Source organism: Plecotus auritus (assembly GCF_963455305.1).
Source record: "Plecotus auritus genome assembly, chromosome: 7".
Classification (NCBI taxonomy): Eukaryota; Metazoa; Chordata; class Mammalia; order Chiroptera; family Vespertilionidae; genus Plecotus; species Plecotus auritus.
In genome coordinates, this window is record NC_137774.1 from 165,141,012 (window position 1) to 165,285,190 (window position 144,179).

General features: G+C 43.4%; 3 protein-coding genes across 4 annotated transcripts; 2 read left to right on the forward strand and 1 right to left on the reverse strand.

The window, feature by feature from the left end:
- Positions 1 to 2,152: 2,152 nt before the first annotated feature.
- Positions 2,153 to 22,784, forward strand: CMBL (carboxymethylenebutenolidase homolog). 2 transcript variants are annotated; one of them, XM_080679579.1, is made up of 7 exons: positions 2,186 to 2,359; positions 5,985 to 6,139; positions 9,555 to 9,788; positions 13,438 to 13,545; positions 14,325 to 14,467; positions 16,199 to 16,290; positions 21,801 to 22,784. In XM_080679579.1, the coding sequence occupies exons 3-7, from the start codon at positions 9,574 to 9,576 to the stop codon at positions 21,978 to 21,980; spliced, it is 738 nt and encodes a 245-aa protein (XP_080535705.1). In that variant the 5' UTR covers positions 2,186 to 2,359; positions 5,985 to 6,139; positions 9,555 to 9,573; the 3' UTR covers positions 21,981 to 22,784. The 2 variants fall into 2 exon arrangements, with proteins under 2 accessions (XP_080535706.1, XP_080535705.1); XM_080679580.1 differs by lacking the exon at positions 5,985 to 6,139 and having other exon boundaries at positions 2,153 to 2,359.
- Positions 22,785 to 27,632: 4,848 nt separating this feature from the next.
- Positions 27,633 to 40,157, reverse strand: CCT5 (chaperonin containing TCP1 subunit 5). The gene is made up of 11 exons (XM_080677915.1): positions 39,961 to 40,157; positions 36,921 to 36,981; positions 34,962 to 35,126; positions 33,760 to 33,958; positions 33,315 to 33,507; positions 33,082 to 33,231; positions 31,088 to 31,207; positions 30,255 to 30,440; positions 29,516 to 29,653; positions 28,825 to 29,005; positions 27,633 to 27,829 (listed from the first exon to the last, which is right to left on the reverse strand). The coding sequence occupies exons 1-11, from the start codon at positions 40,063 to 40,065 to the stop codon at positions 27,702 to 27,704; spliced, it is 1,626 nt and encodes a 541-aa protein (XP_080534041.1). The 5' UTR covers positions 40,066 to 40,157; the 3' UTR covers positions 27,633 to 27,701.
- Positions 40,158 to 40,478: 321 nt separating this feature from the next.
- ATPSCKMT (ATP synthase c subunit lysine N-methyltransferase) lies at positions 40,479 to 57,957 on the forward strand. Its single transcript, XM_080678033.1, has 5 exons — positions 40,479 to 40,512; positions 45,914 to 46,200; positions 47,576 to 47,713; positions 48,917 to 48,967; positions 56,675 to 57,957. Exons 1-5 carry the CDS (start codon positions 40,497 to 40,499, stop codon positions 56,843 to 56,845), a joined length of 663 nt encoding a protein of 220 aa, XP_080534159.1. The 5' UTR covers positions 40,479 to 40,496; the 3' UTR covers positions 56,846 to 57,957.
- The last annotated feature ends 86,222 nt before the right edge of the window (positions 57,958 to 144,179 follow it).

The following is a 144,179-nucleotide window of genomic DNA, read 5'->3' on the forward strand; positions in this document are numbered from 1 at the left end:
CTAAAGAAGTTTGATTTCTTTAAATGATCTACTACCCTCCTTTTATTCTGTCCTGCACCCTCCTGCCAGATTTGAGTGTAGCTTTGACTGTGTCACTCTCTATATACAATCTTCCAGTGCCTCTCCATTGTTTACTGAGGTCTGTACAAGCATCTCAGACGAGTTTGTTTGTTTGTTTACTTATTTATTTATTTAATATTTTTATTGATTTTTAGAGAGAGAGGAAGGAAGAGGGAGAGATAGAAACATCAATGATGAGAATCATTGATTGGCTACCTCCAGCACACCCCACACTGGGAATCAAGCCAGCAACCTGGGCATGTGCCCTTGACCAGAATCGAACCCAGGACCCTTCAGTCCGCAGGCCGACACTCTATCCACTGAGCTAAACCAGCTAGGGCTCAGATGACTTTAAATGTTCCTTAAAACCAGCCAAGCTGGACCACTCATCTCTCCTTCAGTATACATTTTGTTCATACTATTACCTCTAGTTAGAATATATCCCTCTACTCCAATCATTGTCTCTTCAAAACTTGCTCATCGTTCACCTACTGGTGACACATTCTCTTTGAACCCCTTCCTAATCCTGATCCACCTTCTCTCCACTGGAGTAGTATGATCTCTCCCTCCTCTATTTTTTCCAATGCTTGCTATTTATAGCTTTCCTATGGCATTCACTGGATTTTGCCTTGCTTTTAATTTTCTGGGTTATTACACCCTTTCTACATCCACAGCTTGTGCATACTTGAAACTGACTTTGTCTTCCTCATCTTTGTATCACAGAAGTACCTAACAAGGCGGTGGGGGGGGGGGGGGTGAGGTGGCGGAAGGGAGGAGCCAGGGGCAATTAGGGGAAAAGGAGACATATGTAAAACTTTAGACAATAAAAAAAAAGAAGTACCTAACAAAATGTCTTGCACAAAAATACCTTTTTTAATTAAATTGGATTCCCAATTTATTGTTTCTAATGTTTGTTCTCATTCTGCCTTTTATTTTATTTTTTAAAAATATTTTTATTGATTTCAGAGAGGAAGGGAGAGGGAGAGAGAGATAGAAACATCAATAATGAGAGAGAATCATTGATCAGCTGCCTCCTGCATGCCTCCCTACGGGGGATCGAGCCCACAACCTGGGCATGTGCCCCTGACTGGAATCAAACCAGAGACCCCTCTATCCACTGGGCCAAACCAGCAAGGGTCTCATTCTGCCTTTTAGAATCGCAGTGCCATTCAGCTGTTGTCCGCCATAGAATGCTGTAATTTTTACCATCTTTCTTGGAAAACAAATAAGCACGCAAAGACTGGAAGTAACCACGTAGGATGCTCTGATCATAAATTCCTAGCAAAACTGGGTCATGGCAGGTAATCATTCCTCGGCCTATAGCTTCCTTAACAAATTAGTCTTTACCTTAAGTGAGGCTGTCTATTGTCTTTGTGCATCTAAGATAACAAACCTTTGAAATGTCAGAGTTATCTTCTTTTCCAGACCCCACAACTGCCAGCACCAGAGCATGACACAGGAACCCACACCCTCATTTTGTTGCCCACATACCATCCTATGTGTTCTAAATGTTATTAATTAATCCTGTACCCATCAAAGTGGTACCATTTTGTTTTTTTAGCCAATCCCAGAGATTTGCCTGGCTTGCTTTTCTCCCGTCCCTTAATCTACCACCAATAAATTTTATGTAACCCTCCTTATGTCTCCTCCTTTTATTCTAACACACAACATAAGCTGCAAACCTGCCATAGAGCATTTTCTCAGTCCCTTGAGATGTGGTTTCTCAGCAATTGTCCTCAGTTTGGCTCAAATAAACTCATAAAAATTCTCTACAGGTTTGGACGTTTTTCTTACAGAGACAATTATCAACAACCTTTTCTGATCAGATGACCAGGAAAAAAATATGGAGTGGGGGTGCGGTGGGGGAGGGCAAGTAGGAGTATGCATTAATTTATTTTTAAGAATAGCCTAATTTTGATTTACAACAAAGAAGTTCCAGGTCTTAGGAGCCAGGCACACTTGTAAATTTCGCAGGCTGGTTGTCCTCCTTCTCCAAGCCTCCTTCCCTCCCTCCCTCTCCTCCTCCTCCCTTCTCACCTCCCTCACGCGGCCGGCCGAGGGCCTCTCCACCCCTCCCACAGCCCGCCTCCCCTCCTTCCCCGGAGGCTGAGAATCCGGGACAGCCACTGGCCCGCAGGGTTCCCGGCGCCCTCGGTCACCGCGTCCACTTCCGCCCGGGAAGAAGGCGCCTCCCACTCGGCTCCCTGTGACGGTGGCTCCGGGCTCAGCGGGGCTGCGGCGCTGACCCCTCCGGGTCTCACCTCCTCCGCGCGGTAGACAGTTTGCAGGCGGCGACGAGGTACGTGCGCTTCCCGATCGTAGAAACGCGCCCCGATCTCAGCTCCGCTAGCTCAATGGGGTGTTAGCACAAGGTAGAGGAGGTCTTTGCCATGTGCACAGGTAATGCGCCTGTCAAGCCCATTTTCAAAAGCTGACTTTCATCGAAGCAGTACATTGTTACCGCAGGAAAGCAGCCCTCGCCATCCCACCTGGGCATAGTTTCCTGCATTGTTTGGCCACACAGTTTGAAAATAGTTGAAATCGTACTGTGTATAAACGTGTGCTCGTTTTTTCCCCCCAAGGGCTTGTCAGAAGCCTTTCCTTCGTGCCACTAGATACTCTTTGTAACGATTTTCCCACAGTGAAACATTTTGGTTGTATAGTGTTTACTATACTATTATGGGGGGAAATGAGCAGATTTGCATCAAGATCATTGCCCACAGTTGGCGTTATTTTTTAAAGGGTGGATGTTAAGGGAGGAGGTGCTGGGTCTACGAGTGTGATGCGCTGGCTGCTGGGTACGTGCTGCCAAGAAGGAGTGCACAGTCCACACCCACGGCCGTGGGTCGGGAGGCAGAAGTGTCGCCTTGCGCAGGCCTTGCCAACAGTGGCTACTGCCACTTAAGTTTCTTGCTGATGGAAAATGCCGCCTGTTGCCTTCAAAAGACCATTTATAATGAGGTGGTCAGAAGGGAGCCCTGCGAGTATCTGCGGAAACCCTATCTAGGTCTGAAAGCGCCCAAGGAAAGGTCAAAGGCAGCTGCGTGCCAGGCGCGCTCCCAGGCCAGCGCGCGCTCCCCGCGTCTAGCTTTCTACTTACTGCGGTCCGAGCGCGCACCCTATAGAAAATATCAGCATGACTGCTGTCCAATAATCATCGGAGGAGGTGGCGTTCACAGACTCATCGAAGGAGGGTGAGGGCCCTGCCTTCCCCTGCAAGATTGAAAATCGGTTCCCAGGCACGTTCCTACCCTGTTTACCCAGTAAAAGGAAAAACGCTCAGCTTTCCCCCGGTGGCCACCGCCCTTCCCATATTATCTTTCAGTGTTGCTTTTGCGGAGCTTGCACATGGTTTCTATTTCTAAATCTCCGAAGCTTCCAGAAATTTATTCCTAGACTTCTTTGCATGGTACAACCCCCATCTCCGCCAATCTCCTTCGATCGTCAAAACCTGTTTTCTACATTTCTGGCGGAGATCTTTACTGCGTTGGGAAGTATGACTTCCGAGTTATTTAAATCCTGGGGAGTGTGAAAGCAGGAAAACCACACTTGTTCACCACACGTTAGAGCCATTTCTCACCTTTCTGACTTCCGGTGAGAAAAAGGGAATGTTGTTCAATTATACTGTTAGAAGATAATTTTCCGCCAAAGGTCAAGTCAGGACTCTCCTACAGATATAAAAGTGAGCACGTGTTAACGGTTCTGTTTTATTTACTAAAGAGGGAACCAGAAAGATATTATAACCGGTTAAAAAAAGAAGTCAAGCCCGCTGGCATGGCTCAATGGTTGAGCGTCCACCTATGAACCAGGAGGTCCCTGTTCCATTCCCAGTCAGGGCACATGCCCGGGTTGCGGGCTCCATCCCCAGTGCGACGCATGCAGGAGGCAGCCGATCAATGAGTCTCTCTCATCATTGTTGTTTCTATCTCTCCCTCCCCCTCTCTTTTCCTCTCTGAAATCAATTCTAAAATATTTTTATTTTTTTATTTTTTTAAAATATATTTTATTGATATTTTACAGAGAGGAAGGGAGAGGGATAGAGAGCCAGAAACATCGATGAGAGAGAAACATCTATCAGCTGCCTCCTGCACACCTCCCACTGAGGATGTGCCCGCAACCAAGGTACATGCCCTTGACCGGAATCGAACCCGGGACCCTTCAGTCCGCAGGCCGACGCTCTATCCACTGAGCCAAACCGGCTTCGGCTTAAAATATTTTTAAAAAAGAAGTCAAGAAGGACAAATTTACATGGAGCAGAGGACTGCCTCAGGAAGGTAACCTTCTAGCGGAGGACTGGCAGCTTATTGGGATTTGCAGATCCAGTGCGCACCAGTGATCTCCACGGGCTTGTAATTTTGTGGAGGCACACGCTGTGTGAAGCAGGGCTGGAGGCTGTGTAGGAGAAGGTTATTCATTCATCACACTTGTTAAAGAACAGGGCAGACCCTATTCGGGGCCACCGCGACAGGTGTACGGACCAGTGCAATGGGATTTTGCCGTGGGAGAGAGATTGGGTCCCACTCTGAATACAACAAGGAAAAGTGGGGATTTATAATCAAGGATCTGAGTAGGGGGTCAGTGGATGGAGAATTACTAACGAAGCATGAGGGTTTGGGGAATCCTGCTAACTGACTTGACAGGATTTGGGCAGAAGACAAAGCCAAGGGCATTAGACATCACGGGGGCGGGGGGGGGGGGGGGGGAATGGCAGAGGCTGCAGGTCAGGATCAGGTGGGGGATTCTGATAAACTGACTCAGCAGGATTCTTACTAAAACTGGGCAATGCAGAGATGAACTTGGAAGCCCCCAAATCAGGGCCTAATGGAGAAGAGGGTTCAGAGGAGTTTGGTCAAGAAGAGAATCTTTGTAAAAGGATCCTCAGTGTGTAGGGGCGTGGGCTTGGAAGTCATTCACACAGGTGTGGCATCTTGCATGAACGTTATGGGGTGGGGGGAACCACGGGTGTTAGTGGTGAATTTAGTGTGGCATTGCCAATGAGCGTGCCCATTAGGGTGTCCTCTGCAGGAGCACGTTTTGGCCAACCCTGATGCCAGAAAGAGGTGCCTGGCTTCTAGCGGCTTCACCAGTGGGGACCAAAGAGCTGGTCTCAGGGTGGCAGGATGTGTTGCCAAGCCCAGCTGCCATGATACAGAAAAGCTTTTCTGGACACACATTTTCTGAGAACCCCATCATACATGTCAGACGCACAGCCCATCCTTCCTAGGAGGAAACTGAAGCCTTACCACTCACAGTGAATGACTCTATAAGGTCATATAGAAAAAACAGTTTCAGTGGAAAAGTACTCACTGTCCACAGCACACCCTTCTGGGCTGTCTGATTCTAGCCCTGTTCATTGTATTTGAACGAGACTGCAATTCTTTGAAAGTCGTGGGTAACTGATAGATTTGTAAATTCGGTCCTATCTGGTAGAGATTCAATTGGCTTCTTCCCCTCCAGTGGAAAATCCGTTTTGTCTCCACTTGCAATTCATCTCAATCTTCCTTTACGGCATATAAATTTGTATTCTTTTATTTTTGTCCTTTGAACCAGTTATATAACATCTGCCTCATTCCCTCCTATCTTATGTGTAAAATAAATTCTTTAATATATTCATTTTATATTTATGGTTTTACTTTTTTTTTTTTTAAATTACCTTTTCACAAATGTGTCTTTTGGGGGGAAAGAGCCATAATCCTGAAAGGAATATGCATATAGAAAATTTCTTTAGAGTACAGTCAGTAGATAGTCAAGGGTATGTTCCCTGAGGCTCTCACACCACGAGGGGGTACAGTCTGTAGGAACTGCCCTGCCCACCGTGACCTTGGCATCACACAGGCTGCTGTGCCACGTGAAGGGTCTGGCAGGAGCCCAGACTTCCACACACAGCACACGCAGTCCTGTCCTGGCACCTCCTCTTTCTGCAGGAGAATAACCTTGCAGGATCAGTCCAGAGAGTGGGTCTCCTGGCTGTAAACACTTCTTTTGGAGAGTGGATAGCAATTGAAGATAAAGTTAAAAGATTCAGATTCAAGGCTAATTTGGAACGACCAGGCTTTTCCTCGCCCTCAGGACAGCCCAGGTAAGAAATCAGCCCAAGGAATCACCTCCCAACAACAGTGCAGTGGACATAAAATGCACTGCTACTGCTACTGGATTGTTCTGACTTCTCCTACTAATCATAATTTTATGATGTAGCTTATGAACAAAAAGCCATACAAAGTAGAATCAAATTTCCTATGATCAAATGGCTAGCTCTTAATTTCTCTCTTTAAAATTATGTTATTTCTAGTTATGAACATGTAGAATGTTCTGCAAAGTACATGATATAACATAGCTGCACCCATATTCACATGACCCAGATTTTTAAAAAAACATTACTTTTTTTCTATGTACTTCAAATCAAAACTTTTTAAGGAAATAAAATATAACAAATACAATTAAAGACAATAATCTCCTTTCCCAGCCAATAACCACTCTCTAATGGTGGTGTGCTTCATTCTCTTGACTTATACGTTAAAACCCTATATTTATTAATAATATATGTATTATTTTGGGGTTTTAGTATTTATTTAGCATTAAAAAACATCGTCATTATTATAGCATTATGTTTTTGAGATTTATCATATTGATATATATATAGTTTGTTCATTGAACTGCTATGCAATATTCCTTTTATGAGTTTTTTGTGCCCTAGGGTTGCCATAAACTGGGTGACTTAAGACAACAGAAATTTATTCTCTCAAAAATTTATTCAGTTGTGGAGGCCTGAAGTCCTAAACGATGGTGTTGGTAGGACCATGCTCTTCTTCAGACCTTTAAAGGAGAATACCTCCTTGCCTCTCTCCCAGTTTCTGGGGTTGAGTGGCCATCCCTAGGGTCCTTGGTTCGCAGATGCATCACTCCTCTGCTGTGTGTCTGTCTCTATACGCACATTTCCCTCTTCTGGTAAGGACACCAGTCATTAATTAGATGAGCATCACCCTCACTGGGACGACCTCATCTTAACTTGATTACCCTCTGCGAAACCCTATTAATGAATAAGGTCCCATTCACAGGTTCTGGGGGTAGGACTTGACCTATCCTTTTGAGGGGACAGAATTCAAACCACAACAATGAATGAATCACAGTTTATCCCATTCTTCTCCTGATGGTCAATTAGTTGCTTCCAATTTTTGCCATCATATCTATGCTACCAAGAGTGTACTTCCATACCACCCACTGCATGCATGCATGGGCACACCCCCCACCCCCCCCCACACACACACATGAATTTCTCTAGGGAATATACCGAGTGGTGGGATTTCTGGGTTGCATGGTGTCTTCATCATTGCTAGACCTTGACATACATATTTTTAGAGTTTGTATCAGCTTATATTCCATGGACACCATTTCTTAGTGTTAACACACTTATAGACAATCTTCAAGATGACGTAAAATGGTATGTCATTGATGTTCTTTGTATAATTTTTGTGTATACTAGTGACCTTAATTATCTTTTCATATCATTCAGGGGTTCCCTCTTGTGAATGGCCCACTCAATATCTTTGGAGCATTTCTCTGTTGATGTTGTCTTTTTCTTCTTAATTTATAAGAATTCTTCATATATTTTATCTAGATAAGAAATCTGCTTTAAGAATGGTATCTTCTCCTAGTCCATACCTTGTCTTCTTGCTTTGTTTATCTTATCTTTTTTAAAATTTCAATAAAAGTTAAATTTTTTTGTTGAGAAAAATATTAAGCATATATCAAAGTAGAGCCCGGCTGATGTGGCTCAGCAGTTGAGTGTTGACCCAAGAACCAAGAGGTCACCAGTTCGATTCCCGGTCAGGGCACATGTCTGGGTTGTGGGCTTGATCCCCAGTGGGGGCCATGCAGGAGACAGCCGATGGATGATTTCCTCTCTTATCGATGTTTCTATCTCTCTATCCCTCCCCCTTCCTCTCTCTCTAAAATGCAATTAAAAATATATAAAAACAAAAGTACAAAGGATGATCCTGAACTCACCACGCAGTTCCAACACTGTGACACAGGGACACGCTCCCTCCCACTGCCACCATCCGCTGGGCTGTTCTAAAGCAAATGCCAGACCTCCTGTCATTGTATCTGTAGGGACATCTTTGGGTTCAGTGTTTCTATGGTCTCCTTTCTGATGGTACCTCGACATTTAGAAATTCATTTTGAGAATCTGTCTCATATAGTGAATTTAATCTATTTCTGTTTATTCGGATCTATTTCAGTCACATGCGTTCTCCCATTGCAGTTGATAGGTTTAGTTTTTCTTTCGTCTCCTTTCCTGCGTTCAGTTTGTTTGGTGAAGCTTGCTAGGTAGGTCCTGTCCTCCTTTCTCCCCACGCTGTCACCATAATTTCTCCTGATTATTGTTTATTTGGAGCGCTTCCTCCCATTTGGCTCTTTATAGTGAGTTCCTTTTCCAGGGGTAGCATTTTCGGCCTGGATTGTGAAAGTCTGGCTATAAAGTAGATTTGCTTTTGCTTCTGCCAGATGCCCAGGGCCAGTTATGTTCATTTCTCAGCCAGGTTTTCCTACTTGAAACAAAGGATCTTGTAAATTGGGGTGATGGTTTCTTTTTATAACCTCCTAGGCCAGTGGTCGGCAAACTGCGGCTCGCGAGCCACATGCGGCTCTTTGGCCCCTTGAGTGTGGCTCTTCCACAAAATACCACGTGCGGGCACGCACATACATTGCGATTGAAGGAGTACCCTAATTAAGTTAATAACAATGTACCTACCTATATAGTTTAAGTTTAAAAAATTTGGCTCTCAAAAGAAATTTCAATCGTTGTACTGTTAATATTTGGCTCTGTTGACTAATGAGTTTGCCGACCACTGTCCTAGGCTTCCTTACATATTCCTAGTCCTGGTCCACAGTTTTTCTTTGCTGTTGTTTCTTATTTATCCCACTAACTCTGAACCCTTGAGGGCTCTGATGTTGCGTGGAGTGGTCTCAACCTGTGGTATTGCCAGAACCAACAGCCAATATTGTTTGTTTTATTTTCTTCCAGAAAACAGATATTAAAGATGTGCCTGGTAGATATTACACATCTTAAAGGTATATGAGAACATGTTAAGTTAATATAAAATTGTTCCCTTTGATGTCTTCAGATGGACCAAATACCAGCACTGATTTCTTTTTTTTTTTTAAATATATTTTATTGATTTTTTACAGAGAGGAAGGGAGAGAGATAGAGAGTTAGAAACATCGATGAGAGAGAAACATCGATCAGCTGCCTCCTGCACACCCCCCACTGGGGACATGCCCGCAACCAAGGTACATGCCCTTGACCGGAATCGAACCTGGGACCTTTCAGTCCACAGGCCGACGCTCTATCCACTGAGCCAAACCGGTTTCAGCCAGCACTGATTTCTTACATGAGTACACTAGGAGTAGAGTTAATCTTGATTTTAGTTTATTTACTGTTCAAAATCTTCAGATTTGCCCCATTCGGAATATAAAGCATGTTTCTCTCTCTGTAGCCCGACTTAAATATCTCCAATGGCTAACGAAGCTCATCCTTGTCCCTGTGACATTGGCCATAAGATGGAGTATGGAGGGATGGGGCATGAAGTTCAAGTTGAGCATATCAAAGCTTATGTCACCAGATGCCCCGTTGATGCTGGCAAAGCCGTGATTGTCATTCAAGATATATTCGGTTGGGAGATGCCCAATACCAGATATATGGCTGACATGATCTCAGGAAATGGATACACGTGTGTATAAAATTCTATTTTTCTTTGATAAAATCCATGGAAATTTCTGTGATGTATATTGCGTTCCCTTCAGGGAAAACAAAACAACCCCAAAAACCCTGACTGTATTCTTTTTTTCTTTTTGTAAATAACTATTTTTATTGCTGACACTATTACAGATGTTCCCCTTCCCCCCTCTTTTGCCTACCTCCACCCAGCTCTCACCTGCGCCCCCCCCCCCCCGCCCTTCCCTCTGGCCATCACCACTCTATTGCCTGTGTCCACAGGTTATGAATATGTGTTCTTTGGCTAATCCCCTCACCTTCTCTTATCTAGTCCCTAATTTACATTATCTACTTCCTTATCTCTCTGGGAAATGTAATATGAAACTTAAAACACCCACCTGCTGTCCACCAGAAGCCACCGAATTCCCGGGCTTCAGGTCTTCCGGGTATGCCCTCAATGGGGGGCCCCGCAGGACACAGCTACAGGACATGTGTCCTTGGGCAGACCTCGCTAGCTCTGAGATGACCCCTTACTTGGCCCTTGGAGCATGTCAGCCTCGAACTATCATGGCCCGTCTGCATTAGACTGAGTTCCAGAACTAGCACAGTGAGACCTCACTGACTCCCAAAGGTTCTGCCTTTGTGCAGTTGGGTGGCGAATGCTGCTACCTGTTCGCTTATCAACTGCCCTGGTGTTGGTAACCACTCCTTCCCCTCCAGCTTCAGAAAGCGTGAAACCCAGCAAGACCTGAGTTTGGAGCACCCGATTTCCTTTGTTTTCTCCCAAAGAGAAGCTGGAAATCAAAGGGTGCCCCTTCCTGGTTTTCCTATGAAAAGAACCGATTTAAAGGAAGCGGGCCCCCTGCTGTGTGATGCAAATTTAGTGTTGACTAAAAAGAGGATTCACTTGATTTTTCGCTTTTTAATATCCTCCAGTTTATTTTAAAGTTGAGGCAATTTAACATCCTAGCGGCAAGCCCAGTAATAAAACAAAGGACAGCCAGCCCTGATTGCCTCTGGCTCAGCCAGACCCTGCGTTCAGGCTGTGAAGGGCTGTTGTCCTCCCCACGACCCCTCCTGGGAGGCACCGTCATTGTTCTCATTTCGCAGAGTAGGAAACCAGGGCATGAAGACTGAGGTGCCTCAGGTCACCCTGCCCCAAGCAGCTGATCAAATGGGGCTGCAGCTTCTGTTGTTGTTTCAGGTGGTTGCTTTGGTTGGCGATAGAGTCCAGACGCCTGTGATTTACAGAGCCCCTTTCACACGTGTGCAACCCATTTTCCCTCAAAATAACCCTCTGAGGTTGGGCGGGGCTGGGTGCCGTCTCTGTTTCTCAGATGGAGAACATGGGCTGCAGGTTGTTAGATGATTGAAGGACACAGGGCAGACGGTGCAGTACTGGAGCTGGACTTTACCTTCTTCTGACCCAAATGTCAGTGTCCTTTCTGCCCCTCCAGGAGGCGCTCCGGGCCCCCATCCGTGGCGACGGCCCTTTGTTTTGGGAAACCGGTCTCTGGGTGGGTCAGTGCTGGCCTCACACTCCTGGGTAGACTTGCGGGGAAGATTGCTAAAGGGAACGGAGTAAGCCGCCCCAAATGTGCTGCTTGGCATAGGCATTGCTTTGAGCTGAAGGCACTCAAGCCCCAGCAGACTCAAGAAAAACTTTTACTTCTCCCTTAATTACCTGAAAGAGTTTAGATAGGAGGCCTGACCCAGAAAGAGCGCTATTACCAGAGAGAACTTTTACCTGAATGACCTACCTGTGGGCAGGACAGACTTCTAGTTACCAACCCTCTGGTCTTTGGTCGTCCTGGGACTTAGCCTTCCCTTTGAAGCCCTAACCGGGTCCTTAGCTCAGGGGGGCATATGGCTTCAATTGTCTGACTGACTGCCTTTAGGGCTCATATTTTTATGAGGCTCCCGTACATGTGAAATTGTTGACATAAGTAATGTTCAAACCTGGAGAAAATTTTCATGAGAGTTTATTTGAGCCAAACTGAAGACGTGCCAGGCAGCAAGATCTCCCATGCTCCTGAGCATAACAGGAAGTAATTAATGGCACATTTTGGAATTCAGGAGGGAAAGTATGGACGATTACATGGAGATGGAAGAAGCAAGGTGGGGATTGAATTACAGGAGAGTTAACAAGAGTATGGGCTCTTTTGAGGGTGGTTATGCTTATTTCAAAGATATGTTATCATAGCTGCCCAGAAACAATAGATGGGGCTTTCTTTTTTTTTTTTTTTTTTTTTTTTTTAAATATATTTTATTGATATTTTACAGAGAGGAAGGGAGAGGGATAGAGAGCCAGAAACATCGATGAGAGAGAAACATCGATCAGCTGCCCCCTGCACACCCCCCACTGGGGATGTGCCCGCAACCAAGGTACATGCCCTTGACCGGAATCAAACCCGGGACCCTTCAGTCTGCAGGCTGATGCTCTATCCACTGAGCCAAACCGGTTTCGGCTAGATGGGGCTTTCTTAAGGCAAAGAAAAACCTTTTACTAAAAAAGTATATGCCTGGGACATAACTACCCACCACCAGCTGCCCAGTTAAGAAATTTATGATCAGATGACCCTGTGAGGTTACTTTCCACAAAACCCCTTTTTTCACCCACAAAATCGGATTTGTTTTTCACCTGTTCATCTGTCTTGTGTCAATAGTAGAGGCCCAATGCACGAAATTCATGCATGGGGGCGGGGGTCCCTAAGCCCGACCTGTACCCTCTCCAATCCAGGACCCCTCGGGGGATATGCCTATGGTATCGGGCCTAAACTGGCAGTTGGACATCCCTCTCGCAATCCGGAACCTCTGGCTCCTAACTGCTCACCTGCCTGCCTGCCCTAAACACTCTGCCTACCTGCTTGATCCCCCTAACTGCCCTTCCCTGCTGGCCTTGTCGCCCCTAACTGCCCTCCCCTGCTGGCCTGGTCACCCCTAACCGCCTCTGCCTTGGCCCCTGCCACTGTGGCTTTGTCCGGAAGGACATCCGGATGGTTGTCCGGAAGATGTCTGGTCTAATTAGCATATTACCCTTTTATTAGTATAAATAATTACTAGACCAGCCAAAGAACCTAGAAGGGAAGGAGGGAAATTTTTTCCTCCCCTACAATCGACATGGACTCGGGCAAGCTGGCTGTTCACCGCGGCCCCTTTTAGAACCCTCATTAGACTACACCATCCGGCAGGAAACTGTGCCCTGCTGGCATGCTGGGTAGAGCTAGGGAAAATTGCTTGGTCATAGTGACTGGACATTCTAACCAGGTGTGCCCTTCTGACCTGAGGCTAATGTGAAAGGCCAGCTGAGAGGTTTGGGGTCAGGAGGGGCCCACCTTGCTCCAGGCCCTTGCTGGTGGGTCCCCTTGTCCTGTGCGGTAATATCTCCTGGGGTGTGTGCACTGCTGAGTCTCCTGGTCACTTTAGATGGGCTGGGCTATAAACAGGCTACCAGAGGCCGTGTACCTTCGGTTGTGAAATCCGAGATGGGTTGGCCTAGTGCCAGCTGGCCTCTTTGCTGTGATCAAAGTTGGCCCTTGTGGCCATGACTTCTCTTTTCCTATGAGTGAGAATCGCCAATGTAGCACATTTCTTAATGCATGTAGGCAAACACTGAGTCCCAACAGCAACAAAAACTAAGAGCAATTACTGTCCCTAATTTACAGAACCATCGTTCCAGACTTCTTTGTAGGGCAGGAGCCATGGCACCCCTCTGGGGACTGGTCCACTTTTCCAGAGTGGTTGAAAACAAGGAATGCCAGAAAGATCGATAAGTAAGTAATTGGCAGATGTGGCTGTGCTTGTGGTGTCCCCCAGGGAACCCAGGAGAGCAGAGTCTTGAGGGAGAGGTGGGTCTGGCTTCACGGTCCAGACACCTACCCCGCTCTGAGTAGGACTTGGATGGCCATGACCCTCGAATTAAGTACATTGCTTCTAGCTGAAGATGTCTTCTGAGTTGTTCCAAATAACTAATTTGCAAATGAACTGTTTGCAAAGCAAGGGCTACTGCCCTTAGTCCCCTCCTGGCTTAAGTAGTCCTGGTGGCTTTCCAAATCTTTCTCTACTCTTTGGATAGAGGCGATGCAGAGTGGGTTAGGCAGGGGCAGTCAATGTGCCAAGTCAGAGAGTTTGGGGAGCTGCCCAGTTGTGACTGGTGCCTGTTGGAGAGAGGAGCCTGGGGTGCTGGGCAGGGACAGATCGTGGGGTCAGGTCTTAGAGCCATGCTGTGGCCTTTGGCCTTTACGCTGAGGCTGGGGAAGGCTGTCGCTCAGCTTTCAGCTGGGCAGTGAGCTGGTGGGATTTGCTGGTCTTTTGGAAAGAGCCCGCCGGCAGCCCTGTCAGGTGGTTGGAGGAGCTGGGCTTGGCAGGGAGACTTGACAGGAGAGGCGTCACTCGTCACTGGGCAGGAGGTGGTGAGGAGGCAGCTCAGAAAGTAAGAATCTCAGAACCTCAAGGAAGAGCTGCAGATAAACCCCTGTTACCTGCCCAGTGCCCTTCCCAGGGCCTCACAAAATACCTCTTGATTCACGAATAACTCTTCTTTCTGTTCTAGAGAGGTGGATGCTGTGTTGAGGTATCTGAAACAACAGTGTCACGCCCAGAAAATTGGCGTCGTGGGATTCTGCTGGGGAGGAATTGCTGTCCATCACGTGATGATGAAATACCCAGAATTCAGGGCAGGGGTGTCCGTGTATGGTAATTCTGCCTTGTACAGGTTTACATAGTGAACACAGGAGGATTTGTGGGTGACCATGCCATTAGCCTCTTCCCAAGCTAGGGGTCCCAGGTGTAACACAATACCCAGTGGTCATGAAACTGGCTTTAAAAGTCTGAAAGTCCAGGGGAAGGTTTGTATTGCAGTAACCAGAGGATGTCACTGGGGGTAGGGAGACCCGGGTCCCAAAAGTGTTGCTTTGGGAAAGTCACCTGATGGCTCAGTTTCTTCACTTGGGACAAAGGGAATAACATTTGTTTCTGTGATAATGGTTAATACTAAGCAATATTTTCATGAGGGATATTTTGAAAGGATTTTTCCAAGATAAAAATTATTCTCAACTGCACCCCCCCCACACACACACACATACTCTATAAAGAAGGGAAGAAAAGGAAAACCTCTGAAATGTAAATAGCAACATAAACATGTCAGCCCAAACAAACCAAAGGTATCATAGCACTGATAAGAACATTCTATCTGTGTATAGAAATGGCATACTAAGTTCACAATATAGAAGCAGTCAGACCATAAAAAATGGTTTTAAAAAAGAAAAGAAAATTTGGCCTTCTTTCATAATATATATCATATAGTTATATTAATGATTCTCATTTGACTTAATGGTTCCTCACTGTAGTATTTTTGCTTAGTTTTAGCATTAAAAAATCCCTTTAACTTTACATGAAAGGAGTAAATTTCCAGATGTCACCGGGGTTGCTAGAACATGCAGTTCCTTTGTGCCAATTCGCAAAAGGTGCTCTTGCGTGAATGGCTCTCTGACACCCCCTTCTGGCCTCTGTTGCACAGTGCAGGAGCTGTGGAGTGGCAGGACTAAGAGAGGCCTAGGGGCATCAAATCGCTGCCCAGCCATGCATGCGGTGGGGCGGGGAGCGTGGCCATCTGTCCTGCGGCTCTCTGACTCCTAGAGAGGACTTACAGGTGAGGGGAGGCTATCTAGGTTACTTAGCTTTGCTTTGCTGCCAACAGGAAATGGGAGGAAAAGCCACCCATTATTTTCTCCCTCCTACCGACTAGGACTCTCCTTGACCTAATTTGAGTCAGGCTCCTCTATTCCTCTCTGAGTAGGCTCCGACTTTCAACTCTGTCCTTGGCCTATTGGGTCAGTTTGGGGAGGATCCCTCACCTTTAATACCTGATCAAATTCCTCCCACCCCTTGCCCGCCATCCTCTGTATCTTGTCCCCTGGCCTGCCTTCAGCAGGAATCCTACCAAGCTGTCTGGCCAGAACCCCGCTTCCCCCGATGTTTCCTCTTAGTTTTCTTTTTAAATATAGTTTTATTGATTTCAGAGAGGAAGGGAGAGGGGGAGAGGGAGATAGAAACATCAATGATGAGAGAGAATCATTGATCGGCTGCCTCCTACACGACCCCCACTGGGGATCAAGCCTGCAACCCGGGCATGTGCCCTGACTGGGAATCAAACCATTGACCTCCTGGTTCATAGGTCGACACTCAACCACTGAGCCACGCCGGCCAGGCTCCTCTTAGTTTTCCATCCACCCTGCTCCTTGGTCATAAATCCCCACTAGACAAGCTCCTTGTTGAGACTAATTTTATAGGGCAGCCCACTTCTGTGGAATTGCTTAAAAAAAGAAAATATATATAATTTTGAAAAATCAAACCAAACCCATGTAGTTTTCTGTGGCACGTGCATGGATGGAAATCATACCTTGTGCTCCTGTCCCCATCCTGCAGGCATCGTCAAGGATTCTGATGACGTGCACAGTTTGAAGAACCCCACGTTGTTCATTTTTGCAGAAAATGATGCTGTGATTCCTCTTGATCAAGTAAGTTGGCACCTTTTCTTTTTGCATATTTAATAACATGATTTGACATTTGGGGGAAAACATACTAAAGTGCTCATTGGTTGCTCCAAATATTTTTCAACATAAAGTTTTCAAAAATTTTTTATTTTTAATATTAAGGTTTTTTTTTAATTAATTTCTTTATTGATTAAGGTATCATATATTTGTCCTGATCCCCCCATTCCCATCCTAAACCCCTCCCCACGCATGCCCCCACCCCCCTGTTGTCCATGACCACTGGTTAGGCTTATATGCATGCATACAAGTCCTTTGGTTGATCTCTCCCCCTTACCCCCACCCTCCCCTACCTTCCCTCTGAGGTTTGACAGTCTGATCGATGCTTCCCTGTCTCCAGGTCTGTTTTTGTTCATCAGTTTATGTTGTTCATTATTTCCCCTAGATGAGTGAGATCATGTGGTACTAGAAATACACTTATAAGAACCGAAAATGAGACAAGCAATAATGGTTATGCTGAGAGGCAAATGAATCAGTCTAGTGAGTTTCTTTCTGGGCCAACAGTTCTTTTGAGTCTCAATTTCAATGTCAAACAGTTCCTTATGTGTACATGTCAGCAATGATATTTCAGTTCTGGATGGTGGACAAATGGTGGTAATGCAGGTCCGACCCTCTCTGGTTTGGTCCTGGGCAACCTGCAGCGACGCACAGCTGCTGACTGCTAGTATGGCAAGGCGTCGTCAGTGTCTTCCATCTCTGGACTGTTTCTCTTCTGTCTTCATGGCTGGAGCAGTCCTGTCAATTCCTCTCTGTTGCAGGAATCCACATGGTCTTGGAGTTGTTTTCTGAAAATATACAAACATATTCTCGACCAAAAGTTAATAAAGGAATCTTTTCTATAAATTTGACTTGGGATCCTTTTTCATTTTTTGCCCAGACGATTTTCCTTTGGCTTGTTTTGACGCCATGTGTGTTTTTCATGGGTGTCTTGCTGTTAGCATTACAAATGAAATTTAATTTTCTAAAGTAAAAATTTTCTAGATGTAATTTACTTACAGGATATTTTTCCTTACATGATATTCTTCTACTATCCCCCCTTTTTTGATTTAAATATTAGGAGGCTTTTGAAAATTTTATAATGTAGTCTTGATAGCTTTTAAATTTTAATTTTTTGCACTAAAATATGACTGCTTTAGGTTCATTACATGTTACGCAATTTTGCCATGAGATGAACTACCAATAAAAATTTTAGTTAACACTTTAGGAACAGCTTTTTGTCCCATACCATTAATTTTTCTAGAATATTCACTTATTTCACTTAGCCAATTTATTTATTTTTATTTTTTTTAAATAAATCTTTATTCAGATTATTACAATTGTTTCTCCTTTTTCCCCCCATAGCTCCCCTCCACCCAGTTCCCACCCCACCTTCTGCCCTTACCTCCCCCTCACTGTCCTCATCCATAGGTGTATGATTTTTGTCCAGTCTCTTCATGAACCCCCCCCATACCCCTTTCCCCCTGAGAATTATCAGTCCACTCCCTTTCTATGCCCCTGATTCTATTATATTCACCAGATTATTCTGTTCCTCAGGTTTTTAATTCACTTGATTTTTAGGTTCACTTGTTGATAGATATGTATTTGTTGTTCATAATTTTTATCTTTACTTTTTTCTTCTTCCTCTTCTTTAAGAATACCTTTCAGCATTTCATATAATACTGGTTTGGTGGTGATGAACTCCTTTAGCTTTTTCTTATTATGTGAAGCTTTTTATCTGCCCTTCAATTCTGAATGATAGCTTTGCTGGGTAGAGTAATCTTGGTTGTAGGTTCTTGCTATTCATCACTTTGAAAATTTCTTTCCACTCCCTTCTGGCCTGCATAGTTTCTGTTGAGAAATCAGCTGACAATCGTATGGGTGCTCCCTTGTAGGTAATTAACTGTTTTTCTCTTGCTGCTTTTAAGATTCTCTCTTTGTCTTTTGCTCTTGGCATTTTAATTGTGATGTGTCTTGGTGTGGTCCTCTTTGGATTCCTTTTGTTTGGGGTTCTGTGCGCTTCCTGGACTTGTAAGTCTATTTCTTTCACCAGGTGGGGGAAGTTTTCAGTCATTATTTCTTCAAATAGGTTTTCAGTATCTTGCTCTCTCTCTTCTTCTGGCACCCCCATAATTCTGATGTTGGTACGCTTGAAGTTGTCCCAGAGGCTTCTTACACTATCTTCAACTTTTTGGATTTTTTTTTCTTTTTGCTTTTTCGGTTGAGTGTTTTTTGCTTCTTTGTATTTCAATTCTTTGACTTGATTCTTGTGTTCCTCTAGTCTGTTGTTGGGTCTCTGTATAATATTTTTTATTTCAGTCAGTGTATGTTTAATTTCTAGTTGGTCCTTTTTCATATCTTCAAGGGTCTCATTATATTTATCGGCCTTTTCTAGGATATTCTTGAAAAGCCTTATAACTGTAGTTTTGAATTCTATATCCAGTCGTTTGTTTTTCTCCATTTCTTTCGTTTGTGATCTGTTTCTTTGACGCCACATTTTCACTGCTTCCCTGAGTTGGTAGGGTAGATTTGTGTGCTAGGTTTTCCATATGGCCCAGCGGGTCTGCCTCCCCAGTTAACCTGAGGTGGACACTCTTGGTGCACCCCTTTGTGGACTGTGTGTATAGCCTTGTTGTAATTAAGTCTTGATTGTTGTTGGTATCACTGGGAGGAATTGACCTCCAGGCCAGTTGGCTGTAAGGATCAGCTGTGTCTACGCTGGGAGAAGTTCGGTGCTGGAGACAGCCTTATAGGATTAGACTTGCCAAATTGCAATAGCCTCTGTGCTCAGTTTGGATGGGGTGGAGTCTCAGGGCGGAGCAGACAGTCTTGGCTTCCAGTCAGCCTTGCCCTTGCGTGCGCGGGTGCCTTTAGACCTCTGCTTTCCCCGGCTCCCGAGTCTCCGCCCGAGAGTCCAGATTCCCCCCAGTAAGAGCGTGGGTCCCCAGGGGCTCGCCTGGAACTGGGGTTCAGTGCAGTCAGAACCGGGGTTCAGTGCAGTCAGGTGCTTCCGACTCCCTTCTGCTAGGAAAAGCCTGTGGCAACCTCTGCAGCCTTTGTGCACACTGGCGCACACGTCTCCAGACCCCTGCCCACCGGGGCTTCCCCGGGTCTCCCCCGGGTCTTCGAGTCTCCGGGTGCCTTTTTCTCTACCTGACAGTCCAGACGCTCCCTGTATGAGCCTGGGTCCATGGGGTTTCACCCGGGACTAGGGTTCAGTGCAGTCAGAACTGGGGTTCAGTGCGGTCGGGGGCTTCCTTCCCCCTTCCACCAGAGAAAGTCAGCCCGGCTCTCAGCCACCCTTCCTCTCTGTGCGCACCAAGACCCTTTGCCGTACCTCCAATTCTCTGTGAGCTTTTCTCTTTCCTTCTAATTGTAGAATTTTCACTCAGCCAGCTTTCCTGTGGTTCTGGATGGTGTCCGTTCTGTCTTTTAGTTGTAGTTTTGAAATTGTTGTGCGAGGCAGCAGTTTAGGTGCTTACCTATGCCGCCATCTTGGTTTCTCTCCTCACTTAGCCAATTTAAATTAGTCTGAGAACTTGACTACTATTTTACTTTCAAATTTAATACTCTAACAACAATCTTATTTTACCCTGTAAATATTAGTGGAAAGAATTATTTGCATTCTTGGGTAGGCCCTGAGCATTCCTGGTGCTAGGTTGGATTTAGATATAAAAAACCCACTTCCCCACACCATGGGTACAAGACAACTCAAACAAGTCTTGTTGCAGTGAGAGGGCAGCTGCTGTCGGCCAAGTCTCTGTCTGTTACCTGGGTCCTGATTTGAGCTGGGCATGGGAAGTGAAGCAGCCATGGGGGCAGGAGACCTCCCTCAGAAGGGGTGAGGGTTCAGGCCCCTGCAAAGTTGGGGGGGGGTTAGGGTCTGTGCCCCACCTCTGTTGACCCCCAAGTTCTCTCCTGATGGCCCCTCTGCGACTGTGCCTGTCTTAGGTTGTTCCTTCCATGAGGAATCTTACCCGTCTCTGGCTAATCAGCCATCCTCCGGGGCCAAGCAGGGTGATGTGAGGTTCAGTTCTGTCTCCTTGGTAGCCTATGCCCCTGTGGCCTCCACGCCCAGCACCTGCCTTGGGATCCCCTCACCTGCTGGCGGGGCCCCGGCACTAATCACATATATTGGGGAACCCAGGTTTCTTCTCCAGGGAGGGCCCAGCTCACCCCACTGGGTGAGAGACAGATCCATGGTACCAGCCACCATGAGGCTTCAACCTCAGCATGAACAGAAAGCACAGGCAACAGCTGTGGGCAATTGGATTGTGAGAAGAGGGTCCCTCTTGGTCAAAAGGGCAAGAGGGGCCAATATAGAATGCTCAGGTGCCTTCCCAGGGGGCCCTCTACACAGTGGAAGGGATTAAATCTTTTCATGTCCTTTTTAAATTGCTGCCAGACATTCAAAGAATTACTTTGTAAGTTTGTTTGGGATAATTGTACATTATGCTGTTGTAATTCTAAAATATCAAGAGATGTGTTACCTTTGTCTCCAAGCACCAAAAAGATGATTTTTTATTGATTCCCAAGGGTGCGAGGTACTATTATAGGTAATGGGGGTAATACAAATCTGGGAAAAATTATAATGACATTGTAGAATAATATCATGTAAGGATATTCTTTGCTCTAGGCCATGGCAATTCCATTTCAAACTGGTTGTCAATTTCTTTTGTATAGACAAGGTCTTAGTTACATTTTCTGTACCTCTCCCAGGAGTATGTAGTGATAGTCCCTTCCTTTAGTGTCCACGCAAGTCAGAAACCTCTCTTTAATTTTACACACAAAGGAGCAGTGGTTTGATTTTGTGTCATACAAAAGGGAAGCTGGGTGGCAACCCCTGTGTAATTATACTTCCTTGCCCCACCCATGGTCCTCCTGGATGACCAAGGTGTTTGGTATTATTGGTGACTACGTTAGGTGGGGGATCAGCCCATGTAAGGGCTCTTAATATTACGTTTTAAAGTTGGGTTTCATTGGGGACGTACAGTGTGATTTCAACCCTCCTCAACGTGCTCTTGGCATGACCTGGTTACCAGGCATAGATGAGGCCCTGCCTCCTGTCCCTACATGCGTAATCCCGGAGTTGGTAAGGGAAATGCAGATGAAAACTGTGGTTCAAAAGCAGTCAATTAGAAATTATTGTTATTATTCATAAGCAATACTTTATATTAATACATATTTCAAATAGTTTATACTTGAATATATTGAAATTTATATTAAATATGTTGAATATTGTATATTATATATACTTGAATAAGTTAAATTATACAATTTAAAATAGTTGATGTTGTATTGTTTTTATATTGCCCCGAATTCTCTCCTTTGCCAAAGGTAAGGACTGTGTTGGTTATAACATTAAAAGTAAAAAATTCATTATGGCTATGAAACTCAAATGAAAGCACTGATGTTGGATTTCTTTTATGAGGAGATTTTGAGATTAGGAAATATTACTACAGAGTTAGAATCATTTCATTGTGAAAATCTTTGCATACCAGGTCTCTTCGCTGACCCAGAAGTTGAAAGAACACTGCAAAGTGGAATATCAAATTAAAACATTTTCTGGGCAAACTCATGGGTTTGTGCATCGAAAGAGAGAAGATTGTTCACCTGAAGATAAGCCCTATATTGACGAGGCAAGAAGGAATTTACTGGAATGGCTGAGCAAGTACATTTAGCAGTGGCCAATGCAAACTTTTCTCAAGATAGCATTTGTCTGGAAATTGGCTTTGAAATATTTAATCATTTTATTTAATTCCCACTTTGTATAAAATAAATCAAGGAATCCTGAAATTCATTACTTCATCTGAAACACAGATTCAGTAGGAAATGTTAATGTACGAAATAATTTTTTAATATGTACTTAAAATAGCCCTGACTGGTTTTGCTCAGTGGATAGAGTGTCAGCCTGCAGACTGAAGGGCCCAGGGTTCAATTCCGGTCAAGGGCACATGCCCAGGTTGCGGGCTTGATCCCTAGTAGGGGGCGTGCAGGAGGCAGCCAGTCTATGATTCTCTTTCATCATTGATGTTTCTCTCTCTCTCCCTCTTCCTTCCTGTCTGAAATCAATAAAAACATTTTTAAAAAATATGTACCTAAATAAAAAATTTAAAAATAGGTTAGTACCTGAAGAATTTGACTGATAGAGTAATATCCTAAAATTAGTAAAAATCCTGGGGCTATTCTGAACCAGCTGACAGCTCAGGTGTGACCTTTCTGTTCTTCAGTGGAGGACATCTTTTAAAATGACTGATGTTGCAAAGCCATGGAAGCATGAACTATAAACTCAGGTAGATAAAAGCCCAATTTAATTTATCTTAGTCTTAATACAAATGAATTTCACGTTCATATATTGCACTATGAGAACCAGAGATTAAAATAGGGGTCCATGGGCCTAATTATATCAAGTTAGTAAACTTTTGAGTTTTTGAATTTGTGGCTTTTTCTGGAAGCTAATTAAAAAATGATGGATTGGAGTTACCATCCAGCTGTCTCCTAGGCATTTTTGGGCCCCAGGGGTTGGGGCTGTATCAAAAATCACTCACGCATTCAATCAGAATTAAAATGAAGTCAAATACAAAATCTAGCTCCTCAGTAGCTCTGCCACACGGTGGGCACTCAGTAGCCACATGTGGCCAGTGGGGACCGTATGGGGCAGTGCTCACCTACACTAGTGAAGGCCCTCACCTTCTGTTAACTTTCTGTTAGTCCTGTTATCCCCCATGTGACAGCTCTGTGGTTGGTCATTCCAGTTCCTGCTGAGAATTTGGTTACTTGGCAAACTAACCAAACCTAGACCAGGGAGCTGTCCTCCCACCGGACCCTCTCGGTCTGCAGACACCAGAAGGGCTGCTTACTTTCCAGCCCACCCAGGCCTGGGCCCTTGGAGGCTCCCTCCTCTGGGTGGGAGGATGGGAAGGGGGTTTGCTTGGGTCCTGGCTGGAGGGTGGGGTACTTCATCCCCATGTGCCAGGGCCAACGTGGGGCCATTCCTTGTCAGTCCTGGGGCTCCTGGAGGGAAACCCGTGGAAGGTGGGGAGAAAGGAGCCCTGCAGCCTCAGGGAGCCACATCCACTCTGTCTCTTTCATTGCTGGGTGGGGCTGCAGAGTCCCAGCTGTGACAGCAGCAGGAGTGACACCTGGGCCCCTCAGGAGAGGGAGGGATAAGGGAGCAGTGAGTGGCTTGACCCCAGGCCGGGGAATGGAGAGGAGGGAGTCCAGAGCCATTAGATGGACACAGTGAACTAAGTATCTGAGGTCAGCTCAGAGGTAACACGGACAGGGAATAACGGGAGTATTATCAGCGTACCTAGCCTTGGGTTAGGGTGGGGACTACACATCCTTCAGAGAGGAGGAGATAAGAGGAACCAGAGATGCTCGAAGACAACTAGAGCTTCCCTGAAAATCACAGGAATTTCAAAAAGTAAAACAAAAAAAAAAGGTTGAGGGGAGCCCATCACTGAGAGCTCTCTCCCTCTCTGGACCATGTGTGGTACAGCGAGTAGGGCTGTGTACAAACTGGTAAGCAGGCCCTTACCAGACCCTGGATCTGCCAGCTCCTTGATCTTGGACTTCCAGCCTCCAGAACTGTGAGAAATGTTTATTGTGTAAGCCCTCAGTCTGTGCCGTTTAGTTCAGTAGAGTAACTGAACTAAGACAGTCGCTCTGTTGAAGTAAAAGGCTCACTATATTCATTTTTTGAGACAATGTCTGTTATATAGCCAAGTCTGAGTAACCAGTTCGTCAGTCATTCTTTGAAGTACAACTGGTGTCCCACAAAGGCCTAGATCATCTGAGACAACCACCACGCTCGCTGCACGGATCTCTACACACTTACATCACAGAACACTGAAAAGCTGTGCACTCGAAGGCTGAAAGCTGATGACTTAGTAACTGGTATCGCTTGATCAAGGCCATCCTTCGGTGAAAATGGCTTTTTTTTTTAGCGTGTGGGGGTGAAGAACATGACTACTAACTGGTACGATTTGGTGCTACTGGCCACTCACGTTAACATGAAAGCAATTTTACCCTCCATTGCCTTTGTACAGTCAGTGCTACAGTGAACAAGGCAAATAAACTTCATATGGAAATACTTTCGCCCTCATGGCACCTTGAAAGGGTCCAGAACCCCAAGAGGCCTATGGGCCACTCTGAAACCCATGGTTAATACCTATAGAACACACAACAGCACTTAGGACACAACAAACATTTAACACTTACTATTGCTGTCAGGTTCTCCCCGCTCTTGCCGACCCTGCACATTTCCTGTCTTTGGTACTCTCTTTTCTAAGTGATTTAGATGGCCCCATCTTGCAAGGGTGCCTGCAAGATCACTTGAAATGGATTAACACTTCTCCGTGCTTACAAATAATTTAATAATTTATTATTTAATTACCGCCATTGCCCCCAATCCTAAACTCTCAGTCCTTTGGTGGATCTACTTCACAGAGAAAGACACAAAAGGATTAAAGAAATTCAGTCACGTGTAACAGACTAGTCTCTCAGCCCTTCCAAAGGCATTGTAGTTTTTAAGTTTTTTAAATTGGTTTTAGAGAGAGGGAAGGAGATAGAAACATGGATGAGAAAGAAACATTGATCGGTGGCCCCATGCTGGGGATTGACGCTCAACCATTGAGCCACACTGGCCAGCTGGGCAGCATTTGCACTTTTGAATGGTTGTTAATAACAACCAGACTATTTAACAAACATCAAGTAAGTCCACCTTGGGGTCATGTTCCTTTAGTTGCTCTTGCCACACATGGGATGAGATGGGGGTCATCTAAAGTACAAGGGGTGTGAGACTTGACAAGTGATTTGGGATCTGAAGATAAAGTAACACTGCCTTGAAGAGGGGCTTTTAATGAAATAAGGTCAACAGCTGTGAAACTATCTCTCTACATGGTTTCCGATTCATAGGCCACGTACTTTCAATCACAAAAAGCACCAGGTTCATTTTTGAGGTTCATTTTCAGAAGGGAAGAGTGGTTTAGTGGCTCTTCTCACACAACCACAAACCCCTTCAGGCCAGGCTCTGGTCCAAAGCAAGCTGCTCTCTGCAGGCTGGAATCAGTCCTTGTAAATCAGTTCATCAGGACTACCAGTCACTTCTCTAAGCAGGGCTATGTCTGATGAGAACCTGCTCTCACAATAGATGCAACCTGACGTGGCACCCAGCATGTAGTAGTGCAAATTATAAGTGTGACTTCATAATCCATTGTATGATGAAATACTCAATTGTCCAGTTCCATAGACATTCTAAAATTAGGAAGGTATTAGCATTTATTCCAAAATCCACAGTATAATTGTTTAGCAAAACCACCAATGCAAAAACAACAACAAAAACAACCAATGCATTAACAAACACAGTGACTCAATGGTTAAGACTGGTCAGTGTCCAGGTTCACAGAAGGTGATCCTGATACTTTAGTCAGGAAGAATAATTTCCTAATTTTAGGAAATTTGACAAGCCTTATCAGCAAACCCCTACCCCTGGTGGTTTTACCGATTGGGGTTAGTGGCTGGAACTTCGATTCTTGTCGACACTAAGATTTTAAAGAAATGAAAGTAAAGCAAAGTGGGACTTATTGAAGATACACTCCAAGTAAGGAGTGGGACAGTTGAAATGGCCCCAAACTCCTGGGTTATATGCTTTAAATAAGGGGTTATCTAGGTAGTGACTGTCATTTGCATTCAAGGATGATTGACAGAAAAAGGTTATGTATTTCTTCTGTGCATGCCCTTACCCATAATGCACATAGAAAAACACACTGGTGTAAAAACTGTAATACAATTTTATTATAATTAGTCCAGGACGCTAGTAAGGTCCAATTGAAGTCATGTCTTTTTCCTGAGCTTGTGCTAAGAACCAGCTGGTTCAGAACCTGCCCACTGGTGGTCTGCTGGGCTGCCCAGAGGCAGTTGGAAGGCAATGTTGGTCTGAACCTTGTTCAGGACCACAGGGCAGGCCCCACCCCAGCTGCTAATGTCTAACTTCCTGCCTAACAGTAGCACATAAGTAAACTTATGATTCTCTGTAAGAAACATTCTTTTAGAAAATCTAGAAACATACACAAGCAGAATAGCATAGGGGATGAGAGGGGAACTTACACCATCTGGATTAGACCTGGCTCTACAATTTATAGGCCAGGAGATGTCTAGCAAGTGATCGAATCCCACCTATACGGTGTGAAGAAATGAATCTTCTTCACAGGATGAGAACTGAGACAAATGAACTCAAGTCTTCAGAACGGGCTACTGTGTGGCCCGTGGTAATGGCAGCCACTGCTGCAGTGGCCGGTATTATCTCAGTACAGAATTAAGCCAATACCAATCTACCCATTCATGGCAATTGTCAAGGCATTTCCTCCCACTGGATCCATTTCTCCCTTATTTTCTAGAATTCACTCCACCCACCACTTGTTCTGCCCTCTGATAACCTCAAATGGGTTCTCACTCGCTGTTCTAGGTATCTGCAGGTGCTGTAGGAGTCTGTGCCCAGGTGGCCTTCTCCCTACACAAAATGGTTTGCATTCAGGGTGGCCCAGAACTAGGATAAAACAATAGGGATTAAGTGAAAATTAAAATTTCAATGCTGGTCTAATTAGCAGTGTAATATCCTAGGTTACGTCAATGTAACCTAATAACACTTAAGACAGCCCTTAATTTTGTGGTACACACACCCACCTATGACAGATCTCTAGAATCAAAAGATCCACCCATTGAGGTAGGTGCAGCATTTAAAATACACTTGAGGATCAAGCCCATATTCCTCTCAGTGTTAAATCTTGAGAACAATCCTAATGTTTAAGCTGTTAAAATAGTTCCTAGAGCTTATTAAAAACAAACAACTCCTTGAATGAAGGCAATATTTGATTACAGTGAATGTTAATTAAACTTCAAGAGCAGCCCTAGCTTGTTTGGGTCAGTGGATAGAGCTTCAACCTGCGGAATGAAGGGTGTCCCAGGTTTGATTCTGGTCAAGGGCACATCCCCAGGTTGCGGGCTTGATCCCCAGTAGGGGACATGCAGGAGGCAGCCAATCAATGATTCTCTCTCATCATTGATATTTCTTTCTCTCTCATCCTTCTCCCTTCCTCTCTGAAATCAATAAAGATATATATTAAAAAACAACAACAAAAAAACCCCAAACTTCAAGAGCAGAAGATAAAGGTGGTTTTTAGAGAGCCCTTTAATATAATGAATACAAAGGCTTGTGAGAAAGTGTTCCTACAATTACACATATTTGAACAAATGAAACTATGGTTACCAAACAACTAGTTTTATTATAGCATCTACAGTGTCTAAAAAAGAACAAAATAAATAACCGTAGATGCATCATAAGACACCCTTTTATTTAATCCAGTAGTGGTTGTTACTACTACATTTTATTTTAAATTTTTTTATTCTTCAGATTCTCCAGGCTTACGGATATCATCAATCTTCAAAATCATTCTAACCATTTGTGTTGCAAGAGAGATCTGTTGCTTTTTGCCAATTAAGGTTTCTATGACATGTTGTTGCTTCATATCTGAAAAATACAAATAAGTCGGTTATCCTAAAATATCAGACATTTAATTTTGAAAACTTGTTCTGATTAATGAAATCAGACTAAAAGGCAGGAATTACAAATTTGGAAGTGAGTTAAATTCTGAGGAATAATTTTCATTACTGCCAAGGACATTCTGGAATTTGAACCTGGTTATTACCAGAACGCTAGGGGTGGGGGTGGGGACAGGGGCACCTCTCTTCAGTTTTAAGCTAAAATGCTAGGCGACTAAAAAGTGAAACCTTTCAGTGACATCTCATCCCAGAGTATTCAACACTATATAACTTAGTAAACCTGAAATTAGTGAAATCTGACTGTACTTGAAGTGTAAGATAATTAGAAGACCTAAAAATGGTAAAATTTAAGCACAACCAAGCATTCAAATTTTAAAAAATTGAACATCTGACAGTTGTTGCTGTTATAACATCCTTGGGCTTTGACATTAAGAGCAAAACATACCTATACTTCTAAATGAAAACATAAATTGTCCATTTCTGCAAAACTCCAGACACAGCACAAGCAGTATAAAAACTGTGGGGACCACTGTTTCAACAAGCTCATGCTATACTACCTTTCAGCAAGTAAACTGTTCCCGTGGCCAGGGTACATCCCATTTATAAAACACCCCATAATTTATGCGACACAAGCACAGAATAAGCTGTAAATTAAGTCAGTTTTAGGGCTATTTTATGAAAGACCCAGAACCAAAGCACTTGGACAGACATTTGTGTAAAAAAAGCAAGAATTATTTTTCAAAAACAGATGAAAATGGAAGCCATCTTTGTTATAAATACCACATTGTATTTGCAATCAAATCAAGTATCTGAAATTCAGGACCTGAATACCTCAAGTGCGTAAGTCTTAAAAAAGCTGTGATAACCTCACAGTAAACATTACATACTATATAGCCATGCAGGACGTAACTACTCAATTTAAATCAAAACACAGCCCCACACACAGGTGTAACAGCTCCTCACCGTTTGTACCCTTGTGCATACAGTCGATCCCAAGAGCAGGGTTCATATCCTTCACTTGTCTAGCTCGGACCTCCGACATCGTCTGGATGGGATTCATGCCACTGTTCTCAGCAAGGGCCATGGGGATGACCTCCAGGGCATCGGCGAATGCTCGCATGGCATACTGCTCCAAGGTTGGGCACTAGAGGGTATAGGGTAATGGTAAGCGTGCTTGGCAAAAACACATAAGAGCAATTTGGAAACATAATTACATACTATGAAAAAAAAAAAACCCACATAAACAAATCCACAAAGAATTCTAAGCACAGGCTATCTGGACTACTTTTAATCTATCGAAATATTAAAATGTCACCACAGAATAAAGAAGGTATACATGTGAGAGAAGTCTGAGAATCAGCTCTTACTGATTTGTTTGTATTACATAATTAATTCTGAATTTCAAATAACATTAAGTGTAGATTTACACAAAATAGTAGTTGGTAAGGCTGGAATGACCGAATGGAGCTGAGAAATGCTAGTTGATGGTAACTGAATTTGCCTACACAGGCATGAGAATATACTCAGATCGAACACCTATTAAACCGCCGATGTTCTTGTTTACTTTCAGTCTAGCACCCGGTTGCTTCGGAGCACAGCTTCCTCACATACCAGAACCGTCTTAGTCCTTCATGCGCCCCCATGTGCATCTTACCTTATCTGCTGCTTGGCTAACTGCTAAAGCACAAGCGATTTCAGCAGCACCTCCGCCATACACCACACGATTATCACGGATGAGGTTCCGGATGACACACAAGGCATCGTGAAGGGATCGCTTTGCTTCCTCGATGATCTAGGGAAACAGTGCTGCCTAAATTAATGTGGTCTCGATTTATTCATTTTAGCCAAATACCTGGCACCTCTGGTTTAATGTAAGTGCTTGCTGAAAATATTATCTCCCCCATTAAAACCAGCTTGGTTAAAACAAATGCAGAGAGCCTGACAGAATATCTGTTATCAGCTGGTTTCTATTTTTACTTCCTCTCCCTATAATATAATCAAACCACATGAAACAGGTAGCCAGTGATTCATTCCAAGATACACAACCAAGCAAAAGGGTCACACAAAACAAAGCCGACAAAGAAAAAGCTCACAATGAGTCATTTATTATGATGCACTAAAAATCCACTGTGGGAAAATGAGAAGATCATCAACGGTTATTTACTTAGCTTCCCTACTTCTACCCAAGGGACTGAAGAAAGGCAAATGTGCCTTGTAGAACTGACAATAGAAGATGGTCTTCAATAATTTAATACCACAACATGTCATTGTTTCTTGGAGAAAAATGATCCTGTTTCAGTTATAGTAACTGTGTGTCTGTTAATACGTTATGGGCAAAGCCAAACCATACATCAAAACTGCAAAATATGTAGGACAAATAACTGAATTCTTACCATCTTATTTCCTCCTCTGATGAAAATGGTTACAGCTCTGGAGTTCTTACATTGCTCGATGACCAGCATCTTGTCTTTAGTTGTCCCAAATGAGATCTCTTTTACAATCCCAGCAAAGCCCAGCTTCTCAGCTGTGAGCTCTGAGAAGCGGGGGACAATCCGCCCCCCTGTTGCAATGGCAATCAACTAATTGGGGTGGGTCGGGCAGAGAAGGAAGACAATGTTGGTCCACAACAACCTTTCACAACTGGATCACAAATGAGCTGAACACGATCTATGACCTGTTCACTAGAATTGCTGCCCCATTCTGGCTAAAAAAATTCAAGTTCAACCCAAAAAAACCTTGATAAATGAACAAAGCTCTGAAGAGCCATGTCTTGGTTTGGTTCTGTCACCTTGCACAGTCCCCACAGTTCTCGACCCCATCTCTTGACTGTACCTCTGAATCAGAGCCCTGCACAGCTGTCCCTCTGCAAACCAGGCTGCAGTGAGGACCAATGAGGCCATGTTGTCCAGGTACAGACCATGTCTAGGATGCCTGTTAGTATTCAGCTGACACAGAGTGGGTAAGACCACCCTTGAGAGCCAAGGAGAGCCCAAATAAGGTGATCCGTGGAAAGCACAGGCCACAGAACACCGGGAATAGATGGCACTATTAGTAAAACCATAAAAAAGATCCTAGCACTTTTCTCTCTCCCAGCCCATAAATCTATAAAGCCTTAGCATGATTTGGTAATTTAAGACAAGCGCTATCAAAGCAACCCCAAGATACACAAATGCATTGTAAGGTCCAGCCCTAAGTTCAGACGTCTCTTTCCAAAGAGCTTCCTTACCTCGATTTCAGGTCCTCCTACCCAACGAACCGCAGGCAAGTCGTTCTGAAGAAGTAAATGATTCGCTTCATCATCAAAGCCCCACTGACAAATAGCTAGGTTAGCGCCAGTTTCTTTAATCTAGGAAAAGACATGCCACAATCATGTTAAGAAAAAGTATTCTTGGGAGGGAGGAGAGGGAAAGGGGGGCGAGAAAAAAAAAGTATTCTTTGTGCTCTAATGTTTGAAAAAAGGTTAAAAAAGGTGAGATGCATAGTTGGGTTAGGTGGGTAAACTGAAAACACAGGAAAGGAAACATACAACTACTTTTGGTCAGCTCCATTTCCTAAATAATGAACATATGTCAATGGAAATCACCTCACTTTTAAACTTTAAAAATCAGTAATTCATACTGAACTCAATTGTTATAGTGAAGCAAAACAAGAGTCTGCCCTGTCACAAATACCTATGAAGCAGTTTCATTCACTGGTGTGTTTCAACAGGACATTTTAGATATACATTGCTCTGCAACTTGCTTTTCTCACCTAAGTGTGCTATCCTTTGTGGATTCATGGATAGACCGATTTAGAGACCAAAGATGATCCTGCTTCTAACAAGATCCTCCACCCTTTGCAAATGGCTCATGATTCGGCCCAAGGCGGAATGATTACAGCCGACTGTCCCTCCCTCCCTTGGTGATCACCTGCGATAACTGGGCCATAGTCACAGCCTCCATTTCACTTCTGTCCTCACCCAAGACTCCCAGGTCATCCACTGCACCTGGCTCTCCACCTCTCCTTCCTTCCCCAACTCTCTGGAACTCAGCGCATTAACAGAAAATTCCTTGTTGCAATGTCTCCATTACATTCTTGCTGTGAACAAACCCTGGCTGTCCCCTGCACTCCTACTCAACTGGCTATTTTTTTCTTCCATGTGCTCAAAATAGGAGAGGGGTCCTTCTTGCTCCTCATAGCCACCCCATTTCTCTTGAGTCACTCTCTCTCAGTCTTTAAAACATTAGCATCTGGCCTCCTTACTATTCCCATTATCATTCCTGGCAACCTATACATCTACCAACACAGTCCATCCAACTCCCTTGGCCTCTCAGTTCCCATGCTTTTCCTCCACTGCATCTTGGCCGGCATTCCCATGACCACCCAGGTAAGGGACCTGTATTTACAAACTCCTGCCAGCATGCTCCAACCTCAGTTCTAATGTTCTCTTCACCTGCCAGTGTCTGTAACAGAGCACCTCCCACTTTTCCCTTATTCTGCACCTTAAGAGCAAGAGCTCTGCTTTGTTCCGTTCTGAATCTCAGTGCCTGATATAAAGTAGGCACACGGAAATACACTATGAAGGACTAAATAAATTCAATACGCACTAAAAAACATCAAACACCTCCAGCTTTTGCTTGCTATGATGTCCATGTTCACCTATCTTTGAGTTCTGCTGTTTTAAATTACCAAAGAAGACTGCTATGCCACAGAGCACATACATGTAAAACAACCAAAAAAAGGAAAGTAATAGCCAGAAGGGGAAGATATTTGTAAAATAATACTCTGACTTATATAAGCAGAGAGCTGGGATTTCTATGATTGCATTTGGGTTTAATTTCCAGGTACCCAGGAACTCCTTTGTCTTAGAGTTATATTTAGAGGTCTGAATTATGTGGTAAAATTGTCTAAACCTCGAATTTACTAGTTAAATGTGTCCAAGAGAGCAAGTACAGATCAATATAACTGAGTCTACTCTTTCTGGTACCCTAGACACATGACCATTTTAAGACAAAAATCAGACTTCTTTACCCCTTATCACTTTGATTTGTTCTCCTTGTGACTATTTGTAACTTTCAGAATTTAAAATGAAGACGGAGCTTATACTGTTAATGTTATTTGTAGCCACACAATAAAGTATCAAGCTAGTATAGGGTAATGCCACACACCTTTATTATCTACAACTGCCTAACTGCATCCTTCAGGAGCTGAAATGTCACTAAGAGCTATGGGGAGACTTACTTGATGAATCATCTCTTCAAACTTCTCCTTTTCGTATTTCTGAAGGGCTTTATAGTCTTCCACAGAGGTCACATCCAGCTTATGCTTCGTCTTTGGTTTTGGTGGTTCAAATGGACATGTGAGAATTGCAATCTTAGCATCTTGTACTTGCTATGGGGAAGAACAGAATCATCTGAGTTGGTGGCTTTAAGAGTTAAAAAAGCCTGATGAAGCTGTGAAAGGCAATGACTTACTTTTGGCATCTGCGGGTGACTGAAATCCTTGTCCACAATCACGCCCTTAATAAGCTTAGTGTCCTCCAACCTCCCACCCACTTTGCCTTCTACTTTGATGAGCTCAAAGTCAACGTCTCTGCGCTGCATATCAGCCACAGTGAGGATAGCATTCACGGCAATCTCAGCCATTTGTCGGTGACAGCTGTTAACCCTAATGAAAATATGCAAACAAACCATTCATATTCACTTAACAGTTCCTGAAACCAAAGTAGACTGTATAATGTAATATGGTAACTCAAATACAAGATAATACATCTATATTAAAAACAAAGCAAAACCAAAATAACAATAGAAACAGAAAAAAAAAAAAAAACCTCATCAAATCAATATGAAGCCACCAAGGTCCTTTCCTATTGCCTTTGGGCACAAGCAAACGTTGCCACCTGTAACATCGAGAACGTACACTTTGGAGCCCAGCGTGGTTTTCGCAGTCTGAATCAGGGGTTCAGTGTACTTCAAGTCAACAAGGACACTATCGCTGATCTCGTCCAGGTACTCGATAGCAATGCGGGCGGCTTGCTCATAGCCATCAGCGATCCTGATAGGGTGAATGCCACGGTCCAGCAACTGCTCGGCTTCTTCCAATAAGGCACCAGCCAGGACTGCAGACAAGATAATGCACAACTGGTTCAGGAAACGTTAAAACTTTGTCCTGGAACTCTGAAAGTTCTAGAATTAAGCTGGAAGTATCTTAGAGGCTGAGACCATCTAATCTATTTTTAAAAAGAGAGCTTCTTGTTTCAGTTCTAGCAAAGGTCTAACAGGTCTCCCATTATACTAATAGATGGATGTTCAACTGTCAATGATGTAAAGAATGTAACTAGGGAACATAATGTGAAAACATTTTATAAAGGGAAAAACTCTTGTTTCCTGGGCCAGGGATTTCTATTCTGTGAAATTTTGCACTCTAAGCACATGTAGAACAGTGTCTGATACCCAATTAAGATTTCTGAATAAATGAATTAAAATTCTATCTGCAGAAAAGGTAATATTAAAAATAGCTCTTTAATTTCCCCCAAGTTTTTAACATTTCAGAACTTCAGAAAAAAATGCGAGAACAGTAAAATGAACACTATTTATTAATAACATTTTGTGACACACATTTGTTTTCTCTGTATATGCACTCTTTTGCTGTTCAACTCTGAGAAATGTTGAAACCATAGCATGTCACCCATAAGTATTTGAACACACAACTGAGAACCAGGGCATTTTCTATATCAATGCAATGTACCTGTCACCCAGGAAACTTAACACTGAAAAAAAAAATACTATGTTGTGACCATAATCCACAATCAAATTCCCCCAAATGTCCCAACATCCCTCACGGCTTAAATAAAATCTGGCATCTGATCAAGTTTTATGCATTACAGTTGGTTGCCATTTCTCTTTAGCTCCTTTAATCTAACTACCGTCCCCCTCTTGTCCTTTCATGATACTGATTAGTTGTGGAAGGTCTGGGACACTTGTTTTGTAGGGTGTCCTTCAACTTGAATTTGTTCATCTCCCCATAATTTGATTCAAAGTAAACATTCTGAGTAGGCATGTTAGCCACGTGATTCTAAATAACACCTCTTAAATGAGAAAAGATATTTTGCCCTTTCTTACCAACCACTCCTGTGGTTCCGTCTCCAATTTCATCATCCTGTGATTTGGCCAGTTCAACCATCAACTTGGCAATCTGGTGATCAACATCCATCATGCTTAAAATGGTGGCACCATCATTAGTTACAGTCACATCACCATCTTTATCCACCATCATTTTATCAAGCCCTAAAAAGACAGGCGTGTTTAGAATGGCTTTGGGGGAGGAGGGAATGCAGCCTATAAAGAACAAGTCTTGACCCAGGTCCTATCTAGGAATTTATCATAAATATTCAACATACATAAAGACATTTTAGATTGGCCAATACAAAATAAAGCATTGCAAGCAATGTAAAATGGCTAAAACCAGAAAAATTAGGCAGCAAAATTATGGAGCATCACTAAATGTAGTATCACAAAAGATGACAGCTTTGATTTGTAATCCTGTAGGACCCCACACACTGTGCAGCAGAAGCCAACAGCCCACTCCGGCATTCCCCCCTCATTCCTTTTTTTTTTTTTTTAATCTTCACACGAGGATTTTTTTCCATTGTTCCTAACAATAATATGTCAACATCAAAAACAATAGTCTACCAACTAGAAGCAATCAATATACATCCTAGTCTTCAAGAAAGGAGTTGCCAAAGAGCACAGTAACTACAGGACCACTGCTCTATTTCCCACACAAGTAAAGTCACCCTCAAGGTGATAGAGCAAAGGCTTCTACCCTAAATGGAGCCAGAAAAGCTGGATGTCCAGCTGGATTCAGAAAACAGGTACTTGAGATCCAATTGTGAGCATTCGCTGAATACTGGCGTGCTCCAAAGAACTTCAGGAGGTTACTCTATGCTCTATAGACTAAGTAAAGCCTTGATTATGTGGATCATGAAAAGCCATGGGTTGTTCTGAAAGAAATGGGTGTACCTCAGCACTCGATTACCTGGTATTATGATCAGGAAGCTGCTGTCAGGACAGAATGTGGAGACACAGATGGTTTCCTATGGGCAAAGGTGTCAGAGAAGGGTGCACTTTATCTCCCTATATGTTTAATCTATAGGCAGAACTGAGCAACTGAGCTAGACTTAGAGGGAGGAGGACTGAAAATTGGCGAAAGAAATATTAACTTAAGATATGCAGATGACACCATCCTACTGGCAGAAAGCAGCAATGATTTGAAAAGACTTCCGATGAAAGTGAAAGAAAGTGCCAAAGCAGGGCTGCATCTGAACATCCAGAAGACAAAAATCATGACCACAGAAGAAACATAAAACTTTCACACAGACAATGAAGACATTGGGGTTCTGCAGGATTACAAATCAAAGCTGTCATCTTTTGCTGCCATTATATGATAGTAAACAGAAAAAAGCAAATAATCAAGTTACGTATCATTTTAATAGTTCAAAGCATACAATTAGTGATGAAATTATTAAAGATTTTGCTTATCTTGGCAAATTAAGCCTGAAATAGACCACTGAAGGCAAAAATGGCAAAGCTGCAGCTGTCCTACTATGGGCATGTCATCAGAAAGCAGATTTCTTTGGAAAAGATAATAACGCTGGGCAAAATAGAAGGCAGCAGGAAAAAAGGAAGACTGAATATGAGGTGGACAGACTCCTTAAAAGAAGCCATAGGCATGAGTCTATAGGAGCCGAGCCAAGCAGGGCAGGTGAGGACAGGACACTGCATACATGACTCTATTCCTAGGGTTGCCAGGGGTCAGAGCTGACTCAAGTGCATGTAACACATGCACATGATTTGGAAAAGGGTAATAAAATAATGTTATGTTGAAATAAAAAAAAAAATCTGACCTAAAATTGTACATACATTACGACTATCACCATGTTTAGAGTACAAAATACACAGAAAGTTTGGCTGTATTAGGGGAGTAGGATGGCCCCCTCCATTCCCCTCTTGTGTCAAGTAGTTTTATTGTTTAGTTTCTGATTTAAAACTTTTGTTAAACTCAGAATGTTAGTCTCTTACCATTTGGTCCAAGTGATGTTCTCATTGTATTTGCTACAGCCTTTGCTGCCATTATATGAGACTAAATGAAACAGAAAAAAAGCAAATATTCAAGTTACATATAATTTTAACAGTTCCAAGCATACAGCTGATGACTGATCATAAGAACACTTTGCAATGCTAACTTCATGTGAGAGTCCAGCCATAGACATACAGTACCTTGAACAGTCACATGATGGTTTATTGCAGAAACATACTTCTCTCAAATGGTCTAGCCAACATACAACCTATACAAAGAGTCATCCTTGCTGTTACCTGCCAAGGGTATCAATACTGAAAAATGGAAGCTTAAAATCACTTGTTCCTATTTCCACACATAATTAGGTCCACTTTCCCTCCATGTCTGGTTTCCTTTCTATTCTTGCTGTCACAACCTAACCCAGATCCACAGCACCCTACAGACATCCAGGGTCGCGTATCTCACCTCCTATCCTTTAGATTCATCCTACATCCACCGAAGCCATCCATTTCTCTGTCGCTTATCAGTCCCCAAACCTAAATGCTCCCTGCCCCAACATGCAGGTCTAAAAGCTTCAGCTTTTCAGAGCCTCCCCACTACCAAATCTGAGACCTAGTTTCCTTCCAGTGAGGACTGTCTATGCCTGTTCCCCCAAACATGTCCCCTGACTCCTGGACTATGGCCTTCTCACTAGCCACCAAAACCTTGACCAATTTTTAAAGCAGTTCAAATGCACATGTTCTGTGAGGCCTTCCTTCCCCAGTTATCCCATCTGGCAGATAACAAGACACAAAGGTCATTAGATTAGTGAAAATGTAATTCTTAAAAATATACTTTGACTTATCCTATACAATAAAAGGCTAATATGCAAATTGTCCCTACTGGGGAGAGTTGGAAGGACTGGAGTGAGACATGTGCTGACCACCAGGGGGCAGCACTGGCAGTGGGCGGCAGTGGAGGTACTGCCAGCCCCAATGAGAGTGGGACCGTGATGGGATGCTAGAGCAGGTGAGCGGGTGGGGCCAGGCCAAGGCAGGTGTGAAGGGAGGCCCCAGCTGGCACCCGGCAGCCGCTAGGGACCCTGCCCGTGCACGAATTTCATGCACTGGGCCTCTAGTGTCTATATAATTGAATTTTTAAAGGATAATAATTGTAGGGAGGTAGTCCCTAAAGCAGAGGATAGTTCATTCCCCTGGAGACACTTGGCAATCCCTAAAGACACTTTTGATTGTCAAAACTGGGGAAGGGGCCTGGCTGGTGTGGTTCAGTGGTTGAGCATCGATCTAGGAACCAGGAGTCACAGTTCAAGTGCTGGTCAGGGCACATGCCTGGGTTGCAGGCTTGATCCCTAGTGGGGTGGGGGGGGTGTGCAAGAGGCAGATGATCAATGATTTTCTCTCATCATTGATGTTTCTATCTCTCCCTCTCTGAAATAAAAATACATTTTAAAAAAATGGGGAGGAGGCTATTACTAGCAGTAGGTAGAGAGAGGTCAGCCGGGGATGATGCTCAACATCCTGCATAGGACAGCTCCCACCACAACAAATAATCTGGCCCCAAATGTTACAATGACAACGCTGAGAACCCAAATCTAGACGCCCTGGTTTTGGAGTTAAGACAGAAGTGGGCTTTAACCATGGCCCTGTTCTTCACTAGCTCCGTGGCCTTCAGCAATTACTTAACTGCTCTGGGCCAATTACTTAACTGCTATTTCCAATTCTATAAAATAATACCTTTCTCAGAGCGTGAGGATGACATGAAATAATGAACTCAGTTAACACAGTGGCAGATGATCAAACACTGTGGTCACTCCTTAGGTTATCCCATTTAATTCTCATTCTCTGCTTGACAGAGGTTCAGAGAGGTCGTGTAACTTGTCCTAAGTCAAGCAAACAGCCTGTGGAAGAACTGTACTATTTCTTAATTAAGTAAAACCCCACGACATTACCTGAACAGGGACACCTCAGACCGGGCGGCAAGGTCTATTACACACATTGACGTCCACACGTGGATTACTTCACTTCATAAGAAACTCTAAAGTCAGTGCCCTCTCAAAGCTCCCCTTTTCTCCGTACTTTCAATGTCTGTGCTCAGGGGACCCGCTCCTCACCTGGACTCCCGCGATGGTGTATTTGACTCCTCTGGTCTCCCTCATTCCCTTCAGTCCAGCCCAAACTCGACTTCCCAAGGTACAGTTCTACTTAAGTTGTGACTCTGCTCAAAACCCCTTCCTCCCCACGGGATAACAGTGGGCCATTCAAGGGCCCCCATCTTTGGAAACTAGTGTAAATTGAGGTCGATTGTGCGTTCTCCCCTACAACGCCATGCCATTTCCTGCCCAGGTCTTTGCTTTGACTTGCTTCCCTTTTCCAAAATGCTGGCTCAATCTCATTTAAAACATGACTCCATCCCTGGTCAAAAGCCACCTCTATCAAACCCTCCAACTTTTATCTGCATCCCCTCCAGGAACTGGTGAGACTAGTCACACACCGCCTTGTATTTTGGTTCCTGGTGTCCATTTCCAACTATTAAGGTAGCATTTTCTCCCTTCTGGGTCTACATTTAAATTTTTTTTACGACACTGCATGCAGCAAAACGCCATGCATAATAATACTAAAATTGAAATACTCTGTAAATGACTACGCCTTTAGGGCTGTTGCAGGTACACTGGCTGAAGATTAAGCAGCAGGGTCTGAGAATACGTCCAGGTGACCAGAGAACACTTTCTCTGCATCTTGCTGACGAAAAAAACACTGGACCGTAAGGCCGCTAGGCTGAAGGAACGAGCGAGACGCGGGCACACCGCCTGGGATTTGAACTGCCCCACCCAGCTCGGAAATGCGCTTGCAGATCCCCCTAATCCCCAAGACCTACACGGCCTCCCTCAAATTCTAGGAGCGGGGTGCGGGGCTGCACACAAGAGGGATCCCCTCGGCCTTTCCGAAAGCACATGGCAGAACCGCTCCTAGGCTTACGCAGGCGCAGAGATCAGGGTTCGGCCACTTCCTTCATCCCAGCGTCCGTGTGTCCCGGTCCTGTTACCTTGAGAGCCTCCAGTCCCATAAGACGAGTCTTGCGGTCCTGATCCTTGATGATGAGGAAAGGGCGCCCATATTCATCGAAGGCGAGAGTCCCGAAGGACGCCATGGTTCTGCAGCTGGGGTTACTTCCCCACAACCGGCAGAGACCACTCCGGAACCCAGAACGCACCTTCCGCTCGCGGGAGGGCTCAACAGCTCGCGCATGCGCATAGCAGCCTGCGTGAGACTTATTTTTCGCTTGAGACTAGTTTCATGCCAGACAGTACTTTCTGGAATCGGAGGCCTTCGGAAATGTCTATCATCAGGGAAGCTGTGGGGGGGGTTCGATGTCACGGACGGGAACCTGGGAACCCACAAGTCGAGAGTAGACAGAATTTAGTAATTTCGTGAAGTTATACAATTGAGAATTTGTGGTGGTGGATCCCAACAAGGAACTCATTTACTTAGAGCATATTTTTTCCTCTCTCCTTCCTACCCCGACTTCAAGATGGTATAACCCACTTCCGGGTTTTCTGTTTCACTGCCGGAAATCTCGCGATGGAAGGTGGAGGAGGTGAGGTTGGCCGGGCATGGCGGGCTCCTTGGGTGCTGGCTCAGATGCAGGCGCGCCGTGGGGCTCACGGTTGGTCGGCCGGGGTCTCCTCCACTCAGCACCACGGGAGTGGAGCAGCTGTTGTTGGGTTCACAGTTTTCAATCAGGCCCTCCGTGTCCCTCCTTCCTTCGGGGCTTGCCGGGGAGCCCGGTCTCGGGTCGGGGGCTGCGGGTTCCTTTGCTGGTATCTAGGTGCCAGGAACTGTCCTCAGCGCTTTAGGGCGAGTAAGTCACGTAGTGCTTGGCACGATCTTAATGTGACAGCGGTACTGGGGTCACACTGTCTGGGTGGGAATCGCACCCCTGCCATTTTACTGGCTGTGTTTTTCGGGCAGTGATTTTAATCTCTCTGTGCCTCAGTTTCCTTGTCTGCAAAAATGGCAATAACATTGTAGTACCTACCTTACACAACTGCTACACGGATTCAGGGAGAACAGTGCCTGGATCTTAGCAAGTTCTGTTTAAGTGTTTGCCCGTTTTGTGAAAATGGTCCGGTAACTTTCTCTACGTTACACAACTGGCTAGTAACTAAAATTGCACAGCCTTGCGCTAAGGGTCCCCCTCTGAAGCCCTGCGGTGTGCTGCCTCGGAAAGCTCTCTCAACCCTAACTAAGTGGTACCCAGCCCTCTACACCCCTCACACTGCTTTTTCTTTAGAGCACTGATCATGACTAAATATTTTATGGACTATTTGTTACGGGTTTCCACCCTCCCTGCACCCCAACTGCCAAAGAACACGGACTTACCCCTGTTGTATTAGTCCTGGTCTTTACCAGATGTTCAAATGCTGAAATGAATGAGTGAGTTCGTTATCCTAGTACAGGGGTGGGCAAACTTTTTGACTCGAGGGCCACAATAGGTTCTTAAACTGGACCGGAGGGCCGAAACAAAAGCATGGATGGAGTGTTTGTGTGAACTAATATAAATTCAAAGTAAACATCATTACATAAAAGGGTACGGTCTTTTTTTTTATTTCAATAGTTTTATTCATTTCAAACATTTTAACAAGAATGTAAACACTAATTATAATTTGAAACTTCAAAAAATGGAGGAATCATAGCACAATAACATACCTTATATTGAAGATGGCAAAGGCAAAATAAAATTGCCTAACAAAGGAAAGGTACAAAAGCCTTTCAAATTAAACTTAAATATAATAAAATAATTTAAAACTAAAACAAATAGAAAAGAACAAAATGTGTAAACAGTAAATTAAACATTTTCTTTAGTGCAACTTCCAAATTATGCCCGGGACATAGATGTAGATGGCAATGTAGACTGGGTTGAAAGGTTTTTGGTCTTTAAAACATCAACTTCAGTGGGAACAGTGTTGTTGGTCTCCTTTTTAGCTAATGCTCTGCTACTGTGCTCTCCAGGGGCGTGTCTCCCTACATCACCATGATAAAGTGTCTACGCATTCCTAGGGTGATGTCGGGGGACGCGTCCGGGCATTACAAGGAGCCTCTGGAAGATTGAGAGGTTGTTCCTTCTACTGAATGGGGATATAAATCCGCCCACTCAGAAGAAGGAGGTGCGGCCCTGTTTCCCGAAGTTGCCATGTTAACACTGCTGCTAGTGAAGGAGCGGAGGGGAGAGCAAGAGAACCCTCCACTCTTTCGGCTCCGCGGGCCGGATAGAACAGTCGAACGGGCCAGATCCGGTCCGCGGGCTGTAGTTTCCCCACGGCTGTCCTAGTACATGATTAACCCTAGCCTGAAAGTGGAGAACTGGCTTTGTCACTGGAGGGTCGGTGGTCATTTTACCTCCTAACGTGTGGCTCACTTATTCTCAAGACAGTGATGATCCAAGGGCATTTTAGATTTCACTTTAACTTGGCCAAGACAACATTTTCTTATTCAAAATGGTGAATTCTGCAATTTCTGCTTCCTATTAAACCATTGTGGGAAAAGGGTTTTTCCTAGTATCATTAGGTGCTGTTTAACCAAAGGATACAAATGACATTAAACCAATATAAGGAAGACTTTTTAAGGACCAAAACATATGTTAGAGGGACATGAAGTATATGCTGTAGTTTTTCAACTGGTATGTGAATATAAAAGTACACAACAGGCCTCAAATACTGTGACATTAATATTCAAACTCCAGTTTAAACACATGTGGCAGGTCACAGTTCAAACAGGCTTGTTCTTTTTTTCTGGCCCTTTCTCTTTTGCTTGAACTTGGATGAGAATCCTGTCTACCTTTTTTTTTGTGTGTGTGTGTGTGCATGTAAGTCACTACTTCTACCATTAAGTGACCCAGATCTGTCCCTGGAAATTTTTTTTTCATCCATTATCAGAAATCAGTAACTAGGCAAGTGTGGGGACAACTGAAGTTCATCTCTTTGAGATCTTTACTTTCTTCTTTAAAAAAAAAAAAAAAAAGTTTATCTCTCCCGCTCATCTGGAGATTGCCATTAAAAAAATTTAAAATTGATTTTAGATAGGCAGGGAGAGAGAGATAGAAACATCAATGATGAGAGAGAATCATTGATTGGCTGCCCCCTGCACGCTCCACACTGGGGACTGAGTCTGCAACTGGGCATGTGCCCTGACTGGGAATCGTGACCTCCCCAGGTCAGTGTTCAACCACTGAGCCATGCCGGCTGGGCGAGTTCTTTCCTTTCAAGGACTGACTCCCTCCAAGTGTTCAACAAAAATAGCCAGTGGCCACCATAGCTCTTATCTAATGGAGTGGTGGAGTGTAGAAGTCTTTGTCATTTATATCATAATAAACAGTCTTATGACTAAAGGTGTTCCATTGAAAGGACCAGAAATTTGTAGCGACAATCTTGATTTTTGTTTTGAATCTTCAGGGACTGTTTTTCACTGATAAAAGCAAACATATTTTTTATTGAGTGGAGGTAACAGTGTAGCTATATATTGGATTTACATAGTAACTTCAAAAATGCATACAAGTTTTTGTTAAGTTAATAGACTTGTAGGTGTAAAAACTTGTGACAGGAAATGCAGTGATTTTATCAAGAGATACACTGCTGCTGGTGTTGCCTTTCTTAAAAACACAGAGAGTGTAGTGACTTTGCTAAAAAACTTCCATCCCAGGGCACAGGAATAAAATACATATTTAGCCTGACGTCAAAGCCTCACATTTGCCTTCCCATGCTATCTACCACTGCTCAGCTAATGGCTTCCCACTTTTATGCCTTAGTTCCAAGGCTTCCTTCTTTTGCTAATATCCTTTTTCCATCAACCTCATGTCAGCTCAAATTCTGTCTGTCAACATCTTCCGGTTCCATCATTGGAATCAGTCTTTCCTCCACCTTCCCCTATATTCCCACAGCATTTTCTACACCTCATAGCATGTCTTACAACCTGCCCGTGCATGTCTCAATTGGACCCTACCATGCACACAGGTTAGATGGGAGGCCCTGAAGACAGGAGCTCTTTATTTCGTTTGCTAGTTAAATTGAAGGGTAAAGTCTACACAGGTGAATTAGAACTTGGGTTATCTAATTGACTGTCTACTGGCTTATGCTGACAGAGAAACTGTTCATTAATGGACAAATGGATAAACAAAATATAGTATATACATACAATGGAATATTATCTATATTTTAGAGGCCCGGTGCACAAAATTCATGCATTCGGCTGGGGGGTGGGGTCCCCTCAGCCCAGCCTACACCCTCTTACAGAGCGGGGAGCAGGCCTAAACCGTCAGTCGGACATCCTTAGCCCTGCCAGAGGCGGGAGAGGCTCCCGCCACTGCCGGGGAGCTCGCCAGCTGTGAACCCAGCATCTGGCTGAGTGGTGCTCCCCCTGTGGGAATTCACTGACCACCAGGGGGCAGCTCCTGTGTTGAGCATCTGCCCCCTGGTGGTCAGTGTGCATCATAGCGACCGGTCATTCTGCTGTTCAGTTGATTTGCATATTAGCCTTTTATTATATAGGATATAAAAGTGTAAGCAACCGTTACAATGGAATGACCAGAATGACTGGTCGCTATGACGTGCACTGACCACTAGGGGGCAGACACTCAATGCAGGAGCTGCCCCCAGCCTGCAGGCCCCGATTGCCAATGGGGCCTGCCAGCCAACCTCCTAGTCCCCCCTGCCCTCCAGCCAGCAGGCCCCAATCGCCTGATCAGGGCCGGACCCCCAGGCTGGGACAGGGAACCGGGTGTGATTGGCGGCAGATGCAGCCCCTTTCCCAGGGGTGCCGAGGGCTGGCTCCCTCCTTGGGGCCAGCAGCCAACCTCCTGGATACCTCCCCCCATCCTTCCCCCTGGCCAGCAGGCCCCAATCAGCCTGCCACCCGCCTGCTGTGGTGGTGGTTGGCCCCTTCCCCAGGCTGGCAGGCCCTGGTCACCTGATTGGGGCCTGCTGGCCAACCTTCTGGTGCCTCCCCCACCCTGGCCAGCAAGTCCCGATCATGCATTCGGGGCCAGGCCCTGGGCTTGGATGAGGAACTGGGGATGGGTAGTGGCAGATGTGGGTGGTGAGGGAAGGAGGAGGTGGGAAGGTGGGAAGGCGGGGAACCTGATCGGCCCAGATTGTCAGCCAGGCCTAAGGACCCCACCCATGCATGAATTTCATGCACGGGCCTCTAGTCTATATATATAAAAGCCTAAGCAACCGTTCGACTGACCTTTCGACTGATAGCTATGACATGCACTGGTCACCAGGGGGCCGACACTCAATGCATAGGCATGGGAACATGGAACAGATTGATGAATCTCAGGGAAGGGGGGTGGGGGGAGGGCAGGAAGAGATTAACCAAAGATCTTATATACATACTAGAGGCCCAGTGCACGGATTCGTGTACTGGTGGGGTCCCTTGGCCTGCCTGCGGGGGATTGGGCCGAAACCGGCAGTCCGACATCCCCCGAGGGGTCCCGGATTGCGAGAGGGCGCAGGCCAGGCCGAGGGACCCCACTGGTGCATAAATCCGTGCACTTGGCCTCTAGTTTGTCTATGAAAAGGAATAAAGTGCTGATACACAGTACAACCTGGATAAATCTTAAAAACATGCTGAGTGAAAGAGGCCCGTCACAAAAGACCACATACTATATGTTTTCACTCCTATGAAAGTCCAGAATAGGAGCTCTAGAGACAGAAAGTAGATTAGTCGTTTCTTAGGGCTAGGAAGTGAGGGGAGAATAGAGGAGTGGTGATGAAAGATTAAGGGGTTTCTTGTATTGAAAATGTTCTAAAATTGACCGTGACATGTCTATGAATGCACTGAAAACCTTTGAATTGTACACATTAAATTATATGCTATATGAACTACATCTCAAGAAAGTTGTTAAAAATTACTGATTTCCCCCCACCCCCCACCCCCTCCCATGATGGTATTGAGAATAATAATAGTAGCTTAACTGTCATCACTGCTTGCTCTCAATCTAGGTAAATCCCAGGAAACACTTAAAGAAGGTCAGCCAGGATATGTTCTACCTACAAGTCTTGAAGCCAGTGGTTTGAAGAAGAACAGTTGGGGCTTCTTAATTACTGGGATTGTTGGTGGGACACTGGTGGCTGTGTATGCTGTGGCCACTCCATTTATAACACCGGCCCTCCGAAAAATTTGCTTGCCTTTTGTACCCGCAACCACAAAGCAGATCGAAAATGTTGTGAAAATGTTGCAAAGCAGAAGAGGACCTCTGGTGGACATTGGCAGTGGCGACGGTCGGATTGTGAGTTATGCTAAGACGTTTTAAGGTTTGGCATCAAAATTGTTAATATTTCTCTTTCACATTTCTTATGAGGTTTATGCAAAACTTGCTAAACCTGACAGTTTAATAAAGTGGTCGTTTCATTTTGTGTTTGTTTGGCTGAACTATCACACTCTCCAGCATGAATTTGGAATGTAGTTTTCTCAGGTTTAATTTTTTTTTTTTTTTTTTAAAGAAGAAAGTGCTCTGTAGATGTGCCAAGTAAAAAAGAACCAATAATTGGTAATTATGAAAGCGCCTGTTAAGAAACGGGCCAATAGAGGTGGCATAACTAGAAGAAACATGGAGTTTCACTGTTTTGCATTTTTTTAAAAATATATTTTTATTGATTTCAGAGAGGAAGGGAGAGGGAGAGATAGAAACATCAATGATGAGAGAGAATCACTGATCGGCTGCCTCCTGCACACCCCCTACTGGGGATCAAGCCCGCAATCCGGGCATGTGCCCTTGACCGGAATCGAACCCGGGACCCTTCAGTCCACAGGCTGACGCTCTACCCACTGAGCCAAACCAGCCAGGGCTGTTTTGCATTTTGCACTATAAACGTTTGCTTCTACACTTATCTATACTTACACGTGTATAGTTCTTATGGGGTAAGATAGAGTTAAAATAAACCCCACTTTTTGAAAGGGAAAGATCAGCCTTTTAGTGACCTCAGTCTCCGCCCTCCACCCCCCTACCCCCATGGGAAGCTGTTTAACTTACTCAAGGCCACTGATTGGCAAACGGGTGTCCCAAATCAAGTTCCTCCATGGACAAGGCAGCACCTAAGGATTTAGGCCTCTATTCAGTGATGAGCTGAAAAGTGAGGTAGTAGTTGTCAAGGCTGGTATTCTAGAAACATTTAGTGTGGAGACGAGCAGGCCACGATGCTTTCACTAGCCCCTGACCACAGAGGCCCTGCAGTTTCATCGTGGTGACCTGGAATAATCAGGAAGGGGTTAGAAAGTGCCTTGTGTTTTTAAGAAATGAGATGTAGATGTTAATCAGGAGGACATTTTAAAATCCAGATTTGAATGCTTTACATATGGGTATAGTATCTTTATGGTTTCTCAGAAAATGGTCTGTCTTTAAATGGTGTCTTGAACAAGGAGGTGCCTTTTGATTGGTCTTTTACGATTATAGACCATAAATAGGAAATATTCGTATCATCTTCCCAGGTAAGTTGTTTTTCTTTTTTTCTTTATTTTTATAATGTATGTATTTTTATTGCTGACAGTATTACAGCCATCTCTACCCGCCTCCGCCCAGCTCCTACCCATTCCCTCAGGTCTTCACCTCCCTATTGTCCGTGTTTTTCTTTTTATCTTGAATAAATACTGGCCTCTTTCTGCAGGTGATAGCAGCAGCAAAGGAAGGATTCACAGCTGTTGGCTATGAATTAAACCCATGGCTAGTTTGGTACTCCAGATACCGTGCATGGCGAGAAGGGGTACAGCACTTGGCCAAATTTTATATTTCAGATTTGTGGAAGGTATGTAAGGCAGAGAGCAGTCCTAGGAAACTCAAACCGAAACTTTCTAATTCATAATTAGTATTTCAAACTGAAAAATGTATAAAAAGAAAAATAATTAAAATACAGGTGTGTATTTTAGCATAATGAAATATGAACCCCTTTTAAATGGATAGATTTGCAAATTGACTACTTTAGAGTATAAACTTAAGATTTATGACATGATAGATAATGTGAATTCCAAGAATTTGCTAAATTAAAAAAGTCCTTATGTCTATTGATTACAGAAGGAGATTTTTAAAATCTCATTTGGAAATCTTATAAATTATAACATAGGCATTCACTTATTAACGTTGTTCTTGGTAAATGATAGACTTTCGTGTGTGTGTGTGTGTGTGTGTGTGTATGTGTAGAGAGAGGCGCAAAGAAAAGGAAGAATCTACCAACCGTGCTGTTATGGATCATCCTGGTCTTCATAAAGTACAAGATACTTCCAAGTTTATTAGTACTCTAAAAAAATTGCCCTGTAATTTTGCTTTAGGAAAGCTCCATAAAATGCTCTTTCTTGAATAAGAATTTTCCTTTGTAATGGTGTCATCAGTAGCCTATAAAAATTTACTTGAGTTTTTGCTTGCATTTTTTATACCATATATACATAAATGATCTCTCGGTAGAGTAAATAAGACTTTTATAGGGCAATAAGAATTTTGACTGGCAAAGCACTTTTCCCCCTAGCTTTTCAACTAAAGACCATTTTATTGCATTTTTTACTTAGTATTTTAGAGAAGAGGATTGGGACTAGAATTTTAAGGATGGTTCAACATAAAAAACCAGTGGTCTGAGATCCCTTCAGTTCTTGCAAAGCTACTTTGGTGTAGAGGAGAGTAGGAAAGTGTGGACCAGGGGCACAGATGGCCCAGGGCCAATTGGCCCAGCCACCAGCTGGTCATTGGTGAGTCAATGGCGTTTCTGACAGGTGACTCTTCATGGAGTTGCTGTGAGGATGAGATGACTTGTGGGGAAGCATTTGGAAAACTGATGGATTGAACTAAAATGCACAAAAGTGTGTACATGGTATTTTTTCCATTGTGAAATCTAAAAGGGGCCACTCTGTGAAAACCTGTTATTTGGTGAAATGTACAGTTGCTACTCATCTTGAAACTAAAGTTAAGCTGGGTGTTGGGCTTTTAAAAATTAATCTATGAATTGTTTCCTCTCTTTTAGGTTACTTTTTCGCAGTACTCAAACGTCATTATTTTTGGGGTGCCCCAGATGGTGAGTATGCACTCTCCTGTCCCTTGTATGTTTGTTTTTAGGTCATGAAGGCCCTTACAGCTGTAACAGACCACCTCTCTGTGGCCTGCTCACCCAAACGCACGATGACTGCCTCCCAGATAGTCTGAGGGGACACTGGGTTTCAGTTTATTGGTTAAAAGGTTAATCATAAAAGATTCAGTGTTATTTTTAAACTCTTGCTTCAGATAAAATCTCAATTATCAATCTAACCCCTAAAAATTCCAGTCTTAAAACTGCTTTATGAGCGTGCAGCGTCTAATGTGGCTGGAGATTTTCACGGTCGCTCACTTCCATCCAGCTGAAATCACTCGGGAAAGTTAATGGGATGTTCCCTTTGAGTTGATCACCTCTCTGATTTTGCACTCAGATAATTTTCAGGGCAGATGAGCGCTGACTAGTTTCAATTGACCTCAGATGACTGATTCGTTCTGAGCTTTGATTATCTACTTTCAAAAGTGAAAGTACCACAGCATTGCTCTGAAAATGGTCCTAAATTTAGCCTTTGGAAAGATGACCAGGATGGGATGCGTTTGTTGTAATTGTTGGTTTACAGACCATGGAAAGAAATCCTGGTTCACTTTTCAAAGTCTGTAATTGTAGCCATAATAGTCTTGGTGAAATTGGATGTTTCCTGAAATACACTATAAAACTGATACGGTTTTCAGTTAAAAGAACTGGAGGTTTTTTTTTTCTTTTGGTGTTTTGTTTTTTTAGTCACATTGTTGTACAAGAAGTTTTAATGCTTAAGAAATTTACCCTCACCACTAGAACCTTTAGTGCAATGCCATTTTCTTTCATTTTTTGAAGTCAATTTAGAAGGGTTTTGTTGTATATTCTTGAAAGTAACAGAATTCTATATGTTTGTAATTTTCGGCAAGCCTACATATAGCTGAAACCTGGATGTCTACAGGTTTGTTATGAAAAGAGGTAGAAGGGCATGATCCTTGGCCATTAAAAACAAAGCAAACCAAAACTATTCAGGGCCATAGAATTGCTATGGAATTTGATATTTACTAGTTATGATGTTTGGGCAGTCCTTCAGAATAATTAGCATTTGGAGGCAAATAACTTTAATTTGAAATCCAAGCTTTCAAAAAATAGAAATTGATATTTATTCGGCTTCCATGCAGTGTGGAGAGGCCGGATGATGGCCTGAGATGTGGACTTATGAAGCCACAGCCGCTGTGTCCCTGTGGGGGGCAGCAGTGGCCTTTGGGAGTCACTGTCACTGCATAACCTGTGGGCTCTGACTCCTTGAGCTTCTCTGACATATTTGAAGTATGGTCAGTTTTTGGAGCTGTTCACTCAGGGGAAATAAGAGTCCTATTATTTTGATGAATGCTTCTGCAATTATTGTCCCTTCTTTTGTACACAGAGACATTCTTAAGTAAGGAACTTGTAGTATTGCACTGTTCCCAAGAAAACTGGGAGCAGCTGAAATGCAGGCAGCACCCCCACTCCTGGAATGGCAGAGACTCAGCCACCTTGCAGGTTTTCATGCAGGTGGATCAATCACAGGTGCAGAGGGCCCAGGTGGCATCTGTTGGCCTGGAGGCCCAATTTCAGGAGTGGAGGGCCCCGCTTTCCGCCCTTATCAAGCTTTGCTTACGTGGAGGATGTGAGCGGGGAGGGAGAGTGCTGGCTGGGGAGCCTGGGGCCAGGTCTGCCCTCAGTGAGGTGAGTCCTGAAAAGTCCTTTTATCTATCTGGGCCTTATCATTCACTCTTCTATTAAAATGCATTTCCCTTCCCTGAGCACTGGTCAGTATTCTGGTCATGCCCCGGTGGCTCGACACAGCCAGTGTGGCATGAAATGTTTCCTGGGGCAGCTGAAGCACACACAGGTCATGAGGGAGCCAGGAAGACCCTTAGGGAACTTCAGAAGTAGAAACCCTAGTGTTATAAATCCTCACCTGCTTCTGATAGCAGACTGATTATTCCCAACAGCTCTTTGCAGTCGTAGCTCGAAATTAGTGGTGCCCTAACATTTCAACACTGGTGTGTGTCTGAATTATGGGAGTGAGGAATCCCATTGGACCTGGTAAATCCTGTAGTAGGTTGTAAACTGCCACATATAAGACTAGCTTATCCACCAAGAGAATCTTTTGAAAATGTGGAACAGATCATGTGTATCCTTGTTTAAAACCCTTCTGTGGCTTCCTGCTGCTTAAAAGCAGTGAGGATAAGGCCTAAACCAGTGGTCGGCAGACTGCGGCTCGCGAGCCACATGCGGCTCTTTGGCCCCTTGAGTGTGGCTTTTCCACAAAATACCACGGCCTGGGCGAGTCTATTTTGAAGAAGTGGCGTTAGAAGAAGTTTAAGTTTAAAAAATTCAGCTCTCAAAAGAAATTTCAGTCGTTGTACTGTTGGTATTTGGCTCTGTTGGCTAATGAGTTTGCCGACCACTGGCCTAAACCATCCGCATGGCCCTGAGCCTGGCTTGGAGCGGCCCCTGCTTCCCTCAGCTACCTGTGCCAAGCCCCTGTTGTCCTCCTGGGCCCTGGGCTCCGCTGTGTGTGGGGTTGTGTCCTTCCTCTGATTTCAGTCCCCCAGCTCTGGGCCTAGTTGGTGAACACCTGTTGACCACTCGTGGTCCAGTGTCTTTTCCACTGAGAATGGTCCCTGATTGCCCCATGGCACGAGCTCCAGTGCCCTCTGTTTTTCACTCGTACGGTGCCGGATGCCCTCTCCTTACATGAGTCATTGCACATTTCCCGTGTGATGGCTTTGGCAGCGTTTGCAGTGGGCACTGTACTACCAGCTCGAGAATGAAGGCTGGCCTGTCTTCGCTGCTGGTCCTCCAGCATGGCAGCACCCAGCAGAGAGTAATCACCTGGCTGGAAGTATTTGTTAAATGAATGAGTAAATATGGTATAAATACCCATTAAGTACACTTCCCCCAGTGGGCTATTCAATTTCATAACTTCAAAGAATGACTAATTTGATTTTAGTTGTGAATCCTGTTTTGAATTGATGAATGAAAATATTATCAGCATGTTCTGATGAAGAAAAATCACTCATGATTGAATTATTTATTCTTCATTCATTCATTTGACCAGTATTTATTCAGGGCCCACTTGGAATACTTCAGTGACTAAAGGAGAAAAACATCCCTGCCCCAGGTGCTAACATGCTAGTGGGGAGAGCAGAGATTGGGATGCTTATATAAAATATATCGAGCAAGAGAAGGGGATATGTGCTGGGGGGCAAGCTAAAGCAGGAGAGGGATGGGGCAGAGACAGTGTTCCTGAAAAGGGGACATGTGGAGGCGAGGGAGGGAGCTACATGTCTGTTGGAAGAAGGGAATAGCATTTCAAACAGGAGCAGCCCCTTTAAGGAAGCTGGGATGTGTGTGCCTGTTGGGTTCTAGGAGCTTCAGGGAGGCAGGTGTGGCAGGGGCAGGGTGAGTGAGGGGAGCTGGGGAGAGGTGAGGTCAGAAAGAATAGAGCTGGGATGGAAAGGACCCTGGGCCCTTGTAAGGTGGGAGCCATCGTGGGTTTGAGCAGAGGCGTGGAGGATCAAAATGGACTGGGGCTGAAAAGGATCACGGGCTGCCCTGGGGTGAGAAAGAGCAGTCAAGGTCGGCTTTCAGGTTTTTGGCCTGAGCAACTGGAAGTTTGGGATTGACATTAGTGAGCTGGAAAAGGTGCAGGAGGAGTGGCATGGAAGATCAGGAATTCCGGGTGGCATGTGATGTGTGAGATGTGTGTGGGAATTTCAGGTTGGTAGTGGTGGATAGAGGGGTCTGGGGCTCAGGAGAGAGGGCTGGAGATCAGGTTTTTAGGTATCAGCGCCCAGAGGGAGTTGAAGCAGAGGAATGGCTGAGGTCACTCAGTGAAGGGGCAGAGCCATCCAAGGCCTGAGCCCTGGCCTCTGACAGGTGAGGGGAACTCAGCAAAGGACTGGAGAGGAGGGGATGGGAGGTTGGGAGTGAGGGCGGGGCTGTTACCTAGAAGGCAAGTGAAGCCTTTGCCTCAGGGAAGAGGGGTGATGAAGGGCTCCAAGCTGCCTGTGGCCATGCTAATTTGTCTGATATGCCTTTGCACTGGTTTCAACTTACGTTTAAAGTTTTGAAGATGTAATTAGACTAGAATATGATGAGTTCATGTCACTTTGAAACCTATAATTGTATGAATAAGTTTGAATTCCATTAGACATACATGACATATCACTGCTTCTCTTTGTGTGTGATATCAAGACCCTGATTTGTTGCATATTTATGTGTAATTTAGTCAGTTAATTTCTTATGATTGAAATAGCTCCTTTTCATTTTTAGGTTTATCTTGACTTAGCATATGACATTTGGAAATAAAAGAGAAAAGAATAATGATAATGTGAATACGTTTACAATTATCCTTTTTATGAACAAAATTACCATAAGAAACCCCTGATATGTTGGAAAAAGATTCTTTGCTTATTTAATTTTTCCCTCAAGGAACAAAACTTTATTTTTTTAAAAACTCATCTTTTCCTGGCTGTTAAAAGAATAGAAATATTTCATCCTTAATGGAACTTATTCTTTGTTATCTTGGTATTGATGCTAATGAAGAATTAAATTCTGGCTCATGTAGCCATACATCATGTAGAGGAGTTTTTCCAAGCTATTTCTTAAAGGTATAAAACCTTTATAGAAGTACTGTCAATTTTTTTTGTCTCTACTTACTTTAGAACTTGATCTCTAAATACCATTTCCCACTCAGAGGAACCAGGAATGTTTGAGAAATGGCTGATCCCAGGGCTGAGGAAGGGAAGATACAAAAGCCCAGAACATTTTTGTTGAGCCCGAATTAAGGAAGTGCTCAAGATATTTGATGGGGGGCATGTCCAAAGGAAAGAGCAGCCAAATTGGGATGATTTGAGAACTAGAATAAACGGGATAATAGTGGGTTATCACGCATTGAATGAAGTAATCTGGTTCATCCTACAGTGATAGCTAGCTAGGTGGAAAGAGAGAAGGGAAAGCCGTTTCTTACAGTAGAAAGTAGAATTTCATCTAGAAGAAATGATGGAATTAGCAAATGCATATTTTGCAACCATTATAGCAAAAATAGACTCAGGCCAGAATCATCAGTGAATAGTACATCTAATGGGGGGGTCAGCCTGATGAATAATAGGATATGTACGTCCGCTCAAGGTATTTCCCCACCAATTATTCATCATAAAGGAAAAACAGTGACCACACTCTGGAGACACCAGATACCATCTCAACTGAGTGGTGACCACTACCTTCAAAGCAGGAGGCCCCCATGGGCGTCTGACTGTGGGGCCCTGAGATGTTCACAGCCCCACTTATGGGTCATTGCCAAGAACTCCCAGGATGAGCCAAAACCGGTTTGGCTCAGTGGATAGAGCGTCGGCCTGCGGACTGAAAGGTCCTAGGTTCGATTCCGGTCAAGGGCACATAACTTGGTTGCGGGCACATCCCCAGTAGGAGGTGTGCAGGAGGCAGCTGAATCGATGTTTCTCTCTCATCGATGTTTCTAACTCTCTATCCCTCTTCCTTCCTCTCTGTAAAAAATCAATAAAATATATTTAAAAAAAAAAAAAAAAAAAAAAAAGAACTCCCAGGATGAGTCATTACAAGCAAACATCAGAGGAACTTGGAGGCCCTGGGAAAAGAACAGGCCCATGTTGTAAAGGATGTTATTGTCATGAGACACAAAGTAACATGGAGGGGCTGTTCAGATTAAAAGAGACAAGGAGCCCTAGCCGGTTTGGCTCAGTGGATAGAGTGTTGGCCTGCGGACTGAAGGGTCCCAGGTTCAATTCCGGTCAAGGGAACATGCCCAGGTTGCAGGCTCGATCCCCAGTAGGGGGCGTGCAGGAGGCAGCCGATCAATTGTTCTTTCATCATGGATGTTTCTATCTCTCTTCCTCTCTGATATCAATAAAAATATATTAAAATAAATAAATGAATGAATGAATGAATGAATGAAACAAGGAAACATAGCTAAATGCAATGTGGAATCCCAAACTGGGGCAAGTGTCAAATTAAGACATTTGACAAAATTGGAATGTTAGTATTGGAGTTATTTTATTGGAATATAATGCTAAATTTCCTGAATGTGGTACCTGTGCTGGGGGTATTTCTTAGAAAATATTTTCTTAGACAATGCTTAACTATCCTATATAATAAAAGCCTAATATGCAAATTGTCCCCTCGACTGGGAGTTCGACCGCTCGCTATTATGTGCACTGACCACGAGGGGGCGGCAAGGAATGTGATCGTCAGTGACGTCGGCTACCTGGGGGCGGAGGGTGACGGGGACAGAGGTACAGTGAGAATGTGGGGTGTCTGCCGAGCTTGCTCTCACTCCCCCAGCTACCCTCGCCTGCGATGCCAGGGTTCGCGCGCAGGGGAAGCCCCCACGCTCAGGTGCCAGGCGCCCACGAGGAGCCTGCCCGCACCCATGTGGTGTCTTCCGGTGAGTCGGGCCGCAGCTGCCGGGACCGCAGGAGCCAGTCAGGCTCCCTGTGGGTTCATGCAGGAGCTGGTCTGTGAGGCTGGCCGGGAGAGAGTGTCCAGAGGCCCACGCTGCGCCCCAGCCTGTGGCGTCCGGCCGCACTCACCGCATCTCCACGTGGGGACTTGGGCACTGTGACTCAGGCAGAGGGGGGCGCGCGGAGGCCTGGGCGCCCAGGTGCTGCCTAGGGCCCACCTAGGGCCCAGAGGTCAGCTGGGACTTGCCCTTCCATACTAGATGCTTATGCTTCGATGGTCGGCCAGGCCTAGGGACCGCACCCATGCACGAATTTTGTGCACTGGGCCTCTAGTCAAGGAATAAAGGAGCATGTTGTATGCAACCTATTCTCCATTTAGAAAACATGTTTATGGAGAGGGGAAGAGGGCAAATCAGATAAAGCAAATATGACAAATTTTTCTTGCAACTTCTCTGTAAATTTGAAATTATTTCAGAATAAATTAAAAGGAGAGTGAAAAAATATTCTCTGGAGGTGAAGGTGGTAATCTGTTTTTAGGAACTGAAGATAAACTTTAAGTGATTGCTAATTTGCTGATATAATTACAATGTTATTATTTTTAGCAAACAATAAAATGCTTTCTCTACAGGTAGATTGGCAATAAGATAATAAATAAGAGAATTTTACAGTTTATTTGTTGACTATCAAGATATCAATTAACAGCATATTATTGATATATTTTTTAAAAAGTATGATATATTTTATTATATTTCAAGTTAGTAGAATGTGTATTTTTTATAGTCTTATCATTCTATATTTCCTTGAATCTAGATGCTATTGATTTTAAGATGCATTTTTGCTATTGAGAAAGAAAAAATATTGCCAATTATAATTCTAAGACAATGTCAATGGTAAGTTGTTAAAAATGTGGAAAAATAGGTTAAATAGTAGAGACAGAATAGATTGAAATATTTAGATAAATAATTTAAATCTGCTTCTCATTTTAATTATTGCCACATTGTGATTTTAGTTAGAAAACGAGAAATCTATGATACATATCTGCTAAAAATGGCGTATTTCATAATTGATACTAGAAGATGTCTTTACAGCTGTTGTCAATGAGACTTTTTTTTTTGATGGATTGTTTGATAATGTACTTCTGCCCTGAAGTGATCTTTATTACAATTAGAAGTTTTGCACAGGTATTTTCAGGGACTCAAATACAGAAGGACATTTGAGAATCAATAGTGACTGCCATTCTCCACAGATGCTGCAGTTGGAGAAGAAACTTGAGCTTGAACTTGAGAGTGATGCTAGAGTCATCGCTTGCCGGTTCCCTTTCCCGCACTGGACTCCAGCCCAGGTCACCGGAGAGGGGATAGACACCGTGTGGGTTTATGACATGAGTATGTTTAGAGGGAGTGAGAAGAGGCCCTGAAGATCGATGCATTTCCAGTTGGTCATTCAAATATAAAATTTATTGAGAGTTTTTTTCTGTAGTGTTGGTGGTCTTTGATTTTAGAGAGACTTACAGCTGTGTGTTTAGCAAAGAGTATATTTTTGTTTGGCATGGCATGAGAAATTATTATTACTTCCCTTAATTTTTGGAGAAAACAAACAAGTTAAGAATAGCAGGTACATTTAAAGTTCCCTTTCCTGGTATATTTTTAAAAATGTGCTTACAACTTTTCATGCACTTGGATGTGTGAAAATATGGATAAGTGATAGATGTTGACGGGTAGGAAAGATGTGGATAGCTCTTCACATGATAAAGAATATGATTTAATGCCACAGATGAGAGAAAACAATTTTAAAGAGGTATGTATTAGTAAATGTTTGCAATTTCCTATAACTTTACTCATACTCAAGATTTGTTTTTCTTCTTTATACATCATGACAAAATTAATTTTATAAGGGATTTAGAGAGGCATTTATATTTCATAACATTTATTAGGAATACTTTGTTCCTAGGCTAGTAGATGACTGTATTTTATTGAATCTAAGATGTATATGTATGTGTATACATATTTTAATGTTTCTGAAATTGAGAGGTTTCTTCCAACAGATGGTGTTTTATAGCTGTAATGGGCAGCATTGTACATAGTCAGCTATCATTGATAGATCTCAGAGTTGATGAAATAGGGTGTGCAGAGAAGATACATGATGCAGTGGAGTGGTTGGCAATGATTTAATAGTAAAATAAGTGGTCATGAGCTTCGGAGGGAGCCGGACCTGGGTTCAGATCCTTGCGGGACTCTCAGTAGGAGGCCTTGGACAATGGCTTACACCAGGGGTGGGCAAACTTTTTGACTCGAGGGCCACAATGGGTTCTTAAACTGGACTGGAGGGCCGGAACAAAAGCATGGATGGAGTGTTTGTGTGAACTAATATAAATTCAAAGTAAAGGAGCGGAGGGGAGAGCAAGAGAACCGATAGAACAGCTGGATCCGGCCCGCGGGCCGTAGTTTGCCCACGGCTGGCTTACACTCTCAGTCTTGGTATCCTGAGTATCCTTGTCATCTATAATAATAAAAGCATAATATGCTAATTAGACTGGATGTCCTTCCTTCCGGACAAAGCCACAACGGGTGGGGGCCAAGGCAGAGGTGGCAGAGGCCCCTGGCCATGGCGGGTGGGGGCTGGGGCCAAGGCCCTTGCACAAATTTCATGCATCGGGCCTCTAGTTGGTATAATGATGTACTGAACAGGGGGACCAATTTGTAAAACTCATGGCATAAAGTCTTTGGTCTGTACATAGTATTTATTATTAATTTAGATGCTAATGAAGAGCTTATTCACAGAAGGTGCAGATTATTTCTGTTAGTCACTTCTTTATTTTATGAAAGCAGCCATTTATTTAATATTTCTCATTTATGAGAAGAGACTTGACCGATTTAGATAAAGACAAGTTAAGGAAAATCTTTGAATTTGAGTAGACAGGCTTCATATATCTGAAAAATTAATATTGAATGGTGGCTCAGCTAATCCCTGCTTATCACAGGAAATAATTGAACTCCCAGCCATACAGCTTGTAACCTAAGTACCAAACTGTCTTAGAGATCTGATAAAGTGAGATGGTTTGTGTCTTTCACTAAACTGATAAAAATGTGATCAATTTGATAATTATTATTTAAATGAGAAGCAACTAGGGACTCATTAATTCATTCAGCAAATATTATTAAGTGTCTACTGTGTAATCAGCTTTTCCAATTCAATGGTGAATGGACAGGCAAGGCCTCTAGTCTTACGGAATTTATATTCTGGAAGCGGGGAGACAAAGAAATAGGTAAGTGAATGTTCGAGTGTGTGAAGTTCTTGGAGAGAAATAGCAGGGTGATAGTACAGGGAGCAACTGTGTGTGTTGTGGGTGAGGGGATGGGATAGTGTGGACATCTGTCAGGGGTTTGGCTGCCACCATCTCTTCCTTTTCCTCTAGGCTCTGATTTCCGAATGGAGAACGAATTCTCTGCCATGGTGGTCAGCCCTGTAACTTGGCTGGGCACCCTTGGAGAGGGATGCATTGAAGCTCATTGCCAGGACAGGGTGGTAGGCAGAGGCCAACGTATTCCTGGTGATAGAAGGAAAGGCATTAGGTTATATTCAGAGTTATGTATAACTTGCCACTTTTGGGTTTCTCCTTCAGCTTCCTAAGAATTAGATGATGCTTGGTCCTGCAGCCTCAAAGCACAACAGACCGTTTCATAGAATTATTGTGATTCACGGAATCTGCAAGATCTTTAACTGTTTCTTAAAATTGTGCCTTTAAGTAAGAACTATTCAGTAAGGTTTTTCCTGTAGAAGTTATTGTAGCTTCCCTGACTGGCTGGTTTGAATTTTTATCAGTTACTAGTTAAGGACATTGGTCAAATTTTGCACATGGCACAAGATAGGAAATGACAGCTACCATGTTTGATGTCAAAAATAGGGTTCAAAAACAAACTGATGAAGAAAATAGATTCAGAGGCATAGAAACATGGAACAGATTGACTAGTCTCAGAGGGAAGGGGGAGTGGGAGGGGTGAGAAGAGATTAACCAAAGATCTTATTCAGCCTTGGGCAAACTACGGCCCGTGGGCCAGATCCGGCTGTTCTATCCGGTTCTCTTGCTCTCCCCTCCGCTCCTTTACTTTGAATTTATATTAGTTTACACAAACACTCCATCCATGCTTTTGTTCCGGCCCTCCGGTCCAGTTTAAGAACCCATTGTGGCCCTCGAGTCAAAAAGTTTGCCCACACCTGTCTTATATGCATTACCTATGGACACAGATAAGAGGGTGGTGAAGGCCTGGGGTGGGAACCAGGTAGAGAGGGATAATGGGGCGGGGTGGGGGGAAGGGAGGGGAGCCTGTAATACTCTGAACAATAAAGATTTAAAAATAAATAAAAATGGAAAAAATAGGGCTCAAAAATATCTGTGCAGATTGAAATAAGGGATAAGTACTAATCTGGTAAAATATGAAGTTAAAAAACAAACGAGCGAAGTAGAAATAAGCTTCGGGCTGATGCAGCCTGACAGGAGCCATGTGAACAGAGACCTGCAGGGTCCAGCCACACTCAGGTCAATGACTTGAGCTCATTCCCATCTGAACACGTCCTCCAAAATCATGGCCCCAGGATCGTAACCTAGGTGTGCCGGGCAGGCCTCAGGAGACCCCCGGCCAGACTGGCACTCAGATTCCTTGAAATGCTTAGCTCCCCACGTGCACGAGAAACCAAGTTTAAAAGATGTAAGAAATGAGATTCTTCTACATACACTGTGCTTACCATTGCTGAGTGACTGGCGTTCACCATATCAAGTTATAACCAAACAGAATAGAACAAATGGAAGATTTCTGACATTTAAACCACATATCCAGGTACTATTCTACCCAAGTACTTTCTCCGATGGCCAAATGTCTGAAAGACCTGCTATAAAGAAATAGATGTTCTCAGGTCCAGGAGTCTTCTAAGCTTGTGCTACAACCTCAGTTTCCTAGCTTGGGCCCAGCTTAGTGCATTCCAGGAAAGACCTCTAAGTCATTGCTGTGTAGACTACAGGAATCTACGTAAGTCTCAACAGACAAACAAGAAGCACATAGCTTTGTCGTGTGGTGTGTCTTTTGCTGTTGGGGCCACAGTGTGCCCTGCTCTTCATTAACACATTGATGTCATCTGGGCCACAGTGGCAAAGTCTGCAGGCCTCTGACCCAGGCCACTTGTCCTGGAGCAGGGGATGCCGGCGGGCCTGCCAAAGATGTGCAGACACTGCTCCCTTCTACCCAACAGTCATCGCCCCTCTTCCTTAGTAACCGAATCCCCAGATTTCAGGTGTCAGGCATCAGTGTATTCAGGGACAATGGGTCCTGTCTGTTGTTTGGTCCCATCTCTTGGGCATCAGAGTGGGTGGTGGGGCATGTGACCCAGTTCCTGCCAGTGAGGTTTGAGGGACATCTGCTGGGAGCTTTGGGAAAGGTTTTGTTGCTGATAGAAGGAGATGCTTGAGGAGTGAGCAGTAACAACTGAAGCTGTGGCAGCCACTTTGCAACCATGGGGGAAAGTGCAGGTGAAAGCCAAGGAGCTGAGGCTGATGGTGCAGAAAGACGGAAAGACTCTGTGTGTGTGAGACGATGCCACTGAGTTCCTGGACTGACCTGGAGTCTCCGACTTTAAGACATCTTAAGTGGCGTAATAAACGTTGTTTTAAAGCTTCTTTGACTTGGGTGTTGTGTTATTGGCCCCACGCAGTGGTAGGAGGGTGTGAGGCTGTGTTGGCCGAGGCCCCTGTGAGCCCATGCTCGCTGCCCGGAGAGCACTAGGGAGATAGCACCTGTTGGCCGGCTCAGAGGTGCATCTGGAGTGTGTGAGGCATGGAGAACTCTGGGGGTGGAGACATTTGGAAGTTAATGTCCCAGAGTAGCTCCAGAGTGGTGTTTGGGGAATTGTACCAAGTCAAGAGGGCTGTGAACTCCAACCTGGCCTTTACAGTCATCCCCGGAGGGCATCCTGTTCCTGAAGACGTGGGCAGGGGTGAGGAACGGCAGCACCTTAGCTGTATCCCTGCACCCAGGGAGTTTTATGGGGAGAAATGATTATCAGGATTAGTAAGGAATTAGGAAGAGGAGGGGAAGAAGTTACATTCAGACTGTCCTTGGCGGGTAGGGAAACTATGGACTGTGTGTTAAGTGTCCCGAAAAACTTGTACATTGAGATCCTAACCTTCAGTGTGATAGTATTAGGAGGTGGGGCCTTTGGGGGTGATTAGGTCATGAGGGCAGACCCCTTATCAAGGGATTAGTACCCTTAGAAAGAGACACCAGAGAGCTCCCTCACCTCTTCCGTTGCAGCGACGACACAGGGAGGAGCTGGTCATTGATATGGAAGCAGGTTCTCATTGACATGGAATCTGCCGGTGCCTTGATCTTGAACTTGTCAGCCCCCCTGACTGTGAGAAATAAATGGTGTTGTTTAAGCCCCCCAGTCTGTGGTGCTCTGTTAGAGCAGCCAAGCCGACCGAGAGAAGCTGGTAACGCAGAAGAGCCACACCAGCATTACCCAGCTTGTCCTGCTCCCGCCAGCACTTCCTGGGCCCGCACTGGGAAAGGCCGTGGAAGGGAGCCAAGCTCCGTGAGGATTCTCCCAGAGGCTGGCTGAGCAGGGTGGGTATCTTCCCCCTGATGTGATGGTGGAGCTGGTTGGCTGAGGTGGGGGTGGGGTTGGCACTGTGCTCACAAGGGAAGGGCTTCCTGGGAGGGATCTCCACTTTGCCACCCCATCCTGGCTCAGCTAACATGATGATATAAGAAACTAGGAATAAAAGCATGGATGAAGCCACGATAAAAAGCTGAAATGTATTCTAGGTGGTAAAGGCCCTGAAATCATACCCTGAGAGGCACAGTTAAAGAGGCTGTGGATGTTTGCCTGGAGGAATGATTGAAGGAGTCAGGACAGATGCTTTCCAGTAGTCGGAGGGTTGCCAAGCAGAACAGTGGGATCATGAGCATGACCGTGTGCCCTGTTCCCGTCCTCAGGGAGGAGGCACTGTCTTCATTTTCTTTTTTTGAAATGAGGAGGGTTGTCACCTTGCTCAGTCTCATTCACTCTGGAGCACAGGGTATACTACACTCACCTGCTTCCCTGCAATTAGACCTGCTCTGACCGGCTCTGGATGTAAACTCTGCCATTGGGTGGGTGCTAAAGGGACATGGAGTTTAGGCTCAGTCTGAAGTGCAGTCTTAATAAAGTCATTTAAAGTTAGGATGCATTGCCTCGACATGGTGAGTTCCTTCCTGGAGATGCTGGAGCAGAGGCTGGGCAGCCACTTGGTGGGGATGTTGTAGAAGGGATCCGTTTGCAAGCAGGTGTGGAGTCCTAAAATGACCTGAAATGATGTGAGCTTTCCCACCCGAGCAGGACCGCCTGCCCGCGTCCTTTCAGCCGACCTCCGTGGGTCTGGGAGGCATCAAAGTTGTCTTCAGCAGTAAAGTGTTCAGCTCCAACAGAACGGAGCATCCCCCGCACAGGAGGAGGCTGTGGCCGCTGCTGACTCTGAAACTGCAAAGCAAAGCACAGGCACCCCTTGTTTTATTGCGCTTCAATTGATTGTGCTTCACAAATGTGTTTTTTACAATTTGAAGGCAAGACCCTCGACCAGCAAAAAGGTTACGACTCACTTTATTGGGAGACCCACTTTATCGCGGTGGGCTGGAACAGATCCCACATTTCCGAGGTGTAGTCGGAACGCTGGGGAAGCTGATGAATGAAGACAAGCTGTATCTAAACGCCAGTGAAGAAGGGGGAATGCTTGAAGAAGAAAGTTGGAATATATAAAGTCCCAGAGGGCTTTGCAAGAGAGAAGAGGAGTATTCCTCAGTACTGATTAGAACCAGGGAATGTTCTTAAAGCCCTAGGAGAAATATGTCCCTAACGATGCCTCATCTCCTAAGTGACACTGTCTTACCCAGAACTCCCTGATCCCTCTTCAGTTGGTAGGGCCAGGGTTGGGCTACTGAGCCAAAGGCAGGCCATAGAGATGAGGTGACAAGTCCATGTTGAGAATTTAAACTGGGGAACAGGAATATTGGGGACATCTGGGTGGAAGTTAAGGTCATGAAGCTGAGGTCAGAGGACCTTGGAGGGCTGTGAGAGACAAGAGAATAGCAGTCATGTTTCTGAGTCAGGGTTCAGTTCAGAGAGCAGGCCAGTCCTGGGGGGTAGGACCCTGCCAGGGGCCCACCCTCACCCACTGCCAACAGGGCCAAAGGACTGGGGCAACAGGAGCAGAGCTGTCACTGTCTCTAGAACATCTCAGCCCACCTCCGCATCACATTCTGTTCAGTGTCATGTTCCTCGAAGAACTCCATTTAGGAAATAGGTTATTTTATGACATATGCAAATTTACTTGTCATAACAGGTATTCAACACAAGGAACTTATTATCCCCAAAGATAGAGTGGGCTATATATTTAAATGAAAAAATGGATATTTATATAAATGTAGGGAAATCATCTAAATCACACAACACAGTTTCTGTGCTCAGATAGAAAACTTCAGTCATCTGAGAGTCTCAACAGCTTCTTCCTTCAGAGTGAACTATGATGGCATAGTTATATTGGAATGGGCACACTTGTGACCTAATGGACTGATGAAAATTGAACATGAAAAAAAATCACATAACTTTTATAGGTGAGGGAAATTTAATGTCTTATTTTTTCTAATTTAATATTATGGTGTGAACAGTACCCAAGGAGGATTGATAAAACAATAGCTTGACTAAGGGCACATATAGTACATGGAGAAAAGGACCATATGAGGACACAGCAAGAAGGTGGCCATCTGGTCATTGAGAAGAACTAAAAGGAGAATGGAAATTTTTCCTTCTCCCACAGATGGGAGGTTGAATATAAGGAAGTCCTGAATCATGTGACTCCTGAGGTTACGGAATCATCTTGCAACAACCAAGTGAGATCTTGCAGGCCTGCAGAGGATGGCAGAGAAAGAAAGAGAGAGAGTCCCTGAGTCCTTGACCATGGCAATTATTCACGAGTTCATCTTTGGCCTTCTTGTCATATCAGATAATCAATTTCCAAAAAACCAAACCAAACTAAAAACAATACCTCTATCAGTAGGTTTAATTCAAGGATGGAAGGGAGGAATCAAGCTAGTTTTGGTCTCTAATATTGTAGGATGAAAAATTGGATAGCAAAATTATTATTTTTTAAATATATTTTTATTGATTTCAGAGAGGAAAGGAGAGGGAAAGAGATAGAAACACCAATGATGAGAAAGAATCATTGATCAGCTGCCTCCTGCACACCCTCTACTGGGGATCAAGCCTGCAACCCAGGCATGTACCCTTAATTGTAATCAAACCTGCCACGCTTTATTTTTATTATTTTTTTAAAATATATTTTATTGATATTTCACAGAGAGGAAGGGAGAGGGATAGAGAGCTAGAAACATCGATGAGAGAGAAACATCGATCAGCTGCCTCCTGCACACCTCCCACTGGGGATGTGCCTGCAACCAAGGTACATGCCCTTGACCGGAATCGAACCCGGGACCTTTCAGTCCGCAGGCCGACGCTCTATCCACTGAGCCAAACCAGTTTCGGCAAACCTGCCACGCTTTAGTCTGTATGCTGACACTCTATCCAGTGAGCCAAACCAGCTAGAGCACAAAATTATCTGTACTAATAAAAGGGTAATATGCTAATTAGACCAGATAGACCAGACGTCTTCTGGACATCCTTCCAGACGACGTCCTTCTGGACAAAGGCATAGTGGTGGGGGCTGAGGCAGAGGCGGTTAGGGGTGATCAGGCAGGCAGGCAGAACAGTTAGGGGCGATCAGGTCAGCAGACAGAGGTGGTTAGGGGTGATCAGGCCTGCAGGGGAGCAGTTAGGGGCATCAGGCAGGCAAGCAGAGGTGGTTAGGGGTGATCAGGCAGGCAGGCAGAGGCGGTTAGGGATGATCAGGTATGCAGGTAGAGCAGTTAGGGGTGATCAGGCCAGCAGGGTAGAGTGGTTAGGGGTGATCAGGCAGGCAGGCAGGTGAGTGGTTAGGAGCCAATGGTCCTGGGTTGCAGGGATTGGGCCTAAACCAGCAGTCGGACATCCCCTGAGGAGTCCCAGATTGGAGAGGGTGCAGGCCAGGCTGAGTGACCCCACCCCCCGTGCACAAATTTTGTGTACTGGGCCTCTAGTTTTTTTTATAAGAATGAATCCTGCCCAACCCTTGTGGCTTAGTGGTTGAGCATTGAACTATGAACAGGAGGTAATGATTTGATTCCCCGGTCAGGGCATATGCCTGGATTGTGGGCTCAATCCCCAGTGGAAGGCATGCAGGAGGCAGCCAATCGATGATTCTTTTTCATCATTGATATTTCTATCTCCCCCTTCCTCTCTGAAATGAATATAATCAATAAAAACATATTTAAGAAAAAAAGAATGAATCCTAATGTCAGAATGAAAAAATAATTTTATTGATTTTAGAGAGGGAGGGACAGGAAGAGAGATAGAAACATCAATGATGAGAGCCAATCATTGATCAGCTGCCTCCTGCACGCCCCATACTGAGGATGGAGCCTGCAACCTGGGCATGTACCCTTACCAGAATCGAACTGTGACCTTCTGCTTCATAGGTCAATGCTCAACCACTGAGCCATGCCAATTGGGCTAATGTCAGAATCCTGGGCGATCAGGCCAGCAGGGAGGGCAGTTAGGGGTGACCGGGCAGGCAGAGGAGGGCAGTTGGGGAAGACCATGTCTGCAAGAGAGGGCAGTTGTGGGTGATCAGGCCAGAAGGGAGGGCAGTTAGGGGAGACCAGGCCAGCAGGGGAGGGCAGTTGGGGGAGACCAGGCCTGCAGGGGAGGGCAGTTGGGGGGTCAAGCCTGTAGGGAAGGGCAGTTAGGGGAGACCAGGCCAGCAGGGGAGGGCAGTTGGAGGTGACCAAGCCTGAAGGGGAGGACAGTTAGGGGTGACCAGATTGGCAGGAGAGGGTAGTTAGGAGCAATCGGGCTGGCCAGCAAGCAGTTAGGCATTGATCAAGCTGGCAGGGGAGTGGTTAGGGGGTCATCAGGCTGGCAGGCAGAAGCAGTTAGGGGCAATCAGGCAGAGGCAGGTGCGCAGTTGGGAGCCAGCAGTCCTGGATTGTGAGAGGGATGTCTGACCACCCGTTTAGGCCCGATCCCGGTGGGATCGGGCCTAAACGGGTGGTCAGACATCCCCAAGGGGTCCCAGATTGGAGAGGGTGCAGGCTGGGTTGAGGGACACCCCCCACCCCGTGCACGAATTTTGTGCACTGAGCCTCTAATAATTTAATAAACCTTATGTATATCCCAAACTTTGTGAATACATTTGAGTGGGAAGATCTTACTAGTATAGGGTTTGCTAGCTTTGCAGTGTTGTTGGTGAAGAACATGACAGCTAAAGAAGAGATTGTGTCAAAAGGCATTAGGCTAAATGCCGGTAGAGCATAGCTGGCAGTCAGCAAAGTTGTAAGGCAGGTGAACTTTCTACAATTTTGGCAATCTTCTCTTTTTGCTCCTTCTTCTCCACCTAAAAACCTTTATAATTTGATCACATGGCCTTTTCCCCACATGTCCACTCATCTTTGATTTAAGTGTTACATTACATTTGCCATTTTCAAAGACATTTGCATTTTGTTAAGGAACACTTTAATATGAATTTTAATTTTAGTGAGAATGAAAGATATGGGTTTGTAATGGAGAAATGTCAGATTGCTTGTTTCCCCCTAGTCCTTACCCCAATCCAAACTACCCAATTGGCATATCTGTGACAGTTCAGAAAGGCAAATTGTGGTCATCATAGTTTCTCTTGGCCTGAAAGTGTTAAATCAGTGGAAATGCATAGTCCAGAAACTATGATAATAAGGCTAGTTCTCATGTATTGACTGTCTATCATGTTGATGGTCTTTTACACATACCTGGACATAATAAAAGCCATATATGACAAACCCACAGCCAACATCATACTCAATGGGCAAAAACTAAAACCATTTCCCCTAAGAACAGGAACAAGACAGGGATGCCCACTCTCACCACTCCTGTTCAATATAGTGCTGGAAGTATTAGCCATTGTGATCAGACAAGAAGAAGAAATAAAAGGCATCCAAATTGGAAAAGAAGAAGTAAAACTGTCCTTATTCGCAGATGACATGATACTGTACATAGAAAACCCTAAAGACTCCATCAGAAAATTACTAGACTTAATAAATGAATTCGGCAATGTAGCAGGATACAAAATTAACGCCAAGAAATCTATGGCATTTCTATACACCAATAATGAACTTACAGAAAGAGAGACTAAAAAAGCAATCCCATTTACCATCACACCAAAAAAATTAAGATACCTAGGAATAAACTTAACTAAGGAGGTAAAAGACCAATACGTGGAAAACTACAGGACACTGAAAAAAGAGATAGAGGAAGACATAAACAGATGGAAGAACATACCATGTTCATGGATTGGTAGAATCAACATCATCAAAATGTCCATACTACCCAAAGCAATCTATAAATTCAATGCACTTCCCATTAAAATACCAACGACATATTTCACAGACCTAGAACGAACTTTCCAAAAATTTATCTGGAATAAAAAAAGACCCCGAATAGCTGCAGCAATCCTGAGAAAGAAGAACAAAGTAGGTGGGATCTCAATACCGGATGTCAAGCTGTATTACAAAGCCACTGTTCTTAAAACAGCCTGGTACTGGCACAAGAACAGACATATTGATCAATGGAATAGAATAGAGAACCCAGAAATTGACCCAAATCACTATGCTCAATTAATATTTGACAAAGGAGGCACGAACATACAATGGAGCCAAGACAGTCTCTTCAACAAATGGTGTTGGGAAAATTGGACAGATACATGCAAAAAAATGAAGCTAGATCACCAGCTTACACCATACACAAAAATAAACTCAAAATGGATAAAGGACTTAAACATAAGACAGGAAACCATAAAAATACTAGAGGAATCCACAGGCAGAAAAATCTTAGACATATGCCGAAGGAACTTCTTCACTGATACTGCCCCTAGGGCAATGGAAACTAAAGAGAAAATAAACAAATGGGACTACATCAAAATAAAAAGCTTTTGCACAGTAAAGGAAACCATCAATAAAACAACAAGAAAGCCCACTGCATGGGAGAACATATTTGCCAATGATATCAACGATAAGGGTTTAATCTCCAACATTTACAGGGAACTCATGCAGCTTAACAAAAAGAAGATAAACAACCCAATCAAAAAATGGGCATCTGATCTAAATAGACACTTTTCGAAACAAGACAGAAGGAAGGCCAAGAGACATATGAAAACCTGCTCAAAATCACTAATCATCAGAGAGATGCAAATCAGAACAACAATGCGGTACCATCTCACACCTGTCAGAATGGCTATTATCAACAAATCAACAAATGACAAGTGCTGGCGAGGATGTGGAGAAAAAGGAACCCTTGAGCACTGCTGGTGGGAATGCAGACTGGTGTAGCCACTGTGGAGAACAGTATGGAGTTTTCTCAAAAAACTAAAAATGGAACTCCCATTTGACCCCGTGATCCCACTTCTAGGAATATATCCCAAGAAACTAGAAACACGAATCAGAAAGGATATATGCACCCCAATGTTCATAGCAGCACAATTCACCATAGCTAAGATTTGGAAACAGCCTAAGTGCCCATCAGCAGATGAGTGGATTAAAAAACTGTGGTATATCTACACAATGGAATACTACGCTGTGGTAAAAAAGAAGGAGTTCCTAGCATTTGCAACAACATGGATGGAGATGGAGAGTATTATGTTAAGTGAAATAAGCCAGGCAGAGAAAGATAAATATCAAATGATCTCACTCATTTGTGGAATATAATTAACGGCATAGACTGATGAACAAGAACAGATCCAGAGACTGAGAAACGTCGAACAGCACATGATACCTCAGGGAAGGTAGGGGAGGGTGGGGATAAGGGGGAGAGATCAACCAAGGGACTTGTGTGCATGCATATGAGCCTAATCAATGGACACAGACAACAAGGGGGTGGGGCATAAGTGGGGGGTGGAGGGTTATGGGGGAATAATTTGTGGTTTTGCCTCCCTGACAAAGTTTATATAAAGTTACAAAAAGAAATTGTCAGCCAGTTTGAAATTGAATTGCCATGGCCTAGAGCAAAGAATATCCTTACATGATATTATTCTACAATGTCATTATAATTTTAGATATTTTACAACAGCATATTGTACAATTATCCCAAACAAACTTACAAACTAATTCTTGGAATGTTTGGCAGCAGTTTAAAAAAAAAATAAAATAAAGAGGACATGAAAGGACTTAATCCCTTTCAGAAGGAATTAAGGCACTGGGAAGGCACCTGAGCATTCTATATTGGCCCCTCTTGCCTTTTGTGCCAAGAGGGACCCTCTTCTCACAATCCAATTGCCCTCAGCTATTGCCTGAGCTTTCTTTTCATGCTGAGCTTGAAGCCTCGTGGTGGCTGGTACCATGGATCTGTCTCTCGCCCAATTGTGTGAGCTGGGCCCTCCCTGGAGAAGAAACCTGAGTTCCCCGAGATATGTGATCAGTTTTGGGGCCCCGCCAGCAGGCCAGGGGATCCCAAGGCAGGTGCTGGGCGTGGAGGCCACGGGGGCATAGGCTACCAAGGAGACAGAACTGAACCTCACATCACCCTGCTTGGCCTGGAGGATGACTGGTTAGCCAGAGACGGGTAAGATTCCTCAGGGAAGGAACAACCTAAGACAGGCACAGTCGCAGAGGGGCCATTAGGAGAGAACTTGGGGATCATCAGAGGTGGGGCACAGACCCCCACCCTCCCAACCTTGCAGGGGCTGGACATTATTTTAAATGTTTCTATTAGTTCTGCATTGTAGATATTTGTGGGGAAAGCTCTCCTGCTCTGGACTTGATCCCATCTATCCAGTTAGAGAAGATGTTAGCAACATCTGAATAAGTCTGAAGCTTGGGTCCCATGCCTCTTTGAATAAGAATAACTCTTTCTTTGTAGGCACAGAGTGGTCCCCAAGTTAGAAGCATCAGCCTGAGAGAAGAGTAAAGCAGATTTTCCAGGATTTTATTCTGCCCACCCAGAAGTGGGTAGATGAAATCATATCCTCTAGCAAGCAGAACTGAATCACCACCTGTCTTTTAGGTTTATCCTACCTAAGGGTAGGTTAGTGCAAACATAACATCTTTGTTGGAAAATAAGCAGTTATCCCTGGCCAGTGTTACTAAGTGTTTAGAGCATTGGCTTGTGCACTGAGGGGCTGCAGGTTCGATTGCCAGTCAAGGGCACATGCCTGGGTTGTGGTTTGCTCCCTGCCTCTGGTTGAGGTGTGTGCCAGAGGCAACCAGTTGATGCATTTCTCTCACATTAATGTCTCTTCTCTCTCTCTCTCTCTTCCACCTCCATCCCTCACTTCCACTCACTCTAAAAGGCAATGGGGAAAAAATACGCAGTTTGTTAAAGTATGCATCTGTGTTAGTTTGCTCAGGCTGCCATAGCAAAATACTGCAGATTGTGTGGTTTAAACAACAGAAATTTAAATCTCATAGTCTGGAGGCTAGAGGTCCAAGATCAAGAAGGTGTCAGCAGATTAAGACTGTTCTCAAGATGGTGGCTGGCAGGATGGAGGCGAGGGAGAGGAAGTGAGTGAGTGAGGGTATGAAAGGAGAGTGTGTGGATATGTGTGGTGTGTGTGTGAGTGAGTAAGGGACAGTTAAATCCCTGTAGGAGCAGCAGGGGCTGGCAGACAGGCTCTCTTGGACAAGGAGAGACTACCACCGCTGCGGGCACTCCCTGGACTGTGGGACTCCAGCACGGAGCCCATGCCATCTTGAAGGGGAGAACGGCCTTTTTTAGGAACTCATCAACACCACCAACCAGACAGGCCTTGGAACTGCCCTGCGACCCAGCAGCCACTCCAGCCAAAATCCTGCTGCCCCACCCGCAGACCCATGGACCCTGGGACCTCCACCTCCAAAGGTGTCGGCAGCAGTAAGTGCAACCTCCCCCTCCCCAGCGGCAGAACTCTGGACAAAACATTTGAGCATTCCCAGCACACGCGCAGGCAGCCAGGGCACACACTCTGTAGGCAGTGCCTGGGAGCCACTGGGAGCCCCCGCGGGTGTGATTTTGTACAGACAAGGGCGCGGCCCTGCAGTAGAAATTCTGAACTCCCACTTCCTGAATAACTGCCCATGGACACCCGAGCTGTGAACTTCAGTGCCAGGGCCCCTCAGAGTGCGTCAGAGCTCTGCATAGGCAAACTCACCGCCACAGACAAGGGAAGGCACCCTGAGCCCATATATCCACAGGGTCCTCTGGGGAGCTGCTTTGAGCCCCTGCTGGGTGTGATTCTGTACAGACAAAGATGCGCTGCCCTGCAGTAAAAACTCTGAACTCCTTCCTCCTGAATAACTGCCCACATACACCCCAGCTGTTTAACTTCAGTGCCAGGGCCCCTACTCAAAGTGTGTCAGAGCTCTGCACAGGCAAAAGCACAGCCAGTCCGCGTACGCACTTCCAACGGGCAGGCACCCTGAGCCCATTTACCCACAGGGCGCTTGTGGGAGCTGCTGTGAGTCCTGGCTGGGTGTGATCTTGGACAAACAGGGACGCACTGTCCCTGGCAGTAGAAATTCTGAATTTACTCATCCTGGACACCTGCACAGACACCCCAGCAGGGTAACTTCAGAGCCAGGGCCCCTCAAAGTGCGTCAGAGCTCTGTGCCAGCAAACTCACTGCCACAGATGCGCACATTTCCAAAGGGCAGACATCCTGAGCCCATATATGCACAGGGTCCCTTGGGGAGCTTCTTTGAGCCCCTGCTGGGTGTGATTCTGTACAGACAAGGACACGCTGCCCCGCAGTAGAAATTCTTAACTCCCTCTTCCTGAATAACTGCCCACATTCACCCCAGCTGCTCAACCTCAGTGCCAGGACCCCTCAGAATGTGTCAGAGCTCTGCGCTGGCAAACGCACCTCCACAGATTCAAATTTCCAACAGGCAGGCACCCTGAGCCCATCTACCTACAGGGTGCTAGTGGGAGCCACTGTGAGCTCTCCCTGGGTGTGATCTTGGACAAACAGGGGCACACTTCCCACTGGCAGTAGAAATTCTGAATTCACTCATCCTAGAGACCTGTCCACAGGTGCCTCAATTACGCAGCTACACTGCCAGGGCCCTTCAGAGAGTGTCAGTGTGCCTCACAGGCAAACGTACTGTGGGTGCCCCTGTGAACCGCCACTGGGAGTGAACGCCTATCCACCACAGGTCTGAGTCTGCCCACCCCACAACTACAGAACTCTGGACACCACAGACACGCCTTTCCAGAGTGCAGGCCCCCTGACCCTCAACAGACAGTTCCTGGGTGCCACTGTGAGTCCTCGCTGGGCACGCGTGATTTCAACTAAGGGTGCAAGACAGCAAAAATTGGGACACTCCCCTCCACAGCTGCTGACTTCTAGACACCGCAGTTGTGCCTCTCAATCTCGCAGGCCTACATCAAGAGAACCCAAATAGCTCAAGTAGGGAGCTACACTAGATTAACAAGCCCAGGAGAACTGAGAGATTACACCAGTAGCACCATCCCTAAAAGAACCTGGGTAGCAAAGCAATTGGATCTACAATTAAAACATTACAGGAAGACATGGGAAGCCAAAAAGCAACCCCCAAAGGAAAGAAAAAGAGGAATCACCAGAAATGGAGTTAAATGAAATTGAGGCTAGCAGCTTAACAGAGAAAGAATTCAGAGTAATGGTTATAAGGATGTTTAAACAGCTGGAAGACAAATACACGCAACTCAATGAGAATTATAAGGAGCTGAATGAGAATGTCGCCAACATGAAAAAGAACCAAGAGGAGATGAAGAACGACATAGCTGCAATAAAGAACACAATGGAAGGCTTAAACAGTAGACTAGAAGAGGCTGAGGACCGCATCAGCGAATTAGAAGACAAGGTAGGAAAAAACACACAAACACAGCAGCAACTGGAAAGAAGACTTAAAAAGCAAGAGGAGAGCCTAAGGGAGCTTTGGGACAACACAAAACGAAACAATATTCGCATAATAGGGATACCAGAAGGAGAGGAAGAGAAGCAAGGAATAGAAAACCTGTTTGAAGAAATAATGACAGAAAACTTTCCTGATACTGGCAAGAAAAAAACCATGCAAGTCTAAGAAGCACATAGAGTCCCAAACAAGATGAACCCTAAAAGATCGACACCAAGACACATCATAATTAAATTGGCAAACACCAAAGACAAAGTAAGAATCTTAAAGGCTGCTAGAGAGAGACAGAAAGTTACCTACAAGGGTTCTCCTATTAGAATATCAACGGATTTCTTAACAGAATCACACCAGGCCAGAAGGGAATGGAATGAAATTTACAAAGTGATGCAAAGCAAGGGATTGAACCCAAGAATACTATACCCAGCAAGGCTATCATTCAAAATTGAAGGTGGAACCAGGAGCTTCACAGACAAAAAAGGACTAAGAGAGTTTATCACTACTAAGCCAGCAATGCAAGAAATGCTGAAGGGACTGCTGTAAAAAGAAGAAAGAGAAAGGCAAGAAGAAACACAAACATTAAGGAAAAATATGACAACAAACATGTACTTGTCAATTAAACATAAATGGATTAAATGCACCAATCAAAAGACATAGGGTAGCTGAATGGATAAGAAAACATGACCCATATATTTGCTGTCTGCAAGAGACCCACCTCAGAACAAAGGATTCACACAGACTGAGAGTGAAGGGATGGAAAAACTTTTTTCAGGCAAATGGAAATGAGAAAAAAGGTGGGGTTGCAATACTTATATCTGGTAAAATAGACCTCAAAGTAAAGGCCATAACAAGAGATAAGGAAGGCCACTTCATAATACTAAAGGGAGCAATTCAACAACAAGATATAACTCTGGTAAACATATATGCACCCAATACAGGAGCACCCAAATACATAAAACAACTTCTGGAAGATATCAAGGGAGAGACTGATAGCAATACAGTCATAGTAGGGGACTTTAATACCCCACTGACACCACTGGATAAATCAACCAAACAAAAAATCAGCAAAGAAACAGCAATCCTAAATGACACACTAGACCAGATGGAATTAGCTGACATCTTCAGAACATTCCACCCCAAAGATACAGAATATACATTCTTCTCCAGTGCACATGGAACATTTTCAAGGATAGACCACATATTAGGACACAGGCAAAGTCTCTTCAAATTCAAGAAGATAGAAATCATATCAAGCATCTTCTCAGATCACAATGGCATAAAACTGGAAATCAACTACAATAAAAACAGTCCAAAAAAATCAAACACTTGGAGACTAAATAGCATACTATTAAACAATGACTGGGTTACCAGAGAGATCAAAGAAGAAATAAAAAACATCATGGCAACAAATGACAGTGAAAACACAACAATCCAAAATCTATGGGGCACAGCAAAAGCAGTCTTGAGAGGGAAGTTCATAGCTCTACAAGCCTACTGCAAAAAACAAGAAAAAATGGTAATAAATTATCTAACCCTACAACTCAAAGAGTTAGAACAAGAGCAACAAGAAAAGCCCAGTGTAAGCAGAAGGAAGGAAATAATAAAGATCAGAGCAGAGATAAACAACATAGAGACCAAAGAAACAATACAAAAGAACAACAAAACCAGGAGTTGGTTCTTTGAAAGGATAAACAAGATTGATGAACCTCTAGCCAGGCTCACCAAGAAGCAAAGAGAGAGAACCCAAATAAACAAAATCAGAAATGAAAGAGGAGAAATAACAACAGACCCCACTCAAATACAAAGGATTGTTAAAAAATATTATGAACAACTCTATTCCAACAAACTGGACAACCTGGAGGAAATGGACATATTCCTAGACAACCTGGAGGAAATGGACAAATACCAACAGCAAAACTCAATCAGGAAGAATCAAAACATCTCAATAGGCCAATAACTATGGAAGAAATTGAAGCAGTCATTAAAAAGCTTCCAGCAAATAAAAGCCCGGGGCCAGACGGCTACACAGGGGAGTTTTACCAAATATCCAAGGAAGAACTAAAACCTATCTTCCTCAGACTATTTCAAAAAATTCAAGAGGAAGCAACATTTCCAAGCTCATTCTATGAAGCCAGCATCACCCTAATACCAAAACCAGATAAAGACAACACAATGAAAGAGAATTACAGGCCAATATCCCTCATGAACAAAGATGCCAAAATCCTCAACAAAATTCTAGCAAATCGGATCCAGCACTACATCAGAAAGATCATACACCATGACCAAGTAGGATTTATCCCAGGGATGCAAGGATGGTACAATATACGCAAATCAATAAACATGATACATCACATAAACAAATTGAGAGATAAAAACCACATAGTCATATCAATTGATGCAGAAAAAGCATTTGACAAAATCCAACACCCATTTTTGATAAAAACTCTCAGCAAGGTGGGAATAGAAGGATCATACCTGAACATAATAAAAGCCATATATGACAAACCCACAGCCAACATCATACTCAATGGACAAAAACTAAAACCATTTCCCCTAAGAACAGGAACAAGACAGGGATGCCCACTTTCACCACTCCTGTTCAACATAGTACTGGAAGTACTAGCCATTGCGGTTAGACAAGAAGAAGAAAGAAAAGGCATCCAAATTGGAAAAGAAGAAGTAAAACTGTCCTTATTCTCAGATGACATGATACTGTACATAGAAAACCCTAAAGACTCTATCAAGAAATCGTTAGACTTAATAAATGAATTCGGCAATGTAGCAGGATACAAAATTAATGCTAAGAAATCTATGGCATTTCTATATACCAACAGTGAATTTACAGAAAGAGAGACTAAGAAAACAATGCCATTTACCATTGCACCAAAAAAATTAAGATATCTAGGAATAAACATAACTAAGGAGGTAAAAGACCTCTACTCAGAAAACTACAGGACCCTGAAAAAAGAGATAGAAGAAGACATAAATAGATGGAAGAGCATACCGTGTTCATGGATTGGTAGAATCAACATTATCAAAATGTTGATTGGTAGAATCAACATCATCAAAATACTACCCAAAGCAATCTATAGATTCAATGCACTTCCCATTAAAATACCAATGGCATATTTCACAGACCTAGAAAGAACTCTCCAAAAATTCATCTGGAATAAAAAAAGACTAAAGAATAGCCACAGCAATCCTGAGAAAGAAGAACAAAGTAGGAGGGATCTCAACACCAGATTTCAAGCTGTATTACAAAGCCACTGTTCTCAAAACAGCCTGGTACTGGCACAAAAACAGGCATATAGACCAATGGAATAGAATAGAGAACCCAGATATCAACCCAAACCACTATGCTCAATTAATATTTGACAAAGGAGGCATGAACATACAATGGAGTCGAGACAGTCTCTTCAATAAATGGAGCTGGGAAAATTGGACAGATACATGCAAAAAAATGAAACCAGACCACCAATTTACACCATACACAAAAATAAACTCAAAATGGATAAAGGACTTAAACATAAGATGGAAAACCATAAAAATACTAGAGGAATCCACAGGCAGAGAAATCTCAGACATATGCCGAAGCAATTTCTTCACTGATACCACTCCTAGGGCAATGGAAGCTAAAGAGAAAATAAAAAATGGGACTACATCAAAAATAAAAGCTTTTGCACAGCAAAAGAAACCATCAACAAAACAACAAGAAAGCCCACTGTATGGGAGAGCATATTTGCAAATGTTATCACTGATAAAGGTTTCATCTCCAACATCTAAAGGGAACTTATACAACTTAATAAAAGGAAAATAAATGATCCAATAAAAAAATGGGCAATGGACCTAAATAGAATCTTTTTGAAAGAAGACAGAAGGAATGCCAAGAGACATATGAAAACATGCTCAAAGTCACTAATTATCCGAGAGATGCAAATCAAAATGACAATGCGGTACCATCTCACACCTGTCAGAATGGCTATCATCAACAAATCAACAAAGGACAAGTGCTGGTGAGGATGCGGAGAAAAAGGAACCCTCGTGCACTGCTGGTGGGAATGCAGACTGGTGCAGCCACTGTGGAGAACAGTATGGAGTTTCCTCAAAAAACTAAAAATGGAACTCTATTTGACCCAGTAATCCCACTCCTAGGAATATATCCCAAGAAACTAGAAACACCAATCAGAAAGGACATATGCATCCCTATGTTCATAGCAGCACAATTCACCATAGCTAAGATTTGGGAACAGCCTAAGTGCCCGTCAGCAGATGACTGGATCAGAAAACTATGGTACATCTACACAATAAAATACTATGCTGCCATATAAAAGAAGGAATTCTTACCATTTGCAGCAACCTGGATGGAATTGGAGAGCATTATGTGAAGTGAAATAAGCCAGTCAATGAAAGAAAAATACCACATGATCTCACTTATTTGTGGATAATAAAGAACATTATAAACTGATGAACAAAAAGATAGATAAAGAGGCAGTAAAGCATCAAACAGACTGTCAGATTACAGCGGGAAGGTTAGGGAGAGGTGGGGGAGATAAGAGATCAACCGAAGGACTTGTATGCATGCATGTAAGTGTAACCAGTGGACGCAAGACACTGGGGGATGAGGGCATGTATGGGAGTGGGGGGGGGCAATGGGAAGATATGTACACATGTAATACCTTAATAAAAAAATGGGAAAAAAAATAAAGTAACAGAAAGCAAAAAAAAAAAAAAAAAAAAAAAAGGTGTGAGCAGATCTGGTTTCTCCTGAGGCCTCTCTCCTTGGTTTTCGTATGGCTGCTTTCTCCCTATGTCCCTACATGGCCTTTCCTCTGTGCCGTTCTGTGTCCTAATCTCTTCTGATAAGGACACCAGTCCTAATGGATTAGGGGCCCACCCATATGGCCCCATTTGACCTTCATCACCTCTTTAAAGGCCCCGACTCTACATACAGTTACATTCTGAGGTACTGGGGATTAGGGCTTCAACATAGAAATTTTGGGAGGACTATTCAGTCCATAAGAACATCTTACAGAATTGTCTTTACAAGTGAAAAATGGGCCGAGCCTCAATGTACATTAGTCGAGGCTAGTTAAGCACATTTTGGTGGCTCTGTATGGAACAGCTGTGAAAAGGACTGCAGAGTGACACGTGCCAATGCACGTGTGATTTCCAGACAGACTCTCTATTGCTGTGACATATTCTGCAACAATGCACGTTAAACATAACTGGCTTTGTGGAAAGGAGGGTTAATTCACTCAGAATGGGAGCAACCTTGAACCACAGCATTGACGGGAACAGTCACTGGTACCTGGAGATTACTTGGGCAGTGCAGACAGGCAGCTCTGTGGTGCTCCCTGAGGGGATAATAAAACAATGACAGAGCGTGGGAAGGTTGGTTTGGGGTATCGACAGAATGCAGATGAGCATTGGAGGCCTTCTACCCTGTTGCAAGCCCAGGACTGTGCTTATTCTGCCAGAAATGACCTGTAAATACATGAGAGACTGGTAATAGCCTTTGCCTCTAGGGAGGGAAGGTGGGGATTGGGATGTGTGGTTAGAGGAATGCATCTTTCATTATATATATATGTAAAATATATATATTTTATTGATTTTTTACAGAGAGGAAGGGAGAGGGATAGAGTTAGAAACATCGATGAGAAAGAAACATCGATCAGCTGCCTCTTGCACACCTCCTATTGGGGATGTGCCCGCAACCAAGGTATGTGCCCTTGACCGGAATCGAACCTGGGACCTTTCAGTCCACAGGCTGATGCTCTATCCACTGAGCCAAACTGGTTTCGCCTATCATTATATTTTTACAGCCTATCATTATATTTTATTTATTTATTTAATCTTTATTGTTGAGATTATTACAGATGTCCCTCTTTTATCTCTCCACTGCCCCCCTCCACCCAGTTCACGCCCCGCCCCAGGCCTTCACCACCCTATTGTCTGTGCCCATAGGTAATGCATGTTTGCATATAAAATCTTTGTTTAAACTCTTCCCACCCCAACTCACCCCTTCCCTCTGAGAATCGTCAGTCTGTTCCATTTCCATGCCTCTGATTCTATTTTATTCACCAGTTTATTATGTTCAGTAGATTTTTTATTCATCTATTTTGATTTTTAGATTCAATTGTTGATAGGTATTTATTTTTGCCATTTTGTTGTTCATATTTTTTATCTTCTTTTTTCTTCTTCCTCTTCTTAAAGAATACCCTTCAACATTTCATATAATACTGGTTTGGTTTGATGAATTCCTTTGTTTTTTCTTTTCTTTTAAAAAAAATTTAAATTCTTTATTGTTGAAAGTATTACATATGTCTCCTTCCCTCCCCCACTCCCCATTGCCTTTAGCTTTTTCTTGTCTGTGAAGCTCTTTATCTGACCTTCAATTCTAAATGATAGCTTTGCTGGGTAGAGTAATCTTGGTTATAGGTCTTTGCAGTTCATCACTTTGAATATTTCTTGCCATTCCCTTCTGGCTTGCATAGTTTCTGTGAGAAATCAGCTGACAGTTGTATGGGCATTTCCTTGTAGGTAACTAACTGCTTTTCTCTTGCTGCTTTTAAGATTCTCTCTTTGTCGTTAGCCCTTGGCATTTTAATTATGATGTGTCTTTGTGTGGTCCTTTTTGGGTTTCTCTTATTTGGGGTTCTCTGTGCTTCCTGGACTTGTAAGTCTATTTCTTTCACTAGGTAGGGGAAGTTTTCTGTCATTATTTCTTCAAATAGGTTTTCAATATCTTGCTCTCTCTCTTCTTCTGGCACCCCCATAATGCAAATGTTGGTACACTTGAAGTTGTCCCAGAGGCTCCTTACACTATCTTCATATTTTTGGATTCTTTCTTCTTTTTGCTTTTCTGGTTGGGTGTTTTTTGCTTCCTCACGTTTTAAATCATTGATTTAATTCTCAGAATCCTCTATTCTACTGTTGAATCTCTGTATATTATTCTTTTTAAAAATATATTTTTTATTGACTTCAGAGAGGAAGGGAGAGGGAGACAGAGTTAGAAATATCAGTGATGAGAGAGAATCATTGATCAGCTGCCTCCTGCATACCCCCTACTGGGGATTGAGCCCGCAACCTGGGCATGTGCTCTTGACTGGAATCGAACCTGGGACCCTTCAGTCCACAGGCTGACTCTCTATCCACTGAGCCAAACCAGCTAGGGCTGTATATTATTCTTTATTTCAATCAATATATGCTTAATTTCTGACTGATTCTTTTCCATTTTTTTTGGAGGTTTCTAGAAGATTCTTGAGTAATCCTATAACTGTGGTTTTGAACTCTGTATCCAATAGTTTGCTTTCTTCCATTTCTTTCATTTGTGACATGTTGGTCTCTGCATTTTGGCTGCTTCCCTGTGTTTGTTTATATATATTGGGTAGAACTACTATGTCTCCTTGAGTTGGTAGAGTGTCTTGTGTAGTAGGTATTCTATAGGGCCCGGTGGCTCAGCCTCCCCAGTCATCTGAGCTGGGAGCTCTAGTGGCACCCCTTTGTGGGCTGTGAGTATAGTCTTGTTATAGTTGAGCCTTGATTGCTATTGGTGTCACTGGGAGGAATTGACATCCAGGCCAATTGGCTATGAGGACCAGCTGCGACTACAGTGGGAAAGCTGCTGTGCAGGAGATACCCTTATGGAGCAGAACTTGCTGCAATGGGGTTTTGGTGCTCACTGAGTCTGCCCCTTGAGTGTATTGCTTATGGATGTGTAGAGTTGTAATCTGGTATGGTCTGACAGTGACCACTGGGTACACTGGTCTCTAGGGAGGTGCAGAGTGAGCCACTGCCTGGGGCCACCCAGCAGGAGCTACAGAGAGATCTGAAGATTCCTCCTCTTTGTATTGGGTTTGGAAGTGCATAGATGAGGCCCAGGTGTGAAGCAAGACAGGCTGGTGCTGGTGCTGGGTCTTGGGCCTTTTATTGATAGGTTCGGGGCTCCCTGATCCAGCTGCAGCTTGTTTGACAGATTTTAGTTTGAGCAAGGACAAGCCATTTATATGTAAAAGTTGCTACACACAGCTTGGGTGGGGTTATAAATTGGTTGAGGTGGGGTCTTAGGGAATCACCAGGGTGGAGCAAACAGAAATGGCTGCCAGTCAGCCCTCTGACCTAGGAGGTCCCAGCTTAGGAACAATGACCCCTGTGAGCATCTCCATCTGGGAGAACCCTCCCCCCCCTCCCCCTGAGTTCCTGCCCCGATGCCAGATAATCCAGTTCCTCCTCATATGTGTCTGTGTCCTCCAGAGCCTTGCCCTGGGGCTGGAGCTATATGGAAGCAGGACCTTGTAAGTTCAGTTCATGGTGCCTGCCTTTTAAGAGGAACAGTTTGGTCTCCAGCAGCCTCTGTGTCACTGAGCCCCAATCTGCACAGGTTTTTACAGCCTATAGGTCTTACTGCCTGTAGGGATTCTTTTCCAAGATCTGGGACCCTGGGCTGGGGGTCTGGTGTGGGGCTGGAACCCCTTGCTCCTCTGGGTGGCCTCCGTAGACACACTTTCCCTCCTGATTAAAAAAGTGGCCCACGTGGGTGCTGAATCAGCCCATTCCACACCTGTGAACCTCCTACCAGTCTCAGTGTGCTTTTTTTTTTACTTCTCTAGTTGTAGGACTTCCATTCAGTCAGCTTTCCAGCAGTTCTGGGTGATCGTTGTTCTATCTTTTGGTTGTAATTTTGATGTGGTTGTGGGAGGCAGTGAGTACAGGCATTTACCTACATTGCCATCTTGTTGTCAAAGTACTTTTTGCACTTTTTACTATTTATGGTATTTCAATTAAAAGTTAGTATTTTACAGCTCACATGTACAGGTAGATGATTAGTTTTGACTGACATATGAGATGCAATTCTCAGAGCACATACGGGAGAGAGGATTACTCCGCCATGATGTGGGATTGAGATGAGCTGTTGTGACTGTGGACACAGGTAAATAATATTGGAAAATCAGAGAGCAGGAGCATTTCAGGGCAAATCCACCCACACTCAGGGCTTTTATGAAGATGTAGAACTGAACTTCAATGACTTGTGTTGGTTAAATATTGGTGGTTCCTGACTTTTCTACCTCCAATCTTCCCCATTCCTCCCCCATGTATGTCTTTATCATAAAACAGAAAGAAACCCATGATTTGTGAGATTTAGGTCAGCTGCTTAAAGAACCCAGTTAGAAAGGCAGTGAGAGACGGGAGGCGGTGAGTGGGGCATGGCCATGAACTTGGCATGGAGAGGTGAGGGGAGCAGCTCTGGGAGAGTGCTGCTTCCATGGTGATGTCTTTCCTTCCACCCTTCTCCTTCCCTGCAGCTCTAGGTCATGTCCACCCCGCTTCCCCTGGCCTTCTCCCTCATTGTCCTTTCTTGCCTTCTCTGAGTTTTTTTGCTTACTTTTAGGATTGGTTATGCCCAACACCAAATTTTGACAACAAGTTAAAAGCCACAAAGCTTTCTCCTTTGCTTTTTATATTGTCTAAAAAAGGACACATGGGGTAGAACAGCAAGTGACATATGCAAACAAGCTGAATAGAATCTTTAGGATATTGATTCTAAATAACCACCAACCTTCTCCCACCCCAATCCCAGTGGGAAACACTTCCCTTGTGGTTATGGAGCCCTGGGTGAGTGCCTCAGGGACTTCCAGTTCACTCCCAACTCTTAAGGCAGCCTGCTTTGCCCAGGCGCACCCTAGTTGGAAATGCCTTCTGTATACCTGGCTGAAACCTGGCTCCCTAGCACTTCCCACCCACTGACTCTAATTTTACTCCCTGGGGACCACCCTTAACAAAACTAATGCTTCATCTATTGGATAGAACTACAAAAATGTGAAGTTCATTGTCCTCAATGAGTCTTCCATTTTCACAGTTCTTCATATAATCCAATCCTCCTGGGCTGCTGACTGTTCTCTTTACAGAAGTAGGTTTTAAATTATCTTTCTGGAGACGCCCCCTTGGTGTAGTCTGACCAGTGCAGTAGAGAACAGACAACCCTCTTTCTGGCTCTTGAACTTGCCTTCAAATAAGACTGACATAGCTGCTCTTGACTCACATGGAATTTTTACTTATGTTTCTAAGTAATTTGTCCCATCTTGTGGTCTAATACAAACCACACCAGTGGAGTTATTTTTTTAAACCTAATTGAGTTTTAAGTTTATGAAGCAAGAGAAGAACCTTAAATACATTTCTTTATACATTTTACGTTAGATTTTTCCCAACTGCTGTGGGTTTTTAAGGGACTGTGTGTTCCTCATTGGTTGTCCCTGTGGACTTAATGCCACACACAACTTTAATAACCATGCCATCGCTGTCCTCATCCACGTTGTTTGAAAGAAATAGCCACAAACTTTGGATAAGATGGAGCTCTGAGACCTCCTCACCCTCTAAACCATGCATGCATACAATTTGATAAATTGGAACATAGCATATCCCCATGAAACTGGCACAATTAGGGTCATTAACATATCTATCCCCTCCAAAAGTTTCCGTCTGCTCTTTTGTTTGTTATTGATTTTTGTTGAAAAGAACACTTAACCTAAGATCCACCCTCTTAACAAATTTTGAAGTATACAATACTGAAGTGTTAACTCTAGGGCAGGCGCTATACTGTTCAGCAATCTCTAGAACTCAAGCATCCTGCACAACTGAAGCTTCATACCTATTGAAGAGCACCTCCCTATTTCTCCTCCTCACCCCCTGGCAACCACCATTCTACCCTGTGTTTTTATGAGTGGTTATTTTAGATTCCTCATATAAGGGAGATCATGCAATGTTTCTTCTGTGATCAGAGCACTTCACCTGGCAGAGGGTCGTCTTGGTTCATCCAGGTCGTCACATACTGCTGGAGTCTCTGCTTCCTTTTTGCAGACCAGTCTCCCCTGAGGTAAGGTCAAACTCTCTAGTCTAGTTTTCAGAATTGATCGTCCTCACCTTTTCAAGACTTACACTAATGTTTGCGTACCACTGTAGCTCTCTGGCACCATTGCAGCTCTACACAATGTCTCCAACATACCATAGTAAAAATTTGGCTGTCTCATTTATATTTTTTCTCAGTTTTCTGGGGAATAGTTTATCCTAACATGCTTGGAGATTGGGTTTATATTTAGCACAGTTAACTGACATAGCTGTTTCTCTGTGGATGAAAAAACCCAGGTTGGAATACATTTTATTATCTGTTCTTTTTTTTTTTTTAAGCTTTCTTTTGCATTTTATGCCTATGCAATTCTCACAGTGCTGGTTTCTTCCTGAGTAAATGAGCTGAAGTTGGTAATTTTTAATGAAAAAGTCTTCTCTTTGCATATCACTCATTGAGAGAACATTTCTCTCTACTAATAACTTGGCATTTATAATATGTCAATTAGAAACTAAGTTTTTTAGGAATGGTTAATTTCAAATATAGAACAATGAATTTCACATTTAATCACATGTTGGGGATGGTGAATTCTAAATATAGAACAATGAATTTTACATTGATCACTACTAAATAGAAAATATTTTCCATTTTGTAGGTTTTTTCATTCATCAGTTCAGCGGGGCTGACTTCTCTCCGGTTCCCCCTGACATTGGCCTTCATGTTTTTCTTTGCTGTCCTGGTTCTCTTGCATCCTGGGCCCCAGGGGTCCTGCTTGTGCCATGTGTTCTTTCTGCCCTTGATGGGTTTTAGGCCCTTTCCTTCCACATTTTAATTTTTTTGAAGACAATTTTCGATTGCAAAATTCATGCCGTAATAAAGCCTCTGGTTGTTTTGTTTTGTTCACATTTAAGTAGGCGTCATCTTGTTTTTGTGTGTTTTATCTTGTAACCTATCTGCTGATGCAGCATCACTTTTGTTGCCAGTAAATGAAAGGAAAACATTTCCACCCACTTAGTAGTTCAGCAAAGAGAAGAAAAAAGCTTGAGTGCTCAGCAGTTCTCTGAGATGAGATAAGTACGTGATGGATTTACATTTTATTCTGCTTCATGGTTTGGTTCACATGTCAGTATTTTGTGTCTTCAGTAGTTTGCTGATTATTTGTTCAGGTTTTTGCTCAGTGTTTTTTAAGACATGAATTTTGATCCCATATAAAGAAGATTTCCATTAAAACCGGTTCGGATTTTTTTTTTCCAGGCATAAAGAATTACATTGCTACAAAATACAATGGATTATGTTTAGACTGATATAAACAAACAAATATTTCAAATTATCCATATGACTATTGGTCAAGTCCTGCAAACTGTTAGCAAAGATAAAAATAATTCAGACCGATCATGATGAATTCTTTCCCAGAATCAAATGAATTATTGCTGGAATTAAAATGAGAAAGAGAATTTTACAGTTCAATTTGTATGTGGAGGGAAATGATTAAGGACAGTGATTTACTATTTACATATTTCCCCTATCATAGCAGGAAGTTTCAAAGTGGGCTTGATGTACTTTTCATTCAGTTCTCAGTCCTTTGTTCAGAAAAACCAATATTCTGGCCTAAGAAAAGAGAAATATCTTCCAGGTGTAGGCTGATCATGATACTATCTATAAGCACTATGCAGAAATGTTTTAATGTAATGTTTTAAGGTGTTAATGGTGGAGTATGAAAGCTATACACTTTGAAAATTTTGAGTATAATTTGCATACAGAAAAAGTCACCGTTTTTAGTTTACAGTGCTGTTTTGATAATACATGCAGTCACATATCGACCATACAACCAAGATATAGAATAATCTCATTACCCACAAAGGTCACCTCCTCTCCCTACCCTACTCCCTGGCAACCACTGATCTGTTTCCTTTCCCTATAATTTCACCTTTTCCAGAGTGTCATGTAGATGGAATCATGCAGAATGTAACCCTTTGAGTTGGCTTCTTTCACTTAGTGTAATGCATTTGAGATCATCCAGGTTGCATGTTTGTTACTGTTCATTGCTGAGTAGGGCTGTAAGAATGTAACTGACTTTATCATTCATCAGTAGAAAAGCATTTGGATTTCCCCCAGTTTTTGATGATTATGATGAAAGTCACTATAAACATTTGTATACAGGCTTTCTTTTGAGAACATACATTTTTGTTGAAGTTGGGCAAATCCCTAGGAGTAGGGTTGCTGGCTTGTATGTTAACTCTATAGGAGACGGCCAACTGTGTCTGTGCCATTGGCATCCCCACCTGTGGTGTGTGACAGTTCCAGTTGCTCTGCATCCTCATAAGCACTTGGTTTTCTCAATTTTTCTCCTTCTTATTCTAATAGGTTTGTATTGGTTTCTTACCAGGGTATCATTTTGCATTTTGTGGCACATTTTCTTATAATCTTATTTGCTACCCATGTATCTTCTTTGGTGAAGGGTCTGTTCAAATCTTTACCTCTTTTAAAAACTGGATTGTGTTTTTAAAAAATTTTTTATTGAATTTATTGGGGTGGTGAACACACAATACTAGTACAATATAAAGATGATGTATTATAGAATTGTACACCTGAAACCTATATAACTTAAACAAAGCCGACCATAAAGCGAGTATTCTTAAGTGGATGAAAACATGTCTTTCATATACTCTAAAAAGTCAACTGATCTCTAAAAAGTTTAATTTTAATAACTCCAGTTCAGAGAATTGCAAAGTATTCCTCAATCTGAAGGACATTCTTAGAAAGAAAGGAAATTGTGCTACTGAGAAGCAAATGAAAGTCTCTTAGTGAAAAATCTGCAGCGGGATGAATCGTCAATCACTCTTCAAGGTCTAATTTTTCCTACTGAATTTTCTTCTTTTGGCCCGGGTGACACATTCAGTGAAGGATCATGATTTTATACAATTAATTTCATGACTATAAGTACTGAAAAAAGGGAGGTTATTAAAACTCGGGAGACCTCGGAGTTCTAGTAAAACCATTAAGAAGGAACTAATGTGATAATAAAATGAAAAGCAATTCAAAACTTATCAGCCTAATAAAGAATATTACCAAATATCTTGCTGTAATAAAATATCTTTGAAAATGAAACAATGGAAAAAAACCCCACCAGCTCAGATGAAAATTCTGTTGTGATGGGGTTGGCTCTCATTAAATTGGCCATGGTATCTTAAAGAGGATATTTAATTACTGGGTGATTTGTAACCTGATTCGTGGGAGAGTTATAGAGGAATTGTAAGCATTTGACATCAACACTACACACACAGGGACTAGCCACAAACATTGCCTATCCGTTGGTACTCACCTGGATTTTCTGTGATCCAGTTACAAGCAATTCTTTCCTCTGCAAGGAAGTGAGTTCCATTTATTTTATTGAAATAGCACCACCAGCTCTAGCTGGTTTGGCTCAGTGGATAGAGTGTCAGCTTGCAGATGACCGAAGGGTCCCGGGTTCGATTCTGGTCAAGGGCATGTACCTTGGTTCCTGCCAAGCCTGGGCCCTGGTTGGGGCATGTGCAGGAGGCAACCAATTAGTATGTTTCTCCTACATTGATATTTCTCTTTGTCTTTCCCTCTCTCTTCCACTCTCTCTAAAATTCAATGGAAAAATATCCTTAAGTGTGGATTAAAAAAAAAGAAAAAGAAAAAGAAAAGAAAGAAATAGCACCACCATTCTGCCAAGAGCATAAAGTATTTCATCTATATGAAGGTGGTGTGATGTCAAGAAATGCTTTGTGCCAGATGGCAATATGCACAGGTCTCCCACCCTCCACTTTGCAGTCCTGGAGGGAAAAGAGGATTAAGTGTGCAACCTTGAACTCTTAATTCCCCTGAGTGGACTTGTGACCATCCTATCTTGTTTCCACATGGGATTTAGAGCACACAAAACTTACATCTCATAAGCCAGAAAGCATAAGATGAACGATCGAGGAAAATTCAAATAATCAGAGTCACAGAAATGCCAGGCTCTTTCTCCTGCTCGGCTGTCTGCTCTCTCTTAGCATCCCTTACAGATGTCTATCTCCTCATCACTCTTACATTCCTCCTCCCTCAACTCCTTTCTCCAAGGCTCTCCTCCTCCGGGACCCTCAAGTTACTTCTGGAGGTCCAAGCATATCTTAGAAATCTTACTGTTTTGGATTCCTCTTTCCACAAAAACCATGCTAATAAAAGGTGCCCTTTCCCATAATAATCTCTAGTAATTACAAAATTGGAATGGGCTTTAAGGAAATTGAATCCACCTCCTTCATGTTAGATGAAAGGTAACTGAGAAGTGATGTGCCCCAGGCCTTACAAAAAGTGGCTCGAATGGAATGGGAATGCAGGTGTCTTGGACTATGCTAAATCCCTGGTAAATTCACTCACATTAGGCAGGTAAAAGCCAACATTGGCACATTGCCAAGTCTCTAACATGTTTTGCGGAAGTATATAAAGCCATTGGGTGAATCAATATGGTACATCTTAGCATCAATGAGACTATAACTATTATTGGAAAGTAAGTACTGTGACGATTAAGCTATTGTCGCTCAGCACCCCTTATCCTGCCACGTTCAGGGTGGTGGTGTTGGGTCCCTTTGTCAGCTGCTCCCTTTTAGACTCTGCCAAGAGGTAGTGCTATAGGGTGGCTGCAAGGCGGGGGAGGAAGGAGGGACCAGCTTCTTCAGTTTGTTTCCTGTCACTGAAGGTTCTTACCTTGCAGCATCACATGTCCCTGTAGCAATGATTGTTTTCAGTCTGCAGCTTTTTTACACATGCCCAGAATCAGTGTCATTGGTCTCCTTAGAAGCGCCCACACTGGTGGTTCATGTCCCCTCCTTAGAAACCTCGGTTCTTTATGGGGCTCCTCCCTCTGCTTCGAGGGTTTTCTATTCCCTTTGTTCCCCATTCCTGGTGTGTTAATTGTTTTCTGAATTATGATCTCTCTGAACCTCAGTGTACCCTGTTTGCTTTTTTTTTTTTTAGGTCACCATTGCTTGGTTATCAACTTTTAATGTTTAATTCTGTTAAAATAATGGGATGGATTTCTGTTTCCTGACCAGACACTGACCGATACAAGTACTTCAATCAGTATTTATTGTTAGATTAGAATAATTATAAAAATCTCTGGAGTAGAACACAAAATTTATTTACATTTAAAAGGTGAAGCCGGAACTTCTTCAAAGGAATTTTACATCTCTCCAGAAATTTCTTCTGTATTCCCTTCTGGACATTTTCATTGTCCTCTGTTAGTGGGGAAGTTTGAGAAGTATAGACTTAATGAGTTATTCCTGAAGGCATAGTAATGTCAGGATGGGGATTTCCAGAGACTGATGCCTTCATGTAAAGAGATGGAGATGGCCGTTGGTTGGGAGATAACTATTAGCAGCTCTCCACAAATTTTACTTAATGAGCAAGTCAGATTGTATCTTAGAGATTAAAAGTGTGTGCCTTTAAATGATGGGTTTCAAGCAATGATCAGAAAATGGCAATGGATTGGTTTCAGAATCACTGTTTTTCTGAGCTCTATAAAACTCTGATAGAAAGTTTCAGCTCAGGCCGAGTTGCCTATCCCATATGGACTGGGTAGCTCATGCATGAATCAGAGCTTTAACCAGCCCTTGGAGATGGCATAAGTCACAGCTTCTGATTGGAGCCAGAACTAAACTAGCAGCTGTGGTTTGTTCTGTTCACTGATCACTGAAGCTTCTGTTTCACATTGTAATTCTCATGCATATGCTTGGCGGGCTGATGGAGTCTTGTTTGCAACTCCCAGAGAAGACATAACCATGGAGCGTTATCCTTCTCGAGTAGGCTTCCAATGTTCTTCCAAGTAAATAAGGCAAGAGAGCAGGAAGAGAGGACACTCATTCTTGAGAGTATATCAAAGGTTCAATTGTTTTGTTTTTTTTTATTTTTTTTTTGAAATTTTTAAATAAATCTTTATTCAGATTATTACAATTATTTCTCCTTTTTCCCCCCATAGCTCCCCTCCACCCCTTTCCCACCCCACCTTCTGCCCTTACCTCCCCCGCACTGTCCTCCTCCATAGGTGTATGATTTTTGTCCAGTCTCTTCATGAACCCCCCATACCCCTTTCCCCTTGAGAATTATCAGTCCACTCCCTTTCTATGCCCCTGATTCTATTATATTCACCAGATTATTCTGCTCCTCAGGTTTTTAATTCACTTGATTTTTAGGTTCGCTTGTTGATAGATATGTATTTGCTGTTCATAATTTTTCTCTTTACTTTTTTCTTCTTCCTCTTCTTTAAGAATACCTTTCAGCATTACATATAATACTGGTTGGGTGGTGATGAACTCCTTCAGCTTTTTCTTATCTGTGAAGCTCTTTATCTGCCCTTCAGTTCTGAATGATAGCTTTGCTGGGTAGAGTAATCTTGGTTGTAGGTTCTTGCTATTCATCACATTGAAAATTTCTTGCCACTCCCGTCTGGCCTGCATAGTTTCTGCCGAGAAATCAGCTGACAGTCGTATGGGTGCTCCCTTGTAGGTAATTAACTGTTTTTCTCTTGCTGCTTTTAATATTCTCTCTTTGTCTTTTGCTCTTGGCATTTTAATTATGATGTGTCTTGGTGTGGTCCTCTTTGGATTCCTTTTGTTTGGGGTTCTGTGGGCTTCCTGGACTTGTAAGTCTATTTCTTTCACCAGGTGGGGGAAGTTTTCGGTCATTATTTCTTCAAATAGGTTTTCAGTATCTTGCTCTCTCTCTTCTTCTGGCACCCCCATAATTCTGATGTTGGTACGCTTGAAGTTGTCCCAGAGTCTTCTTACATTATCTTCAACTTTTTGGATTTTTTTTTTTTGCTTTTTGCTTTTTCGGTTGAGTGTTTCTTGCTTCTTTGTATTTCAATTCTTTGACTTGATTCTTGTGTTCCTCTATTCTGTTTCTGGGTCTCTGTATAATATTTTTTATTTAAGTCAGTGTATGTTTAATTTCTAGTTGGTCCTTTTTCATATCTTCGAGGGTCTCGTTATATTTATCGGCCTTTTCTAGGATATTCTTAAAAAGTCTTATAACCGTGGTTTTGAATTCTATATCCAGTCGTTTGTTTTCCTCCATTTCTTTCGTTTGTGATCTGATTCTTTGACCCCGCATTTTCACTGATTCCCTGAGTTGGTAAGGTATATATTTGTGCTAGGTTTCCAATATGGCCCAGTGGGTCTGCTTCCCCAGTTAACCTGAGGTGGACACTCTTGGTGCACCCCTTTGTGGACTGTGTGTACAGCCTTGTTGTAATTAAGTCTTTATTGTTGTTGGTATCACTGGGAAGAATTGACCTCCGGGCCAGTTGGCTGTAAGGATCAGCTGTGTCTATGCTGGGAGAAGCCCGGTGCTGGAGACAGCCCTATAGGGTTAGACTTGCCAAATTGCAATAGCCTCTGTGCTCAGCTTGGATGGGGTGGAGTCTGAGTCTTGGCTTCCTGTCAGCCCCGCCCCTGCGCGCATGTGCGCTTTCAGTCCTCCGCCTTCCCCAGCTCGAGTCTCCGCCTGAGAGTCCAGACTCCCCCCTCAAAAGCGTGGGTCCCCAGGGGCTCTCCTGGAACCGGGTTCACTGCAGTCAGAACTGGGGCACAGTGCCGTCAGGAGCCTCTGACTCCCCTCCACCAGGGAAAGCCCGCGGCAACCTCCGCAGCCCTTGTGCGCACAGGCGCGGGCGCGCTTTCAGTCCTCCGCCTTCCCCGGCTCCCGAGTCTCCGCCCGAGAGTCCAGACTCCCCCCACAAGAGCGTGGGTCCCCAGGGGCTCGCCTGGAACTGGGGTTCACTGCAGTCAGAACTGGGGCTCAGTGCAGTCAGAATCCTCTGACTCCCCTCCACTAGGGAAAGCCTGTGGCAACCCCCGCAGCCTTTGTGCGCACCGGTGTGCGCGCGTGCGCACTTTCAGTCCTCCGCCTTCCCCGGCTCCAGAGTCTCCGCCCGAGAGTCCAGACTCCCCCCGTAAGAGCGTGGGTTCCCAGGGGTTCGCCCGGAACTGGGGTTCAGTGCAGTCAGAACTGGGGTTCAGTGCGGTCGGAGGCTTCCTTCCCCCTTCCGCCAGAGGAAGTCAGCCAGGCTCTCAGCCGCCCTTCCTCTCTGCGCGCACAAAGCCCCTTTGCCGTACCTCCAGTTCTCTGTGAGCTTTTCTCCTTCCTTCTAGTTGTAGAATTTTCACTCAGCCTGCTTTCCTGTGGTTCTGGATGGCGTCCGTTCTGTCTTTTAGTTGTAGTTTTGAAATTGTTGTGTGAGGCAGCAGTTTAGGTGTTTACCTATGCCGCCATCTTGGTTTCTCTAAATTGTTCATAATGCAGTTTGGTCTCAGGAGATAAATCAGTCTTGCATTTCTGAAGTCATAAACACATGGGAACTAGATATAAATGGGTATGGAAGTTATACTGTGGCCGAAAGTAAAGAAATCTTCAGTAGTGGTTGGGTCAGAATCAGTGAGGTTGCACAGGTTAAGTTTGAGTCAGGCCCATGAGGTTATAGAATCTAGGTGTAGCTTTCTTCTATTTTTAAGTGAGTGAAGTTGAATTAACATGAATGACAAGAGAGTACAGGGCTGGGGAAACTTTTTTCTGCCAAGGGCCATTTGGATATTTATAACATCATTCAAGGGCATTACAATATTATCAACTTAAAAATTAGCCTGCTATATTTGGTCAAACATTTAATTAACTCACCCCTAATGCCTTGGCAGGGCCAGATCATATGATTTCTCTGGCCTTTTATGGTTTTCCACACCTGCTTTATGGGAAAGGAACTTCTAAAAGGGCAATCTGACCATTGTGTAGAAGAGAAGAGGAACAACTTCATTCATAACTTTGCCTGATTAATGGTCAGAAGTTGAGAGCAGAGAGAATCTGTGATAGGATAATTATCTATATGAAATATCAAGTCTTTCCAAATGAGCTGTCAGATGCCTCCCTAAGTCATGGAAGTGCAGTAGGTGAAACTCTGGCATGCTGGAGCTGGTTCCCTAACGTAGAGATACCCTTCTCCAGTAACAGGGAATTATTGGACTCCATGGCTCATTTCCTCTAAAATAACCAAGCCTAGAGTTAATTCACCGGGGAAACAAAAACTTAAGACACAACACAGAATAAATCCATTTACTGAATTATATTTTTAGAAATAAAAGCCATTTCCCCCAAAGTGTATTTCATGGTACACGAGTTCCTTGAGATGCTCCTGAGAAGTTCTGCAGTGAAGAAACCAGTTAACCTTTTAATTTATATTTTTTTCAATTGTTTTTTGAACACACAGTTTCCCCGCAACACATAGCATCTCTTAAAATCCAGTGGAACTTGCAATTTGAAGATCAGCCTGGGAAAGATCCGAAGGTGTTCCCACACATATAGAAACACAAACAAAGATTGGTGTCTTCTTTTTCGGTGTGGTCTTTTGGAAAGTGTATTGAAGCTTATTCTTAGGTGTCTTGATCATGAGTGTGATAATCATAAGGACTGTTTACAATTATTTTGGTATTCTTTTTTCCAGGCACGTGGTAGGATTGGACTTCCCTAAACCCTTGAAGTTAGGCATGGCCACGTGACTTGATTTGGTCAAAATGTGGGCAGAAGTCTCTAAGATCTAATGCATTAATTACTCCATTCACTTCTTCCTGTCATAACAGTTCCAGATGGTGGGTGGAGTCTTTGTCAGACTATATTCTGTGGCGAAAATGACATGGAGCAGAGCCTGCTCTTTGCCTCCCCATCAGCTGATGCATAATGGACATGTCATAGAAGAGAGAAATAATTATTTATTTTTTCTAGCCATGAAATTGTGGGGTTGTTTCTTACTGTAGCGAAATCCAGCTTATTGTGACTGATAACAGAATTTGCTACCAGGAGTGGGGTACTAACATAGCAAGAAAATTATAATTTGTTATGAAGAACAAGTTGCAGGCGGTTGAAAAAATTGTTATACAGTCTGGAAAGATGACAACCCATATTATGCAGTGGCAAAAAATTTGGTTAAACTGTTGCTCGCAGTAACTTGGAAGGCCTAATGAATTTGTAGCTCTAGAGAAAGAGATAGGAAAACAGAATATTAATGATGTATGTTGGTTTCTGTTGGCTGCATTTAACAAGGTATTATAAGAGACAAGATCAGAAGAGAATTAGCTGGATTCCAAGCAGGAGTTAATGGGAAATTTGAGGCTTTGAAATTTTGGGAAGGCTGACTGATTTTAGATTCTAAACAGCAGAAAATAAATTCAAGAGAGCCTTATGGTAATAAGAAAAAAGTTAAATCTGAGTCTTACAGCAAAGGACATGACCTCTCTACCTACTGTTAAAAACCATTCAACTGATTATATTTCCTTGGCTATCACACCTTCATTACCCTCTACAAGGACTAGGGTGCATCAATAAGATGTCTTAAAGGTAGCTGTGGGTGTGACTGTGCCAGGTAGAGTTTTCTGGAAACAAATAGATAAGAGGGTAAGTTGTTACAAGAAGGGTAGTCCAAAAGAATCCCTAGGTTGAACTAAATGGGACTGTAACTATTAAAGACTTAAAATGGCCCTTGGGCCCCAAACATTTAGGGCAGGAAGCTGTGCAGCCCTCAAGCAAAGCTAATGCCCTGATGCCTACATCAGAATGTCAAAGAGGGTAATGTAAAAAGAAGCCAGGGGCCATGGAGGATTATGGAGAATGACGCTTCTCACAGAGAGTACATTTAGGAACTGATATCCCCCACACCCAGGATAGACCTCATGGCATTTGTCTAGGGGATTTCCGAATTGCAAAGACCAGTGGCTGATGTATAGCTCCTATTTTCCTTCATCCTTGTAAATTGGGTTTTTATGGGGTAGATAACTTGCTTATTAGTTTGTAAGTTTCCAGAATAAGAGGAGACACATCCAAGCCCCATTTAGTCACTGTGTGTCACCTCCTTTATGGACTAATTGTGTCCCCAAAAATTTAAATGTTGAAACCTTAACTTCCAGTGAGACTATCCTTGGAGATAGGGCCTTTAAAGAGGTGATTAAAGCTAAATGAGGTCCTAAGGGTAGGGCCCTGATGCAATAGGACTGGTATTCTTATAGAAAGAGGAAGAGACACCAGGAATGCACAGGAGAAAAGTCCATGTGAGAATAAAGTGAGAAGGTGGCATCTACAAGCCAAGGAGAGAGGCATCAGGGGAAACCAATCCTGCTGGCACCTTGATCTTGGCTGTCCAGCCTCCAGAACTCTGTGCAATAAATTTCTGTTGTTCAAGCCACCCAGTCTGTGTAATTCTTTTATGCCAGCCTGAGCAGATTAGTGCACCTCCTGACGAAGAGAGGTGCATCACCCAGAGGTACTTGACCTCTGACTGGATGGAACTTTTGAGCTGTCTCTTTTGAGGAGGAAATAAGTGAATTTTGTTGAAGGGAAAAAGACTAAGAGGATTAGTTGGCAACTAGAGAGAGTTGGATTCCAGTTATTATTAGGACTCTTTAGAAGTTTGCCAATTTTCTAGCATAGTAGGATTGTACATCCATGAGCCCTTGAAGATAGGCATGGTCATGTGGCTCACTTGACCAATGAAACGTGAGTAGAAATGACAGGTGTTTCTTTTAGGCAGAATCCCTTAGAGCTAATGCACAGTTGGCCACCTCCCCTCCCCCTGCCACAGCATCTGTGGTGTTTCAGATGATAGAGTGTCTATCAAACTGTCCCTGAATGCAGATGACATGGAGCAGTGTCCCAGCCAATCAGCAATAGTCACGGGAAACAATGTTTTCAGCCGTTGAGGGTTTGGAAACTGTTTATTATTGTGGCATAACCTCGTTCATCTTGACTGGTCTAATCAATAAATAATAAGGGTAGGGAAAATTTCCAAAATTCTCAGAGAATTTGATTGTGTAATACGATCAATTAATCCAACATATTGGAGTTTGTCCTTTCTTAGATGAAGAAGTAGAGTTGCCCATTAAACACTGAGTTGTCCTTTGTATTCAAAGGGGATGCAATTAAATGTCGGAAGAACATGTTTTAAGTTAATTTGTCAATAATGGTAATGGATTCTCTTAAAACCATTTATGCTTCTCCACGCAGCTGCCTCTAGTAAGGCAAGGGTTACATGTAATCATGGATTAGAGCAAGCCTCAGCTTCAAACCCATGTCAGTTCTGTTCACTTGGTGCTGCAACAGATGGCACGAACAGTTGACAGCAAGAAAGCAGAATCATCAATGAATCTTCAGATCTTGTTTAGCTTAAAAGTAAACCACAAACCAGGAACAGGATGGGCAACCCATAGACTGTAAATGTTTATAAAATCAAGATACAGTAAGTCCTCACTTAATGTATATGAACCCCGTTTTACCACAGGCTAATTGACATAAACAAGAGTTAAGTTCCCATGGATGTTGCATTGAAATGTTACATTGAAATGATGTTGAATGAAACAGTGTTATTCAAGGGCCAGTTGTATAGTGACCTGAGGAATACCTGCTGCATGCCTTTCCGAATAATGCAATTTCCAAGGAACTTTTACCCCATTCAATTCCAATAACTCATTGAGAAGCTCTAGGAATGTTGTCTGGTGCATTGTTATAAAAAGGAGTTAAGGCTAGTTTAAAATATTCTTTAGAATGGACTGAATTATTGTCTATTGTATGGTTGGGTGTTTGTTCTCTAAAAATATTTAAGAAAAGAGAGATTCTGAAGGGTGTGTGTGTGTGTGTGTGTGTGTGTGTGTAAGAGAGGGGTGGACAGAGATAAATCTTGAAGAAACTCTTGGAAAGAATTGCATGTGAGGGGGAAGGTGGAATGTTAGTCTAATTCAAAGCATAGTTCCTTTCTTCTGGAGGTTGTCTTCTGCCACATTTGCTTAATCAATCATTTTGTGCAGCGTGACCCTTCCTCCTCTGATTGCCACAAGGGGGCTCTTGACCCAAACTGGCCCTTCCCCAGGACTCACACTGAGGACTTAGAGTTGAGCCAGTCTCTCTCAGGTGGCAAAAGTTGTAAGAGACAAAGCTTGGAGTTGCTGACAGAGTGGTCTTGTCCCTCTGGAACGTCTGTAGTGAGAGGAGGAAGAATAAAGCAGGTGTGTAGAGGGGAAAAGATGGGCACAAAGAAGGAGGCCTGGCAGCGTTCAACGGCCTGGCTTCCTGTGGTCCTGCCTTTGTGTATTAGTGTCCTGGGCTGCCGTAACGAAGTTCCACAGACTGGATGGCTTACAACAACAGAAATTGATTCTCTCAAAGTTCTGGAGGCCAGCAGCCCAAGATCAAGGTGTTGTCAGGACTGAGTCCTTCTGAGGGCTCTGAGAGAGGGAATCTGTTCCATGCTTCTCTCCTAGCTTCTGGTGACGGTGGTAGTTCCTTGACTTGGAGATGCATAACTCCAGTTCCTGCCTCTGGCATTACTTGCCATCTTCCCTGTGTCTCTTCACCTTGTCTTCTCGCTGTGTCTCTTCTTCTGTGTCTCTTCTCTGGTTATAAGGACACCAGTCATATTGGATTAGGGCTCCCTCTCATGACATCATCTTAACTTGATCACATCCGCAAAGACCCTGTTTCCAAATAAGGTCACATTCACAGGTGCTGAGGACAGAATTCAACCCATAATACCTTGTAACATATCTTTTTCTTGAACTTCTTGGAAGTAATTTCTATCTCTTGCAATTTCACCTGGGTAATCAGGGAAGGCACTGGAGGCAGGACTTGAGGGCTGGAAGGCAGAGTGAGTGTGAGGGAAGAGACACTGAAGCGAGTTGTAGAAGGATTAATCAGTGTCAGGAGGAAATACTTGATTAGGAGGAGAGTTACGAGAATGGCTCAAAGCTGCATATACTATTGGCTCTGCAGGAAGATGTGATTAGCACTGTAGGGGCTCTTGAAAAACTTGGGAAGGCAGAGAAACCCAGCACAAAACTGCTCAAGTAAAAAAATGGGGAGAAGGGAATTATTGACACATGTAACTGGGAAGTTAGAGACATTATATATCATGTCTCCTGGTCTTCATGTGGAGATATCAGGAAGTACCTGGAGGTTACTCTTTATCACTGTCTAGAAATTAATAATAGCAGTAATAAGATTTTTTAAAAGGGCACCCAAATATATTTGAACATATTGGCGAATGGCCAATTTTTATGTTGATATGACACTAAAATAATAATGGAAATTATACATAATACAGGGTGGAGCAAAAGTAGGTTTATAGTTGTTCTTATAGAAAACAATACAATAATTAATAAATAATAATACAAGAATAAACTGCGTTTCATGTACTCACAACTGTGGAGCTACTTTTGCCCTACCCTATATTACAGGGATCTAAAGAAGGAAAAAGGAACTTTTTGCTGGAGTAGAAAAGGTTTCATGGAGGAACTAGCAACTGTATATGGTGAATCATGACTTGAAGCTGGAATTTTTGGGGCTAATTATATTGAACTCCAGTTTCAGTAGTGTTATTGGAATTCAAATAATTACCACTCAGTGGAAGGCATCTAGTCATACTCTCAATTTCTAGATAAGGGTGAGAATGGTGGCCAGCTTAAAGAATGTGGATTTTTCTTTAAAATCCACAGGGTGCCCCCTCTTCTTTATTCTTTTTTAATTAGAGAGACCAGAGAACAGGCAAATCAATCTCTAGAATTTATCAACCAAAAGACAGTAGTCACTTCTGCTCAATAAGATAAAATGCATGGGTTTGAACTTTAAGTAATCCTATATTAGACTAACACAAGGGAACTTTTAAATCTCAATCCTGTTTTTACCTCATCTTTTGGGGTATAAGGAGAGAGCTTTATATTCTAAACTAGAGGCCTGATGCACAAAGATTACTGCAAGAATGGGCCTTCCTTCCCCTGGTTGCCGGCACCACCTTAGCTCTGGCCAGAGTCGCCTTTCCACCTTCCCATGCTGCCCAGAGGCCCAGAGCTGCTGGGGCGGTGTGGAACGCCTGAGTCGTTGCCATGGCCCCACCCTGCCCCCAGTCACTCAGTGCCTGTGTATGCAAATTAACCTGCCATCTTTGTTGAGTTAATTTGCATACTCCTGATTGGCTGGTGGACGTAGCAAAGGTATGGTAAATTTGCATCTTTCTCTTTTATTAGTGTAGATGGATGTAGATGGATGTAAGAAATTAATCCTCAAAAAGGTGAAATAGACATTATATCAAAGTATGCTAACAAAAAGGTCAAGTTCCCTATTTCTAATTTGTTTTAAATTTCAGGAGGAAATTAAAAACAGGAAGAGGAAAAGAGAAGAAAGCATGGTGTCTTGTTCGTTGATGCCTCTCTGGCATTTCATAATGATTATATTGTATTAACTAATTAGTAGTTTCTTTTTAAAATATATGTACATGATAGAATATTCAAGAATGAAAAGAATACTTGGGGTAATGTAGTTCTACTTCCCATTTCAGATTCCCTAATTTTTCCTCAAGGGTACCCATGGTCACTAGTTTCTTATGATGTATATACCTGGTGATATTCTGTGCATTAGTTTATTATTCAAATGGTAGCATATAATATAAACTAATTTGGATATTTTTTCACCTTGAAGATCAGTTCATAAGGATCCATGAAGCACTGTGCTTTTTATTTATTTATTTATTTCTTAATAAATCTTTATTGTTCAGATTATTACAATTGTTCCTCTTCCCCCCCCCCCCCCCCGCCATAGCTCTCCTCCACCCGGTTCCCATCCTACCCTCTGCCCTTACCCCCCCCCCCTACTGTCCTCATCCATAGGTGTACGATTTTTGTCCAGTCTCTTCCCCCACCCCCCACACCCCTTTCCCCCTGAGGATTGTCAGTCCACTCCCTTTCTATGCCCCTGATTCTATTATATTCACCAGTTTATTCTGTTCATCAGATTTTTTATTCACTTGATTTTTGGATTCACTTGTTGATAGATATGTATTTGTTGTTCATAATTTTTATCTTTACCTTTTTCTTCTTCTTCCTCTTCTTAAAGAATACCTTTCAGCATTTCATATAATGCTGGTTTGGCTTGATGAACTCCTTTAGCTTTTTCTTATTTGTGAAGCTCTTTATCTGCCCTTCAGTTCTGAATGATAGCTTTGCTGGGTAGAGTAATCTTGGTTGTAGGTTCTTGCTATTCATCACTTTGAATATTTCTTGCCACTCCTGTCTGGCCTGCATAGTTTCTGTTGAGAAATCAGCTGACAGTCGTATGGGTGCTCCCTTGTAGGTAACTAACTGTTTTTCTCTTGCTGCTTTTAATATTCTCTCTTTGTCTTTTGCTCTTGGCATTTTAATTATGATGTGTCTTGGTGTGGTCCTCTTTGGATTCCTTTTGTTCGGGGTTCTGTGCACTTCCTGGACTTGAAGTCTATTTCTTTCACCACGAATGTGAAGTTTTCTGTCATTATTTCTTCAAATGGGTTTTCAGTATCTTGCTCTCTCTCTTCTTCTGGCACCCCATAATTTAGATGTTGGTACACTTGAAGTTGTCTTAGAGGCTCCTTACACTATCTTCATATTTTTGGATTCTTTTTTCTTTTTGCTTTTCCGGTTGAGTGTTTTTTGCTTCTTTGTATTTCAAATCTTTGACTTGATTCTTGCGATCCTCTAGTCTGCTGTTAGATCTCTGTATATTGTTTTTTATTTCAGTCAGTGTATGCTTAATTTCTAGTTGGTCCTTTTTCATATCCTCGAGGGTCTCGCTAAATTTATCGGCCTTTTCTAGAAAATTCTTGAAAAACCTTATAACCGTGGTTTTGAACTCTATGTCCAGTCGTTTGCTTTCCTCCATTTCTTTCATTTGTGACCTGTTTCTTTGTCTCTGCATTTTGGCTACTTCCCTGAGTTGATAGAGTGGCTTTGTGTGCTAGGTGTCCTATAGGGCCCAGTGGCTCAGCCTCCCCAGTTACCTGAGGTGGACACTCTTGGTGCACCCCTTTGTGGGCTGTGTGTAACAGTCTTTTTGTACTTAAGCCTTGATTGTTGTTGGTATCACTGGGAGGAATTGACCTCCAGGCCAATTGGCTCTGAGGATTAGCTGTGTCTATGCTTGGAGAACTTCTGTGCTGGAGACACCCTTATGGGAGAAGACTTGCAAAAGCCTCTGTGCTCAGCTTGGATGGGGTGGAGTCTCAGGGTGGAGCAGACAGCAATGGTTTCCTGTAAGCCCTGCCCTAATAGGCCCCTGGGTCTCAGTGTCCCGCGGTAATCGCTGCAAGCACCTCTGAGAGAAAGCTGCCCTTGAGTTCCGCCCTCTGCCAGACAGTCCAGTTTCTCCTCGAATGAGTCTGGGTCCCCAGAGTCTCGCCCGGAACTGGAGTTCAGAGCAGTCGGGAGCTTTTGTCTCCCTCCCAATTGAGAGAGCCAGCCGCATACTCAGTTGACAGTCCTCTCCGCTCATGCACCTGTGTACCTCTGCCTTCTACAGCTCCTGTGAGTCTCAGTATGCTTTTCTCTTTCCTTCTAGTTGTAGAATTTCCACTCAGCCAGCCTTCCTGTGGTTCTGGATGATGTCCATTTTGTCTTTTAGTTGTAGTTTTGAAATTGTTGTGCAAGGCAGCAGTTTAGGTGTTTACCTATGCCGCCATATTGGTTTCTCCAGCACTGTGCTTTTTAAATGAGAAATGGACCTCTACCATATGCATGTATCATAATATTTTTAATTGCCCACCATTGCTATACTTTTAGGTTATTTTCAATCTTTTGCTATTAGAAACAATTAATTTTGGGGGGTATATACATGGTTTCATATATGGGTGAGTATATCCATAGGATAAATTCCTCAAGGATAAATATATCAGATGGGTCCATCAGGAAAGCAGAAGCCAGTCTATGTAGTTCTGGTGTTAAAGGTTTTAATAAAGGGAGTGAGGGCTTAACCATCCTTAGCAGATCCTGGGCAGTGAAGATCAGGGAAGAAGTCAATGGAACCTCAGCCAGAAGCACCTGAGTGGGTGGGTCTCACAAGCCCACCGGGAAACCACTGTGGTTTCCAGGACTCTCAAAGCTCTCACCAAGGCCCTGGGTATAGGGCAATGTGGGTGGCTTTCCAGAGCTCACCAGGAGCAATGATCCCTCTCTCTTTGATTAGTTTGTAATTTATTTTGTTATGATGAAGTGTGTTAGGTATTCAACTTAATATTTGTGTCTAGCTCCACCTGTGTATGGAAAATAATGGAGGCTCCTCTCTGTGACTGGTCTGCAAAGGCATCTCCTCGGGGGAGTAACGCAGTCACCTGGGGAGGGGCTTCTGGGGGAATGGAGCGCCTTGCTTTTCTGCTGTGATGCAGAGGCTTTAGAAGGAGGTGATGGTGATGAAGAGCTGACAGCAGACAACCCAGTGCGGCAATGAGCAGAGGAGTGCGGGGTCAGTGGGCATGTGAACTTTAAATCTTAATTGACTGCTGCTTAATTGCTGCTCCAAGAGGCTGTACCAGTTTACATCTCCAGCCACAAGGATAAAAGGGTATTTATAAGAATGCCTCTCTCCTTATTCTTTTGCCAACACAATGATTACATAAAAATTTTATCTTTGCTAAACTAATAATGGAGAATAATATTCAATTGTAGTTTGTAATTTGAATTTTCAAATGATGATATTGGGTATTTTTCATAGTTTTAAAAGCCATCCCCCCCATGACCTGTCTGTTTATGTCCTTTACCCATTTTATATTATGTGGCTGCACTTTTTACTTTTTGATTTATAGGAGCCCTTTGCCATAGTGCTGCAAGCATATATCAGTACTGCTGTGTTTTTTGCCATACAGAAAATTTTAATACTCTTTATTCAGATGTAAAAAATCTTTTATTTATAGCTTTTGAATTTTGTGTCATGCATAAAAGGGCCTTCCTTACTTTGAGAACATAAGGGAATTTGTCCAAGTTTTCCTCAACAACACTGATAGATTTTAAAAATTTTAAACCTTTGATCTATTTGTAATCTATTTTGTTATGATGAAGTGTATTAGGTATCCAAGTTAATATTTTCCACATGAATTAAAGGAAAGCAGAGGGCTCTAGGTTAAATTACATTCTTTCCAATGCTTTCTAGAAGTTAAGATTTCCAAACGTGCCACCCATAGGTTCAAGCAGTCCTGGGTCCGGTGGGCAGGCAGAGGACTGGGAAGGACTTTCCCAGTGGGGCAGTGCTGGAGGCAGGAGTGCTTGGCGAGCTCACAGCAGGGAGCATGACCGCCTGTGGAAGGGAGGTTGAGGATGTGGAGTAGAGGAAGCAATAAGGTCGGCCCACGAGGGGGAGTCTGCTATAGAAGCCCCTCAATACCAGGTCAAGGCGATAAGGAACAGGGTTGTGAATAGATCTGCAGCCTTCGTGTTTTGGGAAGTCTGGCCTGGTAGAGGACTGGAGGGGCAGAGGACAGAGCAGGGGAGCCTGAGCCGAGGTGTCCTAGGTCCAGGCTGAGCCCAGAACCTGTTGGACATTTTTTTTTAGGGCTGGGTGGGAGGCTGAGGACCAGGGATAAGTTTCAAGTCAGGACTCTCAGTAGGGTCCCTGGAGCCAGAACGGAGCATCCCCAGAGCCCCGGTTACTTGGTGTTTGACTTTTGCTCCTGAGTTGATCCTGAGAACTTGACATCAGAAGGAGTGCCCTTGTGAGTTGTTTCCGATGTGCCGGGCGGTGGGTGAGTTCTACATGTACCATCTCATTTAATCCTCACCTGCTCTTATCCCCATTTTATAGAGCAGGAAACCGAGGCTCAACAAAATCCACCAACTCACTCAGATCACAGGATTGAAAACCGTAGAACTGGGCTAGAGAGGAATCTTTCTGACCCCAGAACTGGAGGTCCTCGCCGCTCCGAAGTTGTGCCCCTGTGACCCAGCGTCAACAAAAGGGCTTCTCTGCTATGGACTATGAGCAAAGGGCAAAGGTTCACGTTCGTGCGTAAACTGTGCCATTATAGTTAAAAATGTACCTAGCCTTGGTTATGTACAAAGAAGTAGTTGTGAACTATTCACCTTCATTTTAGCCTAAGCAGGCATCAGCCTACATGGATTTTAGGAACTTCTTTGGGGAGAAACCCTCCGCCTCCCAGGAATACCTGTCTTTCTCACAGGGGCCCGGCATTAAGGGAGACGGTGGCTTTCATAAGAGAGAAGGTTTAAAACTAAAAGCTGGGGCTAGTTTGTTCCTTTTTGCCCTGCACGTTCTCTGCAGGGCACAGGCAGCAGAGATTTGATTATTTTTCTGAAATATGGGAGGAGAAAAGGTGGCTTCTTTTAGTTACTTTTATTCTTCCCATTTACTTGCTATTTTTGTGCAATTATTTGATAAGAAAAGCGAAGTTCTGGGATTGACCATATTCATATAAAAGGGAGGGGGCTCAGTCTCTAGGCACTCTCGTAGCAGACTACCGCTCTCCCCTTCACTAGTAGGGTCTCCCTGTGGTCTGGAACGAGGGCTGGCTGCAGGGCCACGCCCCCTGGACCTCAGTACAGGGTCCCGCAATTCGAAGGGCTCTGTGCTTGGTTAATGCTCTGCGCTTGGTTAATGCTCTGCTCTTGCTGTCTTCAAATTCTTACAAGGAAACTTGCATTTTCATTTTGCACTGGTCCTGCAAATTGAGTAGTTGTTCCTGCCTGGAATAACGCGGAGGGGGGTAGCTGTGGAGACTGGGATAGAATACTTCATTGGCCTCCAGTTCCATGCTTGCATCTTAAGGGTCAGAGATGAAATATTGGAAGCCCAGGTGCAAGGAGCACATTCGGATAAGGTTTTGTATAGGTTGCCACCCTGCATCTCTCCACAGGCACCTTTCTAACCTTTCTGCTCTCTTCCTTGCTATAACCATCCACAACCTGTAATTAAAGCGGCAGAGTTGTTACTGAGAGAAATGAAATAACCAAGATTGCAACCGGGACCTTTGCTCCAAATTTGCATTTGCTTATCCTCTGAGAATTTGTGAATTCGTGAGCCCGTTTCCTTGAGGCTCTTGGTATCTTGTATCGCACCTGCCCATGAACTTTGTAGGTGTCCCAAAGTGGCTCCTGTTTCTCCTGACAGCCTGGCACCAATATAGCACTTGGGTGTGTGGCTTTTGAACTTGGTTCATATTAAATCATTTGCAGAATTCCAGGAGGTAAAATGTAAAATAAACCCACACTGTGGAAGCAGAGATGCCTCAACTGCTGCACCCCTCTTCTTCCTATACCCCTATCCTCCTTCCTCTAGGGTCCCATAGAACAAAGTTTAAAAACTCCTGGCTGAGATCCATGTATGGGCCTCTCCGTGTTTGTCAAAACCGAAGCTTACTTAAATCCGAAGCATTCCAGCTCAGAGCAGTTACGAAAATCACAAGCGTGTGAAAAATTCTCTATGATAAAATGTTTTGCAGAATATTACAGTAGTTCAGAGGCACTGTAAAGTGCATTTTTTTGGTTCCTTCTATTAGAAATTATTTTTTCTTCTCTCATTTCTGTCTTTCTTTACCTCTCTGACATTATCTTTCCACACTCTCAACCAACTCTGTTCCTCCCAACTTTTATTCCAACTTTCCACAAGGTTAGACCTCTCAGATAACCTCTTAGATGTTTGTTTTGGTAAACTACTGAGATTTTGTAGTTTTTCCCCAGCTTTATTGAGGTATAAGTGACATGAAACATTGCATAAATTTAAGGTGTACAGTGTGATAATTTGATACACTTTCATGTTGCAAAATGATTACCACCATAGCGTTAATTAGCACTCCATCACCTCACGTAATTACCTATTTTTGTGGTGAGAACATTTAAGATTTATTCTTTTATCAATGATATAATATCAACGAGAGTTGATTATATTAAATCCCCAGAACCTATTCACCTTATAACTGGAAATTTGTATCCTTTGGTCAACATCTCCCCAACAGCCACCATTGTACTCCCCTTTCTATGAGCTTGCCTTTATTAGATTCCACATATAAGTGAAATCAAATGGCATTTGTCTTTCTCTGTCTGATTTACTTCACTTAGTGTAATGCTTCCAAGGTCTGACCATCCTTCCACCCACCATATACCATGTTGTTGGAAATGGCAGGATTTCCTTCTTTTTTATGGCTGAATAACATTCCATTATATATAATGTATATAATATATTTTATATGAACCTTCGACAGCAAGAGAAGCTTTCAAGCCTCTATTAACTGTGTGTGTGTGTGTGTGTGTGTGTGTGTGTGTGTGTGTGCGTGTGTTAGGTTGTTTTTATATTATTGGCAGTTGTAAATAATGCTGTAATAAACATGGGGGTGCAGCTATCTCCTCCTTTCTGACTTGGATGCCTTTTATTTCCTTTTCTTGCCTAATTCTCACTCTTCAGATTTTGTGGTTATTGATTATGTACAGATGAAAGGCTTTTCTCATATGTCTAGAGATCCTTGGCTGTGGTTCATTTTTAAAGGTGGCGCACTAAAAAAGTGATGAGGACTCAGTGCATTGATGGCGCTGGTTCAATGTGCAGGAATGGGGCCATTTCACTGGGAGCCTTTACATGTCACTGTCTGCAGATACTGCTATTGTGCTGGCAGTTTTCCTGGGATGTCCCTGTCTTTTTACTGGAGTTTATGAACTTTTCTTCCAGCAATCTGATGCACATCTTCTTATTTTACTCTCCCATGGCACTCATCCCTCATGACCAAGTCACTTCCCAAAAGCCCCATCTCATTGGGGGTTAGGATTTCAACATATGATTTTTTTTTTTTTTTTTTTTTTTGGTGATGTGTGTGTGGGGAAACAAACATTCAGTTCACAATACACCATGAGATAAAGAGTCAGATATAAATTGCCCTGGCTGGTGTGGCTCTGTTGGTTGAGCATCACCCCATGCACCAAGAGATCACCAGTTGATCCTGGTCAGGGCACATGCCCAGGTTGCGGGATGTGTAGGAGCAGCCAATTTATGTTTCTCTCTCTCTCTCCCTCTCCCTTCCTTTCTCTCTAAAATCAATAGAAACATTTAAGAAAGTCAGACATAAACACTTTTGAACCCCCAGAGCACTGATGATAGCTCACGTCCCATACTAGTCATTAAGGGCCTTCCTATCTCCTTGCCTCTCTTCCCTCCTGCTTGACCTGGCGGGGTCGGCAGCTGTCTTTCACAAGCAGGAGTAGAAGCACAGGCTGGGGAAGAGAGGAGAGGCTATGGCAGCCCCTCTCCTGACTGCAGGTACTTCACCTGCCACAGCCTGACTGGGGGAATAGAGAGACCTCAGCTTGGAATCAAGGTTTGAATTTTGATGCTTCTTTGGGCATGGATATTTAAAATGCAGAATTGGCCCTAACTGGTTTGGCTCAGTGGATAGAGCACCAGCCCACGGACTGAAGGGTCCCAGGTTCAATTCCGGTTCAATTCCATGTACCTTGGTTGCGAACTCGATCCCCAATAGGGGGAGTGCAGGAGGCAGCTGATCGGTGTTTCTCTCTTATCGATGTTTCTTTCTCTCTATCCTTCTCCCTTCCTCTCAGTAAAAAGAAATCAATAAAAATATATTTAAAAAAATAAATAAAATGTGATTTAGGCCTCTAACAGTGACCAGTACATTTAATCTAACAGTGACTAGTACATTTATGGCACTGAGCTTTATCCAGCTGTAGAGGAGGAACTTGTCCACTAGCAGTTTTAAAGCAAAAATGAGATGAAAGTGGATGTTAATAAAATTCCTTTCCTTTATGATTATATCCCAGAATTTGCCTAGTCCATCATGGAGGTCACATTTTTCTGAGAATATTTTTATTTTGCCCTTGCTCTTGAGGTGACACAATTCTAGGCTATTATTATTTTTTTAATCATTTCAATGCTATTACCCCACTGTCTTCTGAAATCTGATGCTCTTGGAGAGAAGTCTGTGTCACTGGAATGACCATCTGTGTTTCTTTTTTTTTTTTTATTAAGGTATTATATGTGTACATTGCCACCCCCCACCCCACTCCCATACATGCCCTCACCCCCCAATGTTTTGCATCCGTTGGTTACTCTTATATGCATGCATATAAGTCCTTCAGTTGATCTCTTATTTCCCCCACCTCTCCCTAACCTTACCGCTGTAATTTGACAGTCTGTATGATGCTTTACTGCCTCTGTATCTATCTTTATGTTCATCAGTTTATAATGTTTTTCATTATCCCCAAATGAGTGAGATCATGTGGTATTTTTCTTTCATTGACTGGCTTATTTCACTTAGCATAATGTTCTCTAATTCCATCCAGGTGCCTACAAATGGTAGTAATTGCTTCTTTTTTATGGCAGCATAGTATTCCATTGTGTAGATGTACCATAGTTTTCTGATCCAGTCATCTGCTGACGGGCACCTAGGCTGTTACCAAATCTTAGCTATTGTAAATTGTGCTGCTATGAATGACCATCTGTGTTTCTGAATGTTTTGCAAAGGAGGCACTGACAGCCACTGTTCCAGGCCATCTTTTTAAGGGTGATTGTAGAGCAAAGGGCTTTGGTAGATAGAGGTGGTATTTCCTTCTGGAGCAAGTGGTAGGTTTGTTTAGCATCTTGGAAGTTAGGATTGCAGCTGCCTCAGGCTCTTCAGCTGTCATAAATGCATTGAGGTCCAACACTTCCCCCCTCACCCCACCTTCCCGTTTGTGTTGGGAGATGTGTTGGGCTCAGCTTTGTGATTTTTGGTTTGGAACATAGGGATTACCATTTAGACATGATGTTTACCAAATTTAAGTAAACAATCACTCTATGAACTTTTCTTGAGTATTTAATCACTTAAAAATGTATTTTTATTGATTTCAGAGAGGAAGGGAGAGGGAGAGAGAGAGATAGAAACATCAATGATGAGAGAGAATCATTGATCTGCTGCCTCCTACATGTCCCACACTGGGGATCAAGCCCACAACCCAGGCATGTGCCCTGACCAGGAATCGAACTGTGACCTCCTGGTTTATAGGTCAACGCTCAATGACTGAGCCATGCCAGCTGGGCTTCAATCACTTTTTCTGTGGTAGTGTGAATAGTCCTGAAGTTGCAGTTGTTGTCATAGCAATGGGCTATTGATAATTCCCATTTAGCAACCCTGATTTTAATTTTAGCAGACATCATCTATAATGTTCTCCTCAGATTTATTTCAGAGTACTTATTCTATTTTTAAAGTCAACTCATCCAACCTCCCCTTAGGTTCACTTTCAAATCAGAGACGCTGCTGTTCCTAATGTTGTAGGGACAGCCTTCCCATTTAATGCTCCCCACTCCTCCTCCCCTCCACTCCCCGTGTTCATGGTAGATGTCTTACATTCTCCATTTTATGACTTTCACTTCTACAAACTGCCCTTTATTGCCGAAAGTTCCACATTGTAATTTGAAAAGCAGAACACTAAAAATATCCATTTCTGAGTGATCTGCTAACTACTGGGCTGTGATTATATTCAGAATTGATAGTTCAGCTAAAACTTTAATTATTTTATTCAACTTGGGAGGTATTTTTGTAGCTGATTATTTCCTATTATTTCTTTACCTAGAGCTTTTATTTCACAGTTATATTTTGTACCACATTAGCTGGTTTTCCATCTATTTGCACAAAGATAAAAATGTTAAAGACATAAAAGTCATATGTTAAACCAGGAATGGTATTGAATGAGAAACAATATACTGCATCACTTTAATTTATTTATTTACTAGAGGCCTCGTGCATGAATTTGTGCACCAGTGGGTCCCTTGGCCTGGCCTGTGGGATTGGGCTGAAACCGGCTCTCCGACATCCCCTGAGGGTTCCCGGATTGCAAGAGGGTGCACAATTGAGGCCAGGGAGGGATGCGGAAGGTTGGCCAGCCAGGGAAGGACTGTGGGAGGGCTCCAGGGCGTGTCCGGACTGTCTTGCTCAGTCCCGATTGGCTCCACAGCAGCAAGCTAACCTACCAGTCGGAGCATCTGCCCTGGTGGTCAGTGCACATCAGAGCAGTTGAGCGGCCTAAGCTTATCATTAGCATATTACGCTTTGATTGGTTGAACGGCTGACCCAATGACTGGACACTTAGCATATTAGGTTTTATTATATATGATTTTTAAAAATATGTTTTTATTGATTTCTAGAGAGAGGGGATGGGAGAGGGAGAGAGAGATAGAAACATCTATGAGAGAAACATTGATCAGCTACCTCCTGCACGCCCCCTATTGAGGATCGAGCCGCAACCAGGACATGTGCCCTAACAGGAAATCAAACCTGTGACCTCTTGGTGCATGGGTCGACACTCAACCACTGAGCCTCACTGGCTGGGCTACTTTTATTCCCCCCACCCCATATTTATTGCTATGGGAAAGATTCAACCCAAGAATATCTTGGTTAATATAATTATGCCAAAATTTCAAGCACCTTAAATTATAAAGCCCAAACTTCTTTCATATGCTGACTGCAAATGAAAAGGAAAATATGATCAGATAAATGACCTGAAGTAGAAAAATAAATACTAACCACACAAATGAAAGCTGTGTTGCTCATTATGTGTGTTAGATTGGATGCTCTCCTGTGGAGAGTGGTTTCATCATTTCAGCCCCTCTTCCCTCAGTGATTTTCTGAGTACACTTTGACCCAAGGGAAGTTAGGAAACTATGTGTAGAGCAGGGAGAATTTTGCTCCAGGTGGAGGTAGGTAGAAAAGAAAAAAAATACACACACACAGTAAAACAGGAAATTTCAGAAGCCAGAACATTTTTATTATTAAAAAAATCAACCTACCTTTAAATGTATTCTAATAATTAATTTGCATTTTCAATGGATTATAAGCCCATATTACTGCTAGAACATTAAGGCACAATGATAGTGTGGCTACGTGGTTGATTAGAAAAGTCACATATTTATATAAATATAGAAAGCTCTATAAGATATACATCTATCTTACTATTTTTTGTTTGTTTTTGGTATGGGCAGATTTTGGAGGCTTTTCACTTTCTACTTCAGTCACTTTTTACTTAATTTTTAAAATTCATAATGAACATGCATTATTTCCTATTATCAGAAAAAACCAAAAGTATAAAACACAGAATTAGGGAGTTAAGATTTTGCTTTTTATCCCTGGAGCTCACCTAGTGTGGGTTGTTGTCAGAATCCCCTGTGGAGTGTTTCAACATAGGCATTTCTGTCTCTCTGGTCCCCCTTCCCCAGTTCTACTGATTGAGTAGCTCAGGTCACACCTAGAGCTAAGCTGGTTATGACAGCACTCAGTAAGAGGCACATGGAGAAGGCCTCACCCACTCTGGACCCCAGTGCATCATTTAAATTATGCACTCATTGGAGAAATCAGACAGCTTGTTGGCCCTTGTAGCCATCTCCTTCCTGTCTCTGATGGGTGGGTTCAGTGGAGACCTCACCAGGGAGGAAACTAGAAGGACCAAATTGTCATCCACTTTGACATCCCTCTAGGATGGGACATCAGGAATGCACAGGGTGTCTTTTTCTCATGCATGCAACCAAAAACTCAGGAATATCTTTGGCACTGTTTGCTGTCTCAGTAGTATACTGAAGTGAACTGGATGAATGCTTTCAATTCTAGTCAGTTTTGATACCCTGGCTAGACTTTGTGGTCTGGCCTAGCTCCTAAAACCATCCAAAATCAATCTCTGTGGCTATGGATGTGAATAATCTATTTGACTTTGGCCAGTCAGGCACAAACCTTGAATGGGGATGAGTTAGAACTGAGTGGTGGAGGGGAGATTTGTAAAGATTTTTGGAATTCTGTACCTTGAATAAAGGGAAATAATGCTGAGGGGAGAAATCACGGTGGTCTACCTTTGTATGAGGATATTTTCTAGATTGCATGTACTCTACAGTTGGTTGGACTTCAGTGTTTTCATTTCTTTACGACACTTTTTCTTAATAATAGAGAGTATATTCCAGGGGAACACTTTGTAAAGTATATGATTGTCTAACCACTAAGCTGTACACCTGGAACTAATCTTATATAATAAAAGCCTAAAATGCTAAAAAAAAAAGAGTATATATTTTATTTTGTTTTTCCTAAACTGGTAGCAAGTCTGGGTAGCTCTACTTCACAGGTGTAGATGTTGCACTTGGTTTATTCAATTAATAACACAGCCACCCTCTGTTGTAGGAACTGGGAATACAAAGATGGGTAAGTCTGTGTATGTTATGGTAACACTAGCTGCTGTAACAAAGAGACCTCACACTAGAGAAGCTGCACATGTCAGAGTTTTGTTTCATTTCTCAGGGAAGCCCTTCAGTTTGGTTAGTGGCTCTGCTCCATGTGGTCATTCAGGGCCTTGGGCAGACAGTGACTCTGCACTTCCCAACGTATGGCTTTCAAGGCCACTGTGATTTTGGCAGGAAGAGGAGAAAGAATGTGGGGGATACATGCCATGTTTCAAGGGCCAGTCCTGGAAGTGGCACTCATTGCTTCCGCTCAAGTTTCTTCCTTCCACAAAGTTCCTGCCTGCACTCTCAGGATGTGCTCAGTTTAACGGGATAAGATCAGCATGTGAACCAAAGGCAGAGGAGGAATAGGGCTCAAGAATAGTTTTTCTACCCCACATCAGTTCCAAATTGCCCCAACACTGAGAACAGTTCAAAGGAAAAGAGCTCTAAGCTGGAAAACATGCCTCCTGTTATATGGAACAGAACCATACTTAAACCCTTTTATTTTCCCCTTATATCTGTTTCTAGTTATTAGTGATGCTGTTAAATTTTATTGACCTCATTGCAGTTCCTGATTATTAATCTCTATTCCTTGGAGAAAAACAAATAAACACAACCCTTTATTGAAGACTTATAATGGGTCAGGTTTATATTTCCATCCCCTTGCCAATGTAATTACAACACACCTGTAAAGAAGGATTATTAGTTTCATTTTACAGATCAGATGTGGACACTAAGGCTCAGAGAACTTAGGACACGTCATTAAGACTATGTATTAATAGAAACAGAGCTGCGTGTTCGCTAGGTCACACTAGTGGCTGAATAAGGACACTTGTAAGTATCGGGGCTGAACACAGGCTTCTGTTTCTCACTCATGGGACAGCCCAACTGGGGGTTCCTTGTTGGTGGGTGACCTTTGTCCCCAGGGTCCTTCCATCTTGTGGAGCTCCTATTCTCTAGGACCTTGGAACATCCAGTTGGCTTCTACCTAAGCTCCTGCCTTTTCATTATTCAGGAACCCTACCTTTTCCTATGAATATGCACAGGTGTGCTCACATGTGGTGATTTTTATATTTTCATATTGCCATGGTATGCTAACTTTGTAAAACTTAGTGTCGAGAATTTTGTCTCCCAAATTTTTACTTGCAAAAAACAACAGAGAACCAATGCATTTTTTCAGACTCTCACGTTAGCCTTCTATCTTCCTTCAGCTTTTTCTGTGTTTTGTTTTTTTTTCCAGTAAAACTGCATTTCCCAAGAGTGTGTGTTTTGCTCCCCTTCTCCTTTCCCAGCTGGAGAGTTCGCTTCTGTAGGTGTTTAGACAGATGCCTGCCCAAACAAGCTCCCGCAGAGCCTGGATGCTTCTGGGTTCCCCTGTGTCGCTGCTCTGGCTACTTACGGTTCCTTAAATGGATTCACCCAGACTCTGCTCTCAAGTCTCCACTGGCCAATCATTTCAGGATCTCAGGCACTTTTTTGGGGGGAGTTTTCACTGCCTGTGTCTGTCGCTAGTGATGATGTTTCCAGCACTTCCCAAAGCTCTCTGAACCTTGTTCCACATTCAGCTGCTTATCATGGAAATCCTAGATTGGTTAGAAAAAAAAATCTATCCAGTTCTTAGATGAAGACTTTAAAAATAAGTGTCTATAGTTCATTGTTATCAATTCTTTCTTAGTGAGCCACTCGGGGCCCAAGAGATTAAATAGCATGAAGGATGAGTGACCATGAGGTTGAAAGATTCAAGGTGATCGCACCACGTCCTGACCGATTCCCCACCAATGAGCTCTATCCCAGGACCAGGTCACCATCACAGTTGTTCTCTGGGTTCCTGCTCTTGAAGCAGCATTGTCAGTCACTGATTTCAAGAAACATGCCATTTCCCCTGGATGTCCATGAAGCTTGGCTGCCCAGCTTTCTGCAGCACTGGAGGGATGTTGGGGCAAACACGAGCCTTCACCGACCTAATTCACGACCCCTCCTGGCCCCTTCAGAAGCCAAGGCCACACCTTTCCTGGACACTGACTGAGCTCAGGGGTTTGACTCCACCCCTGTGTCGCAGCTTGGTCTCTGAGTTGTTCCCTAAGACTGGTGACAGGCTGGCTCATCCTCCTGAGGAGAGGTTGGCCAGAGGACTTACCTGGCAGGGGCTTGGTGTGAAGTAGATCTTTCCAGAAGGCTATCTCCCTAAGGATTCCAAAAGGTGAACCGCTGGGTTGCTCAGATTTGAGCAAAAGATATTTGATGACATGGTTGTGTGTGTGAAGCAACGCTTAGCCTCTCAGCTTTATGTTTCTAGTTGTCTCATAGACATATGTTTTAAATCATGGATTCTAAGATATCACTAATTGTAAAATACATTCTCAAGTTAATAACAGTATTGTTGTGTGTGAGTCAGAAAACAAAATCCTACCATTTAAAATGTGCAATTTAACTGCAAAGCACATTCCAAATTTTAGATATGATAGAATGCGATGACATGGTAAAAAGCTTTTGCTGAAGGAAATATGTTAGAAAAGACTATTTCTGCTGTAGATTAGAGCAAGACCAGCTCCATGGGTAGCTGGAGAAGCATGTTTTTTTTCAGGCTAGTTATTCCTTCCCAGGCATTGGTTTTGGGTCTGCAATTACAGGAGCAGGCAGAAGCCAGTGGCTCCTGCAGGGCGATTGTGCCTGTAATTTCTTGCTGTTGTCTGTTCTGCCACCACCTCACTAGCACTGAGACCCGCTGAGAGCCAGCGGACCCCTAGGGAGTGAATTTGCAGGAAGATAAATTCCCCTGTCCCTGCCTGCATTTGAATGCTATTGTGGAACCTGAAGAGAATACAGATCACCCCCAAATGGAATTCTGCGTACCTGCTCTGCTAAGTAGAAAATTGCATATCAGCAAACAGTTCCTAGGCTCGGCTCTGTCTAGACACAAAACTTGCCCACAGTTTTTAATGTTGTTGGTCATCCAGGCATATGATAGGCATTTGCCCCAATCATTTCAGGATCTCAGGCATTTTGTTTTGGGTGAGTTTTCACTGCCTGCTGTCAACTCCTCTCTGTGTCCTACTCTCGACAATGTGGCATTTACCTCTGATACAGCTGTCGGAACCCTGAATTAGAGCTGCTTGGGTGTAGGGACCGGGTCTCATATTAGTAATAAGTGCTTAGTGTTAGTAGCAGCACACAGTTGGTGCTCAGTAAATATATGTTGAATGCACGAGTGCAGGGAGAACCGGCTGGCATAGGGACCTCTAAAATCCTTCCTACGCGGCCTTAGCTCTGGAAGGGAGGCCATTGTCCCTCTCCTTGTGTGTAGGGCATGTGGTTAAGATGTTAATCAATGTCTGATTGGCGTTTGGACTATTATTTTCTCCTTGACAACTCCTCATTAGGCCCTCTGTCTCTGTTTCCTCTAAGCACTAGTAAGTGCTGTGGGCTGGTGTTGCTGTGTAGCTGTGACACTGTAGCTGTGACAGGTCTGTTCAGCCTCCAGGCAGCTGCACAGTTCAGCACAGCAGGAATAAAGATGCCAATCACAAAGTGAAAATGCATGGGCATCAGCCTTCAATCCAGGATCAGTGCCAAATAGAATGGGCTGCTCCAGGCATGGGATTAAGAGTCTTAAGTAAAATAAAACTCTATTTCAGGGACATATATGTGGGCAGGACATACATTAAGTGTCAAAGAAATTAAAACCACAAAATCTAAATTTTGTCCTAAGTTGGCTTTATCAAGAGGAGCCTTTTTGTCTGTTTGTTTGTTGTTTGTAGGGAGAACTGTGGCAAGTGTCTGGTAGGTGAGGCCTGAGCTGTTTGATCGACAGGGGAAAGAACTCCAAATAAGAGGCCCGACCCTTTGATTTATTTCTTAGGGTCTCATGGTTTAGCGGGCAATTCTCACTGCATCCTCTAGAGGTGATTTACCTGGGGTACTACATCATGGAAATTGGAGGGGGCGTGTTTGGTTGTGACAATGACCAGGGGGCTCTGCTAGCATTTAATGAGCGTGGCCTGGAGCAATGTGTGGGGCAGTACTGCCTGATGAAGAATTGCCCAGTGTCCTGACAGCCTTTCAAATGCCCCCTTAGACTTCCATGTGGGTGAAAATATTCTGTTTTCATGTACCCTAAATTTTTCAGGAAGTCAGTCACCATGTAAATCATTTTGCTTGGAACTTTACTGAGAGTTGGAAAGGTGCCTTCTGGCTGACTTACTGGTGTTGGCCACCTCTGTCCATCTGCCTCTGTGGCTTTCATGTTCCTCTAGGGACAGCAATAAGCATCTGACTCTACTATATTGCATCCTCTAGTATTGCCTTCGCTGATCATTTCTGTGTTGCAGTATATGTCCATTTTTTAAAAACTTATTTTATTTTTTTAAATATATTTTTATTTTTATTATTTTTATTTTTCCCCATTTTTTTTTATTAAGGTATTACATGTGTACATATCTTACCATTGCCACCCCCCCCCCCACCCCACTCCCATACATGCCCTCACCCCACAATGTCTTGCGTCCATTGGTTATGCTTATATGCATGCATACAAGTCCTTTGGTTGATCTCTTATCTCCCCCACCTCTCCCTAACCTTCCCGCTGTAATTTGACAGTCTGTTTGATGCTTACTGCCTTTGTATCTATCTTTTTGTTCATCAGTTTATAATGTTCTTTATTATCCACAAATAAGTGAGATCATGTGGTATTTTTCTTTCATTGACTGGCTTATTTCACTTAGCATAATGCTCTCCAGTTCTATCCAGGTTGCTGCAAATGGTAAGAATTCCTTCTTTTTTATGGCAGTATAGTATTCCATTGTGTAAATGTACCATAGTTTTCTGATCCAGTCATCTGCTGACGGGCACCTAGGCTGTTTCCAAATCTTAGCTATTGTAAATTGTAAATTGTGCTATGAACATAGGGGTGCATATATCCTTTCTGATTGGTGTTTCTAGTTTCTTGGGATATATTCCTAGAAGTGGGATCACTGGGTCAAATGGGAGCTCCATTTTTAGTTTTTTGAGGAAACTCCATACTGTTCTCCACAGTGGCTGCACCAGTCTGCATTCCCACCAGCAGTGCACGAGGGTTCCTTTTTCTCCGCATCCTCACCAGCACTTGTCCTTTGTTGATTTGTTGATGATAGCCATTCTGACAGGTGTGAGATGGCACCGCATTGTCATTTTGATTTGCATCTCTCGGATAATTAGTGACTTTGAGCATCCTATATAATAAAAGAGTAATATGCAAATTAACCACCACTCTGCTACACCCACAAGCCACGCCCACAAGCCAATCAGGAGCAAATATGCAAATAAACCCAACCAAGATGGCTACGGCCACAGAGAGCAGGAGGGAGGCTTGGGTTTCCCCGGCGATGGAGGAAGCCAAGCTTTCCACCTGCCCTTGCTGGCCTAGGCCTCCACTCAAGGCTACAAAGTTTTAATGATAGAAGATACATAACCGAAAAAGAAATGGCGGCAGCCACGGAGCTGGAAAGAGCAGGAGGCTAGGGTTGCCCGTGGCAATGGGGGAAGCCAAGGTTTCCACACACCCTGACCCGCCCAGGCCTCTGCTTAAGGCTACAAAGTTTCAATTATAGAAGATATATAAATCCCCCCCAAAAATGGCTGCCGCCATGGAGCAAGCAGAAGGCTTGGCTCCGCTCCAGGCTACAAAGTTTCAATTGTAGAAGATAAATAAACCCCAGATACCAGGGCCTCTGCTTGGGTCGCCAGGGGGCATGGCCAGCCTGCAAACCATCACAGGCCCCTCGCCCAGGCCTCCCCACACCCCAAGGGAACCCCCACCCTGATCCGGGACACCCTTCAGGGCAAACCAGCTGGCCCCCACCCATGCACCAGGCCTCTATCCTATCTAATAAAAGAGTAATATGCAGATTGACCATCACTCCAACACACAAGATGGCTGCCCCCATGTGGACACAAGATGGCCACCACAAGATGGCCAGCAAGGGAGGGCAGTTGGGAAGGACCAGGCCTGCAAGGGAGGGCAGTTGGAGGCGATCAAGCCTGCAGGAGAGGGCAGTTAGGGGTGACCAAGCTGGCAGAGGAGGGAAGTTGGGGGCAACCAGGCCTGCAGGGAAAGGCAGTTGGGAGGGACCCAGGCCTGCAGGGGAAAGCAGTTGGGGGGGACCAGGCCTGCAGGGGAGGGCAGTTAGGGGTGACCAGGCCTGCAGGGGAGGGCAGTTAGGGGTGACCAGGCCTGCAGGGGAGGGCAGTTAGGGGTGACCAGGCCTACAGGGGAGGGCAGTTAGGGGAAAACAGGCTGGCAGGGGAGTGGTTAGGGGGTGATCAGGCTGGCAGGCAGAAGCGGTTAGGGGCAATCAGGAAGGCAGGCAGGCGAGCAGTTGGGAGCCAGCAGTCCTGGATTGTGAGAGGGATGACCAACTGCCTGTTTAGGCCCAATCCCACTGGGTCAGGCTAAAACGGGCAGTCGGACATCCCTCAAGGGGTCCCAGATTGGAGAGGGTGCAGGCTGGGCTGAGGGACACCCCCCTCCCTCGTGCACAAATTTCGTGCACCGGGCCTCTAGTGTTTTCATATGTCTCTTGGCCTTCCTTCTGTCTTCCTTCGAAAAGATTCTATTTAGGTCCATTGCCCATTTTTTTATTGGATCATTTATTTTTCTTTTATTAAGTTGTATAAGTTGCCTGTAGATGTTGGAGATGAAACCTTTATCAGTGATAACATTTGCAAATATGTTCTCCCATACAGTGGGCTTTCTTGTTGTTTTGTTGATGGTTTCTTTTGCTGTGCAAAAGCTTTTTATTTTGATGTAGTCCCATTTGTTTATTTTCTCTTTAGCTTCCATTGCGTTAGGAGTGGTATCAGTGAAGAAATTGCTTCGGCATATGTCTGAGATTTCTCTGCCTGTGGATTCCTCTAGTATTTTTATGGTTTCCTATCTTATGTTTAAGTCCTTTATCCATTTTGAGTTTATTTTTGTGTATGGTGTAGGTTGGTGGTCTAATTTCATTTTTTTTGTATGTATCTGTCCAATTTTCCCAACACCATTTATTGAAGAGACTGTCTTGACTCCATTGTATGTTCATGCCTCCTTTGTCAAATATTTGGGTGTTTGGGTCGATATCTGGGTTCTCTATTCTATTCCATTGGTCTATATGTCTGTTCTTGTGCCAGTACCAGGCTGTTTTGAGAACAGTGGCTTTGTAATACAGCTTGAAATCTGGTATTGAGATCCCTCCTACTTTGTTCTTCTTTCTCAGGATTGCTGTGGTTATTCGGGGTCTTTTTTTATTCCAGATGAATTTTTGGAGAGTTCTTTCTAGGTCTGTGAAATATGCCGTTGGTATTTTAATGGGGAGTGCATTGAATCTATAGATTGCTTTGGGTAGTATGGACATTTTAATGATGTTGATTCTACCAATCCATGAACACGGTATGCTCTTCCATCTACCTATGTCTTCCTCTATCTCTTTTTTTCAGTGTCTTGTAGTTTTCTGAGTAGAGGTCATTTACCTCTTTAGTTAAGTTTATTCCTAGGTATCTTAATTTTTTTGGTGCAATGGTAAATGGGATTGTTTTCTTAGTCTCTCTTTCTGTAAGTTCACTGTTGGTGTATAGAAATGCCATAGATTTCTTGGCGTTAATTTTGTATCCTGCTACATTGCCGAATTCATTTATTAAGTCTAATAATTTTTGATGGAGTCTTTAGGGTTTTCTATGTATAGTATCATGTCATCTGCGAATAAGGACAGTTTTACTTCTTCTTTTCCAATTTGTATGCCTTTTATTTCTTCTTCTTGTCTAATCACAATGGCTACTACTTCCAGTACTATGTTGAACAGGAGTGATGAAATCGGGCATCCCTGTCTTGTTCCTGTTCTTAGGGGAAATGGTTTTAGTTTTTGTCCATTGAGTATGATGTTGGCTGTGGGTTTGTCATATATGGCTTTTATTATGTTCAGGTATGATCCTTCTATTCCCACCTTGCTGAGAGTTTTTATCGAAAATGGGTGTTGGATTTTGTCAAATGCTTTTTCTGCATCAATTGATATGACTATGTGGTTTTTATCTCTCAATTTGTTTATGTGATGTATCATGTTTATTGATTTGTTCATATTGGACCATCCTTGCATCCCTGGGATAAATCATACTTGGTCATGGTGTATGATCTTTCTGATGTACTGCTGGATCCGATTTGCTAGAATTTTGTTGAGGATTTTGGCAGCTATGTTCATGAGGGATATTGGCCTATAATTCTCTTTCATTGTGTTGTCTTTATCTGGTTTTGGTATTAGGGTGATGCTGGCTTCATAGAGTGAGCTTGGAAGTGTTGCTTCCTCTTGAATTTTTTGGAATAGTCTGAGGAGGATAGGTTTTAGTTCTTCCTTGGGTATTTGGTAAAACTCCCCTGTGTAGCCATCTGGCCCTGGGCTTTTATTTGCTGGAAGCTTTTTAATGACTGCTTCAATTTCTTCCATAGTTACTGGCCTATTGAGATGTTTAGATTCTTCCTGATTGAGTTTTGGAAGGTTGTATTTTTCTAGGAATATGTCCATTTCCTCCAGGTTGTCCAGTTTGTTGGTATAGAGTTGTTCATAATATTTTTTTAACAATCCTTTGTATTTCAGTGGGGTCTGTTGTTATTTCTCCTCTTTCATTTCTGATTTTGTTTATTTGGGTTCTCTCTCTTTGCTTTTTGGTGAGCCTGGCTAGAGGTTCATCAATCTTGTTTATCCTTTCAAAGAACCAACTATATGTCCATCTTATTACAAATTTATTTTCCCCCTTTTACTACAGTTAGGGCATTGTTTTGATTTTTCAAAATTATGTTTGTGTTAGGAGATACATATATATCTTTTTCTTCATTTTTAAAATCCTTACCCAAGGATATGTTTTTATAGTTTTGAGAGAGAGAGAGAGAGAGAGAGAGAGAGAGAGAGAGAGAGAGAGAGAGAGACTGATGTGATAGAGAAACATTGGTCAGTTTCCTCCCATAACACTCACCGACTGGGGATCGAACCCAAAACCTAGGTATATGTGCCCTGATCAGAAATTGAACTCACAGCCTTTTGGTGTACTATAATCAACTGAGCCACCATTTTAAAGTGTACAATAAGAAGTGTTACATATATATTCACAAGCAGATTTCCAGAACTTTTCATTTTACAAATCTGAAACTATACCCATTAAACAACTGCCCATTCCTCCTTCCCTCAATCCCTGGCAACCACCATTCTAGTTTCTGTTTCTATAAATTTGACTACTTTAGATGCCTCATACTAGTGGAATTGTACAGAACTTGTCTTTCTGTGAGTGGTTTATTTCACTTAGCATAATGTCTTCAAGGGTTATCTGAGTTTTTGCATGTGACTGGATTTCTTTTTCTTTTAAGTTGAGCCATATTCCATTATATGTGTAGACCACATTTTGTTAATCTATTCATCTGTTGATGGGCACTTGGGTTGTTTCCACCTCTTGGCTATTGTAAATAATATTGTAATAATAATATTGTAAATAATACCCGTTTGCCACAGGACCTCAATCTCAGATATCTCTTAGAGACCCTGCTTTCAATTCCTTTGGATATATACCCAGAAGTGGAATTGCTGGTAGTTCTATTTATATTTTTTTAAGGAACCTCCATACTGTTTTCTACACTATTTTACATTCCCACAAACAGAGCTCAGGGTTTCCAACTTCTCCACATCCTCATCAACTTGTTATTTTCTTTTATTTTTATAGCAGCCATACTAATGGGTTTTGTTTTAACTTACATTTTATATGAATTTTATTTCAAGATAGTAAAGAGGTAGTTATAAAATATTTGTTATGAAAAGGGGTTGAGAACAACTGCTCTAGTATCTTTCTTCATGATCTCAGCAATGGTCATATCAATATACCACCTTTAAACATTGGTTAGAAAACCACCTCTTCATTCTCTCAGCAATGATCTGCTTCTCCCACAGCTGACACTTGGGGTCAGTTCTGCCCAGTGTGGCCTCTATGGTTTTCCTCTGTTCTATGAAGAATTAGGTATTTTTCAGTATATGTTTTTCCCTCTACAGTAATGAGTGATCTCTTTCTATTGGATAGGAGAATAGAATAGCTGTTTTGGCATTGAGCATATGATCCTTATATACAATGAGAATAAATAAATAATACTTCCACAACTGAGCAACAGTGGATTTCCTGGTGGACATATGTCTCCCAGACAGAGTGGAATAATTCCTGACCCCTTGAATCCATGGTTGGAGTTTTTGGGCTATTACCTGTTGTGGACTTGTTGGTCATGTAGGTTAAGACAATGCAAGTTAATGCCATCATTTGGTGTGTTAAAAAGGTAGAATATTATGGGGTGATGATGGGGAAGGACTGGACTTTCTATTGACAGACGTAGAAGCAAGCATGAACCCTGGTGAAGCCCCCTTCTTCATGAACTCTGGGCTCATTCAGAAGTTTCCTCACCTCACCTTTGGATGTCTTCTCTGTGCTCTCACATGGAAACCCATTACTGGAACTCATCTGAGCAACATTTTGTAACTGATGTTTCCTTGATAACCTTCAGTATAGTTCCCCCAAATAAATATTTCTTTAATGTGTCAGGGGCTGACCAAACACATATATAAAAAGAAATCATTGAAGTATTTCACTTGAGGTTCTTGTTCAAATAATGCCAGTTCCTTTTTTTTTTTTAGTAGTATTTATAGCTATTCAATTAAATAGCCACCAAATGACAGTGGACCCACCACCATTTCCAAATGCGGTATCTTTGAGTCTGGAGCTTACCATACGCTTGAAGTATGACATAATCCTTATGGAACACACTCAATTTGTTGCTTCCCAACTTCAATAGAAGCAGTTAAGTCTGTCTCCTTTTAGACAAATTGTTAATGAAAAGGTAGCTGAACAATCATTTTCTTTGTAATATGCAATTCCGTCTCCTTAAATACAGGAACCTGACAGAGCCATTCGGCAGTTAGTACTTTCTCTATACCACTGAACTCTCTCTGACCCTCTGCAACTAACAATTGGAGCAAAAAGAGAGAAAGAGGGGAAAGTCAGCTAAAAATAAATCCTCACCTGTAATGCATACAATCCTGAAAGGTGAATGGGACATGTATTTCACCTTATTGTTTTCAGGTAATGTATGAATGATCGCCTTTTGCTGCCAGATCCATTTTTTATTGATTTTAAAATATTTCATGATGTTTGGAAAATGGTGGGACTGTCTGAAAGATTCAGAATTTAGAGTTCTGAGCTTTCCTCTCTTTTAGCAATGAGTCAATGCTGCTATAATGGCAGAGATGCACAATGGAGACCTTCCTCCCAGAGAGCCACAGTGGAGAACAGAAAGGAGCCATCTGTCCAAGCAAGCATGAGCTTTTATTTCATTTATTCTCCAACAATTTCCCCAAGAGTTTCTTAGCTAGAATTGAGCAAAGACAGCCTCACATCTCATTGTAAATACAAATAGAATGCTCTCCCAATGTCTCTAGGACATAGTATAGACTAGTAATGGCTGGTATTGAGTGTCTACTCTGTGCCGTTCCATACCCTGGTCATCTGTCTACCTCACCAATGAAGGGTTCATGGTCAGTATAGATGCAGAAATGTGTCAGAGCAGTTAATTAACTTGGCTAAGTTCACCCAGAAATTTTATGGTAGAGTCAACTTGTACACTCAAGAAGAACACTTGGAGTGGAGACATTTAACTCCTACACGATGCTACACAATAGCTGAGGATTGCTTTGTATTAAAACCTCATCAATGCAGACTAATTTGAGATCTGGGGGAGAAGCAGTCTGAAAGACAGAATGTTTGAAAAGAAATGCCATCTTATATTTCCAAGGAGAGGGATATAGAATAAATTAAACAAGGGTTTTAAAATTAGACAAACAATATTGAAGATCTAATTTTACTATAAAGGAAAATGTCTGGTTTCTATAATAATAAAATTTTATTTTAGGGTCTTGCTTTCATGATTCTAATCCATGTTTTCTTTTAGTACAAATGTAAACTGTTTACATATTAACAAACATCTGTAGTGCAGACCATGCAAGTGCCTTGGGAAGTCAGAATCTTTGAGAATATCAACTCCAGGCTAGGTTCAAAGACCTGCAGCATTGCTTGATAGCTATTTGACATTGGACAAATTTCTTTATTCCTCAAACCTCTGTTTCCCTACCTGTAAAATGGGTCCACTGATGGTATCAGCTTCCTAGTGTTGAGTATTAGATGCACTAGATGAGGATTAGGTGGACATGTAGGTATTTAGAACTTAGTGCAATATCTGGAGCAGAGAAGGTGCTCAACAGATGTGAACTGTCATCACTAGTACATGGAAATGAGGACTCAGGGCTTGCAGAGAGAGCAGGAGACAAAATTGCAAGTCTATCTTCTGCAATGATTCAAATGTATGTGACAATGCAGAAGGAGGTGGGTCTGGAAAGGTGGGATATAGCCCGATCCCAGATAGTCTCTCGAGAGCATTTGAGCTCCGTTCTGTTGATATTAGGGAGCATGGAAGATTCTTGAGTCGGGAATGAGAAGATGGGATTTAGGGAGTATGATTTAGTGGAGAGAGAACAGAGATCTCATCAATGGGGACAAAGGGAAAGTTGATAGCAAGACAAATGCTCACCGTGCCTCCTCAGGTATGCCCAGGTAGAAGGGCAGGATGGTGTGACTTGTAGGCTGTGTGGCATACTGGACCACCAGCCTGTATCCATTACACAGGAAACCACATAGCTCATGGGGGCTGACTTCATGTTTACCAGGTAACCTCTCCCCAGTTTACTTATAGACATAACGCAATGGACACTCTATTTTTCATATCTTCGAGGGTCTCGTTATATTTATCGGCCTTTTCTAGGATATTCTTAAAAAGTCTTATAACGGTGGTTTTGAATTCTATATCCAGTCGTTTGTTTTCCTCCATTTCTTTCGTTTGTGATCTGATTCTTTGACCCCGCATTTTCATTGAATCCCTGAGTTGGTAAGGTAGATATTTGTGCTAGGTTTCCAATATGGCCCAGTGGGTCTGCTTCCCCAGTTAACCTGAGGTGGACACTCTTGGTGCACCCCTTTGTGGACTGTGTGTACAGCCTTGTTGTAATTAAGTCTTGATTGTTGTTGGTATCACTGGGAAGAATTGACCTCCGGGCCAGTTGGCTGTAAGGATCAGCTGTGTCTATGCTGGGAGAAGCCCGGTGCTGGAGACAGCCTTATAGGATTAGACTTGCCAAATTGCAATAGCCTCTGTGCTCAGCTTGGATGGGGTGGAGTCTGAGTCTTGGCTTCCTGTCAGCCCCGCCCCTGCGCGCATGTGCGCTTTCAGTCCTCCGCCTTCCCCAGCTCGAGTCTCCGCCTGAGAGTCCAGACTCCCCCCACAAGAGCGTGGGTCCCCAGGGGCTCGCCTGGAACTGGGGTTCACTGCAGTCAGAACTGGGGCTCGGTGCAGTCAGAATCCTCTGACTCCCCTCCACTAGGGAAAGCCTGTGGCAACCCCCGCAGCCTTTGTGCGCACCGGCGCGGCGCGTGTGCGCACTTTCAGTCCTCCGCCTTCCCCGGCTCCTGAGTCTCCGCCCGAGAGTCCAGACTCCCCCTACAAGAGCGTGGGTCCCCAGGGGCTCGCCTGGAACCGGGGTTCACTGCAGTCAGAACTGGGGCTCAGTCAGGATCCTCTGACTCCCTTTCACTAGGGAAAGCCTATGGCTACCTCCGCAGCCTTTGTGCGCACTGGCCCGTGTGCGCCTTCAGACTTCTGCCTTTCCCAGCTCGCGGTCCGAGGCTTCCTTCCCCCTTCCGCCAGAGGAAGTCAGCCAAGCTCTCAGCCGCCCTTCCTCTCTGCGCGCACAAAGCCCCTTTGCCGTACCTCCAATTCTCTGTGAGCTTTTCTCCTTCCTTCTAGTTGTAGAATTTTCACTCAGCCTGCTTTCCTGTGGTTCTGGATGGTGTCCGTTCTGTCTTTTAGTTGTAGTTTTGAAATTGTTGTGCGAGGCAGCAGTTTAGGTGTTTACCTATGCCGCCATCTTGGTTTTCTGCAATGGACACTCTAAACAGGACATTTAGGCCACTTAACAGTTGTGTTTCTCACAATTGGTAAGTCTTTTCTCTGCTCTCTTTTCTTTCTTTTTTTTTTTTTAAAAAAGATTTTTATTGATTTCAGAGAAGAAGGGAAAGTGAGAGAGAGATAGAAACATCAATGATGAGGGAGAATCATTGATTGGCTGCCTCCCTGTATGCCTTACACTGGGGATTGGCCCACAACCCAGGCATGTGCCCTTGACTGGAATCAAACCAGGGGCCCGCAGGCTGACCCTCTACCCACTGAGCCAAACCTGCTAGGGCTGTTTGCTCTCTTTTCTATACTATCACAATCATCCTCCACACTGCCTCTCTACAGAATTGCTTTGTTAGCATGAGTCAGCATCCCAGCTCCACACCCTCTGACATGCCACACAGATGGAGCTTCTGTGGTGCCCAGCCAGAGGCCAGGCCCAGACCAGGGAGAAATCACCAAGGTAAATGCCACCCGTGGGCCTTCCTGGTGGCTAAGCCACCTTCCCTTATAGATACCCCATTGTATTTAGCATGCCTTTTTAAAAATTTTATCTTTATTCTTGAAATTATTATACCAGTCCCCCTCCCCATTGACCCACTTCACCTCACTCTTACCCCTGCACTATTGTCTCTCCTTGGACTATGCATATAAGTTCATTGGTTAATCTCCTCCTGCCACCTCTCCCCTCCACTTCCCTCTGAAATGTGTCAGTCTGTTGTATGCTTCAATGTCTCTGGATCTTTTTTGTTCATGAGATTCCACATATAAGTGGCCATTTGTCACTCTCTTCTTCCTCACATCCAATTGGACACCAAACTCTTGGTGAATCCTCTTGGTAAATATCACTCAAAGTCCTCCACTGATCTCTGCCCTCCCTGTCATTGACTTCTCTCTAAACTTGGGGTTTGTCCAGAAGTACAGCGATAGCCCTTTAGCTAGTCTCCTTGCCTCTGTTTGCTCTTTTTCTGTCCTGTCACAATCATCCTCCACACTGTTATTATTTCTTACTGCTATGCAAAGAAACAACAATAAGAACAGCAACAACCAAGCAAGCAAGCATCAAAACCAATATAACCTCTTTGCTGGCCCTCAGTTGCTTGTAGAATGGAGTCCTGCTTAATGTGAAAGGATGTTCATCATCTGCCCTTTACTTCCCAGCCCCTTCTCCTGTCTTATGGTCAGCCAGCCACGTCACCTGCCACCATGCCCCTATTTCCTGAGAAAGTTGTGCATTTGTGTGTTTGTTTTTAATCCATCTTTGTGCTTTCACATATATTGGGGATGCTATTTTTGGCCATTTCTTTGCTTGTTGAACATATATTCACAAAGGCTTGGTTTGAATGGGCCGTGGCAAATGTTCCTTTCTCTGTGTTTTCATGGCAATTGGGACACGCCAATATTCACGTTGTATTGCACTTTTTTGTCTTGTCGGCCTAGGAGACTTTGAGCTGCTAGAAGGTAGGGCCTGTGCAAGACTGTATTTGCACTGATACTTTTAAAAAAATATATTTTTATTGATTTCAGAGAGGAAGGGAGAAGGAGAAAGAGATAGAAATATCAATGATGAGAGAGAATCATTGATCGACTGTCTCCTGCATGCCCCCAACTGGATATCGAGCCCGCAATCCGGGCATGTGCCCTTGACCGGAATCAAACCTGGGACCCTTCAGTGCCCAGGCCAGTGCTCTATCCACTGAGCCAAACCGGCCAGGGTTGCACTGATTCTTGGTGCTGTGCATGGCCCTGCAGTCCTTTATAAATATGAGAGCATGGACAGAAGTAGAAGGAAGGGACAGAGTCAAAGCTTGGGAAATTGAATGGGTGGCAATATTGCATGGATTGGGACATTAAGGGATTTAAAGAACAACGGCAATCAATGAGCTGTAACAGCTCAGAACTTTGTGATTGACTTACGTGCCATAGAACTTTGCCTTTGTCGCCAACGATTTTTGGAAAAGCCACAGCCCTAATGCTTAAGCACATTACTGTAATTCGACTCTCCATAAAGTGGTCTTTAAATTGTGTTTTGAGGCTGGGAAGTGCACATCAGTGACATGCTTAACTGTACAGCCTCAGCAAAACAGGAATCTAGATCTATCTGTATGCAAATATGATGCTTCAAGTTCATTATTATTATTAGGAAATGGAGAAACAGCTAGAGCAGAAATAACAATACATTTCCCTCTGCCTCTGCGGTATTTTTGTCAATGGGACTTCTGAAGGACTATGCATTTACGAACCCATTAGAATGAGCGATTTTATATTCTAATGTAAAATTAAAGAAATTTAGGGATCTGCCTAGGTGATACACTTGTTTAAACCTAAATTAATGTCTCTATTGGTTGTGTTGGCTAAGTTAGTGGTATATCATTAGAAAAGAAAATGTCCCAGCCATGTGTATACTTTCTAAATCTCAATGTATTTATTTTCTGACAAGAATAGAATTGATTTTCTTCTCTCCTATCCAGAATATAAGACACAAGGACAACATAACTATTCTGAAATGCAAAGCATACCATCATTTATTTATTTATTTATTTATTTATTTATTTATTTATTTATTTTACCATCTCATTCCTAATGTCTTATTCTCCCTTTTCCTTCAATGTACATTCTTGGCTTCTCCTAGTTCTCATGTTTCAGCCCATAAAGTTCTTTTTCCTTATCCTCCTCAACCAGTATTTACTGTGGTACTCACCAGGGCCTCCCCTAGGTTGTGCAGAAGAATGGGTAAATATTCTTTTGTGAGGCCCCTGTCCATATTAACAATTTGATTGAAAAATGTGTTATAAAATGTATGGGCCCACTGAAGCATATTGATTTATCAATGAAGATTCAGAGTGATGGGTGCTAAGAGATATGTATGTACTATTTATTCTTTAATCAATGCAGGTGAAGTTCTTTCTTTCTTTCCAGGTGCCACCATCTCTTCTGTTCAGGTTTAGGAACCATCTCTTCATTATCTTTATTGACAAAGACGCCATTCCCCAGTAATTCCACAGCTCCCACCTTCTCACTCATAACACCATGACTTTTTGGAACCTGTTTGTACTGAAACAGTATAGCTCATCTTGCCTCTGCAGTTCCCCAGTCTGTTTGCTGAAGCCTCGTTATATCATTACAGTGCATAATCCATCCACCCACCCATCCGTCTATCCATCCACACTGGTTTCCAGGGTCTCTCTCAAAGGTGGTTCGTACGCTTCCTCATTAGTGACCACAAATGCTAGTCTGACCAGAGAATGCAGTAAAATGTGAATGATCATATGTTTCTTGTCATGTTGAATGTCCTGATTTTATAGCATACTAGAGTCCCGGTGCATGGATTCATGCACCGGTGGGGTTCCTTCAGCCTGGCCTGAGGGATCGGGCCAAAACCTGACATCCTCTGAGGGGGTCCCGGATTGCGAGAGGGTGCAGGCCAGGCCAAGGGATTCCACCGGTGCACGATCAGGGCTGGGGAGGGACTACGGGAGGGCTCCAGGGCGTGTCTGGCCCATCTCACCCAGTCCTGATTGGCCGGATCCCAGCAGCAAGCCAACCTACCGGTTGGAGTATCTGCGCCATGGTAGTCAGTGTCCATCATAGTGACTGGTCAAACATTGAACAGTTGGACACTTAGCATATTAGGCTTTTATTACACAGGATGGGTAGAATAACACACTTTCTGACCATATCTTGAACTCTGTAGACACTCATCACCGCATTTATAGGATATGAACTCTCTTCTCAACACCGACCACACCTTCGCACGCCACAACCCAGGGCTGGGGTGAGAAGAGTGGTCCATTGGTGCAGGGAGTATCCATTCCTCATCCCCCAGGGCTTAGTTCTGAACCAGGAAAACACAACTATAAGCTATTTCCACTATATTCACTGTCACTTTGTAAAAATGTCTATCTCTAGGTTTGCGGACAGCTTCCTTGAGTTATTGCATCGACAGTCCACTAGGTATTCCCAGATAACTGGGAACCTTGACAAATCCTGAGTTGTCCAAGAATCCTCTTCTCTGCAGTCCTTAATCACCGCATCCCCCATCGGCAGAGGCTCAGCGCCCTGGTTCCGGGTGAGGGATGCTATGTTCCAACCCAGCACTTCCTGTGCTGGTTTTTAAATCACCTTGCAGGTCCTCCTCCCCCACCCCCCATCCCCGGCCCTGCAATACTGAATTCGTGGATGCCCAGTGACCTATTTACAGATGTGGAAACTGGTTTATAATGTGATTTAAACCCTAGGCCTGAGGGTATGTTCTGAGAAAGTATGGGGCCAGGATGTCTTTCTGTCTAGTTTATGGCTTCCCTCACCCAGCGGCGCTGCCTCTGCCCTTGGCCTTGCCGAGATTTTATAATCGGCACTCATTTTGGGTCAGGCAGAGCCCCCTTCAGAATCATCGCAGAAGGAAGGCAGCCCGGCTTTCTGGGCGCGTTGGATCTTTTTTCTGCTTGCCTGGATAAAACAGTCATAAGCAAGACTCTAGAAAATAAATAGTTCAGTTCTCCCCAAAATTGCCTATGCTGGAATTTGCGCCTTAAAAAACACACATGAATAATGACTGGGACAGAGCATTCTTTTATTTGAACCCAGATGATTTTAACTCAGATAGTAGACATGTGAGAAAGCTCAGCTAAGTGTATTCTCTGGGTTATAAATTCCTTTTCTCTCTAATGTCTCTGCCTTATCAGGAGATCCTCTTGGCCGAGCTTTCTTCTTTCATTTCTGTCTTCTTTATTCACTGGGCTCCTTCTTTTCTCGGATTTTACTAGCTCAGCAGCTGCAGCTGAATGGAGCCAAGAATACTTGCTGTGGGGAAGAAATGCACAAGCCTGGCCTCCGTGGTCCTGCTCTCTCTCTGAGCACACTGGTCCCCTTATGTAACTCTGTCCTTTCAGAATCAACTCTGCCACAGCGTGGTTTCAAAAAAGGCCGTGGACGATAAAACAATTTCAAAGGACAGGGTTTGTTCAGCTTTCATTTGCTGCCCTTACAACCGAGCACCTTCCACAGCTGCCCTCACTGTGGGTTCCTTTGGCTGTGTCTTCAGGATTCTTTTAAATTCTTTATTATTTTTCAACAAGAGAACAGTGCAGCCAGATGAATTTTAAAATAGTGAATTCACTTGAAATACCTTATCGAGCAAGAAGTTTTGTTGTTGGGGCCAGAAGTAATGGTGGTTCTGGCAAAATGACAATGTACTGGTAGCTGGTCACTCACAGAGCTCTCAGAACCCATGCTTGCAAGAAACATGATGTGTGCCCTTTGGGGAGCGATGGCATTTTTCCTATAACCCAAACCTACCCTGGAAATTGTAATTGAACTTGAAAACACCTGAGGCTGTGGTTTCAGCTGTGCAGAGGAGTAAATAGAAGTCAAATTTCGGGAAGAGAGGGTTGAGAGGAAACTAGAGAAAGCAGGGTAAAGAGAAAAAAAAATGTTGTAATGACAGAGATAAGCCCAAATTTATTAGATGTGATGGTATAAAAATGAAGTAAAATCAGGCTGAAACAAAATGACTCCGAAAGTTTAAAAACTAATTTAAAAAGATAATGTAGCAACATTCATACAGGTAAGTTAGAACTGAAGATGAAATGTATCAAGGAGGGCAGAGACAGATATTTTATATTCATAGAAGTGAAAATGCACTAAGGAGATATAATAGTTTTGAAAATGTATACATCTAATACCATAGCTTTGAAATATTTACAGCAAGACTTCTTTGAATTATAAAGAGAAATAGACAAACCCAGAGTTGAGGAGATTTTAACACACCCTTGCTATAGTGGGTTGAATGATGGCTCTAAGGAAATGTTCATGTCCTCATTTCCCGAACCACTAAGTATGGCCTTATTTGGAAAAAGAGTCTTTGCAGGTATAATTAAGTTAGGAATCTGGAGATGAGATCACCCTGGATTGTCCAGGTGGGCCCTTAATGTCATCACAAGTATCCTTATAAGAGAGAAGCAGAGGGAGATTAGATACACAGAGGAGAAGGTGATAAGAAGATGGAAAGCAATTGGAGTGATGTGGTCTCAAGCCAAGGAATGTGGGCAGCCAGCAGGAGCTAGAAGAGGCACTCTCCGGGGTCTCAGGAAGGCAAGTTGACCTGCTGACACCTTGATTTTGGACTTTTGGCATCCAGAACTGTGAGAGAATAAATATCTATTGCTTTAAGCTACTAAGTTTGTAGTAATTTGCTATGGCAGCCACAGGAATCAAATATAATTCTCAAAAACAGACAGATCAAGTGAAAGAATAATTAATAAGAACATCAAAGATTTGAAGAGGTTAATTAACTAAGTCCAACTGAGTATTGTTCTTTTTAAATATGTAAGAAAATTTGTAAAAATTAATCATGTCCTAGGCAACAAAGAAATATTTTTAATTTCCCAAGGTTGAAGTCATCGAGTCCTTATTTGGGTGCAATGCACCACAAATAGTAACCACCAACAAGAAAAGGGCAGAATGTTCCCCACATACATGGAGAAATTAAAAATACCTTTAGATAATTTATGTTTCAATGAGAAAAAAATGGAACTAACAGTACTTAAAAACAAATGACTATAAAAGTTCTACATATAAAGTTGTGAGATAAAGCCAAGTGAAAGTTTGAGACAGAATTGCATTTATTAAAAAACAAAAAAGATTGAAAAGAAAGTAGCTGAGCTTTCAATTTAAGAAACAATAAAAAAGAACAACAAACCAAATTCAAAGCAAGTGGAAGGACAGAAATAAGATAAGAGCAGAAATTAATGAAAATGAAATCCAGAAATTCAGTAGAGTCAACAAAGCCAAAAGCAAGTTCTTTGAAATGATTAATAAAGTTGACAAGCTTTTGGCACGTATAATCAAGAAAAAAGAAAGTAAGCATAAGTAAATATTGTGAGGAAAGCAAAAAAAGATCTATAGCTATAGATACATTTAACCTTTAAAAATTATAAGAGTTGAATATCTCTGTACTAATACATTAAGAACGTGGCTGATATAAAAAACTTCCTAAGATAATATAAATAATCAAAACTGATCTAAGAGCAAGTAGAAGACTTGTCCACTTTGAATGATGACCTTAATGGTATGTAAATTATATTTCAACTAGAGGCCAGATGCACGAAATTCGTGCATGGGCAGGGGGGAGTTGTCCCCTCAGCCCAGCCTGCACTCTCTTCAATCTGGGACCCCTCGGGGGATGTCCGACTGCAGGTCTAGACCAACAGTCAGACATCCCTCTCACAATCCTGGACCCCTGGCTCCTAATCACTCACCTGCCTGCCTGCCTGATCGCCCCTAACTGCCCCCCCTGCTGGCCTGGTCACCCCTAACTGCCCCCCACTGCAGCCAGGTCGCCCTCCAACTGCCCCCTCCCTGCCGGCTTGGTTGCCCCCAACTGCCCCCCCCCCCCCGCCAGCCTAGTCACCCCTCACTGCCTCCCCTGCTGGCCTAATCACCCCCAACTGCCGCCCCCTTCCCCCTCCCCCCCCCCCCCCCCCGCCGGCCTGGTCGTCTCTTACTGCCTCCCCTGCCGGTCTGGTTGCCCCCAACTGCCCCCCCCGCCGACCTGGTCACACAGCCTGCTGTTCAGTTGTTTGGTTGTCCCTCACTAACCCCCCTGCCAGCCTGGTCACCCCATGCAGCCTGCTTGTTTAGTTGTTTGGTCGTCCCTTGCTAACCCTCCTGCTGGCCTGGTCGCCCCACTCAGCTTGCTTGTTCCATTGTTTGGTTGTCCCTCACTAACCCCCCTGCCGACCTGGTCGCCCCACGCAGCCTGCTTGTTCAGTCGTTTGGTCGTCCCTGGGAGGCTGGGCAGTGGCCATCCAAGGCTTGCCTGCACCTTGGGCTGGCCCTGGGGGGCTGGGGGGTTGAGGGGACTGGGGGACTCCAGAGGCAGGTGTGCAGAGCAGCTGGACCTGCCTGCCACCCCAGTGGGGCTGAGGGGACTGGGCACTGCCATCTTGTGGCTGTGGGCGCCACCATCTTTGTGAGGACATGATGGTCAATTAGCATATTCCCTCTTTATTAGATAGGATAGAGTGATTTCTATAAAGTCATGTAAATTATGAAGCTGAGTAAGTGCCCAATGTATCTTATTTATATATCATCAAGAAATAGTTATTTCTCAACAAGATATGGTGAAGCTAGTCTCCAAATATTTTTGATCAAGTACCCCACGAGTAAAAATATGTTGAACCTGCACCTGCAATATATGTATATTTATTTTTATAGTTGCCAACATGAACTACTGTACTAATATACAGTATGGAGTTAATATACCAGGAAAGCAAGCTGAGCAATGCTGACATTCGGAAGTGGTGTGGCACTCAGCCAAGTGTGCTGTTCTGTTGGACACAATCTCACAGAACACCAACCTCAGTCAAGGTTACTCTGAGAGCAGGATAGAGTGAGACCAAGCAAGCCCCTTTCCTTATGATATCTAAGCACAGACAAAAACAAGATCACCGTGCCACCCACAGAATACCTAACAGCCCCTTCTCAGTCAAAATGAGTGGTCGATAGTTTACCAATTACAACTTTGTCTAGTTTGCCTTCCCAATAGATAAGATATATATGGAGGTGCCCAACTATAGACTTGCCCCTTTCCTGACAGCATCCAATCTACAGTGAACCTCTCCTTTAGATCCTCCTCCAAATCACCAAGTCAAAGGCCAAATCCTATAACAGGTCCTTTATTTTTTATTGTTTAAAGTATTACATATATTAGTATATATATCTCCTTTTTTTCCCCATTGACCTTCCCCCAGCCTCCCCTACCCCCTGTAGCATGCCCTCACCCCCCCCCCACCCAGTGTCTTGTGTCCATTGGTGTGCTTATATGCATGCATACAAGTCCTTCGGTTGATCTATTTCCCTCCCTCCCCAACACTCCCCAGCCTTCCCACTGTAATTTGACAGTCTGTTTGGTGCTTTACTGCCTCTGTATCTATCTTTTTATTCATCAGGTTATAATGTTCTTTATTTTCCATAAATGAGTGAGATCATGTGGTATTTTTCTTTCATTGACTGGCTTATTTCACTTAACATAATGCTCTCCAATTCCATCCATGCTGCTGCAAATGGTAAGAATTCCTTCTTTTTTATAGCAGCATAGTATTCCATTGTGTAGATGTACCATAGTTTTCTAATCCACTCATCTGCTGATGGGCATTTAGGCTGTTCCCAAATCTTAGCTATGGTGAATTGTGCTGCTATGAACATAGGGGTGCATATATCCTTTCTGATTGGTGTTTCTAGTTTCTTGGGATATACTCCTAGAAGTGGGATCACTGGGTCAAATGGGAGCTCCATTTTTAGTTTTTTGAGGAAACTCCATACTGTTCTCCACAGTGGCTGCACCAGTTTGCATTCCCACCAGCAGTGTACGAGGGTTCCTTTTTCTCCACATCCTCACCAGCACTTGTCCTTTGTTGATTTGTTGCTGTAGCCATTCTGACAGGTGTGAGATGGTACCGCATTGTCATTTTGATTTGCATCTCTCGGATAATTAGTGACTTTGAGCATGTTTTCATGTGTCTCTTGGCCTTCCTTCTGTCTTCTTTTGAAAAGATTCTATTTAGGTCCATTGCCCATTTTTTTATTGGATCGTTTATCTTCCTTAAGTTGTATAAGTTCCCTTTAGATGTTGGAGATGAAACCTTTATCAGTGATAACATTTGCAAATATGTTCTCCCATACAGTGTGCTTTCTTTTATTTATTTATTTATTTTTATTTATTTATTTATTTATTTATTTATTTATTTATTTATTTAAATAAATCTTTATTGTTCAGATTATTACAGGTGTTCCTCTTTTTTCCCCCTAGCTCCCCTCCACCTGATTCCCCACCCCACCCCATGCCCTTACCCCCCGCCACTGTCTTCATCCATAGGTGTAAGCTTTTTGTCCAGTCTCTTCCCACACCCCTCACATCCCCTCCCCCCTGAGAATTGTCAGTCCACTCCCTTTCTATGTCCCTGATTCTATTATATTCACCAGTCCATTCTGTTCTTCAGATTTTTTATTCGCTTGATTTTTAGATTCACTTGTTGGTAGGTATATATTTGATGTCATTTTGTTGTTCATAATTTTTATCTTTACCTTTTTCTTCTTCTTCCTCTTCTTAAAGAACACCCTTCAGCATTTCATGTAATCCTGGTTTGGGGGTGATGAACTCCTTTAGCTTTTTCTTGTCTGTGAAGCTCTTTATCTGCCCTTCAACTCTGAATGATAGCTTTGCTGGGTAGAGTAATCTTGGTTGTAGGTTCTTGCTGTTCATCACTTTGAATATTTCTTGCCACTCCCTTCTGGCCTGCATAGTTTCTGCCGAGAAATCAGCTGACAGTCGTATGGGTGCTCCCTTGTAGGTAACTAACCTTTTTTCTCTTGATGCTTTCAAGATTCTCTCTTTGTCTTTTGCCCTTGGCATTTTAATTATGATGTGTCTTGGTGTGGTCCTCTTTGGATTCCTCTTGTATGGGGTTCTGTGTGCTTCCTGAACTTGTAAGTCTATTTCTTTCACCAGGTAGGGAAAGTTTTCTGTCATTATTTCTTCTAATAGGTTTTCAATATTTTGCTCTTTCTCTTCTTCTGGCACCCCAAAAATTCGGATGTTGGTACGCTTAAAGTTGTCCCAGAGGCTCCTTACACTATCTTCATATTTTTGTATTTTTTCTTTTTGTTTTTCTGGTTGGGTGTTTTTTGTTTCCTCATATTTCAGATCTTTGGTTTGACTCTTGGGGTACGTTGATCTACAGTTGAGTTTCTGAATATTCTTTATTTCAGACAGTGTATGCTTAATTTCTGACTGGTCCTTTTCCATTTTTTTGGCATTCTCATTAAGGTCCTTGAAGGTCTCACTAAGCTCCTCAGAGGTCTCATCAAGTTTCTCGGCGGTTTTTAGAAGATTCTTGAGTAACCTTATAAATGTGGTTCTGAACTCTATGTCGTCCATTAATTTGCTTTCCTCCATTTCTCTCATTCGTGACATGTTTCTTTGTCTCCGCATTTTGCTGCTTCCTTATGTTGATGGAGTGGCTTTGTGTGGTAGGTGACCTATAGGGGCCAGTAGCTCAGCCTCCCCAATCACCTGAGGTGGACGCCTTTGGTACACCCCTTTGTGGGCTGAGTGCAAAGTCTTGGTGTAGTTAAGCCTTGATTGCTATTGGTACACTGGGAGGAATTGACCTCCAGGCCAATTGGCTGTGAGGACCCGCTGTGTCTATAATGGAAGAACTGCTGCGCTGGAGACACGCTTATAGTGCAGGACTTGTTTCAGTGAGGCTTTGGTGCTCACTGAGTCTGCCTCTTGAATGTATCACTTATGGATGTGAGGAGTTGAAATCTGGTGTCTCACACTGACCACTAGGTACACTGGCTTTTGGATCTCCAATGGGGTGCAGGTCAGCTACTGTCTGAGGCCACCCAGCAGGAGCTACAGCAAGAACTACAGTTTTCTCCTCTTTGCTTAGAGTTTGGAGGTTTTGGAGCTGTCTGACCCGGGCTGCAAGTTTGCTAGGTTAAGCTGTGATAGGGTAGGCCATTCATATGCTAAAGCCGCTGCTTGGAGCTTGGGTGGGTTCGTAGATTGTGCAGGGCGGGGTCTCAGGGCGTGACTAGGCTAGGGCGTGGCAAACAGCGATGGCTGCCAGTAAGCCAGCTCTGCGGCTCTGCGTCTCCGACCGTGTCCGCGTCCCTCGCCCCAGCACAATAAACAATTGTTCCTGCGCACAGCCCTGCAAGCAAGCCTCCCTCACTTTCCGACCCCACGGCAGACAGTCCAGCTTCTCCCTGTAGGAGTTTGGGTCCCCCGCGTCTCCTCAGAAACGAGTTCGGAGTAATCGGGAGGTTATCTCCCTTCGGGTTGAAAACAGCAGTGCTTTCAGTCACCCGTCGCCAGCCCGATTCGCGCGTCTCTGTACCTCAGCTTTTCAGTGCTTGTGCACCCCTCAATGCTGTTTGCTCTTTCCTTCTAGTTGTAGAACTTCCACTCAGCCAGCTTTCCTGTGGTTCTGGATGGTGTCGGTTCTGTCTTTTAGTTGTAGTTTTGAAATTGTTGTGCGAGGCAGCAGTTTAGGTGCTTACCTATGCCGCCATCTTGGTTTCTCCAGTGTGCTTTCTTGTTGTTATGTTGATGGTTTCTTTTGCTGTGCAAAGCTTTTTATTTTGATGTAGTCCCATTTGTTTATTTTTTCTTTAGCTTCCATTGCCCTAGGAGCAGTATCAGTGAAGAAATTGCTTCGGCATAGGTCAAGATTTCTCTGCCTTTTGGATTCCTCTAGTATTTTTATGGTTTTCTGACTTATGTTTAAGTCCTGTATCCATTTTGAGTTTATTTTTGTGTATGGTGTAAGTTTGTGGTCTAGTTTTATTTTTTTGCATGTATCTGTCCAATTTTCCTTACACCATTTATTGAAGAGACTGTCTTGACTCCATTGTATGTTCATGCATCCTTTGTCAAATATTAATTGCGCATATTGGTTTGGGTCGATATCTGGGTTCTCTATTCTATTCCATTGGTCTATATGCCTGTTCTTGTGCCAGTACCAGGCTGTTTTGAGAACAGTGGCTTTGTAATACAGCTTGAAATCTGGTATTGAGATCCCACCTACTTTGTTCTTTTAACAGGCCCTTTCTAACACCCTCTTACAGACACACCCCTCTAATTTCCCCATTTTGTGTGGTTTCCCTCATCACAATGCGTAATGAACAAAACTTGTCCAATGACAAGTGTATTTCTGGTGGCTTTTGGCTGGAGGGCATTGACAATACACATCCTATTTAATAAAGAGGGAATATGAAAATTGATCATCACTCCACCACAAAGATGGCGGTGCCCACAGCGGAGGAAGGGGGGTTTCCATAACACTAGATGGCTGCACCCACAGTGGAGGCCGATTTCCCATAATGAGCCTTAACAAGCAATCAGCCAGGACCTGAGGCTGCGCCCTCGCCCCCCCGCTGCAGGGCTTGACAGGGGATCTCAGGCCGCGTCCCCCACCAGGCAGGGCTTGACGGGGGGCCTCAAGGTGTGCCCCTCACCCGGGCCCAGGCTGGGGGACCTCAGGCTGCACCCCCCACCCCGGCACCGGGCCAGGGGACCTGAGGTTGCGCGCCCCGCCTGGCGGGGCTTGACTAGGTGGGACTGGCCGGGTCTGGATCTAGCCCAATGGGGGGTCCAGCGATTTTGAGGTGCACATGGGTGGGCAGGGACTTGACTCTGGTTCCTGTGGTGTGCCCCAGACTCTGACAGGAGGAAGATTTTTATATACATTTTACTAATTTTCTTTCATCTCTGATACTTCTATTATAGAGAAAGGGAAAATAGCAATATTAAAATATTTCCTCTATTTAATCACCTTTTAATATGCATGAATTTTGTGCACCGGGCCACTAGTATGTAAAATATATGAAAATTAAAAAATAATAAAAAATATATGAAAATATATATGAAAATGGAAATTAAAAATGATCTATAGATAAGATACACAATAGTTTAAAATAACCTATTTCTCTTTATTTACAATAGTACTGAACTTTTCTGTACCTTTTCTTTCTGCTGTCATTGAAATATATGAAGAAATTTTAATGATAGCAATATGATAAAATAGACTTTATTAAAAAAATCTCATTAATCTATTGTGATATGGTTATCTGAAGGCTTGATTCTAAGTTCAGCTTGTTTTAATGTTTCTTACCTGAGACTTCACAAATATATGTACATCCAAGTGGCTGTGCTTACTAAACCATGAAACTAATTTTTGTGTCAGTGAAAATTTTTCTTTATTGAACTTTATCTATATAATCATTTCAGTACAGTTTTTTAAAAAAATGAAAAATAAGTTATAGTAAAAAAATGAAAAAGTTATGGATTTATACTAAAAATTTTCTATTAATATATTTTTAGGAAAAAGGAATAAAAGTTTATATGTACATACTAGTGTTTTTTTTTTTGCAAATATTAACATTAGAGTTTCTGTTCTTAAGTCTAACTTCTTCAGATTTGTCAATGACTTTTATAAATTTTGATCTTGGCATATTTATTTTCAATACATAATATAGCCAGTTTTTTAAATCTGTTTTCACTTGTAGTTGAAGAACTCCTTTTTATCATTTAATCATAGGAAGAAGGAGAAGTTATGTTTAAGATGTTAATGGAATACTTACCTGGCAGGGGAGATACCATGATCACGAAGGTGGTTTTCCCAGGGCGAGGCTTATCCATTGCACTCTGGATGTGCTGACCCCTGCGATTTCCCCCAATGTGGGAAACTCGACTGCATAATTTGTGGTAGTGGGGGACTGCGTTCGCGCTCGCCCCTAAAAAAAAAAAAAACACACACAAAAAAACAAAACAAAACAAAACAAAAAGATGTTAATGGATAAGTTTGGCAAAGATTCATAAAAATCCCATTTTATGATAAATTCCAGAAATTGAGTTTATGTACTTGATAAAACTTAAACTCATTTTAAAGATTCCATCCACCAGTTATGCAATTTAAAATATATGGAATAAAAATCCATTGAAAATATTCATTGTGATCTTTTAAACTGATTCGAACATTCTGTTTAAAGTGTGCAGACACGTCTGTGCTTAGACAAAATAAGGAAGGGGCTTGCTCGGTCCCACTCTGTCATGCTCTCAGAGTAACCTTGACTGAGGTTGGTGTTCTGCTTTAATAGATAACATCTTATCTATCTTGTTTTGGGCACCAAGTCATGCAATAATGAAAACGTTTCTGTAAATCTGTATTCAGAAGCTCTCTGCATAACATAACTCTCTTTTATACTCAGATTAAAATGTTGCTTTACTTAGGGATGCTGAATGATGATCTTTAATTAGAGATGGAGTGTGTCTTTTTTTTTTTTTTTAAAGTATTTGGGGACACAGACAACAGGGAGGTGGGGGCATGAATGGGAGGTGGGGGGTAATGGGGGAATAAGGACACATATGTAATACCTTAATCAATAAAGAAATTAAATAAATAAATAAATAAATAAATAAAAGAAAAAAAATAAAGTATATGGATAACTGAATGCCCACTAATTGTCTTTAAAAAAGCCAGGCCAATATGGAAAATTAATTGTTTTGGTGCAAGTAAAGTGTAACTAAATTCTTTGTATTTGACACCTGTTATAAGTATCTTGCCTTCACTAAAGGATCTCTGTGAAGTAATACCAGTAGGTATCTGTGGCCCCTTATTTCTTTACACATTCTGCTATTTAAAGGCATATAATCTGCACATCTCTCTAACCAGGCAGCTGTAACTGTAAAGCACCACTGGTCCTGACATGGGGGTGCCACTATGACCTCCCTACTGAGGCCACCACCCCTCACTCCAGGTGACCTCGTGATTGGTCATCACACTGACCAGTGGGTGCCCCAGAATTCATCTGTATTTCAAGCATTGGATGTATGGCCTGGAACAAGCCACTCACTCTTCCGCCTCAGTTCTGTGAAATAACAGTCCACATAGTCACAGTGCCTCATGGGATGCTGAGCGGATGAAATGGAGCCGGCAAGGACACAAAGCGTTCTGAATGTTGGGCTTCTGTGATTGTTTAGAGACAAGAGAATATGACAAGTATAGTAGCAGAGACAGTACAGAGAACGGAGGAGCACAGAAGAGGCAGAATCAATACTGGGCTGGGTGATGGTACTCTTTTGCTTCTTGGGGGAATTGGCATTTGACTGGGTCCTCAGGGGTGGGTTTGAGTTAGTGGATGGAACTCGAGGAGAGGTGCTGTTGTGGTGGTGGAGGCAAAGTCTACAAAGGAATCAAGGTGGAGAATTTGGCTGCCCTTGCCATTGGGGGAGGTTGTCTAGAATGGGGGTGATTGTATGTTGGGGAGGGCCATGGTCTCTCAGCAGAGCCTGGGATTACCTGGGAGTCATAGTCCCCATGAGACCCCCCAGTCCTTCCCCTTCTCCCATAGCATCCGTGCACTTCATACATTCTGGCTGGTCGGGCTTAAGCCCCTTTCTCCTTTCCCTTTGATTGTGCCCTTGTACTCGTCTGATTTGTCTAGGACCTAGCAGACCTGGTTACTTAGAAAGGGATGCTGAATGATGATCTTTAAATTATTAATGACTTCAGCATTTTGTAATTAAAATCCTCATTTTCTGCATGGATTTTAAGCACACATATATCAGAAATACAGACAGAATCTATTTAACGAATAACATTAAAACACTCAGTTCTTAGTAATGAGGTTATTTCCATGTTTTGGCTGATAGTCCATATTTGATTGATTCATTTATTTATCCATTCACTCACTAAATATTTTTGCCCCCTGACTATGGGTAAAGTATTAATACAGCTTTGCAGATGCGGCTGCCATAACTTATGGTGAAACAAATTCTCTGTGCCTGAGTAGCTCCAAATCAATCTTATGGATGATACCCTTTGACTGGGTATTTCACGATAATTCCTAGATTCAAGTACTGCAGGCTGGGAAACAGTGTTGGCCACTAGGGAAAATGCTCTGGTGTGAAGGGAGCAGCGAATTACTTTGTATAAGCAAGTCACCAGGATTTCTAGGTTTCTGTATCCCTGAGAATGGAGGAGAGGATGTGGGACATGTGAGGAGGTCTTATGGCAGATTGCATTGTCCAAAGATGGCTCCCATAATATCTCTCATCCCACAGGCTCTTCTACCAAGAGGTGGAGTCTATGTCCTCTTCTCCTTTTTTCCCCTTCCTACCTCCCTTCCTTCTTCCCTCCCTCTTTTTCATGCCTCCTCCCTCCCTCCCTCCCTCCCTCCCTCCCTCCCTCCCCTCCTCCTTTTGTATATAAAAAAGGATTGTGTGCATAGGATTAGGAAGCCAAATAATACCAAGGGCATGTAATGAAAGTAACAGTGTCTTGCTTTGCCCTACTCACCCCAGTCAGTTCTTCAAACAAAACTGCTTTGAAGCGTTTCTGTGTTTCCCTTCTGGTGGTCACCTCCGAGTCTCTAAACAAAGCACTTACTGGGCTTCCTCTTGCTTTATCAACTCCAAATGCCATCTATGGGCTTCTGGCTGAGAGAGATGAGGATTCAGCCCCACACCCTCCCCGGCCTCCCCTTGGCTACCTCACTTACTTAGTTCCACTTTCATTTAACTGTGGAATGCTAAACAATACATTTAAACATCCAAGCCTTGTTACATCAGCTCGGGAAACACACACACTTCTCTCCCTCCCCTCTTCCCTCTCACCACAGATGTTTCATTATCTGGATTCAAAAGGAAGATTGAAACAGTGTATGTACAAACTCCCTGTGAGGGCTGTGCTGAGTGTCACTTCTTCAGCGAAGAGTTATGATGGATGCCAGGCAGCCTCTGCTTTCCTGGGTTTTCCTCCCAGCGTGGTATTGGGCGGGGGGTGGGGGGTGGGTGGGCTGCTGAAGAGGGCAGCTCTCTTTCACTGGGCCCTCTCCAGCTTTGGGTGTGTTCTATGCAAATGGCTACCAAACGCCACTAGGGTGGCACCCTGCTTGGGAAGATCTCTTCTTGAGGGCTGTTTCAGGTTCAAAACCATTATCTTTATTAAGAAAACTAGAGGCCCATTGCACAATATTCATGCAAGAATAGGCCTTCTTTCCCCTGGCTTCACTCACAGCTGCCCGGGAGGCGGCAAGTCCCCGCTCCCGCCCCCACGGGAGCTGGCATGTCCCCGCTCCCGGCCCTCCTGGGAGCTGGCAAGTCCCAGCTCCCCGGCCAGCCCAGGAGCCAGCAAGTCCTCCTCGCTTCTGTCCGGAGCACGGCCCCAGTAGTTCCCTCCGCAGCCCCCCTTCCCCTCATAGCAGGGGTCATGCGCCTCCCAGGCACTCCGCACCTGCATATGCAAATTAACCTCCATCTTTGTTGGGTTAATTTGCATACTCACTC

What these genes read in the sequence shown, in the direction of transcription:
- CMBL (XM_080679580.1), top strand. Translation starts at nt 9,574, where the DNA reads ATGGCTAACGAAGCTCATCCTTGTCCCTGTGACATTGGCCATAAGATG. An exon ending in AATGCCAGAAAGATCGATAA is followed by an intron (nt 13,546 to 14,324) that starts GTAAGTAATTGG and finishes TTTCTGTTCTAG; the next exon opens with AGAGGTGGATGCTGTGTTGA. An exon ending in CTGTGATTCCTCTTGATCAA is followed by an intron (nt 16,291 to 21,800) that starts GTAAGTTGGCAC and finishes TTTGCATACCAG; the next exon opens with GTCTCTTCGCTGACCCAGAA.
- CCT5 (XM_080677915.1), bottom strand. Translation starts at nt 40,065, where the DNA reads ATGGCGTCCTTCGGGACTCTCGCCTTCGATGAATATGGGCGCCCTTTC. An exon ending in TGGGACTGGAGGCTCTCAAG is followed by an intron (nt 36,982 to 39,960) that starts GTAACAGGACCG and finishes TGTTTCATTTAG; the next exon opens with TCTCATATAATGGCAGCAAA. An exon ending in TCAGAGGAGGAAATAAGATG is followed by an intron (nt 29,654 to 30,254) that starts GTAAGAATTCAG and finishes CTGTTTCCCTAG; the next exon opens with ATCATCGAGGAAGCAAAGCG.
- ATPSCKMT (XM_080678033.1), top strand. An exon ending in GCAGTGGCGACGGTCGGATT is followed by an intron (nt 46,201 to 47,575) that starts GTGAGTTATGCT and finishes CTCTTTCTGCAG; the next exon opens with GTGATAGCAGCAGCAAAGGA. An exon ending in TTTTTGGGGTGCCCCAGATG is followed by an intron (nt 48,968 to 56,674) that starts GTGAGTATGCAC and finishes CATTCTCCACAG; the next exon opens with ATGCTGCAGTTGGAGAAGAA.